The 144179-nt window shown below is 34.1% G+C and overlaps 5 protein-coding genes and 1 pseudogene across 5 annotated transcripts; 5 read left to right on the forward strand and 1 right to left on the reverse strand.

Annotated features, from left to right (window-relative positions):
* Positions 1-18400: 18400 nt before the first annotated feature.
* Positions 18401-34813, forward strand: LOC100853299 (uncharacterized). Its single transcript, XM_003633644.4, has 11 exons — positions 18401-18656; positions 20157-20198; positions 20330-20474; positions 25821-26050; positions 26533-26590; positions 29679-29756; positions 29950-30038; positions 32935-33016; positions 33747-33938; positions 34032-34174; positions 34457-34813. The coding sequence occupies exons 1-10, from the start codon at positions 18421-18423 to the stop codon at positions 34170-34172; spliced, it is 1293 nt and encodes a 430-aa protein (XP_003633692.1). The 5' UTR covers positions 18401-18420; the 3' UTR covers positions 34173-34174; positions 34457-34813.
* A 5361-nt stretch (positions 34814-40174) lies between these two features.
* LOC100251329 (uncharacterized) lies at positions 40175-52683 on the forward strand. Its single transcript, XM_010661815.3, has 5 exons — positions 40175-40348; positions 46006-46078; positions 46192-46240; positions 46550-46673; positions 52359-52683. Exons 1-5 carry the CDS (start codon positions 40346-40348, stop codon positions 52437-52439), a joined length of 330 nt encoding a protein of 109 aa, XP_010660117.1. The 5' UTR covers positions 40175-40345; the 3' UTR covers positions 52440-52683.
* Positions 52684-53061: 378 nt separating this feature from the next.
* LOC100853216 (uncharacterized) lies at positions 53062-53720 on the reverse strand. Its single transcript, XM_059742687.1, has 3 exons — positions 53455-53720; positions 53248-53365; positions 53062-53118 (listed from the first exon to the last, which is right to left on the reverse strand). The coding sequence occupies exons 1-3, from the start codon at positions 53718-53720 to the stop codon at positions 53062-53064; spliced, it is 441 nt and encodes a 146-aa protein (XP_059598670.1).
* A 3935-nt stretch (positions 53721-57655) lies between these two features.
* LOC100261576 (AT-hook motif nuclear-localized protein 14) lies at positions 57656-81470 on the forward strand. Its single transcript, XM_002270756.5, has 6 exons — positions 57656-58255; positions 63244-63296; positions 66509-66640; positions 80409-80561; positions 80822-81116; positions 81205-81470. The coding sequence occupies exons 1-6, from the start codon at positions 57880-57882 to the stop codon at positions 81267-81269; spliced, it is 1074 nt and encodes a 357-aa protein (XP_002270792.1). The 5' UTR covers positions 57656-57879; the 3' UTR covers positions 81270-81470.
* Positions 81471-101250: 19780 nt separating this feature from the next.
* Positions 101251-106322, forward strand: LOC100249603 (protein EIN4). The gene is made up of 3 exons (XM_002270721.5): positions 101251-101913; positions 102377-104163; positions 105525-106322. The coding sequence occupies exons 2-3, from the start codon at positions 102424-102426 to the stop codon at positions 106065-106067; spliced, it is 2283 nt and encodes a 760-aa protein (XP_002270757.1). The 5' UTR covers positions 101251-101913; positions 102377-102423; the 3' UTR covers positions 106068-106322.
* A 21097-nt stretch (positions 106323-127419) lies between these two features.
* On the forward strand, positions 127420-129910 carry LOC109123877 (bifunctional aspartate aminotransferase and glutamate/aspartate-prephenate aminotransferase-like; annotated as a pseudogene).
* Positions 129911-144179: the final 14269 nt, after the last annotated feature.

A 144179-nucleotide genomic window follows, 5' to 3' on the forward strand; every position in this document is an offset into this window, starting at 1 on the left:
GGAAATTCCACATGAAGATCAAAGCTCTCATTATGATCATGAGAAGGACAAATTTGCATACTTATCCATGAGGGATCGGATTGAATTAGGGAAAAGGCAAGTTCAACAAAGCCAATGGGGTAGTAAGTATGCTCTGAATGGAGATGATTCATATGAGCATACGGTAGGGGAGTGCCCTACCATTCCAACTATGAGAGACATGTACGGTTACCAAAGATCCTACACCTCTAAGTCGAATAACCATCCCAACCTTACAACCCACCCTCAACCTCAACCATCAATGAGTACATCTTCATTGGAGCAAGCCATTTTGAAGATAAGCAAAGTCATGGAGGACTTTGTAGGTGAGCAACAAAAGATCAACTCTCATCTTAATGAAAAGATTGATAATATGGAGAGTTCAATAAATGTAAGAATGGAGGGGGTTTATAATGATCTATCACTAAGGATAGAAAAAGTTCAAGACTCCATTGAGAAGCTCACCAATCTCGACATAGCAAGGGGGAACAGGAAGCTTCCTCCTCAACCCCACCATAACCTTCAAGGAACCAATGCAAAAAGATCAAGAAAAATGTTGAAGATCGACACTTTGGTGGGGGATTGTTATGACAACTCTATGGACCAACCTTCCATTGAAAATCATAAGGTTCAAGATGACAAAGGGTTATTTGAACCCTTTAAAGCATCCACTTCTCTAGGGAAGAGAAGAGAAACGAATTCCCTTGGACCAAATGGGAAGGATGCCAATTTTGTTTGGGATCCAGGGGGAATTCAGCATGAAGTGGGTGTGTGAGTGAGGATGAGCTAAATAGTTCATCTTCTTTTTGGGGTACATGCTATCAGCTTCATTTAAATTCTATGTTTTATTTAAATTTATGCATGTTTTAGTTTGAATTCTTAGCTTTAATTTAGTTTTAATATGTTTTTAAGATGAGTTTTGAAGTGTTCATGCAGGTATGATGCTTGCAAAAAAATCGAAGTTATGATGATCAACACAGGGGAAGCCAAAAACAGGGGAAAACAGGGGAGAAAAGCCAAGCACCACCCCATTTCGGCAACTGTTGGGCCCATTTCGATTACTTCCTGAAGTCCATTTTCTACATACTATATACCGTTTCGAAGATCGGGAAGTCAGGAGTCTAACGCTTTAGACGGTGTCCAAATCGGAGTTGAAACGAAAAAGTTATGGTCATTGCAAGAAAACTAGACCGAGCTGAGCGGGAATTTTGCACACCTCAATCCAAGGTGCGAAAAATTTCGCACCGTGCGAAACACCTCCTGGCACACGAGTGCCATTTCGCACACCTCAAGCCCATTTTCACACCGTGCGAAACAAGGTGCGAAAATTTCGCACACCACTATTCAAGGTGCGAAATTCATTCCAAGGTGCGAAAATCTCAGTTCAATGTGCATCAATTTCGCACACCTCAATCCAAGGTGCGAAAATTTTTCGCATCGTGCGAAACACCTCCTGGCACACGAGTGCCATTTCGCACACCTCAAGCCTATTTTCGCACTGTGCGAAACAAGGTGCGAAAATCTCAGTTCAAGGTGCATCAATTTCGCACACCACAATTCAAGGTGCGAAATTCATTCCAACGTGCGAATTCGAGTGCGAAAATTTCGCTACTGTTGGACACATTTTTGAAACACTTCCTAGAGCTCAAATTATACATATGATATGTCGTTTTAAAGCTTGGGAAGTCAGAAATCCAGTGCTTCAAACGGTGTGTGATTTGGATTTGAAACGAAGAAGTTATGACCGTTTGAAGACGACTATGCAAAGTTGAATGGAAATGTTGCAGCCGCACCAAATTTCGCTACTGTTAGATACATTTTAGGAGCACTTCCTGGAGCTCAAATTATGCATACCATATATCATTTTAAATATTGGGAAGTCAGGAATCCAGTGCATCAAACGGTACATGATTTGGATTTGAAACGAAGAAGTTATGGCCATTAGAAGACAGACTACGCAAAGGTGCGAAAATTTCGCACCTTGAAATCCAAAGTGCGAAAAAACCTTTCCAAGGTGCGAAATTTTTTTTTAAAGTGCGAAAATGACCAACTATCTTTTAAACCCATTTTTAAACACCCAAGACTTTTTTTTTCATTCCTAAAAGCCATTTTCGACTTCTGAAAGAGTTTTTAAATGTGTGACCATCCAAATTCCACCCCTCCCTCTCTATTTGAAGCCTCAGGAACATGCATTAGAGGAGAGAACACCCCCGTGCACCATTTGAGAACTCTCTGGAAATCATGAATAGCCACCTCTTTCCATCTCAGTCATGGCCAAGACTAGAGGAGAACCCTATGCACCCTGGGATCACACACATGAAGCCTCTCACTCCATTTCTGACCTCCCTAAACCATCACAGCCCATAGCTCCAGCTGAGAGCTCCAGTTGAGGAGACTATGCCACTTAAGGAGACTACCAGAGCAGAGGTCAATGTCCTGACCCAACCCATTCAGAAGGCCACCATATCTCCACAGGACCCTACCACTACTTGATCATCTCTTTATTTTTTGTATTTAATTATTATATTAGTATACATAATTCCATGTTTTGATGTCTTATATTCTGGGATTGGATGTATTACTGATGATACATCATATATAGACATCATTTTTGTTTAAACTTGGCATTTTTCTATTTCCTCTTCTCACTAAATCTTATGTTTTCTTTGAAACATGTGGTTTCTCCTACATGACTCAGACTCCATGTCACTCAGGAGGTACCACTTCCTCCCTATTTTTCAATCGCTTTTGTCACATTGAGGACAATGTTCAGCTTGGTTGGGGGGAGAATTGAGGAAGGAAGTATTGTTATTAATGCTAAGTTATTTTGGTAATTTAGTTGCTTTTTGCTTAATTTTAAAATTTTTTAAGTTTTTATTCTACTCTCCATGGTTATTAAGAAAAAAAAATTTCAAAATGAAATGGGAGTAATTGAATTCTTATCTTATTGCCATAGTCTTAGAGTTTGTATTATGCTTACTAAAATTGATGAATTATTGAACTCCTATTGATTTCAACCTTATTTCTTCCACTTTAAGCTATCCACACACTAAACACAATAGGTTCCGATTATAAGATGAAGAACTATTTCCCTCTTGACTTAGGAAAATTTTAGACTTGGTACCTTTGACCTCATTTTAATAGTGTTGGGACACCTTGTAAAAGGCCAATGAGCCTTTGAAAAAAAGAAAGAAAGAAAGAAAAATGTTTGCTTGCCTTGAAACCCGAGCAAGGTCTGAGGGGTATATGGTGAAAATCTTTAAAACCTGGTGCCCTAAGCCTTAATTGGTTGGGTGTCACCGACCTCAATGCTCGTTACATGGGTGAATAGGTGGAGTTTAACATATTGTAGGTGCTTGGGTATTAAAATTCATTCTCAAAAGTCCGGGGTGAAATCCGAGGAGTTAGTGGTTGAAAAATCCTTAAAGCTTGATGCCCTAAACCTTGATTGGTTGGGAGTCATCGATGGACCCCCGTTACATGGACAATTTAGAAAAGAATGCCTTTAAGCTTTGCACTCCTACATGAAAAAAAATTGTGAAAGAAAAGAGGTGCGTTCTTAGCCTATTGGAGGTTGATTAGTTTGCTAAGCTTTGAAAAGAACTAGGTTGAGGGGAGAGATTAGTTTGACATACTATATTCGGAAACTAATAAATAACACATAGATTTTTGTGGAAGATTAAGTGTTGGTCCTTTGGGAGTGGAAATTATTTTGATACTCAAATTTGCATAATGCCCGCTCTTTGCATGTTGTGATAGGTAAGTTATTTGATGACTCTTATTGATGATTGAGTTTTATATCCTTGACTTGCCATGTGAGAGTTTGATCCAATCATGCCACTCATATCATTTTTTGGAGTGATTTGCATGATCCCTTTTATGTATATTATTATAGTTTACTTAGTTTTTATCTCCTCCATTGCTAAGGGACTAGCAATGAGTCGGTTAGGGGGTGTGATTACTACCAAAAAGTGCTATTTTGTAGACCTAATTATAATGGTTTTAAGCACCTTTGTGTAGTAATCATATTCATTTAACCCAATTAATTCATTAAGGTCCTTAGTAATTGGTTTTAACCATTTTGTGGCAAGTTTACATGTTTATATCAGCTTATGAATCAATTCAAGCATGCCAAATGATGGAGGAGCTACTTGGACAAGTTAAAGCAAGCTTTTAGCTACACCAAAGCAAGCCAACAAAAGGAGAAAAGCAAAGAGAAGCAAAGAGAAGCAAAGAGAAGCAAAAAGAAGCAAAGAGGAAAACAGAGGACAGCAGCTGCAGTCTTCTTTGGCACTTTTGGAGCACTTCCCGAAGTCCATTTTCTACATGCTATATACCATTTCAAAGATCAGGAAATCAAGAATCCAACGCTTCAAACTGTGTACGATTTCGAGCTGAAATGAGAAAGATATGGCCTTCGGAAGACAACTGCATCAAGCTGAGGGATAATTTCGCACGATGGAAATCAAGGTGCGAAATTCCTCAGTCCAAAGTGTGGGAATTTCGCACACCTCAAACCAAGGTGCGAAATTGGAACTCCAACGTGCGAATTTTCCCCTGTTTCTGCCGACTCCACACGAGATCTTTTCTTTTAGATATTTTTGTATAAATTTCCATTCTTCTCCTTGTAATCCACCAATCATAAGATTTCTTAGCTAGGAAGGTTGGAAAAACTTCTCTATATATATTCCCTTGCATCCATTGTAATATATCGATCAATATATAGAATATACAGAGCCTTGCTCTGTTTTTCTCTCTTCTCCTGTTCTTCCCCATTTCTATTTTCTTAGTAGCCAAACAGCCTCTGAGGGTTTTTCCTCAAAGGATGATTGGCTAAAACTTTTAGTTTCTCAAAGTATGGATGTTATGTGATGGCTTGGATGCAATCCCATGGAAATTTCTCGCACCCGGAAGGTAAGGTAGACGTTTTTTCATTAATGGTTCATTAATGCAAAGTTTGGTTTTTATTTCCTTTGGACAACTTCCAACGGCCAATACTTGATAAGCTTTTGGATTTCTATCCATTAGTTATCTCCTACGAGCTATTGGAAGGTGAGGTTTTCAATTCCAAGTTTTGTATTAATCCGTTAGAACCAATTTCAATGGCCATTGAAAGGTGAGTTTATCACCTGGAATGACTTTGAGTTGCCAATATTTGGTAAGCTTTTGGCTTTAGACCATTAGTTATCTCTTACGAGCCATTCAAAGGAAGTCTAAGGTGAATAACCATTGATGAAATTCACTACCATCTGTTTTGCCATTTTAAAGGATTAAAACTTGATTTGCTAAATCCATACCGGTTCGGGAAGCAAGCATCACCATAGTTGCAACCCCAACGCGAGGAGTCTATCCTGAGATTTCCAATTTGCATAAGAGCCAAAGCATAGCTATCCTATCTTTGAGAAACTTGTTTTTACACCCTTTCATTTTAGTCTTTAATGTTAGCTTAGATTAGTTTAAATCTTTCTAAAACATTTACATTTTCTTTTAAAGCTAACATCCATAAGAAAATCACCTATTTTCCTAATTTGAATATCACTTGTGTTTGCGAAAACCCTTCCCAGTGAACGATCCTAGAACCACTATGCTATAGTAGCTTGGCTACTTTAGTAATAGTATTCAAGGTATAAATTTTGTTGATACGCCTTTAAAGCTAAGCTACCATGAGTCGAATCAAATGATGTGTGATCCCAAGGTGCATGGGGGTATTCTCTCCTCTAATGCATATTCTCTCCTTAACATGTGATTACTACCAAAAAGTGTTATTTTGTAGACCTAATTATAATGGTTTTAAGCACCTTTGAGTAGTAATCATATTCATTTAACCCAATTAATTCATTAAGGTCCTTAGTAATTGGTTTTAACCATTTTGTGGCAAGTTTACATGTTTTTATCAGCTTATGAATCAATTCAAGCATGCCAAATGATGGAGGAGCTTCTTGGACAAGTTAAAGCAAGCTTTTAGCTACACCAAAGCAAGCCAACAAAAGGAGAGAAGCAAAGAGAAGCAAAGGGAAGCAAAGAGGAAAACAGAGGACAGCAGCTGCAGTCTTCTTTGGCACTTTTGGAGCACTTCCCGAAGTCCATTTTCTACATACTATATACCATTTCAAAGCTCAGGAAGTCAAGAATCCAACGCTTCAAACCGTGTACGATTTGGAGCTGAAATGAGGAAGATATGGCCTTCGGAAGACAACTGCTCCAGGCTTGTGCGAAAATTTCGCACAACACCTTCCAAATTCGCACACCCCCTTGCATGGTGCGAATTTTCCCCTGTTTCTGCCGACTCCACACGAGATCTTTTCTTTTGGATATTTTTGTATAAATTTCCATTCTTCTCCTTGTAATCCACCAATCATAAGATTTCTTAGCTAGGAAGGTTGGAAAAACTTCTCTATTTATATCCTCTTGCATCCGTTGTAACAATGATTGATATATTGATATATTGATATATAGATAGAGAATATTTACAGAGCTCTCCCGTTTCTATTTTCTTAGTAGCCAAATGGCCTCTGAGGGTTTTTCCTCAAAGGATGATTGGCTAAAACTTTTAGTTTCTCAAAGTATGGATGTTATGTGATGGCTTGGATGCAATCCCATGGAAATTTCTTGCACCCGGAAGGTAAGGTAGTCGTTTTTCATTAAAGGTTCATTAATGCAAAGTTTGGTTTTTATTTCCTTTAGACAACTTCCAACGGCCAATACTTGATAAGCTTTTGGATTTCTATCCATTAGTTATCTCCTACGAGCTATTGGAAGGTGAGGTTTTCAATTCCAAGTTTTGCATTAATCCGTTAGAACCAATTTCAATGGCCATTGAAAGGTGAGTTTATCACCGGAATGACTTTGAGTTGCCAATATTTGGTAAGCTTTTGGCTTTAGACCATTAGTTATCTCTTACGAGCCATTCAAAGGAAGTCTAAGGTGAATAACCATTGATGAAATTCACTGCCATCTGTTTTATCATTTTAAAGGATTAAAACTTGATTTGCTAAATCCATACCGGTTCGGGAAGCAAGCATCACCATAGTTGCAACCCCAACGCGAGGAGCCTATCCTGAGATTTCCAATTTACATAAGAGCCAGAGCATAACTATCCTATCTTTGAGAAACTTGTTTTTACACCCTTTCATTTTAGTCTTTAATGTTAGCTTAGATTAGTTTAAATCTTTCTAAAATATTTACATCTTCTTTTAAAGCTAACATCCATAAGAAAATCACCTATTTTCCTAATTTGAATATCACTTGTGTTTGCGAAAACCCTTCCCAGTGAACGATCCTAGAACCACTATGCTATAGTAGCTTGGCTACTTTAGTAATAGTATTCAAGGTATAAATTTTGTTGATACGCCTTTAAAGCTAAGCTACCATGAGTCGAATCAATATGACTTATAAAAATCACCAAATAAGTTTGCAAGAGCTTTAAGCTTCGCTTTAGATGTCTTCTTCTATGATATTTGATATCCGGATTTCTCCACGCAGCCATTAACAATGTGAATTGTGTAGTAGCAATCAAGTTGGAATCTAATTGTTGATGGTCCCGATTCAAGCAAGGATTTACACATTTGTGGGGACCATTGCATTTATTGATTGCAAATGAAGTTGTACCTTTTACAACCATAGCACAAAGTTTCCATGGACATTGAGATTATTCAGCCTTCTTGCATCTTAAGACTAACAACTTTGTAGTTGACGAAACAACAACGTACTCTTAGTGTGCACTAATAGAGTACAACTTCGCAGCATGTTGTAAATCTGCTTTTGAATTAGAAACTTGGCCAACCATGAACTCTCCACCTGAGTTTCCAATATTAGTGTTCCCCCATGGGGTCTAGTCACTTGAAACGACATTACCAATGTTTTCTACATTTTCAAAGTGCAATGATGGTGCCAAGTGATACTGAACAAGGGAAAACTCTATTAGGTCCTTAGGATCTGGGTTATTTGACATATCACAACCTTCCCTATCCACGGAGACATATCTCCCTTGTTCACTTTCCATTGCTTCGTGAAGAGCTAAAAAATATGAAGCAACATTAACATTATTGTTTTCCTCATCAATAAATTCGAACACCTCATCACCATCATGTTAAACATCTTCTACTCTCTCACTTTAATCATCACCTTCTTGGGATTCACATTTTTCTTCATCTTCATCTGCTCTATACTCATAAGTCATTGCAACTGGGACACTACTAGGTCCACAACCATACTCAAATTCCTCAACATTATCATTTTGTCGAGTAATAATTGTGTGAAGTTACCCAATAATTGCCCCCTCACCTGTGGTTGTACTGGCACTTGTTCAATATACAATTCAATTTCGTTCATTCCAAATGTGTTAACCAATTTCAACATTTGAGATAAACTATTATCATCCCATATTGGACAAGGTTGGAACCTATTTTCCCTTTTTAAAGGATACCTACAGTTGAGGACTAATTGAAATTGTTTTTTGTCAATGCCAGTTCTCGAGTATATCATAGATAACAAGTGTTCATAGGCTGAACTAACAAGCACATCCAAAGGCACAATTACAGCTAGATCCCAAATATACTTTACATCTGTTTCTGTCATCAACATTTTTCCTTTGCAAAAGCAAATCACAGGAACAATAGATTTAGACATTATTTACCTACAAAAAAATACAATATCATATGGTTTAATAATCAATGAAAATAATAGCAAGAGAAATTGTATATAATCTTTTAACATGTGAATACACAATTATATAATAAAACACTTTCTTACACATTAGGAGGAAAAATATAAATCACTTCATAATAATAAATTTTTTATCTAAATAGTTATCTATGATACAAATATAATCATAGATAAATGTTTTAATTTTAATAAAATTGATGCCAACATAAAAGTCGATATTTGATTGATGAAAAAATGAAATTGATCAAAATTGGAACAAAATATATTAATGAAAAAAATACTCAGATTTCGAATTCACTAGAAATCAATTTCGACATTAAAAAGTCAATAAGATCTATAATTTATCAAGTTAAGTTGAAGACCTTAAAATTTCATCTAAACTGATATTTAATTTAACTTTAAATTTAAATCCATTAGAATCTCAAATTATGAATCTTAATTGCTTTGATCAATTATTCACAATTAAACTCAATGTATCTTTAACTACCTTCTAATAGATCTTATAATGAAACTATCTCATCTTATCAATATTAAATATTTTGCGAATTTCTTATAAACCCAATGTTAAGTGGGTATGATCTCATGTTCTATATTCAGAGTTGAACACTTAAAGTAATGGCATTAAATCTGCTCATAACTTTCAGTCTTAAAAAAATGCATAGAACTAAACCATTTTATTAATGAACTTCATCATTTGATTGGAAATTAAACTTATGTCATCCTAAAAATAACTACGAAAAAGGCAATTATTGCTATTAAAGGAATAATAGAAATGGATGTAGCACAGGGAAGTGATCTCTTAAAATCCCGGTTAAAAAAAGTTAATGTTCCTCATATTTCACCAGCCTACAAGCATCTCCCAACATGTCAACCATTTTCTGGCTCTACTGACTGTGGATAAACACAAGGTTGAAGATAATATAGTTTTCTTCTTCTCTGGGGGTTTCTTTTATTCCTCAGTTTATAGAAGGTTTATAAAAGGATGAGGATAAAAAAAAAAATGAAAACTGAAAACTAATGTATATTTCTTCCTCTCCTTTGTTTTTCTCGGCAACCAAATGGAGTTTTTTATCATTTACAATTTAGTTTTCCATCTATATGCACTTCATCTTTTATAGTCCATTTTTTTCTCTTATAACAACTCTAGCAAAAGGTAATATATCTTTATGATGTACCATACTCCAACAAGTAGATAGGGAACAGAAACAACAATTTTATATGTTAAAATGATGCCTATCAAAAAATAAATAAACTAAAATAATTTTATTTTATTTCTTTTTTTTTTTTTTTTTTTTTTTTACTTTCCTCTATTTTCTCGACAACCAAACATTCCCAAAATTTGGAGAATGATGTAGAAACCGACCCCACACCTTCAATCTCCTAACTTAAGATAAATCTGCCCCTTGAAAAGTGGAGTACTCCTATTTTTTCTATTCCTATAACAAAAATCATCATTTTTTTGGAGTTTTTTTACAGTGGTCCCTTCCATTTTTGGTATCTTTAACAAAAAAAATCCATACTGGCCCTCCATTTCATATCCGTTTTCTTTACCAAAAAAACCATTTTCTTTTTGCTAAGCTCACAATCAAAATAAAATCAAATCAAATCAAACACATCTACAACAACAACAATGTGAAAACCAAACAGATTTATAAAAAAAAAATTAAAATTTACGATAACCTGAAAAACTCATAAATCTTACCTGACCAATAACTTCCAAATTTTGAATTTGAGCCAATGATGCAACAGGAAAGACAAAACCCTAAAGGGAAGAAAGCTAACCAGGAAAGAAGAAACCTAACTGGGAAAGTGACGGAAAAGGTAAAGAATTCAAAACCGTAGTTACCAAACGTAGTTGGTGACTACAGTTTTAAGATGTGGCAATCTACGTGGCCCAAACGCACTAGATTGGGCATTATTTTCAAAATCGGTTTGCTTTATGGAATTTTTTTTTTTAAAAAAATGTTGCATTTTGGGTCAAAGCTCTCGAATATCAACAATTAAAATGAGAAATTAATCTTAAAACACAAATAAATAACTGGGTCCAAATAGAATGGAATCCAAATCAATTTTGCAATCAAGCCAAGTCCAAAAACAAATTGAAATTGATATCTACATATAACATCTCAAAATAAACAATTCAAATCAATAATCCAACCCAAATGAGGGGGCCAAAATAATTAGGGCCCAAACCCAATAACACTCAATCAAACTGTAATATCTAAGGCCCCAATAAACAACCCAAGCCAAAAGCCCAACGCATGAGCATGAACTAAAAGCCCATAAACAAAACTCAATCCTACAAACAATTGCCCTAAATATTAAACATGAGGGTTTCTTACCAATTTCATAGAACATGGAGGAACGAAGGGTGGTTTCCATGGATGAGAGAGTAGTGGTTGATGGTGGGGTGGTTATCATCATGACAAAGGTTGTATCAGTACCCTCAAAACAAAATCACTAAACCATTCCTTGCAAAGACACCAATTATCACTTGAATGAACAACCATTGCCAAAATGAGCACCATATAGACAAAGGCAGTCATGATTTAAGCAGAAGAAATAAAGAGGATGAGTATGGGATGGAAGAAATAACAATGGTGCTCAAAGAAAGCCTTCTTCTTGTAGATTGAGAGAGCATTGAACAGAGAGTGAGAAATAGAGTGAAAAGGGAACCAAGGGTTTGGGTTTTTGGGAGATAGTGTGTTGTGGGTGGGAAACAATGGGTATAAAGGATGAGTGAGAGAGAGAATAAAAGAAATAGAGAGAAAATAAAAAGAAAATGAAGGGAGGGTGAGTTATGAATAAGGATGGAAAGTGAATGTGAGTGGAGAAAAATTAGGCCAAAAATTTGGGGTTAACACTATTATATCTCAAACAAAGCTATTGTACTTTTCTTCTAGTTTCTATGTTTAAAGGGAAAATATTTAATACCAACATTCTTATATTATTTGCTTTAAAAATTTTAACTTCATGTTAAACACACATAATGTACAAAATTTGATTCTAATGTGTCTCAAAAGTTTTACTTCTTGATTTATTTTCTATTTTGGGATAATAATGTACATCTAATCTTTTGATTAGGCTTCAAGAGAAAAATAATTGCAATAATAATTTATACATGTGCCTTACTTTCAAATGATAGTTTTTTTCCCTTAAAATCTAATTTTGAGCCTTTAAACTTTCTATTTTTATTAGATTGCCTTGAAAATATATTAAACTAGAAAAAAAATTCTCAAATTAATGACATAAAGTTTAAGGCTTAATAATAATATTTAACATTTTGAACAATGTAATTATCTATATTAACTTTACTTTTGTTATGCATTATTACACATATGGAGATCAAAGTTAAATATAAGGTGAAAAATAGATTATTGTGTGTCAAATTATCAATTTGTCTTGTTTGTTTTATTAGAAGTATCAATATCTGAATTTTTTGATATTGCATTATTTTCAAAAAATAAATCCTTGGTATTATTTTCATTGATTATGAAACAATTTGATATTGTATTTTTTTTTTTGGTAAATCATGTTTGAATCTATTATTTATGTGATATGCTTTTATAATGGAAAAATGTTGAGGACAAAAATAGATGTTAAATATGTTGAGGAAAAAATTATAATTGTGTCTTTGGATGCGTTTGTTAGTTCTACATTTGAACAATTATTATCAATGATATACTTAAGGACTGACATTGATAAAAAAAAACGTTTTTAATTAGTCATCAACTGTAGGTATCATTTGAAAAGGGAAAATAGGTTCCAACCTTGTCCAATATGGGATGATAATAGTTTATCTCAAATGTTGAGACTAGTTAACACATTTGGAATAAACGAAATTGAATTTATATTGAACAAGTGTCAATTAAGCGACGAGTGAATCCATTGTTAGGTAATTTCATACATTCATTACTTGGAGAAAATGATAATGTTAAGGAATTAAATTAAGGTTGTGGGCTTAGTAGTGCCCTAATTGCATTGAATTATGGGTGTAGAGCAGATGAAGACAAGTAACAATATGAAGCCCAAGAAGGTGATGATCAAAGTGAAGAAGCTAAAGATGTCCAACATGATGTGCATAACACATTTGAATTTATGGGTGAGGAAGAAAATAATGTTAATGTTGTTTCAGTTTTCTTAACTATTCATGAGGCAATGAAAAGTGAACAAGAGAGATATGTCTTTGGATGGGGAAAGTTGTAATGTGTCAAATAACCTAGATCCTAAGGATCCAATGGAGTTTTCTCTTGTTCAATATCACTCAGCACCATCTTTGTAGTTTGAAAATGTAAAAAACATTGGTAACGTTGTTTCTAGCAACTAGACTCCATGGGGAAACACTACTATTGGAAGCTTTAGTGGAGAGTTCATAGATGACCAAGTTTTAAATTCAAAAGTAGATTTACAATGTATTGCATAGTTGTACTCTACTAGTTCACACCAAGAGTATATTATTGTTTCGTTAACAAAAAAGTTGTTAATGTTAAGATGCAAGAACTTCGAGGAGTCTCAATACCCATGGAAACTTCGTGTTATGGTTGTGAAATGTACATTTTTATTTGTAGTCAACAAACACAATGGTCCATAGAAATGTGTCAATCCTAGCTTGAATCGAGACCATCAACAATTAGACTCCAACTTGATTGTTGTTCATATCTAATGAATGATTAAGGCATAGTGGCTGCTATTCAAGCAAGTATTATGGAGAAATTTTGATATAAAATATCATACAAGAAGGCATCCAAAGCGAAGCTTAAATCACTTGCTAACTTATTTGGTGAATTTTATAAGTCATACGTAGAGTTGCCATGTTTTTTTTATTGCTTTAGAGTAGGCAAATCTAGGATGTGTTGTAATTTAGAAAACATTTCCTGATAATAAGTGGTATACAGAGATATTTCAACGAGTTTCTTAGGCATTTCATCCATCTATTGAAGGCTTCAAGCATTGTCACATCGTACTTAGTATTGATGGTAGATATTTGGATGGGAAGTATAAAGGCATTTCAATGATTGCTATGGGTTGTGATGGAAATAATTAATTATTCCCAGTGGCTTTTGCCCTAATAAATGGTGAAAATATTGGTAGTTGATGATGATTTTTAGTATGTATTAGAATTGGAGTAACTCAAATGAGTGGACTTTGAGTTATATCAGATCGACATTTAAGCATTATGACTATAATGAATGATGTTCATTTTGGTTGGTTTAAGCCATATGCATATCATAGGGTTTGTATGCGTCATCTTGCTAGCAATTTTATGACTCGATTCAAAAATAAAATACTAAAAAAAATCTCAAATGTTGATTTTATTCTATTAATGTTTGATGTTTGAGTTTCTATCATGACGTTTGCAATTTTTGTATTTGAAGTTAAAGGTTTGAGGGAAACGTCTAACTATTCTAAATGATTTGTTAAACATTTGATTAACTCATTGTTTTGAGGGAAAGGTCTAACTGTTCTAAACGATTTGTTAAACATTTGATTAACTCATCGTTTAATTTTGAAAATTTTATAGTCTCATTCCCTACCTCCGCGGGTTTATGAGACACAACGAGGATGTTGTGTACATGTTGGAGGGTGTTTATAATGTCTCATATTGGATAGGAAAAAAAAGTTTCCAGTGTTATATAAATATGAGTTCTTCTTAACCTTGTAAACGCGTTTTAAAGTCATGAGAACCCCTTTGGGTTCAACACGGACAATATCTATACTGTTAGGTGCAGGTCGTTACACTTAATATATTGATTAAGGGTTTAATACACTTTACCCCCCAACCTATAGCGTGTCTTGCACATTGCCCCATCGAGTTCAAAATCGAGCAATGTACCTCCCAACCTTTATAATTGCATGCAATGTGCATTTTTTGAGAGACAACGTTGATTTTTTTAATATAAAGGTATGTGCTATCCACGTGATCGATGGCAAAATGGTGAATTTTTTGGGTTTATTACACTTTACCTCTCAACATATAATGTGTTTTGCACATTGCCCCTTTGAGTTTCAAAATCGAGCAATGTACCCTTCATAATTTATAATTGTATGTAATATGCATTTTTTGAGAGACGACGTTATTTTTTTTTTATATAGAAAGACATGTGTTTTCCACATGACCAAGGGCAATATGGTCAATTTATAAAACTCTAACCAGTCTTCTTTTCCTTCATTATTCTTCGTCTCTATTTTTTTCTCTCTTCTTCCTATTTCCATTGTGATCAATGCTAGATAAGCATTTGGACATCTGATTTTCACCTATAAAAAGATACCCACCAAGGAAAAGTTTTGGTTTTGCTAAAATTTTTGTCAAAAATTTTATGGAATTGTGTGATGTGGATTTTCTATATTCTTGATTTGGGTTTTTTCAAAAAGCTTGGTTTTTTTTTTATCTTTGGTTGTGATCGACAATCATACAGAATTGAAGTGTTTTTTTTCCCTCTTTTAATTCTATCTTTTAGAAGGTCTGGAGCTTTGACATTGAAATTAGATTTTCAACTCCTTATAGCCATAAACCTGATTTGGAATTTGGGTTTTTTTTTTTTTTTTTTTCATCACATCCTTCCTTAAAGCCCATCTCTGAATACTTACCCTAGTTAGGTTTCAAGGCTGAAATTTCAAGAAATGTAGTCATCGATTGGGGAAGGAGAGAGAAAGAGTGAAGAAAAAAAAAGAACAAAGAAAGAGGAGAGCAGACTAGTTAGGGTTTTATAAATTGAACATTTTGTCCTTGGTCACGTGGAGAGCATATGCCTTTCTATAAAAAAAAATAACATCGTCTCTCAAAAAATGTGCATTGCATACAATTATAAATGATGGAGCATACATTGCTTGATTTTGATACTCAATGGGGCAATGTGCAAAACACATTATATGTTGGGGGGTAAAGTGTAATAAACCCCAAAAAAATTGGCCATTTTGCCCTCGATCACATGGAGAGCACATGTCTTTCTATTAAAAATTTTTACGTCATCTCTCAAAAAATGCACACTGCATGCAATTATAAAAATTGGGGGGAGGGGGGGGGGGGGGGGGTACATTACTTTGATTTTAAACTCGAGGAGGCAATGTGCAAAACATGTTATAGGTTGGGGGGTAAAGTGTATTAAACCCATTGATTAATTATTTAAGATAATTAATTAATTAGTTAAAAAAAACAAAAAATTAGAATCTTTGGGCTAAAATATTATTTATTCATTTTCTTCTAAATAGTTATATGAAACAAGATCATAAACTTTCAATTGGTATCAAAGTAGAAAAAAAATTTAAAAATTAATTTTTTCTTCAATTCCTATTTTTTATCTTGTTTTCGTGGAATTTAAAGTAATAGTAATAAATAAATAAAAACTTGCTTTTGATTTATGAAAAAGTTTTTCATTATTGGGAAAGATTGCATAAAGAAAATAAAAGGTTAAATAAAAAAACTCAAGACACACAAATCTTTATGTGAATCTTTGTACCTTGAATAAAAGAGGCAACAAAAAGTAATTGTTATTTTGAACAAAGAAAAATCATCACTTTCCAATAAAGTTATCTTCTCAAAAAAAGAAAGTCATGTGTGTCATAAAAGAGTTATTGATTGTTCAGGTAAATAATTTCAAGAAATAATTATCTTATAAGGAAAAATTTAGTTCCAAGAAAAATAAAAAAATCAAGGAAATGACTAAGAGTGATTCCAAGTCAAGTGGAAGTGAATCATCAAACTCAGATGATAATAGGTATGAACAAAATGAAAATTATCTTGTTTTTATTTCTTCTACCAATTCTAACTTAATTCTTTAAATGCATTGAAATTGATGAAAATCCTGATCATGAATTTGATACTTTAACTATAATATATCAAACCTTATTAGAAGAAAGTTTGAAAATAAAAGTAAAAAGCTTAAGGGTAAATTATTGATAATTGAAAATATATGTTTTAAATGATTCACTAAAAGCTAATAATTCAATTTATATATTTTTTTATGAAAACAGAATACAAAGCAAAATATTTACAAATTTGATTGAAAGACAAGGTACAATAATCTTCCAAACCAAACTTTGTAACATCTTTAAGAAAATTTTACCACTAAATGATCAACTTTATATTACAAATACATTTCTTAGCTAAACAATATGTTATTCTATTTTCTTCCCTATAAATATGAAGACAATCGTAAATATTAAGCTAATAATTCTAATTTGCTTAATGGAAACTCTACCTTAAAAAATGAAAAGAATATTTTTTTTTTGTTTGAAAAGATAAGATTTCTAGAGAATGAGCAAAACTATACACTTGAGAAGATAAATCCCTAATTGAGGACTAAGATATTAAATAAAGTCATTAGGAGAGGAAATTTGTTGGAGACAAAAGAGACCTAAAAACAACATTTGTTTAGGACCAGGAAAGCGTGTCATCCCTAAAACCTCCACGACCGACTCCCTAATGCACCATTTTTAACAAACCTAGACATGAAGAAAGTAGGTGCTATAGTAGACTCTTCAAAAGGTTTCAATCACATATGAATAGACTAACAAATGAGTCTAACTTCCTTAAGAATAAAGTCTTGAACACGAAAAAAGGGAGGAAAATCTCACATTAGGTCTAGGACCAAGAAGACTTAAGTAAACACATTTATTAAGATTAAGCAAGTTTGATTTGGAAAAAATGACCCTTTTGTGATTCAAAGTAAAGGTTTGGTCAATGCAAAGGTCGTCCCTTTAGGTTCTCATAGAACTTCTACTCCAAAGAAATCATTAAGAGCTTTCTCTTCCACTTAGCACATCTTGCCTCATAGCCTAGGGCTTTTTTTTAATGTCTTATGTTTTAGGGTGTGCTTGGATGTAAGATTTAGGGTGTGCTTAGATCTAAAAAGAATGGAGGAAAAATAAGTGTACCTTTTCTAGTTTTTTTTTATTAAATTAAAATTTTGGATGATATTTGATAATATATGTACTTAAAACAAATAAATGGTTATTAAATTTAATTGTATTACATAAAATTATATACGTAACTCAGGGGCATCTCACTTCACTAAAGCTTGTGCCTTAGTTGCGCCTTTGCATCTTAGACTCTAGAAGGACTTTGCACCTAAGGTGCATTTTGCGCCTTTTTAAACTATGATTTCAATAATATAAATATGTTGACATTGTCATGCTATTCATAATTTAATTCTCATAATATTTATGCCATGTCTTACACTTAAAGTGACAACATATCATTATCACTCATGCTTTTCAATATCATTCTTCATATGATATTTACATTATGAATTAAATTCAAAGGTCTAATTTTAATAAGTTTATTTGGATACTAATGGCATATAGGAGACTGGCTAGAAGGAGATCCAAACAAGACTTACTAAAGCACTATGTTGTCTTTAGTTCATCAATTGAAGCTAATGGTTCATCGAGTCATCCACCAATAGAGTATACCAAAAGTGTATCCCATTGATCGATGTTCTATAGAATATAAACATTTCAAATATTGATGGTGTATGGTATTTTCCTTTATTTAAAAATTTTAGATAAGTAATTATTTTTAATATATGATGGTCTTTGTTCACTATTTTTAATCTCAAATATTCTATTAGGTGTGAGACATTCCAAAATCAATGTCCACGACCATAGGTGACGGACATTGACTTTTAGCCCGTTGAAATTTGGCGGATCATGAAAACCATACTCGGGTAGAAAAATACGATACGATTTGCCCCGCCCCGAATCAAGCCCATATACCAATTCCTCGTCCGAGTCGACTCAATGGACACGCCTTCCGTGGTTTTGTATCGATTCCAGGGAGACAGTGAGGTAGAACTGTTTGTGGGAGGGTTGAAGATGGGGAGCTTCTTCAGGTTCAGAGCATTTCTCTTGTTGATTTTCGCTGTAACCCATCTCTGCTGCAATTCCGTTGCATACGGTTCATCCTCGGCATCTTCTTCTTCCACCACTATGCACACCAACAACTGGGCTGTTTTGGTCTGCACCTCTCGCTTCTGGTAATTCCATTTCCCTTCCTTTTCCCTCTCATTTTAAGCATCAAATTCATCATTTTTTCCACGATGAACAATACCCATGTTTTATTTTTCTCCAATTTCATGTTTTCGCGCTTCTGATTTGTTATTGACAACAGACAACATTGAGGAAATTAAAGATTGGAAATATTTGGATTCAGGTCTGATGGGAAAATGTGGGCGAGAGTTTGAGTAAATTCATTTATCAAATTATGAATGACAAATCCATTGCATTACTCATTTGTCTTATTAGGGAATTTCCAAACTTTTTCAGAAATATTACAATTATGTGGGATTATTTCAGATTTAATTGGGGAATATGAGGAATACTTTTAGTAAGATTTAATTATGAAATTATGAGTGAGAAAACCATTGCATTAGTTATTAGGATCATTGGGGAAGTTTTGGTATTGCTCTGAGTATGCAAACAATTTGCAGTATATATTTGGGTTCTACTTGTCTTTTGCAAATGATTAATGTATAGCAACTACTTTTCCCATCTATTGAAGTTCAATCTACCGGGCGTCTTTGTTCTCCATTGTCTATGTGATTAGTTAATTCCATTATCTTATAATGACGTTTGAAATAGGCCAGTTGCTTCTTCATAGCATTCTAAATTAGTCTATTTTGTTTGCAGAGCATTTTTTACATGAATTGATATTGTTCATTTTTTATTTATATTTTTTCCTATTTGGAGTAATGAATTCAGTCTAAAGGATTAATATTTGCCTTCAAATGCTATGAGAAACAAAAATAGAAACACAGAATAAAATTGAATTGCAGCAAATTCCATATCTGATATTCTTAAGTTTGTGTATAGACAATGCACCAAGGATGTTGCTTTGATTTGAAATGATGAGAGAATACATAATACACAGGATGCCTCAGCTTGTGTTGAATATTCAGCGTGGTTTTTAGTTTTACGTTCTTTGTCGAAGAGCAAAGACTCTGGCTTTCAACTTTAGTTTGTACTTCCACATGAAACATTATTTAATTTGTAAGTGGTCCTCAGGCCTATTATTGCATTGGAACATGATTATACCTTTCCCCTTCTTAACAAGCTCGTGCATTAGTAATCTGTCACAAAATAAAATCTTCCTTTAGTTATTTATGTGAAGAATAGTTACACCAGTGAGCTTCTTGTCATGAAAGCAAACTGCTAACTTCTTTCATTTACAAGGAAGAGGTTCTCAGGCCTATTTTTTTCATTATAATGTGTTTATACCTTTCCTCTTCTTAATAAACTGCTGCATGAGTCAGCTATCAGAAATGAAATCTTCCTTGAGCTATTTACAAGAAGAATAGTCACATCAGTGAGCTTCTTGGTGTGAAAGTAAGCTGTTTAACTTCTTAATTCTTAGCTCAATGGCTGCCAACCACTTTCTTGTCTGATTGTATTGTATCATCGACTAGTTTGATCCCATGATAGTTGAGACAGATGCATTCTTATTTTACTGTGACATTAATCATGCTACTGTTCTTCAGGTTTAATTATAGGCATATGGCCAATACTTTATCCTTGTATAGGTAATCATCTTCCTCTTTTTTATTTCCTCCTTTCTTTCAGTTCATGAAGTTTTCTTTTTTCGTTTTTTCTTGTGAATGAGCCGTTTTCTTTTCTTTTCTTTTCTTTTCTTTTCTTTTTTCTTGTTCTTCAGGACAGTTAAACGGCTAGGAATACCTGATGAGAGGATAATACTTATGCTGGCCGATGACATGGCTTGCAATGCTAGAAACAAGTATCCAGCGCAAGTCTTCAACAATGAAAATCACAGACTTAACTTGTATGGAGATAATGTTGAGGTGAGTTTGTGTCTTTACTTGGGCCCTAGCTTATTTTTTGAAAAGACATCTTATTGTTAGATTTGGCTTTAGTCTCATTAGAAACCGGTAAAAGATTAGCATTCCACTAAGAAGAAGTTTTTTTCATTAAGATTCATACTAAAATAATGGCATTAGTCAAAATAATTGAACATTAATTGTAAACATTCACCATGTTTAGTGTACTTTGCACGATAGTGGTTGCAAAGTTGTTGGACTACAAATTTTATAAATTCATGGAAGACATTCATGAGTTTGGTATTTTAGAGAAGAGCCTCTTCAAGTCTTACTTATTGAAAGGGTGGGAAAAGGATATTAATGATTTTAAGCCAACTAGTTTGATTGTGGGTATGTACAAACTTTTGGCAGACTTTGGTGAACAAGGTTAAGAAGGTCATTGAAAAAGTGGTGTTAGTTTCTCAAAATGCATTTTTGGAAGTTAGGCAAATCTTGGATGTTATGTTCACAGTGAATGATGCTATTAATTCCTAAAAGGAAAAGAGTTTGATGGCAGTGGTGGCTTGCAAGCTGGATGTAGAAAAAGCCTACAACCATGTTAACCAAGACTTCTTTCTACAAACGATGGGTCAGAAGGTTAAAATTGAATTAGGTGGATCAAGTGTATCTCCATGGTTAGGTTCTCAATATTGGTCATGAAACTCTAACAAGCTTATTTCAGCTTTAGAAAGGGTTTGAGTCAGTGACCATATAATTGTGGTCAAAAATGGGAAAAAACTATCTACTCTAGATATTGTTAGAGATGCACATCTAAAAATGGTTACAAATATGAACTCAAGAACTTAAGGGATAAAAATCCCCTACAAAAGGAATCAACTGCATAGCTCCCCGTTTTGCTAACATATCTGCAACCTGGTTAGTTGCCCAATGAATCCAATAGATTGAACACCCTAACTCTAGAGTAATGTCAAAGATTTGGTGCAGCCACCTATCAAACCTCCGCAAGCTTCTCTCCTTATTTACCAATGTATCACTACTACAAACCCCCTTCTACTAGAAGGTTGGTTAAACACTCGGCTTTAGTCCTTCCATTAATGCTAAAATCTCCACATCAATTGCTAGACCCACCCCAACATTCAAGAGAATGCTTTCACTAATGTTCCATTATGATTCATAACTGTTCCTTTAGTTCTCAATTGTCTCAGGTTACCCAAAAAGCTTCTATCAAATTCGAATGGACACTTCTCATTAGAGGAGGCATCCATGTAGAGAATATCCCCCCAACCAACTTAGTAGATTTGCTTACTATGTTACAATTTAGTAGTATAATGCTGAAACAGGTGCCCGCAAATGGAGCGCTAGTTGTCTCCCACAGAGAAGAGGAGAAATATATTAGATTCCATATTACCTCCAAAGTACTCCATTTGTCCTAAAAAATCCTTGCATTTCTCTTCCACCATATAGTACTAATTTCCATGAGAATTGCAATCCCCCACAGTGAATTTTCCCTAGGAAGACCTCCAAAACCTTGACAAGCAATAGTCAGCATCTCCATAACACTTCTGGGTGGAACCCATTCAATCTTTGCCAGTCCAAACAACTTGTTCCCTAATGTCAGTGCTATTGAGCAATGCAGAAAGAGATGATCCACGAATTCTCCATGCCTCTTACTCATGAAACCCCATTTTGTCCTAAGGGCTTTGGATACACCTTTTAAGCTTTGTTAAGAGAAGGCTAGCAACCTAGAAAAAACATTTCTCTAAGGATGGAACGCTTACATTATCAAAAGTAACCCTTTTCCAGCTTATCTATTTACTTATGTCTTTGTTTGTGACTCCTAGGATGATGCATACTTGGTTGGAGAAGATTTAATGTAACTTCCTTTTGAGGGAGGGGAAAGGGAGGGGATGGGGCTGGAGGTGTCTTTAGGGTTGATGGTCTATTCAAATAAGGGTAAAGGAGGGTTATGTATTAGAAGCATTTTGACATCAGGTTAGGCTTTCACCTGGGAAATGATTTTGAAGATTCATAAAGAAGGTTGGGGGTTAGTGTCCCAATGAGGAGACAAAGGTGTATAGAGTAGGTCCTTGTCAAGACACTATGAAAGGTTGGATGGTTTTTGTTTTAGACAGGTCTCAAGTCTAAGTTTTGGTTTGATGTGTGGTATGTTAATTCCCCACCAGAACATGCCTTCCCTATATTGTTCAGTGTTGTTGCTCACATAAATGCTTGAGTTGTGAATGTTTGGATTTAGAGGATTGGAAGACATCATTGCAGTTCCTTACTTCCTAGGAATTTTCATGATTGGGAGTTGGAGATGGTGGAGTTGTTTCTTCAACAAATATAGTTGATGGGAGCTAAAGGGGGCTCTTTAGACAATTTAGTGTGGTGGCATGAAAGTGGGTACTTCTCTTTACATCCTTTTGTAAGTCATCATCTTTGGAAGTTTCTGGCACATTATATGGATCCATGAAGTCTGGGTTCAAGGGCCTCTTTAGAGGTTAGTTTCTTTCTTTGGGAAATAGTGTGGAAGAAGATTTTGATGACCAATCAACTTTAGCAGTGCAACTTAGTGGAGCATAAAGAGGAATCAATCAACCATATTCTCATCCATTTTGGGAAAGCCTGTAATTTGTCGGAGATTTTGTTCTCGCAATTTGAAATGCTTGGATGCTTGTGTGGTTGGTGAAGGATTTCTTGCTTAATTGGCATTGTAATTTGTAAAGGTGAGAGATACTAAAAGGTATGGAAGATGACACATTTCTGTTTGTATTGGTGAATTTGAAAAGAGTGAAACCATAGAATTTTGGGCCTTGAGAATCTTTCATCAGAATTCTGTTTGAACAACCTAAGAATTGAGGAGATTAGCATTTCTTTTCTAGAGTTTATTGTTTGCTTATGGTAGTGGCAGCTTTAGGACCTTTGTCTTATTTTGTTTTTTGTCTTTTGATGCACTTTATATACCTTCTTTGTACCTAGGTTGCACCCCCTTTCTCGTTAGGTGCTTATTGATATACATTTATAACTTGCCTATAAAAAAAATTCAGGGTTATTTGCTTCTACTTTGTAGACCCTCTTTTCCAATTTAGAAAGTGTTGATGTCCCTTTTTGGCACAAGGTGTCCCACATAATCAATGAATGGTTTCACATGAATCATGGCATGTAAGCTCTATGTAATAAATACCAGTCATCGAGCATCTCATATCCAAAGTTTTGGAGTCTTCCCATCTCCCTGTAGTCAAGGTGGGAAATGACTATAAAATGGTCAAAAACCATCTTGGTACAAGTTTTGTAGGGACATGGGTTAGCAAGAACGGATTTAGTGTCTTATTATTGACAAGATTAGACTTTGGATCTCTATTAGAGAGATTTCATTCTCCTGTCATAATGGATGACAAAAAGTCGGCAGATAATATCAAGCTCCTCATTTGTAAGATTCTCCGTGGGATCACGGCTAAATTCTCCAAACCCCGTATCTCCTCTCAAGATTCTCCTCTCACCCTCTGATGAACATGAAGATTTGTAACTTTCTTGCATAATTTGCTATTTTATTTTCTTTCATGCAATTTCATTGTCTTCTCTAGAGACTGATGTTCTTAGCTGTGTCTTGAGTGTTTTTAAATGCCAATACAAGAGCTGGAAGTATAGTAGGATTATTGAATGGATTTAATCCTTAAAAATTTAGTCATTAGAGGAATTAACTCAATTTGCATGGTCAGAAAAACTCTTTAGAGAAATATTTCTAATATTTATTCACAAAGTACTCAGAAGAATTCTCCACTGCGACTTTTTAATACACACATTCATACATACATACATATCTCTAAATCCTCTTTAAAATAACTAGATGAAGACTTTTGACTGTTTTACGTCTTTTTAAATGTTGTGCAATTCTTTGGAGACATGAGAATATTCTGGCTCTTTTGCTGCTTTTTAAAAAATTTTGGTCCTAGAGGCATAAAAATATTGTCTTTTACTTTTTTTTAAAAAAATTTCCAATCCATCAGAGACATGTGAATATTTCTATCATGTTGATGATTGTATTGATTTCAAATGTTATATGGGCATCCTTGTGCGTGCTAAGGAGGAGCTTTGGAAAAAAGTGCTTCAGGCTAAGTATGGGCAAGAGGAGTTTGGGTGGAGGACAAGGAAGGCAAATGGGGTGTTTGGAGTTGGTGTTTGGAAGGAAATTTTGAAGGAGTCCGTTTGGTGTTGGGAAAACATGGTGTTCAAGGTGGGAAAAGGCAATAAAATAAGGTTTTGGATTGACCCTTGGTGTGGAAACAATGTGCTGTCCCAAGGCTTCCCGGACCTCTTTTCCATGGCTGCCCAAAGGAACGTCACTGTGGAGGATTATTGGGATCAGAATCTGGGTCATGGAGGGTGGAATTTAAGGCTGCTAAGAGACTTCAATGATTGGGAGCTGGGGTTGGTGGGCAATATGTTAGCTGAGTTGAGGAATTATAGAGTAACTATGGAGGAAGACTCGGTTCTTTGGAGGGAAGGAGCGAACGGGCTGTTTAAAGTCAAGGAAGCGTATAAGGTGTTGGCTAATGCTGAAGGAGCGGACTTCCCTCATAGCAATGTTTGGGTGGACAAAGTTCCAACAAAAATTGCTTTTTTTGCTTGGGAAGCTACTTGGGGGAAGGTTCTTACTTTGGATAGGCTGCAGAGAAGAGGGTGGCAATTCCCTAACCGGTGTTTCTAGTGTGGATGTGAAGAGGAGACTATCAATCATATCTTAATTCATTGTACGGTGGCAAAAGGATTGTGGGATATCATTCTTGCGTCGTGTGGTGTACAGTGGGTTTTTCCAAATTCTATAAAGGAGGTTCTTAGTAGTTGGAAAGGCTCTTTTGTGGGGAGAAAAAGGAAAAAAGTGTGGAAATCCATCCTGCTTTTCATTTTTTGGACAATATGGAAGGAGAGGAATAGGCTAGCTTTTAAAGGGGGTGTGTTAGCTTTTCAGAAGTTAAAGACTTCGTTTGTGTATAATTTTTGGGGTTGGGCTAAAGTGTACATTGATATGGAGTCGAATTCCCTTATAGGTTTCTTGGAGTGGATAGCCTCCAAGTAGGGGTTGGGTTGTTTCGTTTTTTGTTTTAGGGGTTGTAGCCTTGTATACTTCCTGTATGCTTCTCGGCTTCTTGCCTTCTTTAATATATTCGCTTGCTTATCAAAAAAAAATGTTGTATGGGCATCCTTAACTGCAAGCATGTCTCCCTTTTCTGGATTTACGATAAATTTAGTTTATCCAGCTGTCAGCGATATATAAAGAAACATTTTCGCATTTCTCAATTATAGTTGTACAATTTTCTACACCTGTGTATCTTGGAGTGGATACTGATTTATTATCCTGCAAATCCCCAGGTTGATTATCGAGGTTATGAAGTGACAGTTGAAAACTTTTTACGGGTCTTGACTGGGCGTCATGAGACAGCTGTTCCAAGATCAAAGCGTCTTTTAAGTGATGAAGGAAGCCACATTCTTCTGTATATGACAGGGCATGGGGGAGATGAATTTCTAAAATTTCAGGACTCTGAAGAGCTTCAGAGTCATGATTTAGCTGATGCAGTGAAACAGATGAAAGAAAAGCGTAGGTGGGAGAATATTTATTTTTATGTTTGTTGCTTTTATGTTTGTAGAATTTTTTTTCTTAGAATAGAACTAAAAGAAAATGCTTTGTAATGGCTATAACAACTTTTAGTTATCCCATTCTCCAAACCTATATGATAAACACTCCCTTTAGTTTTAAATTAAAAAAATTGCCCTTGAGACCTGGCTTTCATGGGAAAGTGTTGGGTGGAGATGAGAGGGGGTTCCATGTTTGAGTCCTAGCAATGACAAAAAATGGGGGAAAAAAAATGTTACCAGTAAAAAGAATAGTTTTAAATTTAAAAATGTAGTTATTGGATGAATATGAATTAAGGTTCAATCTTACTCTGAATAATATCTGTGAAAAAATTTTCTATATACAATCAGTTTATTGACTCATTTAATTGCACAACTTTGTGACTGGTCAATATTAGTGGTTGCTTCCAGCTAATAAGCTCATATATTGTTGGTGATATTATAATGTTAGGTTCAAGGAGTTGTTAATAATGGTAGACACTTGCCAAGCTGCCACTCTCTTCTCACAGGTCTGTGAAAGATTTCAAATTGGATTATGTTTTACATATGTAATATTCAATTCACTCATATTCTTTTTTAAGTTTTCTGGGTGCAATCAAGTTTTTCATATAGTGGGAGGATAACTCACTTCGTTTGGCTTTTCAGTTAAATGATGGCTTTTCAGTTAGGTCTGAATGATTTCAAATTGGATTATGTTTTGCATATGTAATATTCAATTCACTCATATTCTTTTTTAAGTTTTCTGGATGCAATCTAGTTTATTCATATAGTGGAAGGATAACTCATTTAGTTTGGCTTTTCAGTTAAATGATAGCTTTTCAGTTCATATTGCTGAGAGAGCACAACAATCTTTTTATTTAGTTTGGCTTGGAGGATAACTCATTAATATTTGTTTCTTATACAAACAATCATTTAGCTGCTTGTTCATTGAAATTTAGAAGATTTATCTACCACTACTTCAGGATCTCATTCATCTTCTATAGCTATTGAATTGGATGCTAAGAAAATCATTGCATTACCATATTTATTACTAATGGTTGGCCATGTTTTCCCAGCCTTAGGAGGATAATGTGGTGGGTTTTAGAAAAGGCATATATCAGATATATTGAAGTGAGGATAAATGTATAATGGCCATCTCTAGCAGCATCACTGATCTCTTGATTACTTCCCTTCTGGAATTTAGTAGGAGCTTGAGCTGGAGTACATTGTAGAGGAGGGTCATCATATCTATTTTGTGGGTTATCTGGCATAAAAGGAATGCCAAAATCTTCCAGGACAGAAGGTGATTAGTAGGGCATTTATGGGAGATTGTTTCCCCCCCACTATGCTCAGGTGCTTGTAACTTGGTAGTTTGTCCTTGTTCTTCTGAATTGGCATCCTATTTGATGACCTCATGGAAGAGAAATAGTTATTAGAGCTGAGTGGCCTCCACCACCAGTTGGCCACCATAAGCTTATGTTTGATGGGTGTTTTTTGGGCATCTTGATGGAGATTGGGGGCCTCTTTAATACCACAAAGCCAGGATAATCAGGCCTTTCTCACATTCAGTTGGATTTGGCTTAACAGTTAAGGGAGAGATCTTAGCAGTTCTAGGTGGTGTAAGAGAGTTAAAACTGATCATTCTTTCTGCTAGTTTGGTAGAGAGGGATTCATCCACTGTATTTTCTTGGATGACTCATTAGAGGAGAGGGACCTCAGAGATATGACAATTGGATGCAGAGGATAGTGACACTGTCTACAGAAGTAGGCTGTTCATTCTCTTGGAAGCATACAGCAGAAAAATCAGGAAGCCTTATAGGTTGGTTAAGTGGGAAGCCTCTTATGCTTTGGGTTTTACAGGCAAGCACACCCCACTACACCCCCTCTTTACCATTTATTTTATTCTTTTTATCATTTTGCTCCTTTATTCTTTTGCTCCTCTTTCATCTTGGAAGGATTCCTCATCCTTCTTTTTACATATTCATATGTCTATGATATTATCTTTATTTCTTATCAGAAAAAAACATATGACTAAACAGCCCCAGCTATACAATTGTTCCCAAATATATGATTTAAATTTTGTGGCCACCAATGGTGGAGAAAAAACTATCTAGCCTTTACAGGTGAAATATGGTAAGAAGAGGCCCAGGTTTAAAAGACAGAGCTGGAGTTCGGAACATGTCACGGGAACCATTCAGCAATATTTTTGGGATAGGTCTGCTGGCTTTTTGGCTTTAAGGTGCAAGGAAGGTTAGGGCTATAAAAATTTTAGGGTTTTAAAAATTAGGGAAGCTATGAGTGTTTATGGTTAAAAATAAGAAAACAATGTAAAAATCAGTATAAAAATAAGAAAATAAAAATATTCTCAGGGTCATAGATTCCATTAGGCTTCACACTTAGGGTTAAGGTTACACCGATCAATGTTTCAAGAGCATTAATTGCTGTGGGAAAATTTCTAGATTGGTCTCTCTATTGAATAAAAGGAGAGCATTTTGTTTGTATAGGTTGCTGGTCAACTCTTAATTATAATTTGACTAATATTCCAAAATTGGAGAAGTTAATATCTCCTATAAAAATTTAGAGCCTTAATATTTGGAAACTTGTAAAACTAAACTAAAAGTAGTAAAAACCACATTTGTAGGGCCTGTAACACAACTGAGCCCATTCATTGAGGAAAGAAACTCATGGGCTGCTACTACAGCCAAACCTATAAAGATGAAATTCCCAAATATCTCAACTCCATTGGACCTTGAACAAACTCTAGAAAATTGAACTAAAAGCATAAAATCCTAAGATAAGCCAAGCTCAGTCACTTGAAGTGCCAAGTAGGGTCTGCATCCTCCAACATGTGCCAAATTAAGGTTTTGTCTTTACAATCCTTTTTACACCTTTTTTTTTACATGATGCACTTTTGTCATTATAATGAGGCGTAAGACTCAGATACAACATGTAAGTATAAGTTCATTTTTAAAAAGAATATCAAGATAAGAATATAAATAAAAGGAAAGGGTAGATGTCTTCAAGTTCTAGACAAGCTTAAGCATCGAATTTATATTGTGTACAATGAATAATTATGTTCTGTTCACTCCTCCACAGACTTCCATCCTCACCTACATGAAAAACTTTATAAAAATAACCTAATCTTCTATTTCAGGAGTCCCAACTCTCACAGGAAACATACCTCATCTCACCACCACTAAATGATATTTCTCTTCCTCATCCATGCCTTCGTGTAAAAATTCCTTCATATCCTCCAAAGTCTATCTCTCACCAAAGTTGTACTTCAAAAAAGCAATACAAATAAGTACAGGAGCCGCATAAGACGATACTTCTTTTGAAAGATATTTCTTCCATCCTGAGTACCTTTGCTCAAACATTATTCTAAGCATTGGATTTTCTGTAGAAGTTAATTGCTTTTGCTTTTGCTTTTTGAAGATGCACATTTATCTAAATTGTCTGTGCTTCTGAACTTCATCATCCATTTATGGAATGTTTGATGCAATTCTGGATTGTTTTGGAAATTCTCAGCTTTGAGTGTAGTTTTAGAGGTATCTAAAAGATGTTATCTGTAAGCATCAATCTTTATGCAGAATGACTATAATTTGTTGAGTATTGCAGCTTCATTCACCTGGTGTCTTGGCAATTGGAAGCAGCATGAAAGGTGAAAACTCGTACTCGCATCACTTGGACTCTGATGTAAGTGTGATTCTTTTTTTTTTTTTTCTTTTGGATAAATAGGTGTGATCTTAGCAGCATTTTTACCATTTTCATACTTCAATTTATACCTTGCACCACCAAACAGTTTATATATTGGTCCATATTTGTCTCACTTTCAGCTTCTTGAGCACCATATATTTATCCTTATATGTAAGCTGTTTCTTTGATGTAGGTTGGTGTTTCTGTTGTAGATCGCTTCACTTTTTACACGCTTGCCTTCTTTGAGAAGCTAAATATGTATGATAATGCTTCATTGAGCAGGTATATTGTGGTAAAACTTTATGCTTGTAACAAAATAGAAAATAGTAGCTTTTCATTTCAATATGTAGTCTCCAAAGTCTCTCCACCCTTTTTGCCAATTTTTTGGTTATTTTTTATGCCAATTCTTTTATTGTTTTAGATTTTCTAGGATACACTTTTCTTTGCCCCTTTATGGGTTGCCTTTTGTAGAAGATTTGATTTTATGAAATTTTCATTTTTAAATGCATGTCTTTTATGTCCCTTGGAATTGTCATACTACCAATGCATTTAAAAAGAAAATGTGGAGTGTAAATTTGTGATGTGAAAGTTGGAATTATGGTTAGATATCTATCTAGGAAGAAGTTAGTTGGATTGATTATAGACAGAAATAGGATGTTATTTGAGCATACTTGGTGTTTCTAAGCATGTTTTGCATGTCGTTGTATTTATAGAAATAAGCTTGTGCAGGATTTTTATACTATGTTATTAGTTGGGAGAAGTATTATGTCATTGTGGAGAGCAAAGAGTTCTTCATTGCATGACAAGCAAGTGGTTGGACTAGCAATTTGTGAAGAGAAAATCTAGTCTACATTGCTCCAAAATGAAAAAATTAGTAGAGTACTAAGAGACCTTGAATAGGCTATGATACCATGTGAAAATAATTATTTTATTATTGATTCATTTTTAAGAAAATGACACACCATTTATCGTGTACAATCCTACAATATTAGGAAACTAAATTACACAAAATGAGGAAGTTGACTAATTTTGATAAATTCTTTACCCTACAAATTAGGGAAAATAAAATAAGGAAGTATACAACTTTACAATCTGGGAAACCAGGAAATTAATTTCATATAGCTATACAATCTCGTAAATCAGGGAAGTAATTCCTTGGTACTTCCAATTAGATAGTCAATTTTTCTCTATTTATTTATTTTGGGTTTTCATCACTTAATGCTTGATATTATAATATAAAAAATTATCTTTTTCTTATTTTATTTTCATTTCAATTATTATTTCACCTGGGAATTGCCTAGGTACCTAAGTTAGCACTTGTCCTACTAGCAAACCATCATGTAACCCCACCTATGCATTTTTACTTTTGACAACCATGGAAGGGGGTTTTATCTGTGGATGCAGTGAAAACACCCATTAAGAGTTCCCAAAGAAGAAGAGTCTTACTGCAATTTCAAGCCCTATTTTATGCAATACCTGTAAAAGTAAGATTTAGATGCAAATTGCAGTTTGGATGGCCCTGGAAGTTTCAAAATGCTTTCTCCCTGAAGGCATGAACTTCTGACAATATGTATACCTGACTATCTATCACAAGTCCATACATAGTGGCTGAACCAATGATCTAAAAATTCTAGTAATTTGTCTGTTGTATAACAAACCAGAATCTTCTGCCATTCCTCCTAGTCAAGTATCTTTTCCATTTTGATGTATCCCTTTTTTCAGGGAAAAAGAGTGAAAAAAGGTTCTGGAGTTATTTACTCTATTGAATTTTATACCTCTACCTTCCTAGACCTTGGTACTATTTTCTGCTACTCCTTTCCATCAGAGTTGTGCTTGTGATGCATGAACTTATCTTCCAAATGATGACGAATGACTTGGTCAAATGATGATAAATATTAAATCCCATCCACTCATGGTTTATTTACCCGGAACTTTTTCTACCCCAATTTTGTTATAACAAAAACCAGAAGCTCTTATTCTGATGGAAACATAAGGGTTTGTTAGGAAAGTTGCTTTGGATGTTTGGAGCTGACAGGGTCAATATCATGGGGAAATTTGGAGAGGGGGATGGTGGTTGGTGTTCAATCATTGACAGGAGGTCCATCAATTTGGGTTTGTGGAAAGCCATTAAAAGAGGTGGGATGACTTTGTAGGCCCAAACTAGCATCCATGGAAAATGGGGGAAAGACAAAGTTATGGCCTAATGTCTGATGTTAAGAATCCTCACCAAAGGACCAGAGGTGTTGAATTGCAGCAAACATGGATGCTGTGGTTGCCAATTCTTGGAGTGTAAAGGGAAGTCTTGGTCATTGAAATCTCAGGTTCCTTGGAAGTTTCCGTGACTGGGAACTAGAGTTGGTGGACGCTTTATATCAAGTCTTTCTGAAATAGCAGTTTTCGAGGATAGTAAGGGTAAGTTATTATGGATCCCTTCAGGAGTGATTTCTTTTGGTCAAATAATTCCGAAGCTTTCTTTGTGGGCCTATATTTCTTTCCCCTTGCTGGCAGTATGGGGGTCAAATGCTTCATCTAAGGTTGGTTTTGTCATATGGTGAGGCATTCTGGCAGAAGATCCTTACCATTGACTAGCTTGTATTTGTTCAGGATTTTTGTGACTGATGTTGCTTGTGCAAACAAGAGTGCCAGCTAGTCATCTGTTCAACCACCGTGGGATGGCTCGTAGTCTATGATCACTGCTTTTATCCTCCCCCTGGGGTCTCAGGGGTGCTGCCTGAGTTAGTGAAGTGGTCATCGTCTAAGTGGAGAGGAAGCCCTTTTTTTTCATTTTGGTGGTAAGAGAAGATGGAAAGTTTGGGGAGGAACGCCTTACCTAAGCTTCATTTTGGTGTTTGGAACTGGACCTAAAAAGTATTGTTGTCAAATCTTTCTTCTTGTGTACCTGTGTGACAGCCATTTTATGAGGCCCCTATCATTATTCTCTGTTTGTTGATAAAAGGAAAGACAATTGAAATTTATACAATCTTTCAGCCCTTGCTCATGTAGAGAAAACAAATGAATAATGTCTACAGATGCCTTCTTCGGATGTTGTTTCAATCAAAGAAAATGAATATGATGCATGTTTTTGTGTTCTACTGCTGTTTAATGTGGCATCATGTGATTTAAATGTTTGTTCAATACATCTAACCAAGTAATTTATGGGTTTGTGGTTGTTTTGCAGTCTTTTTGGTTCATATAATCCAAATATGTTGATGTCAACAGCTTATTACCGAATGGATTTATACGAAAGACGGCTGGAGGAGGTATGCATGTTTCAGACTAAGCTCTGATGCTACCAATCTTCTTATTCTAAATTTATTGGTATTGTTTGTCTATATTCATGTTTGCAAGGTAAAATGAATTATATCATGGCATCCTTTGTTAAAGAATCCCCTTGTGTGAAAGATCAGGGTTTCATCACCTTTACGTGGTCCACTGTCTCAAAATTCTTAGCAGGAATCTTTGCTGCCAGTCTCTTTGTTTCTTTGCCAGATTGTGTTTTGCATTTTGATCGAGAATTAGCTAATGTGTTTTTGGGAAAATTGAGCACAGGGTACCAGGACTTCTTTTTCTTGGTAAATTTTAAACAAAAATGTTATTGTACAATATTCAATTTCACAGAAAGCCCAAAAATCATTCTCTTGCCTTTTCTTAACCAAAGACAATATTGTAAGCTACAAGGTGCCACAAGGTTAGGGCTTATTGTAAGACAAATCAAACACAAAGTTCTGTTTCCATTTGTATTGCACCTGCAGGAAAATGAGTTAGATCAAATCTCTCCAAGATATGACGGTTGATTAGCCCTTGCAACCCAATCATGATTGACCACTTCCAGAGTTTTCTTTTATCGAAAACTTGATTTATTTGTGAATGGACTTGTGAAACCCCTTCCCCTTCATTCCCCATCTCCACATCAACCCTTCACCACTCAAGCCAAGCCCCAAGATCAATTGTCCACTTTTACACAACTCTCACTGATCTCTCTCTTTCTAGGTACCTGTAACAAACTTCTTTGGCTCGGTCATGGAAACAATTCACACTGTCTCTGCTTATAGGGCCCCCTCAGGCAAAAACTCTGACAAGGATAAAATCAAATTATCATTGGATCAATCAGTTGGGCTGGACAAGAAAAGAACATTAACAAGTTCAAATGTTCAGGATCAAATTAATAACTCAAACACAAAGGTGAGCTCTGCAATACCTCCTCATAGTCATCCGCATATCTTCTTTTGTATTTCATGCAGTGATTTGAAAGATGGCAAGGCACTCATGCTGCAGGATCAACTTGGTGTTTTTGAACATTTATGGTGTACTTTTCTCAACAAAGCTGAAAAGATTGAAGATGTTGATATTTTGGTGAATTATGGACTGGTAATAATGCTCCCACTAGTAGCTGTTTTCACTTGGCTGTCACGTTGAAGGTTTGTAGTAGCATCAGTTGTTTGATTTCCTTCTTATCCAAATGCTGAAAACATACTTGAATGTTTTGCATATTCATGGAAAATCCAAACACACCCTAAAATTTTGTATTTGATTACCCTTTGCCTCCAAAACCTATTGAGTTCCCAAACAGAATATTATTCTTAAAAACAATTAAGAATTATTTTTAAGAATTGTTCTTAAAAACTTTTTTTTTAGAACCATTTTCGAAAATGTTGCCAAACAAACTCTGATCCACCTGATCTTGGAAAAATGTATTACAGAAAACTGTTGCAAGTATGAAGATCTGAGCATTGGAGGATGCAATAGGGGATGTATGTTACTGCCTAATCATTGTTTGATGAGCAGACCGGCATGGTGGACACTGGACAAGGTTGGGTCAGAGAACCAAAATCAAACACCTTTGACTAACACTTGATACCCTACTTGGGAAAGTTGCTAACCACACATGTCAGTGACTAGTGTTGAACATCTTGAATTTATAATTTTTCTTTCTCTATTTGTACCGATGTATGCCCAGATTATGACATTCATAGAAGCCTGCTACAAATTTGACAATGGGCAGTGCTGCTTGCAAAAATATATTGCAGATTTTAAGAGCCTGATAATTTTGTAGTCAATTTGGTTGCTTGTTGGGGTAGTGATGAAGTTCAAATTTTTGAAATGACTGTTTCTCTTTGATGATTCTTTGATCTATCTGTTTGTCATGCCACAAAACTTCTGAGGTAAAAGGAAAAAAAAAAGAAAATAAATAAATAAATAAATTGTTTGTGTAATCATAGTTCTTTTCTCAAGGATTAAAATTTAGGAAATTATGAAAATATTGATGGATGGATTTTACGAAATGTTGGGAAGTATCAGAAATATTATACGGGAGTTTTAATAAATAAATAAATAAATAAAAAATAAAAAAAGACTGATAAGATGGAAATTGATCAAAACTTTAAAAAAAAAAATTAGAAAGATATTACTAAATTAATGATCCATCTAATTTGAATCTACATGATAAATATAAAAGAAATGATAACATATGTCTATTTTATTTTTTATTTTTTAAAATATTTAGTCTTCATTATTATGTCACCATGGATTCTAAATAAAATTTATGCAAAAAAAAGTGTTTGTATCAAAGTTTTTAAAGGCGAAAGCGTAAGGCGAGGCGTAAGCCTCGAGGTGTTGAGGCGTAAGCTTTTTGAGCCTCACATTATATAATTAATTAATATTTTTAAATATATAAAATAAAATAGCATAAATAGAAACATGAAAACAATTCATTAGAATCATAAAATAAAAAAGCATACTAGTATTCTACTTTCATAAAAAAAAAACCGTAACAAAGTCATAAAATAGATTCTAGATTCAACTATACTAATAGTTTCAAACTCTAACAAAAAACCATAACTAAGTCATGAAATAGAAAATAGAGTCAACCATAATAATAGTTCTAAACTTTTACAAAAAATCCATAACTAAGTCATGAAATAACAACTAGAGTCAATTGTTTCAACTTAAATCCTCATCTCCAAGGTCATCATCATCCTCATCCAATGTATCAATAGTAGGAAAATGTCCACTATCATGTATCCCCATTTCATGTAAATCTTCATTTTCATCACTTGGTGTCAAATTCAACTCCTTCTCTTTACCTTTGCCTCCACTTGTACCTAGCATAAAGAATTAATTAAGTGTAAATATTATAAGTTTTTTTATTATATTTAATCAAATTTATGACTTCAATTTTTGAGTACTTACTTGGTACTTCATTATGTTTCCTTTTGTAGGAATGTGAAGAAACCATGTGATCCGATAATGTTTCAGTCTCTTGGAAGTTAGATAACACAACTCTAATGGCATCAACACTGAATAACTCATTATCTTGAAGCCAACAAAGATCAAGGGGGAGGAAGGGATCTTCTTTCTCCGCAATCCATTCATCATCCGAATCAATCTCCTCTACCAAAATCGGATCAACATTTTGTTTTCTTTGTAGACTCCGCTCTCTCAATCTAGTGTTGTATCTTACATACACTAGAGCATTCAACCTTTGATGTTCAAGTCGATTTTTTTTTTTTTTAATGGATCTACAAATAATAAAAGAAACAAATTTATGTGTTAAAATGAAATAAGGTTCTCTAACATTGAAATAGAAATATATGTATAAAAATTTACAAAAATAGAAGTATTACCGACTCAAATGTGCTCCAATTTCTTTCACATCTTGAAGCACTACAAGTAAGGCTAAGGACTCAAATAACAACCTTTTGCAACTCCGGTGTTAAACCCCCAAAACGCATCCACCAACTTGTAGGACTTCTTAATGTTTGATAATCAATTGCAATACGACTCCCAAATTCACCCATTGCTTGGTCATATGAGTCCAACCGAATGTCAGCTTTTAAACGTTCTTGATAATCCAACATTCTATCCATGCATTCAAATAATCCCTTCCTCACCTCATCAACATGAGAGAACTTATCTCCATACCGCAATTGAGGATTAAGATAATAACCCGCTGCATGTAAAGGTCGATGAAGTTGCGGAGTCCATCTTGCATCAATTTTTCTCCAAATTGGGCCATATTTTCTCTCCACACCCCGACAATTAAATGCAATCTTCTCCTTAACTGAATCCATCAACTCATAAATATAATCCATGGTTGGTCTTTCCTCTGAATCAACCTCTCTCAAGACATTAACTAATGGAACAATGGTCTTTATGCAAAAAGCAACATGAGGCCAAAAATTTGGATCAAACAACACTGTACTTCGAGTTTTCACACCTTCTACCTTTTTAACCCATGTGCTTGAACACCATTTTTATGAGGAGAACATTGCTATAAGAGCTTGCTTTTGCTTATAAAGACTTTGGAGAGTAAGAAATGCAGTAGCAAATCGTGTAATTGCTGGACGAAGAAGTTCATGATTTTTTGTAAATGTTCTCATCAAGCTAAGAACCCAAGTATGCCCATATATGAACTTCACTACTTGCCTAGCTCGAGATAGTGTAGTAGCATGAACATTTAGCTTTTCAATATCCTCCAACATCAAATCAATACAATGAGCAGCACAAGGAGTCCACCCACAATTTTCTCTTTTTTTCCATAAGCCTCATTCCAGCATTCACATAATTAGAGGCATTATCAGTGATGACTTGCACAACATTCTCCTCTTCAATTTCTTCAACCACCTCATCAAGATATTTGAACATCAATTCCCCATTTTTTTTATTATATCAAAAGCATCAATTGATTTCATAAGCCAAGTGCCAGTAGGACTATTCACCAAAAAACTGATAAGACACCTACTCTTTCCATCTGTCCAACCATCTGACATAATTGAACATCCATATTGTTTCCAAGCTTTTTTGTGATCTTCCATAATGATACTTAGGTCATTCACCTCTTCTTTAAGAATCCATGTCCTCAATTTATGCATAGATGGAGGCTTAAACCCGGGCCCAAAATTTGTAACAGCATCTATCATAGGAAACCAATAAGTATCATTCACAATGTTGAATGGGAGACCTTTTGAATACATAAACCTACCAATTTTTCTACATACTTCCTTTCTTTCTTCTTGCTTCCACTTTGAATTCAAAGTAGTTTGTCTAGATTGTGAAGTGGTAAATTTATCCATGGGTCCCCTAGGAATAGGTTCCCCACTCCCACTCACACTCCCACTCCCACTCCCACTCCCTAATGTCCCTATTGTTTTAGATAAGGCACTCTCGTGCATTGACGTTGGACCCATACCAATTTCTTGGAGCAATTAATTTTTTTCCTTTTTTTATCCTTAAAATTGGCCAATGCCTCTTTGCATTCCAATCTAGCATCTTCACTAACTTCGTTGCATGGTTTCATACCATGATGAGTTCCGGCTAAGTGATGCTTGAGTCTATTCACCCCTCCTATGCATATTTGATTACAAAATTTACATCTTAAATATTGTTCCACGGCAACTTCAATAACATACTTCCACACAAAATCTTTTCTTGAATTTTTCGAATCGGAGAAACTCATTCTAAAAAAAAAAACACTAATAATAATATTCAAATTTCTATATAATAATATAATTGACTAAAAAATAATAACAAGACATAATTGAAAGGAATTTAAAAATGAAATTCAAAATTTAATTGGTTTTAATTTTAAAAAACCAATATTTTTTTAGAGGAATTTAAAAATTATACATATAAATTTTAATTGGAATTTAATAATGAAATAAAGAAAATTTGGGTGAAAAATAAAATTAAACCAAAAATAAAAAAATAATTTTAAGCAGCCAATTTACTGAAATATTTAGAAAATAAAAATGGTTTGGGTGAAAAATAAAATTAAACCAGAAATATAAAAATAATTTTATGCAGCCAATTTTCTGGAATATTTACAAAATAGAAATGGATGAAGGAGAAACAACTCACTGAGAGTCTGAGATTGAGAGCTGGTCAAAATTATTGGCTGAGGGGTCAAATGATTTAAATATATATATATATATATATATATATATATATATATATATATATATATATATATGCATATATATTGGATGAAGAGGCATTTGATTAAAAATAAAAAAAATTGATGAAGTGGGAGACCAGCCGATTGCCAAGAGAGAGCTAGCCTCTGTGTCAATTTGTCGACGACCATGGAAGATGGAGAAAAAGATGAGATGAAGCCGAGAGGGGGAAGCTTCGGAGACGAAGAAATGGAGATTGCGACATACTTGGAGATGAACGAGAGGGATCGCTGCCGAAGAAGATGCTCTGCGATTGGTCGCCGCCTGAGGTTGAGCACTCCGTCGCCGCTTCAAGTAGGGTTTCCTTTTGGAGTTTTTCTCCCAATTTTTGTTTGCCTTCAATCGAGACTCGGGTTTTGCTTTAGGGATTAGTTAGGGTTTTTTTTTTTTTTTATTTCTTCATGGCCACATCAGCTTCTACAACGCGTGCGCCTTCTTCTCAGAGCGTAAAAGGCCCGATCAAAGCGCGCCTCAGACACACCTCACTGAAAAAGGCGTATGCCTTTCTCGCCTTGCATTTTATTATTTAAGCGTTAGGGCGTTTTTGCCCCGCCTCGCCCTAAGGCGCGCCTGAGATACGCCTTTGAAAACTTTGGTTTGTATTGTATATAGATATGTGCTACTTTCATTGAGAATAAGCTCCAAAAACTAATTTTTATATTTAAGTTTCCAAATAAGTTTTTATTCTTGAAAATAATTAAAAATAATTTTTAAAAATTGTTTCAAAAATTGTTTTTTGATAATTATTTTTATACATCTTTCAAGTAAGTCCTTAAATTCTAGCAAAACCTGGACAGTGTTATTCGAACTAAACCTAGTCTCATCCTAGACCAAGATCTCTCCTAAAATTTCATGGAACACCACTTTAAAAGCATTTGTTTAATAGTGATTTTGAAAGTTATTCTTTCATAATTATTTGATAAGCGACTCTTAAAAAATCACCTTTTTATTTATTTATTTATTATAGAGCTTGTTTTTTATTTTTGCTCTTCTGATTAAATTTCGTTTTTTCTAATAGAATGAAGAAAGAAGAAGGATCGATTCTAATTGGATTAAACATTACCAAAAACACTCATCTAAAAAAAATTAAAGAATCAATTGAAGTAATTTTTTGCCACTCGTAAAGTGATTCTTTTGGGTTATATTCGAACACCAAATAATTTTCCTTAAACCATATTCGGGTTTAAATATATATATATATATATATATATATATATAATAAAATTAAAAATAAAAAATAAAAAATAAAATTGAACCCGCCTAACATATTTATGCTTTTCTCAAATTATTGTTATTAGCCACGCTCCTAAAAAAACCCAGCCCAATGCCAAATAGGGTATGTAGAGCATAATTTTTCCCGTTTTGGGCTGAAAGAGGGTTGAGTTGGGTTGGGCTTGGGATTGGGCTGAACCGGCCCACGCCAGGATGCAGCAATCGGACAAAAATATCTTTCATCTGTCTGTATGTCCGTAGCATTTTCGCTGTCTTCTGGAGAAGCTGAGTTTGGTACATTCCTCTCTTGCTCTCTCTCTCGCCCTAGACTCCAATTCAAGCCACACCCACTTATAATTTCCATCTCCTCTCACCTCACCTAATTAGATTTCGCACCTGCACTGAAAATTCACAAGAAGAAAGAAAATGGTAATATTTTCCCTCAAATCACTTTTCTTCTCTTCAGATTCAAACCCATATTCCCTGTCTGTGTCTCTGTCTTTTGTTTATCCATTTTTCACTTTCCTCTATTGTTTTCTTTTATTTAATCTACTCAGGTTATGTAATGTTTCATTGGGCATTGCACGAATTGACTTAGCTGTTTTGCGTCAGCTGTGGATTTTCATATACTTTATGCTTTTTTTTTTTTATTTGTTTGGAATTGGCTACATATGGAACCATGTTTACTGTTTCAGTTTCAGGTTGTTCATCCACATTACGAGTAGCAGATTCATGGAATCATAGTGGGCATGTCACAATTTTGATATCTTAGTTCAGTAAAATAGGTGAAGTAGAAAAGGCTAATGAAAATCAGCTCTGTTAAAGATGAAATATCATGCCTATAATTTACATTCTGTTTGGATTGTTAGAAGTTATTGATATATTTAGTTACTGTATTAAAATTATATTTAATTACTATATATTTATTTAGTTACTATATATTTATTTATTTAGTTGTTATATATCTTATTTATTTAGTTATTATATTAGAATTATTTTCTTTCTTTTTAGAAGTAAGACTAAATTAGTCTTCATTTTCTTTTATTAGGTCTATTTAAATTCTAACAGTGTTGTACCCATTTTCAGGAGAATTCATAATAAGAAGTTCTAGATTTTCTTCTCTCTCTTTTATCTTTTTTTCTCTTTGAATCTTTTTTAGATTGAAATATGGTAGCAGAGCAAAATTGATATTTATGGGACTTTTAATTTGTGATCTCATGGAAGAGAGTTTAATCTTATGCTCTACTTTCTTATTTGTTTGATCATTGAATTCTTTTTTCGTCATGTTTGATTGTGGGATATCATAATGGGTGATCACATCGTTCTTTTCCTATTTGATCTTGGTATTTGATTTCGTATTTGTTTTCTTCGGTTTGTATTTGCTTTCTTTTGTTCGATGGTTATTTGTTGTTTATTCATCATGACTAAGATGATTCCCTTCAATCTATTAGTGTGAGATTAGATGGAAAAAAAATTATTCAGATTGGAGTTATGTGATAAAAAATTTTCTAAAGGGCAAAAGGATGTGGGGTTATATCATTGGCATTCTATGCAAACCTATAAATAAAAAAGAGAAAAAAATATATGCAGAACAGTTAGATGCTTGGGAAGCAAGCAATTCGAAAATTATCACCTGGATCAACAACTGTATTGATAATTTGATAAGCATACAGTTGGCGAAGTATGAAACTGCCAAGGAGATCAGGGAACATTTGGAAAGATTGTATACCCAATCTAAATTCCCCTATTTATTTGTTGGATATGAATCCAAATTCTATTTGTTTCTATTTGTTATATATGAATCTAAATTCCATCTATCTCTATTTGTTGGATATAAAACCAAATTCTGTCTAACTCTATTTGTTGAATATGAATCCAAGTTTTGTTTATCTCTTCTTCTGTCTTTATTCCTTGATCTCTCATTTCTTAATAGTTTTATGTCAACTTCTATTTTTCTTTCCTTGATGGTTTAGTTTTGTGTCTTCTTCTTCTTCTTCTCTCTTTCCTTGATAGTTTTAGTTTTATGTCTTCTACTATTTCTTCTTTGAGCATATACCTTTCTTTTCTAGTCATATTTTCTTCTTTAAGCATATACGCTTTCTATTCCTACCAAATTTTATAATGTCTCTATGTCTAAACTTGTTTGCATTGATCATTTCTTGAATGATGTAGATAGTTTTCATGCAGATATTGGTATTTTGGTTTTTTTATTGTCATACTCCTTCCTCTCCTTCTACGGCTACTCCAACACCTTCTGAGATTGTGGATTCTCCTTTCCCACGTTCTTGTTAGTGTCTTCACCATGACTAAGGAACTTTTTGCTTTGCATAAGACTGATATTGGGTATTTGGTAATTCAATTAAGTGGTACAAAGCTCGATTGTTTGCTAAGGGATATTCTTAATAGTATGATTGTGAAGTTGTTTACCAAATCACACCCACTTCCGTGTTTTCAATTTTTGTTTGACAACCCTCGATGCTTCTTGCAATTGCATCATGAGTTTGTGGAGATATTAGAAGTTATTAATATATTTAGTTACTGTATTAAATTTATATATTTAATTACTATATATTTATTTAGTTATTATATATTTAGTTACTATATATCTTATTTATTTAGTTACTATATTAGAATTGTTTTCTTTCTTTTTAAAAGTAAGGATAAATTAGTCTTTATTTTCTTTTATTAGGTCTATTTAAATTATAATTATGTTGTACCCATTTTCAAGAGAATTCTTAATAAGAAGTTCTAGATTTTCTTTTCTCTTTTTTGGATTTCAAAATGGATCTTGCAAAGTCCTTGGAAAAGGAAAAAAAGTGAGGCATCCAAACTATCTTGTTTGATTTGATTTATAGTGGAAAGTGCAAAGTCCATGCTATATAATAAACATTATTTAGAGATTTATACATTTTCAAAAGTGGATGGAGGAGTAAAGAAGAAAAATAAATTTGGAGAAATATGTTAGAAAGGGTTTTTTAAGTTTAAACATATTTTTTATTTTCCTTGGCTTTTTCTTTCCTTTTTTTTCTTCATTTTATTTTCTTCCCTTGGTACTTCGCTTCAAACTTTTCAAAATCCATAAGGAGTCTTAAGAGGCTGTTGTTTTTTCATTTGAAGTATGAATAGGTCTAGATTTATCTGAAATTTGAATAGAAATGAATGAAAATGAGTCATTTAGACTTTAGGTTTGAAATAAAATTTCCCTCTTGGCTTTTGGAGGAGTCTTTAAGCATCCGTTGTATACTTCATGTATACTATGGGGAGCTCTTTTGACATTTCATTTCTTTGTTTAATATACTCATTCTTTATCTATCAAAAAGAAAGGTTTGAAATAAAATAAATAAAAAATAAAAAAATGATTTTTTTAATTCAAACAAAATGTCTGAAAATAAGACTTAGAAAAAAAAAAGGCACTAAAATATATGAAGTCTTAATAGACTTCAGATAAAATAAAATAAAAAAAGGGGCTAGTTTATTAGTTTCTTTTGTTACACTTTTATTTTAAGTTTTTTCATTTTATTTTGCAACAAGAATGCTATATAAAATAACAAGCTATGCTACAAGCCCAGCACAAACTAATGTAGGACTCTAAATTTAAAGGAAAAATGACTGATATATTTGATTAATTTTAGAATTTTCTTCATCCTTTTTATTTTTTTAAATAAGGACCCTTTCCTAATAAACAAGCATGAAATGATTTTAGTGTACACCCAGTTTTTGTGAAATATCACTAACGCTAAATGATTTTCAAGCCCCAACATGAGAAACTAACCACTAGAATTACATCACTACCAACCTCTGGCAATGCTAGCGATTGCTTTTTCTGGGTATGCACATACTTTTGAATGATGTTATTAATTGCTCAAAAGAAAGAAATAGTTGGAATGGATTCTATTTTATTAAAAAGGAAAAAGAAGTTGTTGTGAAAATTGTATGCAAACTAGTTTTACTGTCTTAAGGGTTTTAGTTGGAGTCTGTAGCCCATTTGTGTTATCCTTCTCAACCTCTTTGTAAACTGTTCAGGCTAGGTGGCGGATGTTTCATTGTTCTAGGTTTCTCTTCAATAAAATTATGTTTAATGGTGGTATGTTATTTTCATTATTTATTTTGGCATTTCTTGTTCCTAAAAAGGTTAATATTTTGATGATGATATTAAATTATTTATTTAATGATTATTATTGTATTTGCTTGTATATACAAATCTTAATTTTCTTTCAATTAATATTTTAGAAAGTGAAAACCGTGAAATAATAGTTCAGACAATTAGGCTTGTGTTGGGAATTTTATATATGGTTGGTTTGAGTTTGAACTTGTACTTTCAAACCTGTTTAACGGAGGAGCCGGGATTGGGTCACAGGTGGGTTGTTGCTATAGGATGTTAGTCCTTCTCTATTCTGACCTTAGCCATTGCCGTCTCTTTTTCTGGCTGTTAAAGTGCTCTAGCCTTGAGGTACCAGAGTTCAACTGATATATCCATCCTAAGCTTCATAGCTCTGATATGGACTTAAATTAAATTAATTGAGTTCAAGATGCACAATGCTTCAGGGGATAAGAACGATTTATACCTTCAGATACTATTTGATTGCTATTTGTACCTTATTACTAAGAAGGACAAAATGCTGATTAGCTTTTCTAGACTTAAACAGCAAAATAAAATACGATAAGATTGCTTGCATTCCAATTGATTAAATTAACTCAAGATTATGCATGCTAAGTGGGAGCTTTTTGGATTTGCTATTGAGATAGTTGTGCTACAGAATTCTAATAAAAAAAAAGGGTGTTGTGCTACAGAAACACATTACATTTACACATGTACACACAAACAACTCATGCTTACTTTTTATCACCTTGTGTGACAGCTAATAACTCGTCTGTCGTAGTCTATGGGCCTCACTTCTTTAAGTAGTTCACTGGTACCTCTTTTAGTTTGATCCCTTCAGATTGGGGACCCTTAGCTCTGTGGGGTCTTTTTGGTCAGTAATCTGTGGTATTAGGCAAGCTTGGCCAGAGTTGCTCTGCGGGGTCTTGATGTTGTATACGTCGTGTATGCTTTTTTAAAATTTAATACAATCTTCATTTACCTATCAAAAAAAATAGGGGTAGATGTTTAGTTTTCTTGAAAAAACAGTAGTGCATTCAGTTCTAAGGTTTTTGTCTTATGCATATTTTTTGTTGGAAACAACAAAGTTAATTTAAATGAACTAATAAGTACAAAGAAGGATGCACATCCTTCCAAAACAAACAAGATAAGATGAAATTTTATTATCATTTCAGGTTATTTAATTTAAAGCTATTTTGAATTCCCTCTATCTTCTTCGCTGACATGGTAGAACTGCTGTGGACTCTAAACATGGGACTTCCTTTTAGGCTTCTTTTGGTGTTTGGGAAATAATTTCTGGAAATGGTAAAACAAGATAGCTACTGTACTTGCAAGATGAGATTGTAGGTATTTTGCTAATGGCTATATGTATTCCGAAATGAGGTAATCGACTTCAGTTTGGGATTCCACTTTCTTGGAAATGGGCTGGACAGACCAGCCACTCACCCACTTAAACAACCTTTTTGATGAAATAGCTAGCAGCATCACAATCATTGTGATATTATATATCATTTGATATGGGCAAGCTTCTTTCTGATTTTCTTTTCCTTCAAAAAAAATGGAGCTTGGGAGAAGCATGAACTCTAGCATAGGTTGAATGTAAAGGGTAGATACCTTGATTAATTAAAAACTGATTTTCAGTTATCGCTGATGCTGTTGCTGCTGCTATTATTGTTGTTATTGTTATCGTCTTTATGCTTAAAAATAGGATGAAGACATTAAGAACCTCAATCAATATAAGTTCATCCCACTGAAACTTGAGGTGTTGGCTCAAATTTGTACTACCAACATTCCAAACCGAAATTTGATTCCTCCAACATGAAAATTGATTCCATTCCTCAAACATGCTAGAATTTCTTCTGCTTCAATTTGTCATCTGATCAACTCTATGCAGAATGAATTTATCTCATATGCTGATATAGTCTCTTTTTGTTCCTCCATTCCCTATATTAATTCATAACTTTCTACATTTTCCTTATTTGTGCAGGAAAAAGAGGCGAAGAAGGAAGCTTTTAGGAAATATTTAGAATCTAGTGGAGTTCTTGATGCTCTGACCAAAGGTTCTGCTGTATTTAACTTTCTGGATTATGAATTACTAAAATGCAGTTGGCAACCTATTTATGAATTCCCTGTCTCATAATGTGGGTTTTTTTTGGGTGTGTTTGTTGTGCAGTCCTTGTTGCACTATATGAGCAGAATGACAAACCCTCCTCTGCTGTTGAGTAAGTTCATCACTGTGGTTCTTTTGGATTTCCATTAAGGATTAAAATCTATGCTATCATATTTACCATATTAATAAAAAAAAAGGAATCGGCAACTGGTGAAAGGTAAATAATCCAGTTTAGCAAAGACCATTGAAAAACAAGCTTGGAAAATTCATTCCACGTCTCAGCTGAGTAGGGGATTGTAATGGCTTGTAGATATGATCTGTAGTAATATATGCATACATTTAAACAATCATACTAACACATGTAAATATGTAATATTGATCAAATGTCATAACCTAACTTCTTATATATTTTGTCTTGCAGGTTTGTCCAACAGAAGTTAGGTGGTCCAACTGTGTCTGAATATGAAAAGCTACAAGGTGAAATGTTAGATCTGCAAATAAAGTATAATGAGCTCTTGGCAGCGCACCAAGAGACCTGCAGACAGGCATGACTTCAATCACTTATTATGTCAGCATTTTGGCTAACATATATTGCAATTAATGACTGCCACATTGTCGAACTGCTAATTTATATATTCTGATTCTTTTAACAAGTTCCATCACACTTGGATGATGTGTCTAATGAAAAGTTTGAAATGTTCTGAAAACTAGGAGTCACAATAAGCCCACAAACATAATTGATAGTAAAAAATAACAATTTCTTGTTGTGAGCCTATTGGTTCTTTCCTCTCATCTGAGAGAGCGAGTGCCTGTGTAAGGAAGGGAGAGAGACACTGCTCTCTCTCACCACAAAAAGAAAAAGAAAAACAAGGTACCAACAGACACCACATACATCTTACTTATTTCCTTGTTCTCACCCGAGTGAGAGAGTAACTCCATCTCATATCTTACTTGGTTCTTTTTTCTCATTTGCCTTTATGGATAGGGGAGTTCTCAGCCTGGAAAACCATAAGTACCTCCATGGAAGAATACAAATTTGTCTTACCTCATCTCAAATTTTGGATTGATGTCATTGTCTGATGAATGCTCTAGTTACTGCTCTGGAAAATTTTTCCTTTTTACATAGACAATGCATTGATTGTGATTGCTCTCTGGTCCTGAAAAGTGAATACTTAGGCAGCTCGCTTGTTTTGGTTGACTGCAACCATATATTGGTCAGATGTTCTTTTCCATCAATCAAGTCTCTTTACCACTCTTTGAATGTTTTGGATCCATGCCGACTACCATCAATAAGCAGCATCCTAGATTTGCCTTTCTTCAATAAATGCATTTTAGCTGTGAGATATCAACTTTTCTAATGCATCCTTAAATCTTTCTTTTAACACTTCAAAAATGCTTTTATGAACGATTCCCGCAGGGCTAGTATAACAAAAAAAATTGTCCTCAACTGCCTCTCCCTTTTAGGAAGGAGAGAAATAAGCAGTAGTCAAAATTTTCTTAAAATGACATCTATCATAGGATCCCTCAAACACTTTTATGATGTCTTCTTTGATCATGTTCCAACTCATGGGAAAACCAATGATCATACTTTTCTTTTAATCAGAAACAAACATTTTATAGCCAAGAATAATTAGGTATTCTCCACACTAAACCTTTTTTTTTGATAAGTAAGCACAGAATATATTGATAAGAGGCCAAAAAGCCACATGTATACAGGGAGTATACAATCTAGCTAAGCCTCACAACCAAAAAAGAAAACAAAAGAACCTCACCAGCCCTTATGTGGAGGCTATCCACTCCAAGGAGCCTATAAGAGCTCCACACTAAACCTTCATACCCATTCAATCTTTTCAAAACGTTTTTTACCTTTTTCCTTTTTCTTTTTGAGGCAAAAGTGAGGTATAACAGTATAAAAAATGTCTAACATAAAGTGATTGTTATCAAAGATGAAAATGTCCTTGAAAGTCAGCACTATTTCATCAAAATATTGTGTTGGTGGACACATGAAACATGAATCAGAAATATTGAATCACTGACTTTTTTTCCCATTATTTCAGGTTTTATCAGAAATTTTCTGTTTCTTTTCTAATTTGATTGGGATTTTCAGCAATTATTCCATCTCAATCCTGCCCCTTTAGAATATATATGAATATAATCATATACATACCTTATTTGGGTTTAATTAAATCAATTTTAATTATTTTATTTTTCAAATTTCATTCAACAAATTGTTAAAAATATGAAAAAAAATATCATAATAAGACCATTAATGAGTCTTTCTTTATATATTTTATAGAATTGTTAAATACAAAAGAAATATGAACATGTAAATAAAATTATTAACATTTTTTTAAACATAAACATACATAAACATATCATCATTATATATAAATATTTTCTTCAACAAAACAATTTTAATATATGTATTATTATTTGTTTTATCATTTATTAGAGTTTTTCCTAACATTTATACAAGGTTTTATCAACTTCATTCCACACATATATTTTATCCAAATTTTCATCCAATATTTCCATAAAATCCAATTGTTGATATTTCCATAATTTTTGATATTTTAATCATCGGTTGTCATTCCAGTATACAAGAAGTATACAAAGAGCCCTAGAAAATTTAATGTTTGTGTCACCTTCCTCATTACAAAATATTGGACTTTTGGCACCAACTAGTTTCCCTATCCTACTAAAACGGAAAATTGCACATCGACCTCCAACCTCCTCACACGAGGATAAGCTCCCAATCTCCTAATCCCCTTAGCCTTGGAGACTACAACGTTCCAAATAATTCCTTGTCACACCTCTTGAACCTCCTACTTTAGAGTCTTAAGCTTCTTATTAAAGATGAAGTCAAGTGCACTATAGGGAGTCACATGTTTACAACTCTAATAGAACCACTTTTTTGAGCCAAGCCAATATTGTCAAGATAAAAGTGAACATGTGTGATATCCCACATTGAATAAGGAAAACAGTTTTTAGTACCATATATGTATGGACTTCTCCTAACCATGTAGATGTATTTTAAAGTTGTACGGCATAAAGTTCATGACAAAATATATCCGCATGGGAGGAAATGGATTGTTACAAATGATATCAGAGTCAATTCCCAATTTTGATATGGGTCTTTGTCTATCCAACCCTGTAAGGGATATCTATCTATATGACTACGTAATCTTGTGGAACACAACAAAGATGCCCTATTTGCATGGGGGTGATTGTGATAGTCTACATCCGATAAGGGTCTTGATTATGTAGATTCATTTTAAAGTTGTGAGGACCAATTAGACCCAAAACAAACAATATCTGCATAAGGGGGAGTAGGTTGTTACAACATGGTTAGACAAGGGTCTAGAAAAAAATACTCGTGTGCTCCTAGGTTGGCATTCCTTCCACTCAACAAAGGGAAAAGAAGCAACCTTACCAATCTAGGCAAGGCCAAATGATCTTGATTATCTCACCATGCAAAGTTCCCCATAAATAATGGTAATGCACTCATATATTTTTATCATATTAAAAAATATACTCATACATCATGTTATTATACAAACTCAAATAACACTCCCCACACCCCATCTAAATGGAACATATTCCAAATTTACAACCATAAGCTCATTGCCAATCAAAGAAATCTCTGAATTTTATGAATCCCAATAAGCATCAATTTCATTTTGGCATAACATGAACAAACCTGACTGCCAATCACTGCTGAAAAACTTCCAAAAAATTCTAGAATTGATTCTGTGCAAATCAGCATTTCAAGACATTCCTCACAAAGCCAGTGGTCAAATACTGCAAACCCTTTCTCAACCCCATTCACTAAAATTCTCATCTACCTGTAATGGTTCCGCCTCGTTGCTTCAAGCAACCATCATGTCATAAATAGCAGGAAGACCATATATCTGATCTATGAATGCTTCCTTCCTAAAACACCCTGCTGATGAAACCCAGGATACAAGAACAAAGGTGGATCTTTGAAAATCCAATCATTCTTCCCCGAAACCCCCTTTGCTTCAGCTTTCAGTGACACCCATCCTAACCAAATACCTTTATCCTCATCACAAACCTCCAATGACATTTTGTCTGTGCTAAACCTTTACCTTTTTCAAAATAACAGTGTTGGATCAGGCTTTGACCATTTCATCTGAAAACCAATCGATGTTTAATGAAAGTAAGTCAAACCCTTTATGGTATTTGACATCACACCCCATGAGCCTATTCTAAGAGCCATCATTTGGGTGACCCATCCCTGGGCTTAAGAGTATCATTGTTTCACCCCAACAATCCCTCCCCCAACATGAAGTTCTCATGACTCGAACCCATGATCCTTAGCTCTGATACCACTTGTTCGATCAGGCTTTGACCATCTCATCTAAAAACCAATTGATGTTTAGTGAGGGTAGGTCAAATCTTTTATGGCATTCAACATTACACTACACTACCCTGGTGGCCTGTTATAAGAGCCATCATTTGGGTGACCCTTCCTCAGGATTAAGAGCAGTATTGTTGCACCCCAACAAACAGCATCAAGTGCAACCCTCTAATGACAAGACACCTTTACTATGTGCATCTAGGGGACGCATAAACCCTGCACTGAGCTCTTCACTAGAAGCACTGACCTTGAGACACAACTGCCAACTAAAATTTCCAACCATGACAAGCCATATCACCCTCCAGAATTAAACAAACCATTCTGTCTCAACCAATTATACGAAAATAAGAAATTTTCCATGAAAGTTCCATTTGAGAAATAAAATTCTTTGAGAATGTTCATGGAAGTTTCGAATAGAAATTGCCTTTGCAATGAGGTGGTGTTGTGGAAATCTGGGGAAATGAAGTCTGATTGGTGGAGTAGTGTGCTGTGTGGTGGTAAATGGGCTTCACTTGGAAAGGAATAATGGGTTGGATGACTTTAAGAATAATTTTTTCTCAAGCAAGGGATGAGACTGGCTTTTTCAGATGAAACCGTGTGGGGTATTGCTCCTTAAGATCACAAGTTCCAGATTTGTACACTGTCACTTCTTGTTCAGAATAAAGGAATATAACATTACAAAGAAATAATGAATATTTCTTCTTGTACCTCCAATATTATATGTTTTGGAATGATTTTTATTGGAATTTGAATTGTTGGGAATTGGATTCTTTGGAGTTTTTCCTTGTTAGGTTGTACTCGGTGGAGGGTGATTAAGTGGTTGAAGATATAATATGGTAACATCGAAGTAGATATGTTTCCAGTGGAGGCCTATTTTGAATCTGAGTTGGCTTCCAGTTAGTCTGTTTGTGGTCCAGCAAGTTTGGGACTTGAAGGCGGCCCTGACTATGGCAACATTCTTGTCATGGTAATAAGTGGCACAGGGCTAAACATGTGAAGAGGAGGATGAGATGAGCAATCATACATTCATTCACTGTATGGCGGAGGCAGCCATTTTGGTTCTTTCTGTTTACAATTTTTTTTATCTTAAGACAAGTTTCATTGAAGATAATAGTGGACCCTCTCATGCGTTGTCATTTATGTGTACAGACAAGCATTGGCATTGGCGATGCCATTTGTATCTCTCTTTTGGTTTGTTTGAAAGGGGCTAAACCCGGCAATCTTTCAAAATGCTGAAAGTATTGAAAATTTTCTTCACAAATGGTATAATTTTCAATTATTGGTTGGTCATAATTTTCTCAATCATCCTTTCAAGAGGATTCACAGCTATTTTTGGTACTGGACAAAAGGGATATCAGTTTTGAACTTGCCACATGAAGCAGAAAGCAGAAACCATTTGGTCCCCTTAGCTCCATGTCAACTATCTGCCATCTTCCATCTTTGTCTACATTGTCCATGCAAAAAAACCTTTCCTTGCTTGCAAAAATATACTTTCAAAACTATTTTAGGTTGAAATGGTTATTAAAAGATTCCTAAATTTTCTCTTTTCTCCATGGCTCAGTCTTCCTTCATAATCTAACTTAGCTTGTATCTAAGATAAAAGTGGATTTTAAATTTTTTATCTATACTATATAATATAATCAATGCCACTTCCCTACTTCTAAAGTCAGGAAGATGCCTCATATTAACTGTATCGATAAAGAGTGCAAGTATGTAGAATAATTCCATTAGTTTTCTCCTCCATTAAGATAATTGTCTGTTAATGACAAATATAGGTTTTTGCCTTCCCTCTTATCTTTTTATGCTCTTAACCCATTTGAGAAGTCACCTTTTCTTTGTTGCATTGCAGTTTGAGGAAATTAAAAACTCATCTACCACAACATCATCCAAGGAAACCATTGATGAGGAGGCCCCAAAGGATGGACTATGAAAAGTGGAGACAAAGCCTTAAACTTATGGAGTGATACTAGATGAAACCTCCATTTCTGGTTGAACAATGAAGCATTGTGATTGGTTGAGTGTTGTATTGATAGTCTGCACCAAGAAATTCAAGTAGGAAATCAATATACCAAATATGATGATTTTTTTTTTTTTTTTTTTTTTTTGTGGGTGTATTTTTATCCTTGCACGATGATTGTTTTTCATCAAAGCATGCTTTACTTCTTTCTTCAGAATTCCATTGGTTTGCATATTGATCAGTCATAATCATGAACGCCCACCCCACCTAAAATTACAAATTTGATTCTGTTTCTTGAGCGGTGGCTCTGTTTCTACTCTTCCTTCTGAGTAAATGAAAACACTATCTGGTATATTAATGTGGAGTATGAAAAGCTAAAACATCATGGAAAATTATTATGTTTTATTGTCATAGAGGCATGTCTAGAATTTTTCACAAGATTACAGGAAAATTACACACTCCATGTTTTCAGGGAGTCATCTAATGTTCAGTCAATTCATGGTTGAAGTTGAATTTCTGTGTAAGGGAAAAAAAGGGAAATAGTTTACATATCTTAATGACCGTATTTCCTGACATTTCTGTGGTAGAGAAACTGCTAAGACAAGAACATAGCCAGCAGGGAAATTATGACAGCAACTGAACAAATCAAGGCCTGCAAAACAAATTTTGAGGAGAGAAAAACCAGGATCACTATTCATAGAATATGAATTAGGGTACTAAAATTTTCTGGATTCCCAAACAGCCCTACAATTGGAATCATTTCTCTACTTTCTCTACTTACTGCAATTGCAGATGCTGCAAGGCCTGGTCGCTCCCTTGGATCTTTATGATAATAATTCCCAAAATAGAGAACTGTGGCATAGTACCACAGTGGAGGAAACACAAACCCCATGAGGAATCTGCAAAACAGAAAATTTTCCAACCACACAAACCATTGAAGAACAAGAGAGCAGACATAGAATGAGAGTTGAAAGAATCTGAAACTCACGAAAACCATCCGATCCCGCAACCAAAGCACAGCAGCGGCTTGTCATAGAGGCCACCGGAGAGTCCTCCCGTCACGGGGTCTAGCAGTGAGAAAGCCCCTCTCTCTGCATGGAGTTGCACCACCACCACTACCTCCTCCTCCTTCTCGTGTTGTTGATCTCCACCTACAAATCCGAACATGGGAATGTAAATATTGCATTCATGATAATTGATAAGCTTTGTTGATTTGCAGAAACCCAACATGAAGAACTTGTAACCTTGTTCCATTAACAGAAGCATTTAGAACTGAGATTTTGGTTTGTGGGAATTGAATGATTTGATTTCTGTTTCAATGGATCATTGTCGATGTTTTTCAGAAAGACTGATGAAGAGAAATGAATATAAACTGCCAGGGAGAAGATGCCTTGTTTGAAATTTGAAAGGCTGCCTCTTTTTAACCGAAACAACTGTCACTTTGTTTGGCTTTTTTTCGCTGGATTTTCTCATGAAAGTGACACCTTCAATGATATATTATTTTTTAATACTCTTTTTTTTTTAAGTATAGTACAATATCATATATATCTGCAATAAGCTAGCTAAATCAATGATATTGGAAAAAGGTAAATAAAAAAAAAAGGAAAGAAATCAAAATTAAGGCTCCATCTCAAGTTAAGTTGGATCAAGTTTTTCCTTTTTTTTTTTTGACAAAAGATCCTCCCCATGAAATACAAACCCGACTTCAACATAAGTTAAGTATGAAACATTTAACTCAATCTAATTTAAGCCTTAAGTCAAGTTTTCAATCAAATCCAATTTGACTTTGCTTTCTAAGCTAAGATTATGAAGTAAGTTGTCTAACATAGTTCACCTTCTCTTCATAAGAATTTTAAGATTTGTTTCATAGTATTTTTCAAAATAGTTCTTAAAAACTGGTTTTTGAGAACGGTTCTTAAAAACAATTTTTTAATTGTTTTCAACAATGGAATTTTGTTTTATAAAAAATGGTTTTCTTGACTTATTTTTCAAGAAGTTTTTAATCGTTGTTCATAACACTCTATAAAAAATATTAAAAACACTTGAAATTTATTTTATAAAACAACCTATGTCAAAATAAATTTTGAAAAAAACATTTTCCATTAAAAGTATGTTAACACATGTAGAAATTTGTTTTATATCATAAACAAGGGGAAACAATTTTAAGAATAATTATCAAATCATTATCTAATTTGTTTAAGAAATATTAAAAACACTTCCTAAAATCACTATTAAATACATTCCAAGTATACTTAAAAGTATTTTTCATGGAAATATTTTTAATAGAAGTGACATATATTAAAACATTTTAACCAATAAATAAACATATTTTAAGTTATAGATAAGGGCTTTTACAAATTAATCCGAAGAAGCTTTAGAATACATTTTACAGTGATTCTAGGAAGTATTTTTAGTCTTTCTAATACTTCCTAAAATCCTGTTAAACATACCCTATTCGATTAAATTGATTCAAGTGTAAAATAGGACTTCGACATGTGCATCTAGGAGTGGTGGCTATAGAGTGAATTCTCTTGGACGCATTTTGTTTTTGTCATCCTTTCCTCATTAATACTAAACAAAACTATCCGTATGTTAGATTCACTCGCTTTTTAGGACTTTTTTTTTTTGCCACATTATCTTAAACGTGTCTCTAAAAATTATTTTCAAGTCAAAAAAAAAAAAAACTAATTCTATTTTTTTTTTGTTTTTTTTGTAAAAACAAGTGTGTTTTGATAAGTTGTTTTCTTAAAACACTCTAAAGAGAAAAACTCATAAATAAATTTTAGTTGTTTTTAAAAATAACTTTTCTATTTTAATTTTGTAAAAAAAAAAATTAAAATTCACTTTATACTAATGCCAAGTAAATTCAATTAAATTATTATTAAAATAAAAATAATTTTAAAATTATTATAAATTAAAAATAAATAGTTTTTTTAGTATAATATGAACACTAATATCATAAATAATGAAATTTTAGATGTTACTCTAAAATATAATATTATCATCATAATAAAGACCATAATTGAAAATTATGGTTTAACAGTAATAATGATTAATAATATTTTATTTAACATTAATTTAAAAATTATCAAAGTTGATTTTTTTTAATACATGAATAAACAATTTTTTTTATTACATCTGGCTTTACTATCTAATTGTGGATATATTATTTTAGTTTTGTTTTGATTCAATCCCTTAAAATTTTTAAAATTACTAAACTTATTAAAGAATCTAAAGCTTTGTCTCACTTTATTTTGAATCTATCTGTTTTAATTTTAAATCTATTTGTTTATAGAAATTTTTTTTATTAGGTTTGGTATGTATATTATTTATGGTATCAATTTACTAAATTTTATAGTTTTAAATTATTTTTAAAATTTATTAGACACATTTACAAATAATCTAGTAAGTCTCATTGGACTCGAAATCGGTTTTCTTGTTAATAAAATAAACACAGTAATTGAATCAGTAATAAAATTTGTATTGAAATAATGTCTTGATAATAAATACTTTAAATCTTGAAACAAACTTGTTGATAACAAAGAGTTTTGATTACAAATGAAAGATTTTTGAAGAGGGAGAGATTACAAAAAAAAGTAAAGAAAGTTATTGGGAGTACTCTTCTAACTCTCACTTGAGTGCTTCTATCTTGCTCTAATTGTCTTTACCTTGCAATGAACTTCATGACTTTATTTATAAAAAAAATTCATATGATTGAAACTTATTGAAATACACTAGATTGAAACTTGTTGTAATCCATTGAATTATTTGAGTGAACAACTTTTTGTTTTTTCTTTATTTAGAAACTTGTTGAAATCCATTAAATTATTTGAGTGAACAACTTTTTGTTTTTTCTTTATTTATGGAAATTCTCCGATGTCAAAAATCTTTCTTTCATGCTTTTCATCTAGTTTTCCATAAGTTTTTTTTTTTTAAACGAAATATTTCTTCTCATAAGCATCCATCGGTAACTTTTACACTAACTTTTTCTTTTTACAGTAATTTACATCTCCTTATTTACAAAAATTATATCTTCTCACAAACTTCTTTTCTTATCATTTTTTTTTTGTTGAAAATTAATAGATTTATTAATGAATTGTATTCAATCTTAATTGATTTGTAGTTTGATTGTTCAAAGAAAAAAATTTAGAAGATTCTAATTCTATGCATAAGAGAAATAAAATAATTATTTTGGATTAGCTTTTGTAGATGGGTTAGTATTCATTGAGTGAGCACGCTTAACTTGTTATTAAATATAACTAATCATGATTTGCTTGATTCGTAATCTATTAATTAAAAAAATAGAAAAAAAATATAATTAATGATTAGTCATACACATATACATATTCAATTATTTTTCTTTTATTCTTAATGAGATGAAAACAACTTCGACTCTTTGACTATCAACCTTCTCGAAAAGTACATATATATATATATATATAAAAATACTAAAAAAATGACTTCTCATATAAGAAATCAAATATAAAAAAGTTAAATAAAAATTTAAATATTTTAAAATTATTTAATCTTTACTTAAAACAAAAAAAAATACGAATAAATTTAAAGTAATATATAAAAATAATTAATTAATTTAATCCATTTTTATTTTCTTTCTTTTACATTTTTCATCGAAATTTCGAGGATATAACCTTAAATTCACTCACAAGTTTTCTTCTTTCATCAATATCTTAAATTCATTCTCAAGTTTTCTTCTCTCAAAAATATCCTCCAAAATCTTCCTGGCTACAAAATATTCAATTTATTTTTCCCTATTTGACCAATTATATAATTAAATCATACCTTCATTTGACTTCCCATTTTTCCACCTACATAAGTGAAGATATAATGATGTGTAGGTGTACTTGTATGTATGTGCTCATCATTTTGGTCTTGAATTAGGGGTCAAGTTTGAATTTGCACAAAATTCTCGGAATAATTTCCAAAGTCAAATGAATAGCATAAAATATCCCCATTTTATAGTTTAGGAAAACAAAAATGTTTCATTAAGTTGAATTTAATTAATAATTTTTTTAATTTGATTTGAGTTATTTTATTTTTATTTTTATTGAAATAGTCAAATAAAAAAAAGAAAAAGGAAAAAGGAAAAATGAAAAAGAGGTTTGTTGGGTGATGGGGAGTTGGGGGGAGTGGTGTGTGGGAAGGTGAGTGGATAATGCAAGTGGGCCACACACCACTACCAAGTATTCAAGGAAGAAAAAATCTTAAATTCCTAATCCATATCCAACTCCCCCTACAGATTTTAAGAAGTCAATAACCTAAAAGAATCCAAGGGCTGACAACCCACGAAACCCAAGAATTTTTTAATAATAAAATAAAACAAAATCCCCAGAAAATAATAAAAAATTTGAAAAAAAAAAAAAAAATCTCACATCCCCTCACTCTCTCAACTCTAATGGAACCCAATGATACCAGACTGACGTCTTACTTCCACCACCACCAGCAACAGCCACAGCCGCCGCCTCCTCCACCACCGCAGCCTCAACCCCACCACCAAACTCAAAACCCTGTCGCCGCCACTGCTGCTTCCCCCTCCAACGGCCTTCTTCCACCCTCCGAAAGGCCCCCTCTGGGGTACCACCACTCGGTGCCTTCGGCGGTTACGTCCCCGCCGGAGACCGTGAGGAGGAAGAGGGGGAGGCCTAGAAAGTATGGAACTTCAGAACAGGGTCTGAGTGCGAAGAAATCGCCTTCGTCATCGGTGCCAGTGCCGAAGAAGAAAGAGCAGGGCTTGGGAGGGTCTTCCAAGAAGTCCCAGTTGGTTTCTTTAGGTGGGTTTCTTTAACCCCTCGTTTGTCTTTGCTGGGTTTGCTTTCAATTTTTTGGATTTGTGAGGGGGGTGTGTGGTGCGGGGGAACCATTGTGTACGAGCTTGTTTAAGTTTTGAATGGGTTTTTTTTTAGTACCCTTTCTTGCTATTTTCGTCAATTTAAGATGGAGTTGTTGCAAATGACTTCAATATATTAGGATCTTGTGTTTGTATTCCAGAATTTATGAACTTTCTTTTCATGTCTGGGTTTCAGTTTTTAAATGTTTTTAATGAAAGTGCTTTAACTATTTTTCCTATTTTGTTGCAAATGTCTTGAAATTATCAGGGTTTGTTGCAAATGGTTGAATTTATTAGGTGTTTTGGCATATGACTTGAATTTATGAAAGATATGCGTGTAGATCTTTTATTTATTTTTAAGTTTTCTCACTTTATGTGAAATTTCACAAGCCATTTTAGTTGTTTGTGTTTTAATTGTTTCTATTATTTGCTTTGATGCATGCTCTGTAACGGATTCGAATGGGGTTTCCAAAACATTTCAAGGGTTTTTTTTTTTCCAACTTTGTTCAGTATCATTCCTTGAATTTAAGAGGGTTTGATGCCGATTTTCTTGAATTTAAGAGGGTTTGATGCATTTGTTCACATTCTGTTGTTGAGTCCTTTCATGTATGCCTATCAGGATTTCTTTTAGTGTTATTTAAATGCTGCCTTTAACTTGTCTCTATGAGAGGGTAATTTGTATAAAAAGCTTTGTTGTGATTGTTGGTTTCTGAAATTCATTTATTTCTCTTCCTATTTCCTTGTTAGCTTCTTAAATTTATGTGAGTTTTGTTTCAAATTTCTTAATTTTTCAAGAGAGTTTTGTTTTAAATATGATTTTGTTGCACATTTTGTTAAGCTAAATGATTAACTTTACAATCTCTTCTATGTCAAATTTCTTGAACGAAACATGATTCTGAAGGGTCTAAGATGTGTGACATCTGGAAATATTGGTTCTATAAGCCCTTTCAAATTTATAGTAAACTTTGACTCTTGTTTTTTAGGTCTCTCACCTATCCTATCCCAATGTAAAACTTGATTGAACATGCTCCTACTAGTAGGAATTTGGGTTTCCATAATCTTAGCTTCAGATTTTTATTTATTTATTTATTTTTATAAACATTGGATGCTGCCCTTTTAGCTTGTCTTTCATTTTGATAATTATGTGGCTCCTATACCTTGAGACTCGCTTTTTAGGAAAGCGAAGGTATGTTACTCACGGAGAAAAAAACTACAAAGAGGAGAGATATCCTCAAGAAACACGACAAGCAGAAAATGGTAAAAAAATAAAAGAAATTCCTTGTCCACATTATATAATACTGTCTCAAAAAGAAATCTTGCTATTTAGCCCTCTGCTTTATACTAGATGGGATCAGAATTCTATGTAATTCTGTCTAATCAAACTTATCTCTTCAATTAATCATTGAAATTTAAATCTTTTCTTTGTATTACCTCCTCCTTTCTCATATATCTCTAGGGAGACATTTATATTGTATAACTGCCTCACATTTTTCATTCTACACATCTAAACCATCTTAAATAACAAATTAATTTATCCCTTGTTTGGGCTTCTCTGCTAGGCAGTCCCATTTATGTGTACATGTGTAATTCTATGGAGACATTACATTTGTATAACTGCCTCATATTGGTTTCATTCCATATGTCAAAACAATCTTGAACAATAAATTAATTTTCCCCCTTGTTTGGGCTACTGGTTGGCAGTCCCATGTATGCATTTGTGTGACTGTATTTTGATGGGGAAATATAGATAGTATATTAAATCCCATGCATCTCCATTTCAAGTCTTATTTGATCTAACCGCTTGACCCATCCATCTTAACTCCTATCTTGACTACCCTATCCCAAGATAGGCATTTGTTGTTCGCCTAATATTCTACTTTTATACAGGATACTGTATCTTACTCTTGTTTTGTATAGAAAATTTCCAACATTGAATGCATGGAGTTTGGTCTAAATCGAAATGCAAGAGAATTTAGTTAGGCTCATCTTTCTGCTTAGAGGGTGTTTGGTAAATCAACTTAATAACTTAATATGACTTGATAGTTTATAAGTCACTAAGTAGATTAAGCATGTTCGGTAGCATAACTTAATATTACGATTTAAAATTATTTTTAACTTTAAGTATTAAGTCAAAATAGTTAACTTATTCTAATCTCAAATCCTTTTTGCCTCATTTGCCCATACTTGTGAAAGTATATTTTAGAATTATGATTCCACATCCATGACTTATTTTTTATAATAAATAATTTATGATTATTTTATGTATCTACCATACTTTAAATATGAATGTTTTATAAATAAATTTATTGCTTAAAATTAATGAAAATAAATACGAGTTAAAATTAATGAGGATAAATATTAGTTAAAATTAGTGAGGGTAAATATGCCAATTTGATGATTTAGAATAAATTTTAAGTTAATTTTACTAAACAACTTTTATGCTTAAAGTAAAAGATAAGTAATAAGTTTTAAGTTAACAACTTAAGAACAATTCAACTTAAAGTCAACTTAAGTCATTAAATAATAAGTATTAAGTTTTACCAAACACCCATTTCAAGATTATAATTAAAGTTACTTCTAGAATTGAGAGAATTAAAAGGGATTTCTTGTGGTCTAGGATGGGCAAGGGCAATGAGATCCTTGATGGATGTTCTTTAGGTAGTCCAGGATAGTTGTGTTAATGGAGTTTCTCAAGATCATGAAAGAGAGGTGGTTGAGCTTTTTCCATGCCTGCTGGATTTTGGATTCTTTGGTGGCTCAAAGAAAGAGAGGCACTTGGAGGTGGGGTTCTTTGGTGTGCAGGATATTGGATCTTTCTTCACAGTTGGGGTGTTATTTTCAGTGGATATAAAGATTATCTAACCAATACCCCAGATTATCTGGTTAAATGTTGTGCTGTTAAGTTATTGGTTTTTTAGGGGATAATATGCCTCCCTAAGGTTGACCCTTTTTATTGCATGTTTTGTTTTCCCGGGTTCTATGCTTCTTATCTTTATGTAGTTTTTCTTTGAAGGCTTCTCATGGCTCTTGTACTTTTTTGATTCATGAATGGAATGGATTTATTGTTTTTAATAAAAAAAGGAATACGTGGAATTCAAGTCAAATAAGAGAAATCTGGACGGATGATTTTATTGTCTATGACTCTGTAGATAATATCATTTTATTGGTGTATTATGAGAATATACAAAAGTGGTAGATTATCAAGAGGTAGATTGTGAAGCCTTTGATCAGATTGCAGAAAGCAGACTTTGATTTTCCGCAAGAAGGTCGTCCAGGGGCAGTATGTTTTTCTATGTTTTTTGGGTGTTAGTTTTGTATTGGGTGGTGGTTTGTTGTCACTCTTTTCCTTTTGCTTGCCTTTTGGCATTATTTATATACCCCGTGTGTACTTTGGCGCACATTTTCCAAGCGCTTCTAATTTAACTCTTTATTTTACCTAAACACACACAGACACACATAAAAGTGGGCTGACTGAGGAAGATGTTACCCAGAGAGGTTGAAATTGTGTGGCTAAAATGGAAATATTATTCTAGGGATGTTATGTCATTGTTCATTTCAAAAGGGAATTCTATAAAAAAAAGCAACAAGCTATGCTTTATCACGAAAAATGTTGGAGAAGATAAATGACCTTTTCTAGAGATAGGTTTAATTGTGGATATGGATGAATAGGAGAACTTGAAAAAGTTTTGGGTAAAATTTGTGGAGTAGCTGTTGTGGGTGATCAATCAATAACTTTGCATTGTTTGAGATTGTTTTAGCATGTACTACAAGGATAAGGCCACATGGGGTTTTATTGCAAGCAGAAGGCTTTAAAGCAAGGGGCAGGAGGCTTGAAAAGGACACAAATAGGGTTAGAAAGAATGGGTAAAAGCGCATGCTTTTATTTGCTCTTATTTGATAATGAAAAAATTGTCTATCAAAAGAAAAAAAAGAAAAAATATTATGGACATTTTGTTGCTTCAAACTTTCCAAGGTCATGATTTTCTATGCCTTATTTCATGCTTAATGCTTGCTCATCTTTTTGCTTAATCAGCATGGCAGCTTAGCCTGTTACTAATGTATTTTTTTTTTTTTTTGGAAACATAGATGCATATGGAATGCTACTCCAGCAATGTTTGTTAATCCTCATTGTGAATCATTTTCCATAATTAAAACTTGTATATACATAATACATTTTAGGACATCACAATAATCAGGAGGTACATGCTAAAAAACGGTTACAATCATGATTGGTATAGATTTTCTTTATAGGTTGGTAGAGATTAAGTGTCATATTTGGTTTTTAACCATCGGTTTTGGTAATTTTTGTTTTCTAACTCTCTCTCTCTCTCTCTCTCTCTCTCTCTCTCTCTTTCACTCTATGTGTGTGTGTGTGGGGTTGGGGAGGAAGAGGGAGTGTGAATTGGGGTTGGAGGGGCAGGGTGTCGATGACTCTCATTTATTCTTCTATTAGTTCATACAGGTTATTGTCTATTGTTCTAGATTGAAACCTGTTCATAGATATGTTGGATGTTCTAATTAATCAATAACACTTAAAAATGGTTGTTGCTGTATTGATAATAAATAACAGTTCATAAAAATGATGCCAATGTTAACCATAGTGGTTAGCTTCATTTTGTAGGATGTGGTATGGGCTGTGAAGTAGCCTTTGTCTACTGTTTAAGAGGTCTAAAACCTGTTCCTATCATTGGCTGGTTACAAGACTGATGTCTCACGACTGATTTCTGTCTTGCTACTTCTGAAAGCATTTTGTTCTTCAGTTATATGGACTAATATCATTTTATTTTGCAATATCATGTTTTATTTAAATTTAATAAGCTTACTTGATTTCGATTATATGTTGTTAAGTAATGAATTCTTTTCAGTTTTTACTGAGTTTTAAGATAATATTTAATACTTATATGAGCTTCTACTTTGAACTGGATGATGCAGGCAATGCAGGGCAGAGTTTTACACCACATGTTATTACTGTGGCATCTGGAGAGGTATGTTCCATCTGTGGTCTTTGTGGTTTGTTATAGTCTTTTTAAAGATGTGCATGCTACACATGAAGAGACATGAATATAATACATACATTTGCAGATCATATAATTTTGATACATTTTTATAAGCATGTCACATGTGCTGATTTTAAGTATCTGCTACGATTATTTTAGTGCACTGGTACAGGACAATATGCTTCTGAATTGTATAAGTATGTGATTCATTTTGGTCATTTGGTTTTGCTATCAGTTTTGGGGGACACATAATTCATTAGTAAGGATTTCATTCAACATGTTCAATCCGTTGTTGGTGATGGATTGAAGATACAATTTTGGGAGGATTTATGTCGGGGGACCAGTCTTCTTATTTACTATCATTTCAACATACTATGGAAAGAGACTAAGGATGAGAAATTTTCAGTTAAGTCTCTTTATAGTGCTCTTGAACCTAGAAGTGCAGTACCGTTTCCAAGGAACATCATTTGGAGCCCTTGTGTTCCTACTAAGATGGACTTTTTTGCTTGGGAAGCCACGTGGGGAAATGTTTTAACCTTGGATCAACTCAAAAGGAGGGGATGGTCCATAGCTAACAGATGCCTCCTTTGTTGTGCTGAAGAGGAGTCTATTAATCATATTCTAATCCATTGTACCAAGACAAGGGTTTTGTGGGAGTTGTTATTTGCGTCTTTTGGTGTGACGTGGATTTTTTGGCTAGAGATACCCTCCTTGGTTGGCATGGTTCCTTTGTGGGCAAGAAGCGTAGAAGGCTTGGATGACAACTCCATTATGTTTATTTTGGTCGGTTTGGAAGGAAAGAAATATGATTGCTTTTGAAAATGAAGAGCTTTCAATTTAAAGGATGAAAAATTCTTTTGTATGTAATCATTGGTCTTGGTCTAAGTTGTGTATGGATGGAGGATCTTTACTTTTAATCAACTTTTTTGATTGGTTGGGTTCTAGATGAGGGCTGGTAAGATTTTTTGTATCCCCTCTTCTTTTTGGTTCTTGCCTTGAGGCGCCTCCTGTATGCTCCTTGTATGCTTTGGGTTGGCTTTTAAGCGGCCTTTTCTCTTTTTATATATAAAATTTTATGTGTGTTTACCTATAAAAAAAACATACCTTCTAAGTTAAGATACTGTCTTCTTTCTAGCTTGCACCTTCGATCTTGGAACATTTGATTTTAGGAGATATCTTAGTGTGCATGAAGTTGCTAACCTTTCTTCCTTTTGCTTTTTTGCAAAACACTTGCCTCTCCTTGTGCCTCTCAGATGAGAATGTTTGGCCTTGGACTTTTTTAAGGGCTTCCCTTTTGCCTTTTTATCGGAAAATTGGCCTTCTCTTCTGAATTTTCTTTCCTCTCCCATCAGAGATTTGCCTTGCTTTCACTAAGTGAAACCACTTTTGAATATTAGTTCTTCTTAGGAAGTCAGAGCATCTGCTGGATTGATGGGTAATGGAAGTGTTATACTAATAACTTACTTCAGACTAGGAGACCTTACAAGGCCATCAGCTTGAAGCAGTGCGTCATGTGCGTAGGGAGTACGGAGACCATTAGTTGTCTTTTTCCTTCAATTGCCAATTGCATTCAAGTTATAGCAGAGACTATTCTCTTTGGCTGGTTTCTTATACGCTGCTTGAGAGACACCTTAGTTAAGTTTGGTTATCTATTTCTGGTGCTTTTAGGAGAAAACCTAGCGGGAGAGAGTCATGATATTTTTTTTGATAGGCAGGAGAGTGTTATGATATGATGCCGCATTCGCTACTCTTCAATTTAATTTGTCTTGAGAAGAACTGTAGATTCTCAAAGTGCAGGTGGTCCATTGGCACCATTTAGGATAATAGTTGCTACAGAGCTTCTTCTTGGTTGCTGTCACTGAAGAGTTTGAAAATATCCATCAGTGTCATCTTGTTGGATTGGAGGTCAGTGTGCTCATCTCATCATATAGAGATTTTATCAGGGCTGGATGGGTCCCCTTGCCAACTGGTTGCCCTAAGCATTATTTTGATAGATGCACAATGGGTAACTCAAGGTACATGGGTATTTGAGTTTTGTTCAGATACTAAAGGGTGGCTTCTTAAGCCTTCTGGTGCTGTACAGTGATTGAGGTTGAAATGTTATCCTTATTGGAAGGCCTGGAAAGTGGCTGTTAAGTGAGAGATAGAAACTCATTGTTGGGAGGTATTTTGGTGAGTGTACAGGGCTAGGAGAGGGCCATGAAGGTAGACTACTGAATATATCAATTGTTGAATATGAAGAAGCATGATTTATGCTTCGACCTCTTGGTTTATATGAAAAAAAAATAATTAAGGAAATGTACTTAGATTCATTAAAAAGTAACAATGTATGTAAACAGTCCTACTGACGGGGAAAGAAAGGGAAAAAGAAAAGGGAAAACACGCACACACATAGATGCTTGCTGTCAAGTAAATTAAGCATCTTTTTGATGATTACTTTGATCTTTTAGCCATCATCTTTTCAAATAATTGAAACAATTTCTTTTTGGTTTAAAACATAACAATTGTGCATGTGTGTGCACTACCTGGTAGTATTTATGTATGTGTGCATATGCATGCACACTCAGCAGTTAGCTTCTTAGAAAATAGGTCCTTTGAGAAGAGGGGAGGTTTATGTTTGTTAGGAAACCTTTGCTGAATTTTGTCACTGTTTCAATTTTGTGATTGGTGCATAGCATTATTAAAAGGTGATGGAAATTTGCAGTGAGTGATATGAGATAAATTGTTAGATTAACTTTAGCGGATTGTGGTAAGGTTTAAGGGAGTTTAGGTCTATGATTTCTTGGCTTGATTGTTAAGTGTATGCTTGGTGCTAGAACATGCATTGATGTTCAAGAGGGGAAATTTTTTAGCATCAGAAGGATTTTGAAGTAACCATTAAGTTGGTTACTGAAAAACTATTTAGAATTTGCCATAGCAGTGGAGTGATCTTTCCTTTTGTGTGATAATTTTCTCCTAATTGCTTTTAAGTTGTGGCTTTGGCATGGATCAGGTGTGGTAATTTTTACTAAAAAAACTGGCAAACACTTCAGACTTTGATATGGAGTATGAATATAAATTGTCATGGGTGAATATATTTCAGTAATTCTGTTATACAACTTTCAGTTACAGAAGCTAATTGTGCACATATTATATGAATTAAACTGTGTTACTTTTTATCTGTACCTCTTGTTAATACCATTTATGGATGTGTTCAACAGGATGTTGCCCAGAAAATTATGTTCTTCATGCAACAAAGCAAGCGCGAAATATGTATTATGTCTGCATCTGGCTCGATATCTAATGCATCTCTTCGCCAGCCAGCCACATCAGGAGGCAATGTTGCATATGAGGTGAAAACTTCTAGGGTCCTTTCATTTTTTTTTTTTTGTCTCTAAATTGTGATCTTTAATCTTCTAGAAATCTTCAAGTAAGGAATTAGGAAGAGGATTCTTTGAAAGAACTGATGTAATAATTTTTTTGAAGATTCTCAAAAACAAAGGGTTTGGTCATCATTGAGAGGAGCTTAGTCATGACATCTCTGTATGTTGTATTGGAGTCTAAACCTTTTGAATCAACTCCTCATCCTTCTCATGTTTTCTTTGACATTAATATATTCATCTCTTGTTTCTTAGAAAAAAGAATGCTCTTGCATAACTTTTTCTTTAACTTAGGCATCCTTCTATATGTTCTCTCTCTCTCTCTCTCTCTCTATATATATATATATATATATATATTCTTGGTTGTATATATTTCATGTTCTCACTTGTCCTGGTTTATGTTATGATTTTTTATTTTCAATAATTTTATAAGTAGTCAAATTTATCGAAAGGGGAATGATTCATATTTAAGATTGCACTTTGTCAGGAAGAAAGTATATCTTTGGAAATAAAAGAAAGAAAACAGAGGCAAAACCTCTGAAGTGAGCCCTCTTGTGTCCTCATAGAACTTAAATAAGTCTATTTATTTTATTAACTTGTTCAGTTACATGCATCATATGATCTCAATGAATATATTTGTTTTGGTATTGAAGTGTTGTCTCCTTACCATTTTCTTCCATCTTTTGGTGGGCTTGTTAGCTATGATAATTTTGATGTGCCCTTGAAGTCGATGCTCTCTTTGGTTGAAATTTCTGGTAATGATCTAGTTGGGATGAAATTTTTGTAAGTTGGTTGAGCTGAACCTTGTGGACTGGATAGTGTTAATTCCCAAGTGAGGATTCATGCACATTGGAATTGATTGATTGGATTTAAGATGGGGCCTGATAGTGTTGTAAAGAAGCTGGCTTATCAACAGGACTTTAAAAGAGGGTGGGCTAAGAAGAGGGGTTGGAGGAGTGGGCCGTGGGCTATGGAGGGAGGTCCATGGCAATGTGATCAAGGAGTTTCAAGGTCGGGCCAAGTCAAGCTCTTTGTGTGGGTTGGGCAGGGTTAATCCCATTGGGTAAAAAAAATTCTGGATTAGGCCATCAGTCTGTAGGCCTTTAGTGAGTCTGATGGTGGGCTGAGGGATTAGGCGGGTCAAGCCCAATTGGACTTAAGGTGCTTTAGGCTCCTTTTAACCCTGAGCCTTCCTCTTTAGTGAAATGTTGAGCTATGGGAAGGAGATTGAAGGCTTTGTGGATGGCGCGTTGAAGCTCTCACCATAGGTGGTTCGCTCCATGAGCACTGATGAGGCCCTCATTGCAGAAGTGGCAAGGCACCCTGGTTCTCCTTTGCTCTTTGTTTCTTCTTTTGGAATTCGGGCAACTTCTCTTTTTGGGGATGGTCTTGGTTTTGAGGGATATGAGGTGGATATTGAAATTGCTCCCTGGGAGAGGGTAGCGCCCTTTAAGGATGGTTTTGGTGGATGACGCCTTAGTGGAGTTTGAAAAGGTCAAGGCAATGCCAAATGACGCTGCAGTGAGTGAGAGGACTAGGGTAGAGGTGTTAAGTCTTGGTTTAGTTCCCAAGGAGGAGGTTCCTCTAGAGAATTGGTCCTCAAGCAACTTGGCAGCTTTCAACAACTGGTTGGGCATGCTGATAGTATGTTTCAACACTATGATTTTAGCTTTCCTTAATAGAATGAAGGCTAGAAAAGAGGTGAGAGGTCAAGATGGTAGGAAGAGGGGCTAATGATAGCATCAAGAGGATGGTTATTTGAGCTTTGATTAGATTGCAGAAACTGGACTTGGTATGCATGCAAGAAGATCGATTGGGGGCCATTATGCCTTTTTAGGTCTGTTTTGTTTCAAATGGTGGCTTGTGGTTGCTTTTTTCCTGTGCTATTTGTATACTCCATGTATACTTTGGTGCACCTTTTCAAAGCACGTTTAATTAATTGATTATTTACCTAACAACAATTAGAGGCAAAAGCTTAGGGCTCTTTGGTTAAAAGAGTGGGACTCAGGCTTGGTAATGCGCAGGAGAAACAACAATGTAGGGAAGGTTGAGAAGGTAGCTATTGGAAGTTCTTCAGAGGTGGTACTTGAATGGAGCATGGAGATTAAGACTTGGTGGGAGCTCTAGCTAAATTTCTACTGCAGAACAAGGATCAGTCGGTGTAGGGTTTTCTAAGAGGATGGAAGATTTTGTCCAGCAAGCTGAGAAGTCTTGGTGTTTCCTCGGCCTTGTGAAGAGTGGAGGAACCTTTTGCTTCCTTCAGGAAGGTATTGGCCCCCAATGAGGGCGATGAAAAGAAAAGGGTAGCAGAGGCGGGTTATGTGGTTTTGTTGAGCATTGTAATGCTGTATGGATTGAAGTGGAAAAGAAGGTGCTCGACAAAAATGAGGAAAATCTAAAAAGAAGCCTTGTCAGAAGAGGGGGGATGGGCTGCCTGATCAGCCCTCGGACCTTGGTGTCTTGGGAAAATGGGCACAGTTTAGCTGGAAGTTGATAGGGAAGCTCCATTTGGCTCTGTTGGGAGGGCCCTTCATCCTTTTTAAGTTCGAAGGTGTTAGTGAAGCTGAGAGGGTGCTTCACTGGGGTGTGAACTGGTTCAACAGTAAAAGATTTTTCTTAGAGTGGTGGAACCTTTTGGCTACGTGCCTTAAGAAGGATAGGGGCAAATGTAAAGTTTGGGTGAGAATCTTGGGACTCCCCTTGCATCTTTGGGGGAAAGCTTTATTTAAAAGACTAGGAGAAGCTTGTGGGAGATTTGTGACTGTTGATGAAGACACGATGAAGCGTAGGAACTTGCAGTGGGCTAGAGTTCTAGTTGGGATTAGAAGGTGGAAAATTCCAAGTTTGTTACAGGTGGTGGTGGGTACCTCTGTTTTTGCGGTTCAATTATGATGGGAGATCCCTCCCTGGTGGAGCGAGGTGGAGCCTCCTCTGAGTTACAGTGATTGGGGGGCTGGAGAAGAAGGTGAAGTTGGGTCACATGCCATAGAGAGAGTGGAAGGAGGGTCCTCTGAAAAAGTAATGGTCTAGGTGTCGAATGAAGACTTGAGGAACTGTGCAAAAGGAGGGAAAGTTGGATGGGGGTTGACAAGTCTCTAGCGCCTCTTCACAAGGTTGATAGGATGGGAACTACAGCTAGTCCTGGGCCTAGTGGGAAGACCGTTGAGGCAGTGGGCCTTTCAAATGGGCCTCGCCTCAGTTTGGGCCTTTTGGAGGAAAGGGGGACCAAAATGCTAACTTTGCTGGCGAGGCCCATGGGTCTGCCTCAGGCTAGCCCAAAGCCCATTTTTAGTCTAAAGGAAGCTAGGTTAGGTTTCTTTAGTTTGGGCTGTTTGTGCTTCAACCCTCATCTTTGGAACCCTTGTGTTTACGTGCATAGGAAAGGAGGCAGAGGTACCCTAGAGCGATTGCTTCTTCTTTGGAGCTTTTTGGTGACCCTGTCCTAAAGATTGAGGTTCAGGGTTCAGCGGGTGGATTTCGAGGGCGAATGAAGCCTTTTAAATGAAGTGATTGACTTTCAAGGTAAATCCTCCTCTGTGCTCTATTCTTCTCTGATCAAGCCTTCTGCTCTAGGCAATGGGGCAGCTAGATGAACAAGCGTGGATTATCCCTTGGGGTCTCCTTTGAGTTCTTGACTGCTGCGAATGATGGTCCAAGATGGAAGGCTGCTGGATTTCAGAGGGAATGAAGAGAAGGGTTCTTTGGGTAAGCAAGTGATGGGTAGGGCTGAGGAGATGGAGGTAAAAAAGGCATTGGAGGAAGGCGGTTGGTCTGAGGGGGAGGAGTTTCGTTTTGTGATTATACCCAACAAGTTTGCCGAGTTTAGCAGTTTTTTGGGTTGCGAGTGGTGGGTTTTAAAAACGGAAATCATTGCTCTTTTGAAGAAAATGGAGTCAAGAAAAGGACATGGGGTTAAGGTCTTAAGAGGAAGTAGGAAATCTTTGTCTTCTCGTCTGGAGAGGGAAATTCGAAAGCTTGAATGTTTGGTACATTACAATAGCACTCATCTCGCAGTCAAAGGGAAGGGGGAGAGTAGTGGTGTTCAGTTTTCTCACTCTGAGGTTGTGGTCTTGTTTTCGTTGTTGGTTTGTGGTTTTAGATGGGTTTTTGGGCGGCTCATTGTCATGCTTAGGGTTGTGCTAGCTTTTAGGGGATTGGGTTTGTTTGTTGTGTGGGTGGTTTATAGTTTCTTTACACCTTCTTTCTCCAGCTAGTTTTTAGGCCTTTTTTGTATACTCCGTATGTACTTGGCTGCGCCTTTTGCTAGTGCTCTTTAATCTATTCTTCTATTTACCTATTAAAAAAAGGGATATTTTCTTAGTTTAGTGTTCTGTAGGTCGACTAGTGTATATTCAAAATATCTTGTAATATTTTTCCTAAGAAATGGGTCAGTTTTTCATACTTCTTTCATGAATTCGCATGGTATCAAAGTTATTTAGGCTCTTGGGTTTTGAGGTACCCTTCATCACTGTTCTGTTTTAAGTAGAGCCAATTGCTGCAATTCTGTCCTACTTCACAATCTGCAACTCTGTTATCCTTTCCGTTTATTTCTCAGCTCACAACCTTCATTGCTGTTTTTTGTTTTGTTTTGTTTATTTTTTGTTTATTTATTTATTTTTTTTTTTGTTTTTTGTTACCATTTTCTCCCAAATCTTCTTCTCTTTTAGTCCCTATTGTCATATATTTTTCTCCTTCAATCATGTCTGAAACTTCTAAGTCCATTAGCACCACTTCTACAGCAGCTTCTCTCAGTGCCTAGGTATCCATTCACTGAAAATTTTACCCTTCAGATTGCCACTTCAAAATTGAATGGAAGGAATTTTATGGAGTGGTCTCAATCTATAAAAAGTTCTCTGAGAAGCAAAGGGAAATTCAAATACTTTACTAGGTCATCTAGAACCCCATTCGAAAGTGATCCTAAGTATGAAATTTGGAAGGCAGAAAACTCGATGGTAGTGGCTTGGCTACTACACACCATGCAACTAGAAATAAGTAAGACATATCTACTTCTTCTCACAACTAAAGACATCTAGGAGGCTCTTAATGAGACCTATTCCAAGGTTGGTTTCACTCCTAAGTTATTTAGATGAAGCAGCAGATTATAAATACCAAGCAAGGGACTTCAAGTGTCATAGAATACTATAATTCTCCCAAAGGGTTATTGACAGAGTTAGATCTTTACCAGAACGTGGAGATGGAATCTGCTGCTGACTCAAAGATGATGAGGGACATGTTGAAAATGTGGCATGACTATTGCAACAAACTAAGTGAGCAAAAGAGAAACGCTTGGATTTTTGAGGATAAGTGGAGATCGGAAGGGATGTTGTGGGATTTACTTCACTTCTACTCCTCTCTTTGGGCCTCTTGTATTGTCGCTTCTAGAGGAGTTCCACTTAGTGTTATTCAACTCAACTGGCTTTCGGTTTGTGACTCAAAAGTTTGAGATAGTTGGGGATGCCTTTGTATATAGTTCTTGTATAGTGGGGTGTCTAGTCTGTCTTTGATCATAATCTGTATTTTGAGGGAAGGACCTTTCTTCCTTCTCTAGTACCTTTATTATTATAAATATATATTTTCTTTCAGATTAAAAAAATAAAAATAAAAATCAAAGTTAGTAAGTATAAAATGTGGTGCAACTATTGAAACAAGCAAAGAAACACTAGAGCCATGTGTTAGAAGCTACATGGAAAGCCTCAAAACTTGAAACAGTTCAACAAGGTGGAAATAGCCTCCTACCAGATTGGGATAAGCCAATCTCACAACCTTTGTTGAAGAAAAATTAGAACACTTAGGATTCGATAAATTTGATATTGAGAGGTTGAAACAATTGCTTAATTAGTTGGAGACTTCTAATGTAAACACCTTTGTCAAATTTAGGTTCATGTTCTGTGGCTCAATCAGGTTCAAAGGCTTAAATTCCCTTCCAAAATAACTCTATTACCTGGATCGTTGATTCAGGTGCTTGAGATCACATGACCAGCATGTCTAAATTTTCTTCCAACTAGTTACCATGTTTAGGAAACAAAAAATCAATGTAGCTGATGGATCATTCTCCTCAATTGCTGGCCAAGGTTCTGTACACATTTCACCCAACTTACCCTTACACTCTGTCCTCCATTGCCCAAATTTAAATATAATGTGTCTATTGGAAAAATCACAAAAGATTTGAATTATTCCGTTGAATTCACTCCTACAGGTTGTTATTTTCAGGATTGTTTGGTGAAGATGATTGGGTTTGGTAAGCTGAAAGATGTATTTTATTATCTAGAGATGAATTGGAGAAGCAAAGGCTAAGAGTCTCAATGCTTGGTTTCAGCCCACCAAACTAGTTTGGACTATATCCTTCTTTGGCATGCCTATTTAGGACACCCTCCATTGCCTTTGTTAAAATGGTTGTTCCCTTCCTTGTTTAAGAAAATAGATGTTAGCAAGTTCCATTATGAGTCATGTAAGTTAGCTAAACATCATTGGATGAACTTTCCAATAAAATAGATTCAAATTGTTTCTTTATTCAGTTTAATTCAATTAGATGTTTGGGGCTCATCCCTTGTTACCAATATTTCTGATGCTTGTTGAATTTGTTACTTTTATAGATGATTGCGCCAGGACCACTTGGGTTTATCTCATGAAGTCCAAGTTTGAAGTGCCCTTAATTTTTTCTGCATTTCATGAATTTGTCAACACAACCAAAATTCAAACCTTGAGATCAAACAATAACAAGGAATATTTCAATCAAGAATTGATGAATTACTTAGAGCAATGAAGGCATTTTACATTAGTCAACATGTGTTGATAATCCACAATAGAATGAGGTAGTTGAAAGAAAAAATAGACATCTTTTGGAGGGAGCCTGTGTTCTCTTATTCCAAATTATAGTGTCGAAACACTATTGTGGTGATGCTATACTAAAATCTGCATACCTTATCAGTAAAATGCCAACTAAAGTCTTGGAAAACCAAGTATCGGTGAAGAAACTCAAGTCACATTTCCCAACTTTCAAGGAGTGTGTGCTTTACCACCAAGGTTTTCGGGTGTCTATCCTATGTTCATATCCATGTCTAATTATGTGGAAAGTTGGAGCCTAGAGCTCTGAAGGGTGTGTTCTTAGGGTACTCCCCCTCACTATAGGTGCTATCATCCTCTTACAAAGAAGCATTATGTCACTATGAATGCGACTTTTGTAGGGAATCTATCATACTTTGATAGCACCTACCTTCAAGGGAGAATATATCAAGATTGGAAAATAGGTGGGATTGGGATGTGAAAGAAGAATTAAAAGAAGGAATGAATGCCGTTGCTGTTGAAAAGAATGATACAATTGCTGATGAACAAAATGATACAGTGGTTGATAGTGTTGATAAAGCTGATGGGAATAGAATGGTGGTTGAGCTAAATTAGAGAGATAACATTAATAATCTTTCCTACAATGAATTAGATAGTGTTTGACCACAAATACTGGTTGAAAATCATACTGAAACTTCTCCCAATCCTCTCACAAATAATGAAACCATGGTGGAGAGACCTAAGACTCCAATTCTCAATGTGTACTCCAGGACAAAAAGATTCATCATCACTTCAATACCAGGCCTTCCTCTCAAAAGTGTTGTCTCAACGAATACTCACTTCTGTTCAAGAAGCCTTAACCTCAAAACTATAGAAAAATGCCATGAATGAGGAGCTATAGCATAAAAAAAAAACTAGACTTCAGAGATTGTTGACTTACGAGAAGGAAAGACGCTCATGGGCTGCAAATGGATCCTCACCATGAAGTACAAATTTGATGGGTCATTGGAAAGATACAAGGCAAATTTTGTCACCAAAGGGCACACTCAAACCTATAGTCTACCATGAGACATTTGCATCAGTGACAAATGAATACCATCAAGATTCTTTTGTCTTTGGTTGCCATCAAGGATTAGTATCTACATCAATTAGATGTGAAGAATGCATTCCTTCACGAATATTTAGAAGAGACTTATATGGACATACCACTGGGATATGAGGAGAGAGGATAGAAGAGCGAAGTATGTATACTGAAAAAATCCCTCTATGGATTGAAACAATCACCTTGAGCATGGTTTGGGAGATTTACCAAATCTATGCTTGACAAAGGCTATTTTCAAAGTCAAAGTGGTTACACCTTATTCATAAAATTATCCTCAATTAGGAGAGTTATTGTTTCGATTGTGTATGTAGATGATATTATTGTGACTTGTGATGATAATGAGTAGATGCTAAGATTGAAGGTCGATTCGGCAAAAGAATTTGAAATCAAAGGCCTTGGAGGACTAAGAAACTTTCTTGGAATTGAAGTGGCTAGATCTTGATGGGGAATTTTTGTCTCCCAATAGAAATACACTCAAGATCTTCAAGAAATGAGTATGGCTGGTAGGAAATCTATTAACACTCCAATAAATAACTCAAATCACCGGCTAGGAGAAAAACAAGAGAAGGAAGAACTAGTTGATTGAGGTATTTATCAAAGAATGGTTGGAAAGCTTATTTACCTATCATACACAAGATCAAATATAGCTTATGCTATGAGTGTGGTTAGTCAGTTTATGCATGCTCCTCTTAAACCATATCTTGAAGCTATTCAAAATCTTTAGATACTTGAAAGGAACTCCAAGTAGAGGCCTCTTGGTTCAGAAAGGTGGCAAGCTAAGTTAGAAGCTTATATAGATGCTGACTGGGTTGACTCCATTATAGGCTGAAAATTGACTACCAGGTATTTCACCTTATTAGGAGGGAATTTTGTCACTTAAAAAAGCAAGAAACAATCAGTGGTGGCTTGTTATAGTGTAGAGACAGAGTTAGGGCAATGATGCAAGGGATATGTGAACTACTTTGGTTGAATTAGATTTAAAAGTGAGGGTAAATAGTCTAATGATGCTTTATTGTGACTATAGAGCGGCTAGAAACATGGCACACAACCCAGTTCGTCATGACTAGACCAAGCATGTGGAGATTGATAGACATTTTATAAAAGAAAAGCTCGACTTCGGACAAGTTGGTACTTCACATGTTTTATCCTTCAACCATCTCGCATATATTCTCACAAAAGGATTATCCAATGCAAACTTTCAAGAGATAATTAGCAAGCTTGGGATGCAAATATCTTTGCATCAGCTTGAGGAGTGTTAGAATAGGCAATTATTTTTAGTGAATTAGCTATATATTTCCAGCTGTATTATTACCATTGATTTGTATTTGCTATGTATGGGAGGTTAGGATATTTTCCTAGTTTAACACTCTATAGGTCAACTAGTGTATTCTATATGTTTTGGAATATTTTTCCAACAAAATGAATCCATTTTTCATATTTCTATCACGAATTCACATAATTATGTGCGTTAACATTTTTATTAGGGCTCTAGCTCAAGTTGCTTTAATATATATTGCTAGTTTATTACTCGAGAACTTAAATTTTTAGGTCAATTGATAGCTTAACATTATACATACATATATATATTGATAGGCATAGCTTAACATTATATTAGGATCTTGCTTTTCAAGAAGACAGGAATTTGAACTTCAATGCTTTTTTATTTTCACTATTTGTTTGAGTCCAAGTGCAAGCAAGAAACTTGTCCATAAGATAGGTTATTAGGACTTTATCCCATGTGAGCTTGATATATATATATATATATATATATATATATATATGTATGTATGTATGTATGTATGTATGCGTGTGTGTGTGTGATTGGTCAATGGAATTTTAAAGGATGGGAAACCATTTAAGCATGATTAAAACATTCTTTTGTGATCTAAATGCACCTTCTGACATTTGATAAGCTCTTTCAAATAGAACCTGAGGCTAGGCAGGATTCAATGGTGGAGAGTTTGTGTGTGTGTGTGTGAGAGAGAGAGAGAGACTAGTCAATGGGATTTTCAAGGCTGGGGAACCATTCAAACATGATTAAAACATTCTCTTGTGCTCTAAATGCACCTACTGACATTTGAAAAGCTTTTTCAAATAGAACTTGAGGCTAGGCAGGATTCAATGGTGGAGAGTTTGTGTGTGTGTAATTTGTCAAGGATGGGGAGCCATTCAAACATGATTAAAACATTCTTTTGTGCTCTATATGCACCTTCTGACAGTTGAAAAGCTCTTTCAAATTGAACCTGAGGCTAGGCAAGATTCAATGGTGGAGAGTTTGTGTGTGTGTGTGTGTGTGTGTAACCGGTCAATGGAATTTTTCGTGGATGGGGAGCCATTCAAACATGATTAAAACATTCTTTTGTGCTCTATATGCACCTTCTGACATTTAAAAAGCTCTTTCAAATAGAACCCGAGGCTAGGCAGAATTCAATGGTGGGGAGTTTGAAAGGAGGTTAGCTATATAGAAGAAACAAGTATCTTTCAGGAGGTGGGTAATACTGATCAGGTGTCCCTTGTTGAGCCTCCTGGTTCAATCTCCATCCATGTTCATAACCCTGGTCTTGTTGACTAAAATCTTAGAAAGTTGTGATATTTCCTTTCGGTAGGGTTGGAGAAAAAGTTCATTTGCTTGGTTAATGGCTCATAAGAAAATGAAGATTAATTATAACCTTCATATCAACAGATCTTTTGAATCGTCTGGGCAATCGTGTTTTAGCAGAGGAAGTCATTACATGATTGATCATTTTCTCAAATGTCTTGTGACATATAGGTACTGTGAGAAAATTCTTTCTTCCAAGTTCTCAGTGGGCCGTCCCAGAGGAGATTCTAAACTTGGTGACTGTTTTATTTCATGGTTTTGACAGGAATTAGGAGTAGAGTTTTATGCCTTATGTCTTGTTAGCTACAATGCTGAGGGATTTGTTCGGAGCAGAATTTGGGAATCTTCGAGGATTAACAAGAGACTGATTTTGGAGAAATGGACCAAGGATTACTTCTTGACTTCTTTACATGTTCCTATGACATAAAAATTTATGAGCATGCCGATTGTTTTTGAAATCCGTGAACTGGAAGGCAGCATGCTCCCATTCTTCAGGAATGAAGGTATTTTGTTGTCTGGTTGTATTACACTTAATTTTGGTGGATGCTCTCTTGGCAAAAAAAAAAAATTAGGGTAGGGTTACTTATTATGGGTTCTTTTGGAGGTCATAGGAGGGCTTTGTGCAGGGTTTTTCTAAGCCAGCTAACAAAGTTTGGCCATTAAGGCTGACATATTAGTGCCTTTGCAAGGATTGAAAGATGCCTCTAAGTTGGCTTCAGCACATTTTTCTGGGTAGGGTTCTTAAAAATTATTGTTTGGGCTTCCTTAGAGAAGTGGACCTCCAAGGTTTGCACATTTGATTCAGTAAATCTAAGACTTGTTAGGTAATGTTGTTTTTGCCTTCACCGAGAATCCTGAAATAGACATGCCAGCAGAGAGTAGATCCTCCTTCATAAGAGTTTTATGGTTTGATGAGGGTGGTCGTAGAGAATGGAATAGTCGACGATGGCAATCAGTAAATAATATGCACAGCTTTATTAAACGCTTCGGCCCATAGGTACTGAGGAACTTTGCTTGCAAAAGTTTTTAGCTTACACACCCTTTAGATCGGAGGTTGATGGAGGGAGTGTCCCTGGTTTAGACAGAACAAGGTCTATTTTTCTCTTGCTTTACTCTCTTTCTTGAGAATCTCTCATCCATCCTTGTATCTATTGTTTTAATATCAATAATTTTCTTGTTCCGTATTAGTTGGATAGAGGGAGGGTGGGTGGGTTCGGGAGTTAGAAGTCTGGGATCTCTTAAGAAGGCTTTGCTTTGTGATTATGGCAGTTCATAGGGAAAAAGGGATCATTTATGGAGAAAGTGGTGCTGTTAATGGTGTGGGTTGAGTTTTGGAGGGGAGAGTATTGGGAGTATGAGGGTGCATTTTGGGTAGGGTGAGGGGTGTATATGGTAAAGGTCTATGGAAAAGTGTTGGTATGATATTAGGATGATGGTTGGAAGAGGTTTGTTGGGTGGGGTCTTCAGGGGTCGGTCAATTTCCTGGGAGTTGAGATTTGGAGTTCCTTTGTTTCTCCAAAAGTTGCATTTATTGTCATAAAATAATAGTAGGTAGATAGATATACACATACTCCACTCTATTCATCTATTAGAACACTGCCAAATGCTAATTCTAGTTTGCACATTTCATTTACGACAAGAAATTGAAATGCATTTCATTTTATTTCTTTAATAATTCATGAAAACTGCAAAGATGAGTTTGATTTCAAGGTAATCATATTGATAAACTGTTTTACTTAAATGATAAAGTGAAAAAGCATTGGGAACTATGAACTAAAGTGTAGTCCAGTGACAATAAATGTGAGATTGTTTTATTCATTTATTTATTTTTTATTTCAGAATTATCCAGAATGTAATACCAGTTGAATTTTTTGGAGTTTATTAATTGTCTGGTTGGAATTGTGGGAAGAGATCTTGACAATTGAAGCTGATGCTTACTATGGAAAAAGGATCTAGTTTAATTGGTGTTGCAAGTGCAAATCCCATGAAGAGTCAGTAAACCATCTTCTGGTCGACTGCCTCATCTTCATAGGGATGTGGACTATGATTCTCTTGCTGTTGGGGGTTCTTTGGATATTCCCAAGGACGATGAGGGAGGTCCATTCTAGGAGGCACAGTTCTGTTAAAGTGAGTAGAAGGAAGAGTGGAGAGCAGCCCTCCTTTCATTGGCTTGGTGCCATAATAGGAGAGTTTTTTAATGGAACTGAAACTGCAAAACGAAGCTAAACAATGGTCTTGCAAGCTCTGAATGTGTGGATAGAATAGATTTTGTGGATGCTAGACATTCTTTTATGGATTTGGTTTCAATGGTATTGTGATTTTGGTTTTCTTGCCCGTCCTCCCTCCCTCCCCTCTTTTATTTTAGTTTGTTTCATCTTACTTTTCATGAAAGTACCATATATTTCAGATGTGCCCCACTTGATGGCTCTCTATGATACTTGGAGAAAAAACAGCTTCTTCAATATCTCCATATTACATTACCAAATTGTGTTCAAGTATCATTTAATAAAACACAATCTAATCAATTTTCTTGTGATTTCTGTAGCAATACAAACATCCAATGTCCAGCCCTCCCAATCCGCCAAGAAAAAAAAATTATGTCCATGTGGCTGGGAAATAATTCAAAACAGTGGTTAGTCGAGTGCTACAAAAATAAAACTGGGAAATGATTTTTGTTTTTGTTTTTGTTTTTGTAGTGGAAGAGATTTAAAAAAAACAAAATATGGACACTGTTTTTTATTTTATTTCATGAAATCCTAAAATATTCAGGAAATCGAAGATTTTGAGCAAGCTGATTTCTTTTTCATTAAAGGTGTGCTTGGTATGTGGGAATAGGACTGTAAATAGGATGAAAATGAAGGTAAATCACAATACCATACAGAAGAGAGGAATCAAACATAGTAATGAATAAAAAGTAGAATGAATTTCTTGTTCTCATTCTTTATTCCGATTGTCTATACATGCCCTAAATGGTCTCTGGTTCAACGATAGGAAACAGAAGTACAAAGACTTATGTGCCCACTGCCATTTTCTCTGAGTAAGTTTGCATGAAAGTTATAATAGGTTTTGATAGGAATCCAATCAGAAAGTGCATATCCTTGCCTTTATACTGGTTTGTTATTTGCCTTGAAGATTATCATTTTGATTTGGCTAAATCCTTTGTACTGTGAGATGGCTTGACAAATTGAAGTATGGCTTCTTGTTCTTACATGTTCAGTGCAAAATTTAAATGGTTTCCTTGTGTTCTCTGATTTTAGGGACGGTTTGAAATCCTTTCACTCACTGGATCTTATGTCCGTACTGAGATTGGAGGAAGAACTGGTGGGCTGAGTGTATGTCTGTCTAATACAGATGGCGAAATTATTGGTGGTGGCGTTGGTGGACCCCTAAAGGCCGCAGGCCCAGTTCAGGTACTATTTAAAATGTGATCTTGGTTGAGAAAAAATTTGCCTGTCTGTGTTCCTATATGCACGACAGAATAAAGAAGTAATTGCAGCATACACTTTATTCTTTAACTCATGTCATCAAATGCCTAAAACAGATATTATTGTTTGCCATGGCATCTTGCATAGAGAAGCATCCCAATCTCTGGTCTGCTGTAGACTTTTCATTTCCTTGGGTTGATAATCAGTTCGCTTTCTATCTACTGACTTGCTAGTTGTGGCTACAGGTTATCGTTGGCACCTTTCTAGTTGACTCCAAGAAAGATACCAGTACCGGTTTAAAAGCTGATGCTTCTCCCAAGTTTACATCACCAGTTGGTGGGGCATCTGTATCAAATGTAGGGTTTCGATCTGCAGTTGAATCTTCTGGAAGGATCCCAGTCATGGGGAACGATGATCATCAAGGCATCGGTGGAAGTCATTTCATGATTCAGTCTCGGGGTATGCAAATGGCACCTACACGGCCCACTGACTGGAGGAGTGGCCCTGATGCTAGAATCAATGTTGGCTATGATTTGGCAGGTAAATTTCCAATGGAGGAGAGACTGGGGGTGGAGAGATGGGAAGACTGAGTCACTGACTGACTGAAATGAAATGTTTTGTTGGGCAGGAAGAGGAGGACGTGGAGCATGCCAATCTCCAGAAAATGGGGACTATGAGCAGATTCCTGATTAGATGTAGATTTCAAGGTGGCTGTTCTTTTTGGGTAGATATCACAGTTTCTTCTGAGTGAGCACATAGATGTAGTAGCTCCTTTGCACCTCTGTCCGGAGTGTAACATGACATAAAATCTGTACAGGATACGAGCACTATTTACTCGTTTTGGCAGCAGATACTATTGAAATTATGGGTTATGCATTAACTTTATGACTTCAATGACTTGTATGGCTTCTACACCCACTTGCCTACCCATCACCCCTAATGTTTTATGTTCATATAACAGCCATATAGAGAAGGTAGTAGCTAGTTTTGCTTCTTAAAAACCCCTCTCAGTGGTGCATCTGTTACTAAAATCACTCTTTCCATGCCTTTTTTTATGGAGACAAACTATAGAAACACGGGGAAAAGTAGAGTGAGGTTGAAGTGAAAAGCTTTGACGTTGGGGAAACGTTGAGTGGGTGAGTGAGGGAGAGAAGGCACAGATGGAAAGTTGGATTTGATTGGGGGTGGGGGTGGGGGTGGGGTGGTTGGGTCTTAGCTTAGGTCCACTTCAAAATCATGGATAGGAGACGAGTTCAGTGAATTTGAGTTGATACGTCCAGATTAAGTGCAGCTTTGGAGAGACAAAGGAGGGCCATCCATTTCATGGTTTGTCAGGAAAAAGCATGGCATTCATCCTTTGATTTGAGAATACAATCCACTCAAAATGCTAGTGCTTTGTTATTAGATGCCTACCCATTTATACATCCCATCCTGAATCTGTTCACTTCTTCTCAATAGCATGCTTCATTTCTCTTTTCTTGGGTCTCTTCAATTTTTTTTAAAAAAAATTAAATTTCATTAATTAATTAATTAATCTATTTATGATTAGTCTTTTTTTTTTTTTTGTTTTTAAAATTTTCTGAAATAATAATATTAAATCAAAACATGGAATTACTCTCTAAGTTTTCAAAAACACCCTAGAAGTGCTTGTTTGTATACATTTTTTTTATTTTTTAAAAATAGAAAATAATAATAGTTTTTATATAAAATATAATAAATCTTATATAAAAAATAGAAAATAATTTTTATATAAAAATTATTTTTAAAATTTTTAAATAATTTTAGATGGTAAACTTTTTTTAATACATCAATTTTTTAAAATGGTTTTTAAAAATCATTATCTTTTTCAACTCATTATATCATTTTGAATCATAAACTAGAGTGGCCATATAAACTGTGTAGCCTGTTGCTGACTTGGCATAAAAAACAAACTAACCAGAAAGAATTATTTTTTTAATAATTGAAGCTAAAAGTTTAATGAAAAGTTACATTGAGGTTAGAATAACATATTGAACTCTGCTTTTCCTTTCTCTATCCACCCCTTTGGAAGTGTTTAGCTTCTATTGTTTGTGCAAGTGTTTTTTTATATAAAATATTACAAGTTTTAATACTACAAGCGACTTTTCAAATTTTAAAAAATATTTTCTAAATTTTATGAAACACCTAATTTTTTTTTTAAAAAAACATTTTTTAAATAAAAAATGTTTCCTAAAATCACTGCTATTCTTAAATATCTTTCAAAAGTTAATTTTTGTGGAAAGCAAATTTCAATAAGATTTTGATGCCTCTTAAATATAGTATTATACTTTATATTCATGTCAATCCTATTTCCATTTAGGGCAGTTCAAAATTGAGGGCCAAATGCGAAAAAACAATTTATTTATTAATTATATTCTATAAATAATAATATTGTTTGTATATTTTTAATATAATTTCATCATTTTTCTTACTTTTTTTTAGTTGCAAAGAAACTCATAATGTTTTTGGAATATTTGCTTAAAATTATCAAGATGTACTCTATTTTGGAAAAATAATCCTTATTTTCTTAAAATAATCTCGAACCTTTTTTTAATACCCATTTCATACAAAATAATTTTTGTAAAATAACATATGTGGCATTTTTCTCCATTTGAGATTATATTTACAATTTTAAAAATATGGAGGTTACGTTTGTAAAATGAGAAATATTTTGGCCTTTTGACCCAAATATTTCTAATTTTTTAAAGTCAACTTTTTTCTAAAATGTCATTGCAATTGAGAAGAATAATCCATTTTCTCTTTTCAATTTTTTTTTTTTTAAATTAGACCCTCACAAATATCTCCTTACTTCATGTCAAAAATTTTTCAATGTCCAAGACAAAATCAAACATCACTAATTATTATTGTAATGCCCCAAACCCAATTTAGGGATAAAATTATAATTTAAAAATTATTAATTAATTAAAGTAATTTAATAAGGGTAAAAAGATATTTTCGTATTTAAAACCCTTGTATATAAATTAGATTTTTCCTACCTTCTCTATTCAAAAAACCATTTTATATAGAGATCAGAAATATCAGAGAGCATAAGACTGAAGATTTGGAGGTTTAGGGTTTTAAGATCAATTTTTCAGGTAAGATTTTTAATCCTTAAATTAATATTTTATATTTGTTAATTAGTTTTAAACACTTTAGATATTCTTTGGAATATCTCAATTTTGATTAGAGTTCGTTTAATTAATTTATAGGTCAAAAAGACTAAAAATTTATGAACATAGTTTGATTTATTAATGGACATCGACAAATTTTGATTACTCAAATGAATAGATCTAGAAAATAAATAAATAAATAAAATAAGAGTAGCGTGATTTTCTAGAATGGTGAAGAGAAAAATAATAATAATAATAATAATAATAATGTAGATGTGTGTCATGTAGTAGAAAGTTTAAAAGACAAAGAAAAAAATAAGGATGCGTGTGGACGTCTAGGAAGAAAGAAACAAAAGAAGAAGAAAAAAAGGTGTTATTATTATTATAATAATAATGGGTGTAGTTGATGTCTTGGAGTAATGGTGTTGCAGGGTCTTTGAATATATATATATATATATATAATGGGGTATGGGGGTGGAATTGTGGTTAAGTGACAGTTGGATTATGGGAACAATAATAATAATAATAATAGTTTATTGCATAGGTTTTAATTTAATTTAAGTATATAAAGAAATAAATAGTGAGGTAAAGATTAGGAAAGAAAATGAATTTTACAATAATTTGAAAACTCAGTAAATTAATTTATTATTGTATAGTAAGTTGAAAACAATATTGGGTAGTAATAATATTAGCATGAGAAATTAATTAGGATCTCTAATACTAAATAAAATATTTTTAGGATTTTCAAATTTTAACCTTTAGATAATTGTGTATGATATTATGTTAGGTGATAAGTAAATTCATCAAGCTAAATACTTCAAGTTTTTGAGTGCTTCTTCAAGGTAAGAGAAATTAATGCAGATTTTTATAAAAGAAAATAATTTTCTTTTTATATTATATTTTGAAATGTGTAAAAATATTATTTTTATCTTTTTGCATGGATCAAATATGTGTTTTGTATGGAAAGTATATTTGATAATCTTCTTTGTTTATGAAAAATGAAAAATTTTGGAGATATAATATTTTGTTTTGCAAGTTTGAATTAATAAAATAAAGTGTTTGACTCCGGTTCCTTTGGCCCTAGTCAACGGGTTATAATTGTTGACATTTCTATGATCCTAGTCAATAGGTTATAATTGTTGACATATTCGGCCCTAATCAACGGGTTATAATAGTTGATGTTGTTTGACCCTAGTCAACAAGTTATAGTTGTTGACCTTATGACCCTAGTCAATGGGTTATAATAGTTGACCTTATGACCCTAGTCAACGGGTTATAATTATTGACATTTGGTTTTGTTCACCTTAGATGGAACAAATTTGAAACTAGTTACTCAATTGTGAAGTCCCACCTAATTAGACACCATTTGTCATACGATAACCAGAGTAAAAATATTTTGAATGTATTCGATTTGGTTTTGATGAGAAATTGTTTTGAAATAGATATGACAAAGTTTGAATGTATTAGTATTTTGAACTCAAATTTTTTTATGAAAATAAGTATATGTTATATCTCCTATTTGCAAGCATGATTGAAAATGTTTGATCCATGAAACTGTATTAATGTTCCTTATTGGGCTTTGAGCTCATCCTCCTTTATTGATAATCTTTTAGGAAACCTCAGTTTGAGCGATGAGTGGCTGTTAGGAGGGAAATTTGGCTTTATTAGGACATTTTTTTAAACTCTCTTTATTTTGGACATTGTTTAGATGTTAAAACTTAATTCTCGTTTGAATTATTTTGAGTTTGGAGTTATTTGGACAATAACACTTTCATTGATGTATTAGTTTTTTTTAAAGTTGATACTTGGAGATTTTAGAATTTTGTCATACTACTCTGAATAAGAATTTGGTAATTGGTAAATTTCTAGTTACAATATGAATGTTTGTGTCGTTTCCACTTTGAGCCTTTGGGCTTGAGGTGTGAAATGACCATCATGCCCTTGAAGTGGGTTTTGGGGCATGGCAATTATACCATAATCTTGACTTTCATTATGAAAATTTTTATTATTAGTTTTTTATTTCATTATTTTTGTATTTGTAACTTTGTTAGATGCACTACTTTTTTTTCTTTTCTTTTTATCATATATTACTTTTTAATTAAACCCTTTTACTATAATATATTTATCCATCTTCATTTTTGAGATTTTCTCTTTATTTGTTTTCTAAAGAAAAAAGGAAATACTTTTCAAATGAAGCAACAATGTGCCATAATTTTACCTTGGGATCCAAACTCTAAAAATATCTTTCAAAAAGATTCTTAAAAGTTCTTTTAGATAGAAAGACAAGGGTTGGTGCATTGATATCCTCAAACTCAACATGGAGTTTAGGTGATCGATTATGGAGTATAAAAGAATGTTGCATTGAGGACATGAAAAAATGTATTGGTGTTGAGGTTGGTATGTCTCTTGGGAGTTGATAGTATTTGGATCAAGTAAAATTATGTGTTTTTTCTTTCATATTAATGGAGTTGATATGTGATTGACAAACACATGGTTTTACATTTGTAGAATTTTTGGTTGAGAATTTTGGGGAGGTTTCCATGTATAACTGGTGTGTTGATGGTATGATTCTTGATTTTATAGATACTTCTTATATTCTTGAATATCACAATATTGATTTAATTTATTAATAACTGAGGTTTAAGAAAATTGAGTTTAGGGGCATAAAATTGGATAAAATTAGACTACTTATTTCTCGTCGCCAGGAAGTCCTTTGAATTATGAATAAAGCTACTAACAACTAGAATTATAACAAGTTGAAATTTTCAAAAATATTTTTTTGTCCAATCCCAACTTCAGCTTTTCAATCATGGATCCTAATTACAAATCCTAACACCATCAATTTCATTTTCTCTCTTAGGACTCAATCCTAAATCATCTGTGACCTTATTATATGTTTCTCAAACTATCTTAGAGCTTAAATTATATGCCTTATAGACCTTACTTCTAAAGAAATAACCTAGGAACATCCTTAAATCTAAGTATCATTAAACTTACCTAGGTTTTCATTGTCTATAAGGATATAACACTCGCTCCCAAACATCTTAAAGTACTAACACTAGGATTTTTGTCAAGATAGTCTTTAAAATCATAATATGTTGTAACAATATAAGATTTTATTAATATTTATATTAAGATTTCTATTTCACTTTGTGATCTTACTTTTCTATCATGGTTCATTTGTGTATTAAGGTCTGATTCACTTGCATGAACATGATGGGTGCATTAGGAGTTACATAGAAGACCCAAGTCATAGTTCATTGCAAGTTGATGAATTGTTCATAGCTAGTTCATAGGCTTAGACAATCCATCTAAGGTTGTAGTGCATTACCGTCTTGTTAAGATAGAACCCTTAAAAACAAGACATGATGTAACAAATTAGACTTTTATCTCGAATTTTCTATCCATTTGTTGCATTAAGAATTATTTGAGTATACTAGTTTGTATCACTTGCATTATACATGAATTAGGCATATCAGAAGTTCTACAATAGATCTAAGTCATGGGTAGGTTTCTTACAAGTTGATATGTTGTTCATAGTCAGTTCTTGGACTTAGGCAATCTATCTGAGACTGTAGTGACCTCCTAATTGGAGGAATGACATGTCTTAGTCATTAGGATGAGTTTTGTATAGTGAATGCACTAGTGCGTCTCATTGAGTGATCCTAAGGACTTGTGATTATGAAATCTATGGTTTCACAGTAATGCATTTAGTGGAATTTGACACTTGCTATTAGGGAGCTAGAGTATGTTAAGTGATCACATAATAGGGGGATTAGAGACTCAAAGATTTTAAAGGTAATCTTGAGAAGTTGATAGCATTTACCTTGTCAGATTATATACTCTAATTCATGAGAAGTCTATATGTAGTAGATAGTAGGTCACGAATCAAAGGAATTGATTAAATTAGATTTAATCAATTCTTGTCTTGATGTACTACCATAGGATACTGGAGTGCAGTTGAGTTTCTTTAATGAAATGTTGAGTGAACTTCACAATTGGGTTTTGAAGGAGTTGGTATTGTCCTATGGGTTCCAATGGTTCCTGATCAAGCTCATCTTTTTTGTTGGTTATGAAGAATTAATTATTTAAGGGCATTTTAGTAAAAGTGTAAGGTTATAGAGAATCTTATGATTAATTATTTTTATTTATTTGGATTGGGATTGATGATTGATTAATTGGAGCTTATGAAGGCTAATTGATTAATTAAGACCCAATGAGCTAAATTAAGTGACCTAAGCCTAAGTTGGTCTAAAGTCATTTAAGCTCATAGGAGAGTTTATATAAATCTCATGAGTTTTAGGTTTATACTCTTACTTTCAAACCATTCAATCTTCCAGATACCTAGCCTTCCATTTTTCCTTTCAAGGTGTGTAGCCATTCTACACAAGTGCTATGGATAAAAGAAGGAACGATTGAGTAGAAGTTCACTAGTTTTGATATCCACATCACTATCTTCACTAACTTAAATTGATATGGGAACATCCAAATCACAATTATTATTTTCTAAGATATAATACTTTTGTTAAAAACTACATTTATTAACTATATCTAATTCCTTTGGATGTTAGTAGCATGCATCCCATGATCCAGGGCTTTGAATGACTTAATTTGGATATTCCAACACTCTTAATTGTAGGGATGACTTGTCTTAGTCATTGGAATAGGTTTCCCATAGATAGTGAACTAGTGTAAACAGTTATACATTGGATATGACCTATAACGAATCATGAGATTGCCTACTAGGTGGTAATGATTTCACCAAGCTATTATGTTACATAAGTTCTCAACTTTGAGAAAATATTGAGTTAGTGTTGAGGTCTTCAATGACTTTAACCTATAGGTGAGACCTTGAGGTAGTCATATATTCCTTATGAATTAGGTCATTATTAATTAAGACAGGTGACAATATGTATTCTTGAGATAGGCATCGTGATATCTCATGAAATTGTGTATCCTCTTGGGTGATCTTAAGACTTGTGATCATGAAAGTTATGGCATCATAGTAATTCCTTTAGTGGAAAATGACATATGATCTTAGTGAGCTTATAGTATGTAAGTTGGTCACATAATAAGAGGATTTGAGATTTAAGGATGATAGAGCTATAATATGTTTTGGTTTGTGCTGGTGGTTGAACCGGTCCTTAATCAATTGAGGCAGCCCTCAACTGGTTGAGGCAACCAACTCAATTGATTCCTTGATTGATTGATAGGGTTTTGCCCATTTTGACATCATTTAGACCTCTTTTCAAGGCTTTTTTTTTTTTTTGATATTCTTTGTGGGTTCCTAAGGGTATTTTTATAAGGGTTTTTTTTGGGCTTTAATCTTTGGTTATTATTTCTTTGGGTTTGGGTTTAGTTTAAAAGAGTTTTAAGTCAATCATCCATTCATAGAGATGGTGATAAGTGTTCAAATATTTATCATTCCTTACCCTATAAAAATAAGTCTTAGGGCTCATTTTCAAAGGATTTCTCTCTTGGTTTTTTATGGGAAACTTGCCTAATTTTATAAAGGAGGAGAATTTCTTATAGTTTTGAAGAAATCTGGGCTTGGAGGACGGGTTTGAGTATACTAGAAGCCAAGTGATTGCACTTGGGAGGAGCCTTTTGGGTAAGTTCTCTTTAGTTATGGTTTTTGTGCTTCTTTTAAGTTTATTTTCTTTCATCTATTGGTTTTTGAGATGATATGTATATTGGGTATGGATTGAAAAGCCACAAACTTGATTGTTAGACATTTGTTCTTCAGTTATGGAGTTTCTTCTTCATTTCCTCACTTTGTTCATCTTGATTTCTTAAATAATTTGTTGCTTAGTAGTTTTTCATGCCTTTCTTGATTTGGTTTTGATCATTTTTGGGTATTTTTTCCTTTTTTGAAGCCCATTGATTAAATTATGGCATGAGGCTTATTTGGATTTAAAATCCTTGATTTTCTTTTGATTCATTTTATGGGGATTTTGTTTTTGTTTTTTTTCCTTAATTTTAATGATTTTTGAAAGTTTTGTGACTAATTTTAAAATAAAATTTTGAGAGCCACCGAAGTGTCTGATACATTGCCAAAGAGATTTTCTTTAGAAAAGGCTATTTGAGCTTTTTTTTTTTTTTTTTTTGCCTTTTCGAGTTTTCTTTGCAAATCTGGTTGTAAAACTCTTTTTCAATTTTTTTTTTTTTTGCTGAATTTTAAGCATCTTTTAAGGCTAATTTCGTGGTCAAAGGTCAAACCCCTTACCATAAGCTTTAAATGCTTGAGGTTTAAGTGGAAAGAACCAATCAAGAAAAATCTAAGGGACACTAACATGGATGCTAAACATGGATGCATGCTTATGCATAAGAAGACAAGGCGAGAAAACTAAAAGATTACATATCTTGTCGTATCTTGCTCAATTCTCGAAAATTTCACCATTTCAGTTTCTTGGGTGAAAGATTATATGTTGAGTCAATATGCTTCTAAGAATTGCATTACACATGTTTTACATTTTTTATTCTCTTTATTTTTTAGGGTCTAACAAATATTCAGGTTAAAGGGGATGATTGGAGCCAAAATATGTGCTCCAACAATACATAAACATTATGATTTACACATTATAAAAGGTTTTAATCACCCAACTTAACTTAAAATGATGTTAAAACCCTACTTATGGATTTAACTTATATTTTGAGCTTGATTTTAGGTTTAAGCGATGAAAAAAATGCTAAGTGCAAAAGTCGTTTTCTAACAAAGTAGAGTAAGAGTTTAATTATGCCTAAAGAGAGATTCATGATTTGTGAAGTATGAGAAAGAAGGTTTGAAGCTAGTCCATTCAAGGAAAAAAATAAGGAATTTATGAGAATTAAAGATGAGAAATTTAATGTTATGGAAAGAGGTAAAGGGCAAGCAACCATGCAGAAGAAGGTTTAAAGCTAATGCAATTAAGCTCAAAATTTGAAACTTAAACCTAGCAACAACACATACCTTGACTTGTGAATTTTAAAGCACTTCCTATAATCTTTTTGAGGCAAGCTATATATGGTTTAAAATCTCAAGAGGTCAACAATCTAACACTTTAAATAGTTTGAAAATTGAAGTTGAAGCGAGAAATATATAAGCAATTTAAATGAACTACATAGAGAGACAAGGAGGAAGCCAAGTTTGCATGGCTATGCGAACTGAACTTTGGAAGCCATTTGACGTTTCCATGTGTAGGGATTAAAATATCGCGATATTTCAACTATATATCGCCAAAATCTCGTGTTTCGGTGGACCTCGATACGATATATAGGGTGAATATATCGAGGTACTAATATTTCAATAATTTATCTTCGTTGATATTTTGAGGTGGTCAACACGGGTTGTGGTGGTCAAAGTTAAAAACTATGCTGATTTTTCTACCACTGAGGGGACTCAAACCCCAGCCAAAAGATTCAATACACAGTTGGGCCAACCACTAAGCCAAGCTACCCACTTATTATTTATAACACACCAAATATATATAAACTACAACTCATCATATAAACATAATATTAAAATAATATTTTAATGAATAAATTAATCATAATTATTTTATAATTAAATGAAAAGAATTCATTTAATTTAATTGATTACCAAAAATATAAAAATTATCATGATAATTTTCTTCATAGTGTTTTTAATATTAGTAATGTATTAATTAAATATTAAAAATTATACATATATCATCATTTATTTTATATCATTTAATAAAATTGAATTAAATGGATTATAATTTTAATATTAAATATATTTTCAAATTAGACATATTATAATCAAATATCACAATATTATTATTGAATAATATTTGATATAATTTAATAATAAATGTACACTTACGAAATTTATATTTTTTATCGACGCATACAATATTATTATGAAATATGATAAATTATATTATACATATATCAATTTCTTGAACAAAACAACTTTAAAATATCTATTATACTTTTAATTTCATTTTTAAGAATTTTTTTCTTATTTTTCTATAAGTTCTGATCAAATTTAGGTCCATCGATATTTTGTGTCAAAATATCCACCGATATATCTCTGATATATCCATAAAATTGAAGTATTGATATATCCGTAATTATCAATATTTTCATCCTTGCCCATGAGAAATTAACCAAAATGAAGTTGTTTTTTAGGCTTTTAGGAATGATTGGCAAAAAGAGAGAAATGGAAGGAGAGAAATTGATCTCATTTTCTCGATTTCTTTAATAAAGCTTTAGTTTTTCTTTCTTTGATTTTCCAATCTACTATTCTATATTCTTTGAAACTAAACATAGGTTTGTGAGGAGAAATCCTCCATCGTGTTTGGCTAGTTTTATAAGTTCTGAAGATTCCCACATTAAAGTGAAGAATCTAAAGGAGTGACAAAAAACAATAACATATTAAATGGTTTAGTTTTGTTTTCAAGTTTGAATTGGTAGGAATAAATCCTCTATGTTAATTCAACCTAGATAAGATATAGAGTATTCTTACCCAAGATACTAGTGATTCTTGGAAAGATCATAATCACTAATTACCTCAATTTGATACTACTGTTAACAAATATAAGGATTGAATCTACAAAATACATATGAGCTTTGAATTGAATAGAACTGAAAATCAAAACTTCATATTTAATTGATTTGTGTTTTAGAAATAAAAAATCTAAGTTTTGGATGCAATATTGGTCTTAAGATTCAATTTGATCTCTAATTTACTTTGATCTTAAACGTTAGAGTTTACGGTGGTTGTTCTAAAGATTTGATATTGGATTATTAAACTCTTTGAGACATTTTCTTTTGTTTCACTTATTTCATTAAATATTTTAGGAAATATTTATTCATATTTAAATTAAAATTTTATTAACTTTAGAAAATAATTAATCATTTTAATATAAAAATAATTAAACACATTATAGTTGATTCTAGATGACGACAACCTGGAATAGTATAAAGCTTTGATAATTCTATCTCTAATTTTTCTTATCTAGAGTTATCACGTATTTAACCTTTAGTACTTTAATTGCAACAAAGATTTGTGGTTAGAAGACAACTTCATTTGGAGTTTCTAGCATATTGAGGCTTAGCAAAGTGTAAGAGGGTAGCTAAACTAGGTAGATAAGGCTAGTAAAGATGCTATGCTTGGTATGCTCATAACTACGCTTCTTAGCGAAAGGGGAAAGTTAGCATAATTAGTCAACATAGGCAACTTCACTATTCTTTCTCTTAGTGTTGTATGCTTGTATTTAGCATAGCGCCTCTACAAATTCTCTATGCTAACTTTTCTCTTTTTTATTCTTGGCTAGAATTTCTAACAATGAGTAATTGATAGACTATCTTTATGCTCATTCTTTCCATAACCTAGAGGAAGCTAAAAGGGCACTAAATCAAGAATTTAATTGAAAACATGGTTGGGAAAAATATGTGTAAGCCAAAAAGGTATAAAAACATAGATCAATTGGTGCTTCAATGGCTTTCTTTAGCTCTAGTCAAAGTCTAAAAAAAAGAATGATGTGTCATTACTTTGCCTCAAGATCCAAGTCCTTAGAAATTGTTCAAGAAGTTTCTTAGAAGTTTTCTTGGATAGAAAGATAAGGCTTAGTATGTTGATCTAATAAACCTGAACATTGACTTAAAGATGATCTAATAAGGAACACAAGGGAGTACTACATAGAGGAAGCAGACTCACCAATATTAGTCTTTAGAAGATGGTAGCATTTGGACTAAGGTAAAATTATGTACTCTTCTTTCATATTCAGTGATTTGAGTTGTGGTATATATACTTGTGGTTTGATATTCACATAGCATTTTGAAAAGCCTAAATTCCAATAGGTAACACCCAGAGGAGGGTGAATGGGTGATTTTTAAAGATTTTAATATAAAAGTTGAATATTTCAATTTAATTAACCCTTTGAGAATAAATACTAGATGAAAACAATCAATCACAATGGAGAGACATGATTTTACATGGAAAACCCCCCACACTAATTATGGAGATTAACAACCATGGGGTCTAAGAATTCAGATAAAAAAAATCCACTATATAAGATCATGATACACAATTTTACTTGACATATGCTACCTAAAACTCACTTTTCAACCCCTATATTATGATCCGCATATGTGACTCAATACCTCTAGTGCTTTAGTGGATTCACCTAAGCTCTTGAGAGGATGTAGGTCCTTCTAACAACCCAAATTTTGATTAAACAAATTGATGAGAACTTTTTGGAAATGGTAAGACAAGTTAGGGTTTTTTTTTTTTTTTTTAATGAGAGCATCCAACTCTAGGACATATTTTAGAAAGATGTATATAGGCCCCAAAGCTTAGATGATTGGAAACAAAATTTTCCACAAAAATAAATCTTAACTTTCCAAAATAATGAACTACTAGAATATGACAAATTATGGATTGAGTTCTTGAGAAAAATTAACCATTGCTTAAGTGCCTTGAGCACTCGAATGCTTATTTAAGTGCTTGAGTGTTGGATTCAATGCTCGAGTGATTTGGTTAGCGTTTCAATGCTTATGCTTTTCCAAAAATAAAATTAAAACATTTTAGCTTAAATTTTTAAGAATCCTACCCAATCCATACCCTTTCAAATACTAACTTGCCTCTACATAAACCTTTATAGACTTTTCTGTAACATTTTAGTTGAATGAACAACAACCTCAAAATGAAGAGTAAAGTCATTGTCTAAAAAGATCGTATGCCAAAATGAAAAGAAATAAAATTACCAACAAACAATATGGAAGCATAATGTCCCCTAATAATTTACCCCTTTGGCAATTATGTGACAAAATATAGTTACTTAAGCCCCCCATAACTCTCAAACAGAGTTTACATAATACTTAATAATGCTCGTCTAAACCTATTCATTCTACTATATGTAGAGGACAGTTCGATGCATCCAAACATGCAAACTATATCCCAATCCAATCCTATAACATGCACACACAAACCATAAATACTAAGGATAAAGTAGTGTGGTGTAAAAAATATAAGTAATCAAATTAAAATAGGATAATAGGGAAAATAAACAAAGAATTCAAGCCATGCATGCATATGAATCACAATCAATTTAATTAATTAAAGTCAATCTTGTTTCCCTCTTTTTCTTGCAAAATATGACAAAGAATGTAAATAGATCAAGAAAGCACAAACAAAGAGAGAACTAATAACTCCATTTATATATATATATATATATATATATATATATATATACACAAAATATGACAAAGAATGTAAATAGATCAAGAAAGCACAAACAAAGAGAGAACTAATAACTCCATTTATATATATATATATATAAGGTTTTGGATACAAAAGATAGTGAAATGATAAGCATACATCTAGGCTAACTAAGATAAAACAAATTAAGTCAATCAAGCTTTAGTGTACAAAAAGATGGATAAAAAAAAAGAAATACAATTTAAAAGTCCTATTATGAAGATATTGGGGGTGAGAAGCTCGAAACACCTTAAGACTAGATCCAATAAATGATAGACGAGAGCTACCTCTCTATGCCCTGAAAAGGAATACCCATCTAACCCTCATGGAAATCAAGTTAGGTAGTCAATGTAGCATGATGCTCCTAAACACGTGTGAGTACATAAAGCATTCATCCAAATGTGAAGTTGACCCATGGAGTCCATCACCCTTTAGAATTGAGGCCTACTAAAAGGAGGGGTAAAGTGAGTGGAAGAATAAGATGGGTCGTTGCATTGCCATCGATTGTGATGCCCTTGTGGAATGGACTTAAGAAAGTTGAGCTCCTGAAAAGGAAGATCTTACTCTATAGCACGGATCTTTGTCTCCTACCTATTCGTTTCTTAATCAACGACCTTTTTCTAAACACTGGCACCCAGTGCAATAGCTAGTGGAGAAATGAGGTCATACACATGACTGAAATGCTTGGACCAGGAGTTGGTATTACTAATATCTTGTGGTTTAGAAGTAGTTAGAGTTTGATCCAAGACAAAGTTGACATTGACAAGGATTTACAATATGATTCGTGTAAATGGAAGGCTACTAGTGTAAGGAGTAGGGTCATGGTAAGGGGTTATGATATTGAGAATCACCTGGATGATGTGAAACTACTGCCTAGAGAGGATACCATGAATAAAATGATCAACAGAGTACCTAAGCTAGGTCCAGTGAGAAGTAGTGTAGAAAGAGTAGGATAAATAGGCCGAAAGAATCTAGACTAATTTGGTGAAGTTAGTGACAACGACATATATAGGCATAAGACAAGGCTCACCATAGAGTGGTTGGGATTGTGGCAAACACAGAATGTATGAGAGCCTAAACCTCAAGAGAAAAGGTAGGGAGTTGTCCAGAGACCGAAAACAGGTGAAAGATATGACAGATGGAGTGAATTAAGACCATAAATGTTAGACCATACATGGTCATGCAAAACATGATGCCAGTAACAACAAAATGGATGTTCATGTAAAAAATTTGTATGTAATAAAAGTAAGCCACTGCATAAAAAGAAGCAAGACGCTCTCATCCTTGAGCATGGAAACTAAGCAAAAGATTAGTATCCCAAAAGGATTTAAGATCATTGCCTCTCTCAATCACTATGCAAAAAAAATGTGCATAATAATGCTCATGTGTCTCCTTAAAGCTGAAACACTCAACATGGAGGTTTGCTAGGTTAAACGAACCCTCAATAGGAAAACCCATGTTGGGCTTAAGAGAGGGAAGTGTAGTAGGTGTCTCTCAAGGATGTCTATGACCTATCATAAGGTCTCTAAACCATGAAAAGAAAAACATGAAGACAAAAAAAATACCTGAAAAAGAATGAAAACACTGGAATATTGAAAATAACTCTCTTTAAAACACTTACGAACTCTAAGAAGTGATCACGAAGCCTAAAAGGACACTAGAAGGCAAAAATGCGGGAAACCAAACCGTAGAAGACAGTTGAATATGTGACAAATGAAAGAAAACACACATTAGAGGCCTTAAATAGATGCTTGGAGTGTTTGAAGCTAGATTAACATTAGAGCACTTTGAGCGTTAAAAGCAGTGTTGGAAGCAACTTAAGGAGTGCTCTAGTGTTACAAGCGTGTGAAATGGGGTTGAATACAACTAAATAGCGCTTCAATACTAATTCTAAGCACATGAGCACTCGATACAACGTTAATCTTACAACAAACAACCTTTTCAGCTTTGTAAACATCTTAGTTGATATAAAAACACTCAGAAAACATTATTATAACCCTAAAATCCAAATAAACTCATTCTAAGTCTCAATATAATTGAATAAACTTGAATAGTTAAAAAAATAAAAATAGAAAAATAAAACAAGATTAAAGAGCCAAAAAAGTAATTATCAAATCAAACAAGACTAAGATGTTTGTTCCAAAGAAAAACATTAATTACAATCTTGGTTTGGGAAGTTGATCCATAACAATTAAGGTATTATAGAATTAAAATAAACCAATAGAATTGATTTTCAAGAGGATCAACTTACTTTCTAATTCTATATTTCAAAATTCATTTTCTAGAATATTCAAAACCATGACAAGATTAAGTCAAAACACATTCAATCAATTTGAACTAAGTTTGTTGAATTTTATTTTATTTTTTTTACACAATATTCATTGATCTAAATGTAACATAACTTTTCTCCTCATCGGGTAAATTTTCATTTTTCTATTAATTTTTTTAATTAAATTTTTTTTTCTAAAAAGTGGAGGCATTGTTCACTATTTATAGTAATCATAATTTTATCCATGGTTGCCTTTTTCCACTTAAGGGGTGTAACCCTCTATATTCTCCCCATAGGACATGATTTTGATCATATTTGGTTCCTTTCATTTCATTCCCTTGCATAAGTTTGTTGCATTTTGGGAGTTTGGGCTTGGTTTAAGAGGGTTTTAAATAGAATTGGGCTTTGAAAAAGATAAGGACATGTGTCCAAATCTCTACCATTCTTTGCCCCATAAAAAAGGGTCTTAGGGGCTCATTTAGTAGAGATTTTTTTGACATTTTGGGAGGGAAAACTTTGCTGTATTTTTGGGAGAAAAGGAACTTTAAAAAATGGGAAGAAATTTATGGTTTGAAAAAGAAGGGAAGCTTACTTGAAAAACAAGTTTGGTCACTTATGAGGAGAAACTTTGGAAATATGGTTTAATTTCATTTTTTATCTTTCATTTACAATGCATTCTTCTTTTCTTTTTATTATTTGAGGATATATATTTGTTGGGTGTGGATATTAGAGGTCACACATTGGATTGTCGGTTATATTGTTCATGATCTATGGTTGTTCTTCTACTTTTCTTCTCTTGATTCACCTTGATTGTTTAAGAGATTGCTTAAATATTTGATTTATCCTAGTTATGCACTGGATTTCTTTTGGGCTATTTTACTCTTTTTCAAACTTATTGATCAAATCATGAAATAAGGCTTTGTTTGGATTTGAAATCTTTATTTTTATTTGGATTTCTTTTTTGGGGATTTTGCTTTTTCCTTTCATTTTAATAGTTTTTGAAAATCTTTTTGATTGATTTTAAAATCAAATTTGAGAGCCACAAAGTGTTTGTTTATTTGCTAAAGAGATTTTCCATATAAATACCTTTTGAGGCCTTTTTTGAAATTTTTTTATTTTTTCTTTCAAATTTGGTTGTAAAACTCATTTTCAAACTCTCTTTGGATGAGATTTCAGGTACTTTAATGGTCAATTTCATGGCCTAAGGTCAAACCTCCTTCTATAGGCTTTGATCTTACCTTTATGTTTGAGAAAATTAATGGTTACTCTCATGATTTTTAAGAGTTTTTGAAAGGTTTTTCTAACTGATTTTAAAGGATCATTTTCAGCCCATTTGAACCTTCTCTCATGGTCATTTGAGGCTTAAGTGTATGGTTATTTTAAGTTTAATAAATGGTTGTCATATTCTTTGATACATAATACATGATTTCACATTAGAACAAATGCATTTATGGTGTTTCTTTGTTAATTTCAGATCTCTTTTCATGTATGAGTGCTAATTTTGCCCTTCATACCTCTTACGAGTTCAATTTTATACTCATTTAAAGGTCGAGAAGGATTAAATGTTCTGTGAATCGGTTTATGCCTCTTTCCTTTGGCCAACATCACTCATTTTTCATACTTACAATTTTAAGATTTTCTTGATTTTAGAAACATGGATAAATGTCACAAATTTCAATTTAATGGGATTATTTCGCGTTGTCATGAGCTTCTTTCCTTGGTTATTAGAGGGTTGGGGATGTGGATCAATCCATGGAAATTGAGAGTGCATTTGGTAGTGATTTTAAAAAACGTTTCTAATATTTCTAATACTTGAATAATAAATTTTTAAAGTGTTAAGAATATTGGAAGTGTTTCCTAAAATCACTGCCAAACGGATTCTAATTTAGGCATTGGAAAGACCTACATTTTTTATTTTCAAAACTTACTTGCTACCTTGTTTTTAACCCTTAAATTTTTTTTTTTAAAATTTGAACTTTTTAGCTTGTCCTAAAATTTTTTTGTGGCTTGGATGATGTTTTAATATATATATATATATATATTGAAAAATCCTTCTCCAAGCTCATTGAATAAATTAGTTTTTTCAAGTGTCCGGATTTTGTCCTATTTTTTATCCTCGAAATGTTCTTGCAAATCAGTCATAGCTCATGGGTTTTTAAACATTTTTATATTTTTTTAATGGGGTTTTATGCTTTGGTTTCACTCCAAAATCATTTTGCAAGCTTGAGAATTAATTGCATCTTTCCTTACTGTACTGACCTAAATATGATATGAAATTTTCTTCGAAATCTAGGATTATTGATACATGTTTGGCCCTTATAGAATCTTTTAATTTATTTTAGACACTTTGAATATGTTGTGTAATTTTGTTTTTAATTTTATCTTACCTCTAGGTTTGTCAAATAATTATGTTTTTTCATGACTTGTTGATTTGTCCTATTTTTAAGGAGTAAGATATTTAGTGAAATTTGGGATAATTAGTGCATGTTTGGGCCTCATAGAAATTTGTGTTCTAGACATATTGAAATTGCTTTAGATTTTTTGTTTTGATTTTATCTTACCTTTAAGCTTATAAAATAATTCTGTTTTTTGTATCATGTGCTATTCTACCTTATTTCTAAGTAATAATATGTTTGATTAAATATGGGATAATTTGTGCATGTTTAGGCACTTTAGGCTTTTGGATTATATTTTTGACACTTTGATAATGTTTTATAATTTTTGTTTTAATTTTGTCTCATCTCTAACTATTTTATTTTGATTTATTTTTTAACAATTTGTATTCTGTCTAGTTTTTGTATCTCTCGTATAAACCTATTATTTTAGCCTCTTTTAGCTTGTTTTTATTTTTCTTTGAGTTTTTATTTGCACTATAGACTTATTATGCATGTTGGAAAATCCTTCCCGTATATCATATCACCTTTTAGCTATTTAGTTTGGACTTATTTTGTTATTGCATGCTTGTTGTCCAAATTTGATCCATGTGCATGTTTAGTGTATCTTAACTCATTTTGATGCTAAATTAGTCATCTTTCCCTCTTGATTTTGATTATATATATATATATATCTTAAAATAGTTAAGCTCGCAAAAGAAAGAAGATATGAAAGAATTAAGCTTGCAAAAGAAAAAAAAATGTTAGAAAAATGAACTTTTATTAAGAGTTTGAATTTTCAAAATAAAATAGATACTAAAATGGTTGAACAACATTAATGAACAATTTTTTAATAATTTTTTTTATCACATATTTATATCTTAAAAAATAGATTTTTTTTTTTTTTTTGTAAAAAATGAAATTTAATTTGATGCCACTTTATTTGGTGGGCCATAAGCCCATTAAGTGGCATGGTAAGTCCACCTTGATTTCATACCTAATTTGACGGTATCTACTACCAAGCATATCTTAAATTACCCTTCTTTAAGAAAATACTCATAATTTTATATTTCGAAAAAAGTTTTTTTTTTTTTTTCTCCTGGAAAGAAAATATTTTTATTTATAAAATAAAATAATTCTCTAACGACAGAATCTGCGTCCTTCCTCTACCAAGTACACAGAAATCCATATCCAGGGTAGCTTGATATTAATGCACCCCATCACTTGCATCACGTGACCAGTGCTGCCGGACCACATCTCCGGAAGCAGTGGATCAAAATCCCTCCCTCGCCTTGCCTCGCTTGCCTTCCGAGTCAAAAGTTGACCGCAAATGTAAACGCAGCGTAACGGTCAAAGGATGCCAGGTCATCGCGTCCACATCATTGGGTATGCCTTTTCGAGTCCACGTAGCGAAAGGGAGGTAGCAATCAGCGAGTAGATTGCTACGCCTGAGAAACACAGAATCATATTTCTGGACTAGAGAAAAAGATCGCTTTGCGTTGGGTCTGACAGTGATGCAGTCGGGAGAGCGTCCAGGTTCTCTTCACGTAAAAAAAGTGGGGCCCACATTCCAATCCTCCGGTTCCCTCACTGCGGTGGAATCAATGCAATAAAAGCAAAAGATTTGGAATAAATTTAAAAAACTATAAGGAAGGAAACGTTTCGATAAAATATTTAATCTAATTCACTTATTTTCTTACCTTCCGAAGAAATCAAGATATTTGAAAGCATACAGAGAGAATCATAAGGAGGTTGTTTTGGAACGGATTAAAGGAGGGTAGATGAAAATGGTGGTCAAAAATTAGAGGTCACGTTAGAGATATTTACAGGAAACGAACCAAACTCTTCCATTTGCTACTCTCTCTCTCTCTCGGAAGTGTTTTCTCCGTTTCTTCTTTTTCTCTCTGTTTTTTCTCTGTTTTTTTTTTTTGTTTCATCTAAGGAGAATATAAAAGGGGGGGAGAGGGAAATGGGTGAATCAGAGAAAATCTTGAACCTCTCTCCTCTTCTTCTTCTTCTTCTTCTTCGATGAATCATACCTGAATAGATGCAATTTATACCAGCTTTTTTTTTCTCTGAAAGCCAGGTTGTGAATTGGGTTTGGTTTATTTTATGAGGTCGGGGCAAGTTTGGCGTTTTGTTATTCTGATTGATGGATCATATTAATGGAAAGTGGGTGGTTTTCTACTATTGATCGGTGTCTTACCATTGGTGCTCTGAGAGTTCAACACTGGAAAGTGGGTGGTGGTGATATTTACTGACCAAGTTGATATTAATTAGCGTTAATCAAGATTTGGAAGTGGATTTGAATTGGGTTAAGGTTCAAGGGGTTTTGGCAAAGTCCCCGGGAGCTGTGTTCTTCTAGGTAACCTTTTTTTTGTTCATCTTTGATTTGCTTCTGTTTCGTTTCCTGGAAATTGGTAAGTTTTCAGTTTATTTCTTGATTTTTTTTTATTCTATTTATTTTTATTTTTTGGTGTATTGAAAAAGTTCCAAGTTTTTCTCCATCTATTTGTGTTTTGAACTAAAACAGAGAAAACACTGTAGAATTGAAACAAGATGAGTTCATTTGATTGTTGAGAAATGTACAAAAAAATATATCATTCTGATTAGACAGGAAAAGGGGGAAAATGTTAGATTGGAAGCTATGAGCAAATGGGTATGTTAGATCTTGAAATCAGGCAGTTGGGTTTGTGAGATCTTGAAAAATGGAAAATGGAAAATTTTAAAACGTATATGTTGTAAGAATTGAGGTTCAGGAAAGGAGCATACAAAATTGGGTTCTAGGGTTTGAATTCTAAGACTTTCTTTATTTCATTTGTGATTAGGGCTTTGAAGACTCAAAGATGGATTGAACTGGTACTTGTTGGGTGCAATGTTAAAAGCATTAGCTCCTGGATTATTGCTTACTACTTTAATCCTCTCTGTCACCGCCAGTGATAATGGGTTTGCCAATTGCAATTGTGATGATGAGGGGTTTTGGAGCATACATAACATTTTAGAGTGCCAAAAAGTGAGCGATCTCTTGATTGCAGTAGCCTATTTTTCAATCCCCATTGAGCTTCTTTACTTTATTAGCTGCTCCAATGTGCCATTTAAATGGGTCCTCCTTCAGTTCATTGCATTCATAGTCCTATGTGGGCTGACCCATTTGCTCAATGTGTGGACTTACTATGGTCCTCACTCATTCCAGTTGATGCTGGCCCTCACGATTTCTAAATTCCTCACTGCTCTAGTGTCATGTGCCACTGTAATAACCCTTTTGACTCTGATCCCTCTTCTTCTCAAAGTGAAAGTAAGAGAGCTCTTTTTGAAGCAAAATGTATTGGAATTGGACCAAGAGGTTGGGATGATGAAGAAACAGAAGGAAGCAAGCTGGCATGTGCGAATGTTGACCCATGAAATTAGGAAGTCACTTGATAAGCACACCATTTTGTACACCACTCTGGTTGAGCTTTCAAAGACTTTGGACCTGCACAACTGTGCGGTTTGGATGCCGAATGAAAATAGAACAATGATGAACCTGACCCATGAGTTGAAAGTGAGGAATTCCTTAAATCGTAGTCTCTCTATATCAGTTAATGACCCAGATGTATCGGAAATAAAAGCGAGCAAGGGAGTGAGGATTTTGAGGCCAGATTCAGCACTTGGGGCTGCTAGCAGTGGTGAGTCTGATGACTCAGGCGCTATAGCAGCAATTCGAATGCCAATGCTTCGGGTTTCAAATTTCAAAGGAGGAACACCAGAGTTGGTAGAAACCTGTTATGCCATTCTGGTTTTGGTTCTTCCATTTGTGAATTCTAGAACTTGGACCTATCAAGAATTGGAGATTGTGGAAGTGGTTGCTGATCAGGTGGCTGTGGCTCTGTCTCATGCTGCAGTTCTTGAAGAGTCTCAGCTAACCAGGGAGAAACTGGGAGAGCAAAATCGTGCACTGCAGCAAGCTAAGGAGAATGCAATGATGGCAAGCCAGGCAAGGAACTCATTTCAGAAGGTGATGAGTCATGGGCTGAGGAGGCCAATGCACTCAATTTTGGGCCTGCTTTCTATGTTTCAAGATGAGACTATGAGTTTCAAACAGAAAATTGTAATTGATACAATTATGAAAACCAGCAATGTACTATCAACTTTAATCAATGATGTGATGGAAATTTCAGCAAAAGATAATGGAAGGTTCCCACTGGAGATGAGGCCTTTTCGGCTACATTCCATGATTAAGGAAGCCTCTTGCCTTGCCAAGTGCTTGTGTGTATATAAAGGCTTTGGTTTTGCAGTTGATATTCGGAACCCTTTGCCTGATCAGGTGATTGGTGATGAGAAAAGGACTTTCCAAGTAGTTTTGCATATGGTTGGGTATCTGTTGAATATCTTTGATGGAAGTGGTTCTTTTATTTTCCGGGTTTCCTCAGAGAGTGGAAGTGATGGAAAGAATGATAAAACATGGGGAATTTGGAGACCAGATGAGTATGCATGTATAAAATTTGAAATTGAAATTAGTGATGGAGGTTCTCTGTCATATGGCTTGAGCACAGCTGTAGAATTTGCTGGTAGGAAGCACAATAGTGGTGAAAATAAGGAGGGTCTGAGCTTCAGCATGTGCAAAAAGCTTGTGCAGGTGAGAATTCTGGATACTTTGTTCATATTTCATTATGTCTTTTGATGCATTAGTAGTGAGAGAAATTTCTTGTGATTACATTTCACATTTTTGATGACCTGACTCTCTTTCTGTCCGAGTAACTAGAGGATCATTGTTGGCATTTCTATTATTGCACTTCATTTTTGGTGTTGGCCATTTCCCTTTTCTTTCTTTTTCTTTTTCTTCCTTCCTTGTGATCCCTCCATTTCATGAAATGGATTTTGTGCCTTCCAATGAAAATAAAACAAATGTAAACCTTTCCATTTCCTTGGCCATATGAAGTTCCAACATTATCTTGTTTTATGGATGAGCTATTTCTAGTGTAGAACTGAAGCTGTTTTTTGTTGCTTACATATCAGTTTTGTTGGTTGGAACACACTAATATTTGCAATTGATACATTTCCTCATGAGATCTCCTGCTTTGGAAACCACTATCAGACAGGTGATCTCCTGCTCACGTGTCAGTTCTTAATGGATTGGATTAGGGTAAGGTTTACAGCAAACATCTAAAATCAATTGTTTGTCTAATAGGCTTTTGTCAATACAAGACTGAAGAAACAGACTGCACTGAATGAAAAAAAAAAATGGGAAGAAAAATGTTAAATGAGTTTTTTTTTTTTTTTCTTTTTTGGTTATATATAAAATTTTCCGTTAATTCTAGTACACCATGAATTTTTTTTACAAAATTGATATTGCTAATACACCATACTGGAGGATAAAAAGGCTTTGCTTCCATCTCTAGCTTTTTGTAACTGCCAGGAAATGTTCTACTCATAAAATATGTGAAAAAAGCTTGTTAAATCTTTGATCTAGTTTAAAGTACAGCGCAATATAGTAGCATTACTCCCTAATACTAATGTTTCATTACATTCCATTTTAAGGATTTCAAAGTAGTAATGAGGAATGCAATGTGAGAAATCTTTTTTGACCACTAAGAGTAGATAACCAGTTCCCTGCTGTTTCCATTGCAACTCGACCTGATCACAAACCTATTCCTTGTTTCTTTTGCCATTCTTCCTGAATATATGATGTTCTAGTCTCAGATATTTGACGATCCATAAACTTGATTGATTAGGTTGTCACAATATGATTGTCCGTGCATGTGGTCAGTAGAGAGCAATTTAGCCCCCCTAAACTTGTTTGATTGCACATTATCATTTAATAAAAATATTGATTAGCTCATCTATTGTTTACCGAATTTTCATTTATTGTTGCTCTCTAACTAAATTAGTCAATAGTTTGAAGAACAATGTTTCTGGACCTTAGAATGCATGTACAGTTTGATGTTTTATTTCATGATGATAGTTTTAACTGGATTTTTTGTGTGAAAAATTCTGCAGATGATGCAAGGCAATATCTGGATATCCTCCAACCCTCAAGGTCTTGCACAAAGCATGACACTTGTTCTCAAGTTTCAACTCCAGCCATCTTTTGGGAGATCCATTTTTGGACTTGGAAATTCCTCAGAACAACCAAATTCCAATTCTATGTTCAGAGGACTTCGAGTTATACTGGCTGATGATGATAATGTAAACAGGACTGTGACCAAGAAGCTGCTTGAGAGGCTGGGTTGCCAAGTATCTGCTGTGTCATCTGGGTTTGAATGCTTGAGTGTTCTTAGCCCTTCTGAAGCTCCTTTCCAAATCATTCTTTTGGATCTTCAGATGCCTGAAATGGATGGATTTGAAGTAGCAAAAAGAATCCGAAAGTTCCGCAGCCGCAGTTGGCCTTTGATCATAGCCCTGACAGCAAGCGCTGATGAGCATTTGTGGGAGAGATGCATCCAGGTGGGAATGAATGGCATTATTAGAAAGCCTGTTCTTTTACAAGGAATGGCAGATGAACTTAGAAGAGTCTTGAAGCGAGCCAACGATGGGGTGTGAAGAAATAAACTTGACAGCTTGTCCCCCCCAGATCCTTTAACATATTTTTGTTGGGTCTTTGATTATCTGGCCTTCAAGATTCTGCCATTGATTTGTTGAACTCCATTCAAACTTGGTATACGAAATGTAACTGTTATATTTGCTAACCATTTTCTATGACCAAGCTTTATTTCAAGAACACTATTATAGAATGGATTGTACAAGCTTATTGAACATTATTTAATGGTGGAAAGAACCCAGATCTCTTCAACTCTCCATATTTGACATACAATAGCAGCATGTAACATGGCTACTAGTCAAGCCATTTGATTGAAGAACTGTTTCTATTTTTTTCTACTAGTTTCCTTCGCTAAGAGGCTAATGATTCAGGAAGAGACCAGACAAGCTCAATAAAAAGTACATATTTGTAACACTTTCTTTTTGTGTGCATTGCTTGTGGACACCATACCATTGAAATTATTATATATATATATATATATATATATATATATATATATATATATATATATAGGGTTTGTTCATGGGAGTTATTCAAAGCACTAAAGACGAGGATTTGTTTAATTTCCAAGGGACCCTTGTCTTAAAGCACCAACAGTGAAAGCATATGAATTCATTGGTTGATTCAGTCTTATTTAATGGTCTATTCAGAGACAAATTGTAGAATTGGACAACATCACTGTCCTCACAACCATGGATATGGGTTTAGAAATATTTCTTAAGTTCAGACGATTTGACTAAAAATTTATCCATTTATTTGTCCTCTCAAGCCTTGGAAGTTTCGAATTCAGTACTATGAGCTACAAAAATTGTTTGGAATAAGATAGTTACATTTTTTAATTGGCTTCACATCTCTTGTGCTTCTTCATTCAATTTAGTATTAAAATTGCAGCCTTGGATAATGTGATCAAGTAGAGGGTTAAAAAAGCCATGAAAGGTTACCATTATTTACAGGGTACTCCAACTAGGGTTAGGTTGATGGAGACCATCAAAAAGTACTTGTTTTGATATCATATTTTGGATATGCAGTAGAATGAATGGCACAAACTATTCAATTTCTTTATAATTGTTAAGTCTTAACTTTGTTTCTTCTGGATACCTATGGCCGGCAGATTTAGAGTTCTGCTACTCTTTAGCCCTATATCTCTTGTCTTGATGGTGTTCTTCCTCTACTAGTAGGTTTTTGCTGAAAATTCGAATTCCTTTTATTTTGGGGTGATGGTAGATAGGTCAATGTTTTCTTAGTTTTAATAGAATTTTTTAGGAGTGTTGATCATATGTAATATAATTTAAAAATAAGTTAAAAATAAATGTTAAGTTTCTCACCAGATTTTGTGTAAATACGCTTAGACACTATTAATTTCAAATTCATTAGTTAACATCCCAATAGATGCATTTGATTTATAAAATCCATTTTTTAGAAAATAAATTTTATTTTTTTTAAAGAATTGTTAAATAAATGTACCTAAAATCTCTATATAAAAAAAAATTATAAACAAAATACATTCATAAAAGTGCTAATCGATGAAATTTGAAACTAATGATGATTAAATATATTTAATTCAAACCTCAACAATGTGAATGAAATTAATCCTTAAAAATAATTAAACCCTTAATGATAGGATAAAATCAAGAAATATATCCTTTTTTTTTTTTCAAAATTATATAAGGTCTCATTTGTAATAAAATAATATCATCTAATTGTCTTGTGTGATGATACAAAATATCAAAGTGAAGATTTCTTAAAAAGTGTTAAGCTACTTTCAAGCTAAGAGTGCAAAGATTGTTTTTGTCAAGACATATCTTGATTGATATGCAATGACATGATAAAAAAGACTACACGAAGATGGAGTGTTGAGGAATTCAACAAATTCAGAAGTGTGGAAGGATTTTGATGATCAATATCCTTAGTTTGCTTAGGATGCTAGAAATGTGAGGTTAGGTCTTGCAACTAATGGTTTCAATCAATTTGGTACCATGAGCAACAACTATAGTATATGGCATGTTATCCTTATGTCTTACAATGTCACCTTGGAAGTGTATGAAAAAGAATTTGTTTCATGATGTCATTATTTATTCTTGAGCCCTAAGCTTTAAGTAGGGATATCGATATATACATGTGCCTTTTGGTAGATGAATTCCAAAAGTTATGGCATGATTTTGTCATTACATTTGACATGTTAAGTTGAGAGTACCTTTGCATGCATGCATGTCTACTAGATATTATAAATGACTTTTCTGTTTATGGGCTCTTGTCTAGTTGGAGCAAAAAGGGGTAAAGGCATGTCCTATTTGTAATGAAGACATGTATATCCTCACAAGGCATTAGAAGCAAAATATAATTTAACCTTCATAAACCATGTCATCAAGGTATATGAACTCAAGTAGGGACCATTGGGTCCCATAGAACAATATTGACTTCCTTAGAATCTAATTATGAAGTTAATTTAGCATCCCACTATAGAGAATTGACCGTTTTCACTCCAATACCGTATGTAAATAATAATGAAACACTGCATACTCGAGCCTATGACTTATTATCCATTATATACGGTCTTCTTATGAACTAGTGTTTATAGTCTAATGAGGTGAAAGCTATCAGTCTCTCAAAACTATCTCTATTATCCTTGAGTTCCAAGTCCTCCAATGGTGTACTTATTATCCATTATATACGGTCTTCTTATGAACTAGTGTTTATAGTCTAATGAGGTGAAAGCTATCAGTCTCTCAAAACTATCTCTATTATCCTTGAGTTCCAAGTCCTCTAATGGTGTGATCAATCAACATATCTTAGCTCACAAAGAGTTTATGTTAAGTTCCACTTAAAGAACTATTATGACCATAATTTTCATGAATACACCTTAGGATCACCCAAGGAGACACACTATCTCAACTCTATGAGATATCATGGTATATCTATTGAGAATACGTGTTACTATCAACTTCCTTCAATAGTGACCTAATCTAACGGGAATATGTAACCACTTTAGAATCTTACCTGTATGACAAAGTCACTACTAACTTTGGCATAAGTTTTATTTTTTCTCAAGGTTAAGAAATAATACAATATAGCAGCTTGGTGAAGTTATGACTACATAATTACCTTATCTCTTGACTCACCATAGGTCATATCCAATGTGTAATCATACACACTAGTGCACTCACCATGGAAAACTCATCATAATTAATGGTAAGACCAATCATCCCTCCAAGTAAAAAGTGCTACAACATAGCCTCAAATGGGTTGCTTAAGCTCATGAATTGGTTGTAAACAAGTCATCTACCTATAAAGAACCTATGATTTGAATTTTCCATGTAACTCCTAATGCACTCAAATCATATACAATGATGTAAGAGATGTAGACTAGAATGCTCATAAGGTGCAATTTTTTTAAACAATAAACTCTAAATTTGTTACTTCATGTCATGCTTTTAAGGATTCTATCGTAATAGATGTCTCATGAGTTTGAGATAGCATGTCCCATTTGGTGATCCTAAGGACTATGATAACAAAATCTATGGTCGTAGTAATTTCTTAAGTGAAATTTGACATATGCTTTTAAAAAGTTAGAATATGTTAGTTGATCATATAATATGATGATTTAAGACTCCATGATGGCAGATGTAATCTTAAGAAGTTGATAACATTTACCTCATTAGATTATGGACAACAATTTATATATAGCTTGCATATAGTAGATTACTAGTCATGGACCCAAGTTTAGTATCTTGTCATAATATTATTGGATTTTAGAGTGTAGTTAACTCTCTATAGTGGGATGTTGAGTCAACTTCACAATTGAATTCTAAGAAAGTCGGTATTTTCTTATGGGTCATTGTGGTCCTTGTTCAAGCTCATATTCCTTGGGGGGATATTTGGGTTATTTATTCATGTGTGCATAAGGGTATTTTGATAAATACTTAAGATTGCATAAGAGCTTATGAATGGTCATTATGGATTTGGATAATTAATTAATTGAAGTCTAATAAAGATAATTAATTAATTAGGACCCAATTAAGTAACTTAAACCCAAGACAAACCCAAGTCACTTAAGCCCATAAGGAAGCTTATATATACCCCCATAAGGGTTTAAAGCTTGACATTCTTTGTTATCCAATCTTCAAGAGAAAGGAACCCTAGCCTTCATCCTCTTCAGAGAGGAATCCACATTCCTTGTACATTAGGATTCAAAAAAGAGTCATCGAGTGGAAAATCCATTAGTTTTCAAGATTCGCAATATCTTTTCATTGATTGGAATCGATTGAGTGGAACATCCAAATCACATATATTGTTCCTAATATCTAGATCAAAGTTTTAAAATACTCATTTGCTTCCGCCATGTAAATATAAAGAAACCTAGAATAGATTTTGCATGCATCCTTGAGATCCAAGGTTGAGTTTGCGTAACCATCCCCATAAAAACTACTTACTACTTCAACATCATCCACTTAATGCATTAAAATTGCTTAATGACTTTTACAAAAAAACCTAAAAGCTTGTGAATTCAAATTAGTATTTTGTTTGGCTTTTATGATTGACTTATAACATAATGCATGCTAGGGAGTATTGTATAATAACACAAAACTATCAGTTTTTAATTTTTTTTTTAAATTAGGTCATATCATAATGTATCATAAAATTATTAAATTTAATTACAAGTACAATGCATTTTGTGTCGAACATGTATTTTATAATAAAAGTAATAGTTTTAGAGATTTTTTTTTTATACACAATTGCATTCAACATGTCATATTAGTGTATTAGCATCATCCACTTGATGCATTAAAGCAAAGTAAAAAGAGAAAAAAATATAAAAAATATAAAAAGAAAGGTCATAGAAAGGAAAAAAGTATTAATAAAAAGAAAAACTTTAAAATCTTATGATTATTTCATTATAAAAAATTAAATTACACTTTTTTCAAGCTATTTTTTATATAATTTTTTATATAATTTTTTCTCTCTTCAAAAACATAATAAAAGAGGATTTTTAATCTCTAGAATGAAAAATGTAACAACAGCAAGATAACCCACAACAATAGAATATCTTTATTGAAAATTGCAAACATTCCAAATACCATATCCAGAAAAATAGGAAAAAATGTGAACAATATTGCCTTATTCCAACTTTGTAGGAGTTTTTCAAATACAAGTAGCTTTGAGACACGTTTTGATCATATTTCTTCAAATAGTATATCATCATTGTTTATCATACCCAAATGACTCAGGAAAAATTATAAAATCTATTAATAAATCATCCCTAAATATATTCATTTACTTGCATAACATGGTACACCAAATGTATGGAGAAATATGTTTAGTGAGATCATTCGATTAGTGTCAAATTCGTCTACTCAAGCTATGAACAATATAACCCTAGTCCAGTTCTAAACTATTTTTATTCTTTTAAGAGTAGATTTTATGTAATAACAAATATCTTCCATCAAAAAAAAAAAAAAAAAAACCCTCAAATCAAAGGGTGGGGATAAAGGGTAATGGAAAGTCATTTTTAACATTTTTGCCCTATCAAATATTTCCCAACTTTTTTAGATAATTTCATCACAATTCTTTTGACTAAACTTGTAAACATGATTCTTTTCTCATAGAAATTGAAGACAAAAGTGGAGACATTTAAAACATAATTCTTTAAGAAAAACCTATTTGTTGTGAATTTATTTTTTATTTTTTAAAATTATACTCAATATATATATATATATATTCTCTTTTTATAACGAAGAAAACTTTTATGAAAAACAGTTGCCAAACCCTATGGGGTTGTTTGGTTGTTGTTTTCATGAACTGTTTTTTGTTCTTGAAAACAAAAAACACTAAAAACACATTTGGCAAAGAGAGTTATTTAGGGTCTATTTGGTTGTTGTTTTCAAGAACTGTTTTTTGTTCCTGAAAACAAAAAACACTAAAAACTTGTTTGATAGAGAAAATTGTTTTTGTTTTTCTTGTTCTTTGTGTTATCAAAATGGGACTTTTTGGAGAACAAAAAAAATATTGTTTTCCCCGTTTTTTTACTGTTTACAAAATAAATAAATAAGGCATAAGATAACAACTGTTCTCCGTGTTTTTTTTTCTCCCCGTTCTCACATTTCCTCTTCTCTAGCACAGTGGTGGCATCCCCAACAACACAAAACAAAGGTAACTCCACCAACACATATGTGCTTTCCTTTTATTTCCACACATGTTGAAGTTATTTTTGGTAGATCTAGTAAAATAGGCTTATTTTGGTAACATTTGTTGAGAAAAATGTTAGATCTGGGTAAATTTGGTATTGTAGAAGCTATTTTGTTTGTTTTGAAATATGATTTTTTGCTTGGAATGGGATTGTTTCTCAATTCTGTTATTCGAATGAGATCTGAGTTTTTTTTTTTTTTTTTTTTATCATGTGTTTTTAGTTTTCTGATTTTTCCCATTTGTATTTTCCCATTTGGATGCCAAGAAAAGTGGGGAACGAGAAAGAAAAAAAATTTCATGATTTTTCTCGTTTCTTGATTCTAATTTTACTTGAGTTGTTTTGTTCAAGAAAAACAAAAAACCTGCTTAAGAACATGGAAGAGAATGAAAACGAGTTGCTAGAAATTCATCTTTAATGAAAGGGTTTTCTAGGTGAAATTTCTTTTCAGTTTTCAAGAAGATGAGAGACAAAAGAGAGAGGGGATAGTAACATGTAAATAAGAAGGTAACCTTGGGTAAGACTTTTTTCAAGATTGGCATGCTAACCCTCATTTAGAGAGATTTTTAAGGGACATGAGGGTCATTTGTATGGATAAAACCAGTTGGTAAAATAACATTTCATAAATAAAAAGAAAATACATATATTGGTCAAAGCATCTTCAAACTTCACAAATAAGAACACCATCTTCAGCCATGCGTTAGAATCCCTTGGAAAGTGACACCATCTTCAAACTTCACCTAACTCATAACTCAAACAATAATGAACAACATGTCAATGTAAATAATTATTGGTCAAAGCATATTTATTAAAATAACAACTTGGCTGCTTTGACTTCAATCATCCAAATAAAAATTATATTTAGATTAATTACTAAAAATAAAATTTAGAATAAAAATTTTGTTTATATGAAAACTAAAACTTATTTTGATGTTTTCTTTGCATTCTTTTTTCTACATCTCAAAATTACATATTTGCATTTATTTTCATGTCCTATATATTCTATTTACAAGCTTGTTAGGTGAAAATTAGTTGTAAAAATTAAATTAATTCTTTTTAAAGCTTTTTATCTCATCTTAATATAATATACTATAATTTTTAATAAAATTAAAGATTAAATCATGAAAAAAATGTTAATAAAAATGATTTTATGATGTTTGATTTATTTATTTATTTTTAAATATTTTTATTTTAAAATTAATCAAACTATTATCATTTTTATTTACTTTTCTTTCATTTTTTTTCCTAATTTCTGTTTCAAATTTAATAAAAACTAAAAAAAGAAAAAGAAAAAGTATCTATGATCTAATTAATATCAAATCTATTTTTATTTTTATTTATTTTTCTTTCATATTTTTAAACACTATACGTCAACAATCTTAATTCCCATTCAAACATACCCTCAAATTCTATTGGTGATTCTAAAAGTTGTTTCCTCATAAGGTTCTCATTTGTGATGGGATTGTATAAATGACAACTGAGATAACAGATGTTGAGAATACAGGAACATGGAGAGGTAATATAGAGAAAATCTTTATTGACATCATGGTAAATCAAGTTAATAAAAGTAACATGGATAGTGGTACATTTAGTACCAACGCATGGAGAAGGATCTTACTTGAGGTCAATAGTTAAGGGAAAAGAAATTTCAATTTGAAACAACTTAAACAAAAGTTTAATAGACTGCGTGTAATGCACCATAAGTTCTTTGGTCTTTTAAAGCATATTAGATTTGGTTGGGATGCTGAAACTAACATAGTGCATGCTCTAGAGGAAACTTGGCAAAATTACATTAGGGTAATTACTTTTTAATTTAAATATTTGGTATACACTAAGAGTGGGTTTTTTTTTCCCTCTATTAGGCACACCCAAATGCAAAAAGATTCTGCTTAAAGGAATACCTAAACTACAACTTGCTAGGATTGATCTTTAATCCATCAACAACAACTGATTCCCTCCACTACTCTTCCACCCAAGATCCACCAAACACTGATGATGAGGATGAAATGGATGACAATTTGGAACATGGTGGAGTGTATGTGGATGTAGATACTGAGATCCTTGATGATCCTCTACGACCAGAGATGGTAAGAGGAGTGACCACCTGTTCTGGAAAGTGTGCAACTGATTCTCTATTAGAGCGTAGAGGTAAGAAAGAGTCCAGATTAAGTCAAATGGGAGATGCTTTGAAAGCTTAGGCTGAGGCATCAAAGGCTAGAACAGAAACATCTTGAGCTAGAACTAAGACATTATTGGCTAGAGTGGAAAAATATAAGAGTGGAACTAGTAGTGAAGTGCAGGTACTACTGATTTTAGCATAACAAGGTGCATGACAGTCTTACAAATTATTGAATTACTAGATAATGAAAAATATTTAAAAGCTATTGAGAAATTCACAATGTCGAAGTAGAGAGAGATATTTATGAATATGCCTGATGAGAAGAAAAGGGCATGGCTTGATAGGCGTTAATATGTACTATTTCTCTTTTGGTTAGAATCTTATACCATTCTCTTTAGTTTGTCATTGTATGGATGTTATTTATGGTTATGAAACTTATATTATATCTACTTTAATGTTCATTTCATGTTATTTTATATTGTGAGTTAATTTGTTTTGTGTAGTAACCAAATGATGATAATAGCACAAACAATGGTTCACTTGAGTCAAGATGATGATTTAGATGAAATTTTTATTGCTCACATAATGAATATGAGGAAATATCTTTATGCAAGACACCTCAAAGGACATCAATGTTAAGTGGTGCACAATTTGTAAGAGATATGATAGAAGGTCATCCTTAGACATGCTATGAACTATTTTGAATGGATAAAGAAACATTTATGAGCCTTTGTGATCATCTTAAGAGACATGAAAACTTACAGGATACACAATTAGTCACAGTTGAAGAAGCAGTTGCTATGTTCTTACTAATTGTAGGACATAATGTGAGAATGAGGGTTGTAGTAGACCGTTTTCAACACTTCATAGAGACTGTCGCTCGACACTTTAAAGAAGTGAGACATGCATTATGTCGACTAGGCAAAATTCTCATATGTCCTAGCAATATGACCAATGAGATGTCTTCATATGTTGCTAGTAATCCTAAATATTTTCCATGGTTTAAGGTAAGAGTTTATAAAAAAATATTTATAAATGTGAATTTCATGTACATAAATAGTTTTCATGACCATTGTTTAATTTATTTCTTTAATAATAATAAATTTTTATTGTTGTAGGACTGCATTGGTGCAATTGATGGCACTCATAGTAGTGCATGGGTCCTAATTGATAAACAAACTAGATTTAGGGGTAGAAAAACAGTTATAACACAAAATGTTGTGTGTATGTGATTTTGACATGATGTTTATGTTTGTTTATGTTGGTTAGGAAGGAACAACAAACGATGCATGTGTCTTTTTGGATGCATTGACTAGACTAGAAGTCAATTTTTCTTGGCCAAGTGAAGGAAAGTATTATTTAGTTGATTTTGGTTATCCTTATATATCTGGATTTTTGCCACCATATTGAGATGAGTGATATCATTTACAAGAATACCGGGGTAGAAGTAATCAACCTATAAGGTATAAAAAACTTTTTAAGTATAGACATTCATCTCTTTGGAATATTATTGAAAGATGTTTTGGTGTTTTGAAGACCCAATTTCCAATATTAAGGATGATGCCTTGTTATAAGCCAAGTAGGCAACCATCAATTGTTGTTGCATGTTTGTACCCTTCATAATTGGATTCGTCTATCAACCCAAAATGATCAATTGTTTAGAAAATATGAGGTAGAAGACCTTTCAGTCCAAGGTGAAGAAGAGAGCACAAGTAGCACAAACCATTCAATTGATTTATCAGATGAGAGTGTATCAGCTATGACAGCTTATAGAGATCAAATTGCTCAAGTGATGTAGGCAAATTAATCAATGTCAATCTATGACTTATCCTATTTTTAATTTTAAATATTTGCTAATACTTTAGTGTTTTGTTAGAATTTATATATATTTGTTAACTTAACTAGTTCTCATTAGTGTTATGTGATGTTTGTTGTAATTTCTAATGATTAAATATTGCTCATAAATTTAATTTATAATTGTAAAAGTAGGATGGACAAAAGACCCATGTGTTATTGTGGGTGTGGATGGATGCATATTTTCATGTTGAAAACACAGAAGAATAATGGTCGTTGGTTTTATCATTGTCTATTATATCATGTAAGTATATTTAATTATCGCATGAAAACGTATTGATATTAGTGAAATACATACGTCATATTTTATTTTATTTTTAATAATTTATGTATTGTAGGAACATCCTCATTGCTTTATATGGGTTGACAAGTATAATTTACAACAACCTCAACTAGTTGTCGACTTATGACGCCCCATGCTTGCGACAAATCTTCAAAGTTGTCTTCTTCTTATTGGTTGTTGTGGGTGTAGCATTGTCATGTGTTTATTTATTTATTTATTATTTATCATATTTCTTCTTCTTATTTTAATTATTGCTAAGTGAATGTATATGTTATCTAAAAAATTATCATCTATAAACTCTATAACTTTAATATATTATATTAAAATATGATGTTAGTATCATAATACTTATAGTATTTATTTGTGTTAATATTGATTGTGTTAGTATACATGTAATTTGAATGATTTTTTTAATGAAAACATTCATTAGTATAATGCATTTATGATTGAAATAAATGTTTTGAAAATGATTATGGAGTTTACCATATGTACAAATATAAATATTATTGAAATTACTATAGTTACACATGGTTACAAAGTTATTATTTGTTTAAGAAAATTATAACTGATGTAAAAATTTTAAAATGAAATAATTTTTTTAAATTTAAATGAATTGTGTATATAAAAATTATTTATATATTTATAATATCAAGTTACTTAAAGAAAACACTTTATTAATTGAAAAAAAAAAACAATTTTCAAACATGTTTTTTGTTACTTATTCTAAAAAACTTTTTTATTAACTCAACCAAATATGCTTTTTTTTTTTTTTTTCAGAACAAAAACTGTTTTCGAGAACAAAAACTATTTTCCAAAATTCAATTCCCAAACACAATTTTTTTTTTCTTTCTAAAAACACCAAAAACTATTTTCAAAATTTTCAAAAATTGTTTTTAAGAACAATTTTCAAAAACAACAACCAAACAAGCCCTTATGTTCTCAATGTTCTCTCTCTATCTATGCATATAACAAGAGAAATGAAGAAAATTCATAAATCATGCTAATGGCCGAGAGTGAAGCAATGGATGGGCGAATGGATCTAGGTTTTGGTTTATGGACATTGAATTTATGCTTCAACCTCAAGCATGTATGTAGTGCTTGTTTTTTTTTTTTTTTTTGTGTGGGTTGTTTTTTTTTTTTTTTTTCATTTATCTTTTTTTTTTTTGGTATATTTATTGTGTTAGATCCTTCATTGTTTTCTAAAGATTAACATGATAAGAGGTGATTCAAGCCCTTTATGCAAAGGGGTTGACAAAACAATCATTGGTATATCTGGGTTGTTGCATGTAAGTTGTTCAACACATTGCCTCAGAGAAAAGAATATTGGTGATGATGGGTGTTTGGGGTGAAGGAGAAGAAAGGCTTGAATGGAGAATATAGATCAATGGCAACGTATTGTACTAGTATTATGATGAGTAGAGTTTTGAGATTGTTTTTACTATCTGAGTATAGGGTAGTGGTCATAAAATAATATTACTAGAGAATTGAGTAGTGGGTTCCAATCCATTCTATACCGAGACATTGAAATTTAAGGAAACCCACAATGGATGAATTCACATGCAAAAGTATATGATCAGAAAGGGTCATGATGCTAAAGAAATGGAAAACATAGAAAATTTGGGTATTGTTTGGGAACCAAAGCAATTAATACATTACATTGTTCAATATATTATTTTATTTATGCACAATTAACCAAACAAATAAATCATATGGATTTACCCACAACTTTGGAGACATGAGACGTCTTATGGATTTAGTTGCATATAAAAAATTATTAAATTAAGGTTTAGTTCTGATTTGTCTATAAAAAAATATTAATGTTTTTATAAATTATTTAGCCTTATCTTAATATTTTTATATTATAGAATTTATAGTTCATCCATTTGAAAAATGTTATTATCTAAATAACAATTTTTTTTTTTTTTGGTATGGGGTGAGAGGATGTCAAGGTATTTTCTTTTTTAATATTTGCATATTACCATCTTATGGTTTGTCGTATAACAACAAAAATGACTCATTGATAAATATGGTACTTAATATATCAAACTAACATGTATCAATTTATAATATGGTGCCGAATGACTCATATGACTAGTTCAATAATATATCATTCATATGACTCATTGATAAATATGGTAGTGAATAAATAATTAAATAATATACATGTTGAAACCAAATCTCTATTAGATTAGGACTATTCATTTAAGAATGACCCATGAGACTAATTCAATATTTAAATATGATTATTGATAATACTAGTAAGTAAACAATTAATTAATAATTCCAATTCATACACTACATTTATATATGACCACCTAATAATTAATGTTACTAAGTAAATAATTAATTATTTCAATTTACAACAGAACCCTCTAGATTACACTCATGAATGAAAATAGCATTACGATGCAATAATCAATATTAATATCAAAGTTAGTAGATTTTTTTTTTTTGTTCATTTTCATAATTTTTCTTTTTCGATTTTTGTTTGATTTTTATCCAAACTTATTGTTGATTTGTTTGAATAAGAAATATTTTAAATCCTTTTATTATGTTTCAATTTCTCTTTTATTTATTTATTAGTGAGCTTTGAGTATTTCTTTTAACTACTTGCTTAAAAAGCTTGATGTGTGCATGATATAATATTGTTGATCATAACTGCTACATCCACTTCTTAAAATATTTGAATAAAATAAAAATATTCAAATTTTATGTTAGGATTGTATAGATGGCAACTAAGATAACAAATGTTGAAGATGTAGGAACATGGAGAGGTAATATAGAGAAAATATTTATTGAAATAATGGTAAATGAGATTAATAAAGGTAACATAGATAGTGGTAAATTTAAGACCACCACATGGAGGAGGATGTTACTTAGGTCAATAGTCAAGGAAAAAGAAATTTCAATTTGAAACAACTTAAGCAAAAGTTTAATAGACTATATGCAATGCACCATGAGCTCTTTGATCTATTAAATCATACTAGATTTAATTGGGATGCTAAAACTAATACGATGCATACTTTAAAGGAAACATGACAAAATTACATTCAAGTAAAAACTACTTATAAAGCAATCCTTTTTTATTTTCAAATATTTGGCATACACTAAGGTAAGTTTTTTTTTTCTTTATTAGGCACACCCAAATGTAAAGAAATTTTGGCTGAAGGGCTATCCACACTACAAGTTGCTAAGATTGATCTTTAATCATTCAACAGCAACTAGTGTCCTCTATTATTCTTCCATCTAAGATTCACCAAACACTGTTGATGAGGATGAGATGGATGATAATAGTGAACATGGTGGAGTGCATGTGGATATAGATCATGAAATTCTTGATGATCCTCTACAAGCGGAGCTTGTGGGAGGAGTGACCACCCGTTTTAGAAAGCGTACAATCAATTCTCAATTAGATCATAGAGGCAAGAAAGAGTTGAGATTAAGTCAAATAGATGATGCTTTGAAAGCTTGAGCTGAGCCATCTAAGGTTAGAATTGAGACATCTAGAGCCAAAACTAAAGCATTGTTGGCTAAAGTAGAGAGATATAAAAGTGGAGCTAATAATGAAACTATTAGCGCAGGTATTAATGATTTTAGCACAACAAAGTGCATGACAACCTTATAAACCATTGACTTATTGGATAATGACAAATATTTAAAGGTTGTTGGGAAATTCAAATCTCCATATTGGAGAGAGATTTTCATGAATATGCCTGATGAGAAGAAAATGGCATGACTTGATAGGCTTTAAATATGACTACATTAGAATGAATTAGTATTATGATGACATTGTAATATGCATAATTTATCTTTTGCTTAAACTCTTTTACTATATCATTTATTGATTACTACTCAAAAAGTGTTATTTCATAGCTTGTAATTAATTCTTTTAAACACTTTTGAGTAGTAGTTATTACCTTTTAACCCAATTGGCATGTTAAGGACCCTTGCAATCATTTCTAATCAAATTGTGTTAAGTTTTGGTGTTTTGATAGCTTTTTGATCACCAAAGCAATATGAGATTGAGGAGAATTATTTGGAATCCATGGCAAAGCAACCGAAGCTTTGAAGTTCTTTGCCATAAGAAAATTCGGAATGCAAGGAGTATGGAACAATGATCCGGACAACATATTCGGATAGGATATGCTATTGTCCGGGTGCATTGATCGTGAGTGCCGTGTCCGGATAGGATATGCTATCGTCCGGGTTTGTGATGTTCGCAAGCGTCGCGTGCCCGCTTGGGGAATCCAGATGGAGTTGATCCAGATAGCTATTTTCTTTCCACCCGGACGGAAATTCTCACATCTGGAATTCTGCTCCACCAACATTTTCCACCCGGATATCCCACATCCGGAATTCTGTCCGGGTGACGTTCCACCTTCTCCGGATGTTTCACATCCGGCAGACATATCCGGATGGGAAAGGAGGGCATTTCAACTTCCTTGGTCAGACATATCCGGATCCGCCGATAGCGCTAACCCGGAGAGTTTCGCAGATATTTTGCACAGTGCCGCGGTGTTCTCCTGAAGCTTCCCGATATGTGCGACCGACATTTTGAGATATTTTGTTTTAGATATTTGATGTCTCGACTGACATTTTGAGATATTTTGCTTTAGATATTTGATGTCTAAATCCCCAAAGTCTCCTTGTAACCCACCTATCATAGGATTCCTTAGTCCTTAAGTAAGAACAAAGGGGTGAATAACCTCTTATAAATACTTTGTAATCTTCTTTACACAAAAAGAAGGTAAATATCTGGGAGCTTGTTCTCAGAGACACATCCTTTGTACAAGTTTTGGAAGGAAGTAAAATACAGAGCCTTTGCTCTACCTTACCTATTTGTTTTGATTGTTTATATTCATTTAATTTTTCTTACTAGCCAAACAAGCTCTAAGGAAGTATCATCAGAGAATGAGTGGCTAGACTTTTAGTTCCTTGGAGCTAAGGTTGCCGGGAAAGGTTCCAAGTGCAAGAATTAGTAGCTTTGTGGTTTCAGCCATTAATGAAGAGAAAGTGTGACCCGTTAATGGTTTTTATCTTTTTAGTTAACTTAAAACCCCTTTAAATCACCTGAGCCAACACTTGGTAAGGCAAGTGATCTCCGTCCATGGAGATGCACTAGTTTATCTCTTGTGAGCCTTTGGGAGGTGGTTTGAAGGTAGGATTTTCTAGAATAGCCAACACTTGGTAAGCTTTTGGACTCTACGGAGACATCCATTAGTTATCTCTTGCGAGCTTTTGACGGGTAATCCAAGGTTAAAGATCACCTTGAATGGCAAATTCTAGGTGAGAGGCATGAGTCATTGCAAGATGTATCAGTGAGAGGGATTTAATGTTTGAACCCATTAAAGGGAAGCATCTGTACCACACCGGTTCGGGAAATAACTATATGTTAAATCCCCAATGCGAGGAAAAGAAACAAGTGACCGGAACTCTCCTTTTTGTACAAGGAATCTGAACCCAGTGATCTAAACTCTAAGAAACACTTTTCTTTGTAAGTAAAATCAGCTACTATTTTTTGGTTAGTTTAAAACCAAACCTTTTTCACTTAAACATCTTTATGTTTTCTTTTAAAGCTAACATTGAAATGAAAAGACACCAATTCATCTTTGAATTAATATCAATTGTGAAGTGAAAACCCATCCCAGTGAACGATCCTAGAGCCACTATGCTATAGTAGCTTTGTCTTTGCTACCCTAATTCATGGTGTAATAGGTTATAAATTTTGTTGATTACTCCCTCAATCAAGGAGCACCAGCTGGACATGAATCAGCTAATACACCAAGTGGGCACAAATCATTTACCTTGTGGTTTGTGTCAATGCTAATTATGGTTATGAAACTTATTATAGACCCTCCATTTTGTCTTCTTAGCAGATGTGACACTAGGTGTCTTCCCATACTTCTCTCTTGACTCGTTGTCATCTTTTGGTGGCCCGTTGACACTGATATAGTTTCATTTTTAAGCCACATTTAGGGACCCTTTGTTGAGAGACTCATTCAAACCCACATTGTGACCTTGGCCACCCTTCGTCCTTAGGTTAGATCCCACTTAGGTTCACCTAGACCCACTATGGTTCACATAGGCCCGTTTAGGCTTACTTAGACACGCTTGACCCACTTGGGCCTACTTAGCTTTACTTGGCCCACTTAGGTCAACTTTTAGGCATGTCTTGCATGGCTTCCATGACATTTTTTTGTATGGTTGCATCACTTTTATTTTTTATTTTATTTTATTTTATTTTATTTTCATTTATTTATTTATTTTATTTATTTTTAATTATTATTATTTTCTATTATATATATATATATATATAAATTTTTTTTCTTACTCATGTAATCAATTTAATACTTTGGTGAAATGCTCTTATTTGATCTAATAATGTGGTAAATATTTTTGTTTAATTTAAAAATTTTATAAAATATTTTTATTTAATCCAATAGTTTTGTAAAAGTCTTTGATTCAATTTAGTAATTTTGTAAAATGCTCATTTTTAGTCTAAATAATTTCGTAAATTTCTTTTCTTTAATTAGAATATTTAAAAAAAATTCTTTTATTTAATTTAATAATATTTAAAAAAATATTTTTATATTGAAACTAAGACTTTTGAAAAATGCTTTTATTTATTTAGTATTTTTATAACACATTTTAATTTAGTTTAATACGTGGGGAAGAGGAGTTTTGAGAATTTGGGAGCAGTAGCCCACATTGGGAGATAGTAGAGCAGGCAAATGAGAGATACAAGGGGAGAAATTGAGAGAAAAAGAAAAAGAAAAAAAAGAATTGGAAAATGAACTTTGGAAAAGGGAGCAACATTCCACTTGGAAAGGAGGAAAATTGAGTTGGGGGGGGGGAGGGGTTCAAAGGGTTTATGCATGGGAAAAGAGTGGTTTTTGGTTTTGAGAAAAAGAAAGAAAAAAGAAACAAGGGTCTTTTGAGATTTTTTAAGAGAGTTGAGATTTTTGAGGAAGAAGTTTACCGAGAAGAGGACAATGGAGTATAAAAGAAAAAAAAAAGTTTCAGAGTAGTGGGAGGGGAAAGTGAATAAAAGAAAGATCGATGAAAGACATTCAGAAATGAAAGAGTTGCAGAAAACTAGTTTGGAAGGAAAATGAAAAAGAAGGAAAACCGAGCAAGAGATTGAGAGAAAAACATAGGAGAGGGAAAACTTGTCATGCCCTAAAACTCACTCCAAGGGCATGACGGTCATTTCACACCTCAAGCCCAAACGCTCAAAGTGGAAACAACATAAACATTTGTATTATAACTGGAAATTTACCAATTATCAAATTCCTATTTAGAGTAGTATGACAAAATTCTAAAATCTCCAAGTATCAACTTTAAAAAAAAAAACTAATACATCAACCAAAGTGTTATTGTCCAAATAACTCCAAACTCAAAATAATTCAAACAAGAATTAACTTTTAACATCTAAACAATGTCTAAAATAAAGAGAGTTTATACAAATGTCCTAATAAAGCCAAATTTCCCTTCTAACAATCACTCCTCGCTCGAACTGAGGTTACTTGAAAGATTATCAACAAAGGGGGATGAGCTGAAAGCCCAATAAGGAACATTAATATAGTTTCATGGATCAAACATTTTTAATCATGCTTGCAAATAGAAGATATAACATATACTTATTTTCATAAAAATTTTGAGTTCAAAATACTAATACATTCAAACTTTTCAACAAAACTTTCTCATAACCATTTCAAAACAATTTCTCATCAAAACCAAATCAAATACATTCAAAATATCTTTACTCTGGTTATTGTATGACAAATGGTGGCCAATTAGGTGAGACTTCACATTTGAGTAACTAGTTTCAAATTTGTTCCATTTAAGGTGAACAAAAGCAAATGTCAACAATTATAACCTGTTGACTAGGGTCATAAGGTCAACTATTATAACCCATTGACTAAGGCCATAAGGTCAACAATTATAACCCGTTGATTAGGGTCATAGAAATGTCAACAATTATATCCTGTTGACTAGGGTTATAAGAACCAGAGTCAAACACTTTATTTCATTAATTCAAACTTTCAAAATATCATATCTCCAAAAATTTTCATTTTTCAAAAACAAAGAAAATTCTCAAATATACTTTCCATACAAAACACATTTGATTCATGAGTAAAGATACAAATAATATTTTTACACATTTCAAAATACAATATAAAAAAAAATTATTTTCTTTTATAAAAATCTGCATTAATTTTCCTTACCTTGAAGAAGGTGCACAAAAACTTAAAGTATTTATTTTGACGAATTTACTCATTACCTAACATAATATCATACACAATTATCTAAAGGTCAAAATTTGACAATCCTAAAAATATTTTATTTAGTATTAGGGATCCTAATTAATTTTTCATGCTAATATTATTACTACCCAATATTATTTTCAACTTACTAAACAATAATAAATTAATTTACTGAGTTTCCAAATTATTGTAAAATTCATTTTCTTTCCTAATCTTACCCTCCCTATTTATTTCTTTATATACTTAAATTAAATTAAAACCTATACAAGAAACTATTATTATTATTATTATTATTATTATTATTATTATTATTATTATTATTATTATAACACTTTTTTTTTCTTCTTTTGTTTCTTCCTTCTTGGACATTCACACACATCCTTTTTTTTTTTTTTCTTTCTTTTAAACCCTCTGCTACACGACACACATCTACATTATTATTATTATTTTCTCTTCACCGTTCTAGAAAATCATGCTACTCTTATTTTATTTATTTATTTATTTTTCTAGATCTATTCATTTGAGTAATCAAAATATGTTGATCTCCATTAATAAATCAAACTATGTTCATAAATTTTTAATCTTTTTGACCTATAAATTAATTAAACGAACTATAATCAAAATTGAGATATTCCAAAGAATATTTAAAGTGTTCAAAACTAATTAACGAATATAAAACATTAATTTAAGGATTAAAAATCTTACCTGAAAAATTGATCTTCAAACCCTAAACCTCCAAATCTTCAGCCCTATGCTCTTTGATCTTTTTGATATCTGTGTAAAAGGGTTTTCTGAATAGAGAATGTAGGAAAAATCTAATTTATATCTAGGTGTTTAAAATATGAAAATACTCTTTTACCCTTATTAAATTAATTTAATTAATTAATAATTTCTAAATTATGATTTTACCCCTAAATTGGGGTTAGGGCATTACAAAACTAGGGATTTTTCGCTGGTTTTTGGAAGGAGACACGACTCACTTGAAGCTAAGATAGCACAGATTGGGATGAGACTTTTCGGGTGAGTTTTTTGTAATCTCTATGTCTTTCCTTTTTTTTACACTGCTTTACTCTCATTTTTAGCCAATTCTTTGAGTATTATTTGTTGTTTGGGTGTGATTATAAGATATTATATGTTGTCTTGCTGATCTTGGATTGATTGCAAACTTCACACTATTTTGTTCTCCTATTTTTTTCGGTTTAAATCTAATGATGAATTTGAATCTGGACTTACATTTGATGCTCGATGCTTGGAAATTATATCCAATTTTTTTTGTTCAAGATTTATTTTAGGTCTTTATCTGTTGTAGGCTCATTGATTTCAGCATGAAATGAGGCTTTATTTAATGGACTGCTTGTTATTTTGGGCAAGCTCTGTTTAGGGCGATTTCTTTCTCTGTTCCTACTACTAGTTTGTGTCTATGCATCTAGCATGCACCCTTGGTCTAGGCTTGTCACCCGAAGCCTCACTATTGACACAAAGAAAGAGCAATGAGTTGCAACCCAAAATATATTATTGGAGGAAAAAAAAACGCAGTGCCTGTATTGAATCATTGGAGAAAACAAAAGCAACTAATGGCAAAAATGTGGAATGGCATGTACATGCAACATAACAGCTAGCTAAAAATGGTTACATACCTCAAATTTATTGACATCTCCCAGGCTCCCAAGGATGCGAGCAAGCATCACCGTGAATGCACCATCCAGCTTTGGAATGAGATTTAGGGATGGCATTCTGTGGACCCTCACCCGATCCACTCGTATGGCGCAACTTGCTATTTTTTTTTTTTAAAGTAGTGTGGAATGGAATGGAAAAGTGGTTTTCGAGTTTTGAAAAATCCGTCCCTGATGAAGAACGATTTTGTTTGGAGTCGCCACTATAGACCCCCATTTTGGGAGCACTTTCTTTTTGAATTTGTTGCAGCTTATTTGGCCAGATGGAGCATTTCTATGAGGCCACGTGTCAATCCCTGATTGGCTATCATGGAATCAGAACAGTGTTTTTGAAAGCCAATCAGAGATTGACACCTGGCAAGGAGGAATCTGCAAAAGCTGCAGGTTGTTGAGGGGCAGAAGGCAGCTGCAGGGAGGAGCGTTTTTGTGGAGCAAGCCGTTGGAGATATTTTTGGTGAGGAGGAGCGTATGAGAGAGAGGGAGGTGGATGTGAGCTGTTGGAACGGTGGTGCTTTGGAGGAGAACAGAGAGCAAGCTAAAAGAGGAGAGATTCTCGAGGTATATCCTTTAGCTTGAGGTTGCAGGCTGGTTCTTCGAGTTGAAAATGAGAGGTGTTCGGAAAGAGTTTGAGCGGAAAGCAAGCCATATTATCTTTGCTTGAGGACTCAGGTATGACCATGATGAGCATTTTCACTGTATTTCTTGATTTTCCTCTCTACACATCATTGATCTTAAGCATGGTTTGATGGGTTTTTGTTATTATGTTCATTCTACTCTGTTCTTTATCTGGTTTCTCTGTTTTCTCTCTCAAATGACTGGGATATGGTTTTCTTTCTTTGAGCATGATGTTTGATTAAATACACAAAAACTTACTGCTCGTCCCACCAGTCGGTAGTTCACTCATCACTCATGAAACGAGGTTTTGCCTGATATCTTCTTGAGTTCTTGCTTTGTTTTATCTGTTTCATTCCCATACTTTTGTGCTCACATGTGTTGAATTGTGAAAATGCCTTGGACTGTGTATCACCCTTTGAGAAAGCTTTGGCTGCTCCTAATCTGGAAGATGATTGTCACTCAAGCTTATTTGGACTCGAAATAAGAGTTTGGTTGGCATGGTCATTGGTTTTCATATGAGCCCGGTTTCTGGATTTGAGTAGATAATATTGCCTTGCTCATGGAGTTGCTTGGTCGCTCTGCTCGGAAATAATGACTGTCATAGCAGGGCATTAATGTTGTCCTTCAGTTGTTGATGATTCGAGATACTTATATGAGCCTCAACAAGGGCAAAGTTGTTGCCTACCCATCAGATATGAGATACTGTCTCTTCAGGAACAGGGGTTGGATGTTCAACTGAGAGTGTCAACAGAGAATAAGGATGTTATAGAAAAGTTGAGCCCTGTGATAACTGGAAAATTGTCAAATTCAAGCTGAATCATTCTTCAAATTCCTCTGTTCTAGTCCAGATTCCAAGAAAAAGAACAGGAGGATCTTATACTATGAGTTTTTCGTCATACTTTATAAGATATCCTGTTAAAGGTATTCACGAAGTCTATACAAGGAGATGGGCTACTAAGACAGGGTTCTATACCTTGTAGGAGGGACATGAGGTCAAATAACGATCCCATATCATTGGGTTCTATGCGTCTGTGCTCCAGTTCCTTTCTTTTCTTCCTCTTTTATTCCTCTGTTGTTGCTGCGTTTAGGATGTTGAGTATCAGAGCTGGGGTTCAGTTGGTGGGGATTGGCTATTGTGGTTGGCATGCTTCCATGAGGTAAAGTTAGACGAGTAGGAGAAAAGGAGGATTCTGATTTCCAGATGAAGAAATAAGGAACAACAGAAGAAGATCAGAGGAGGATGGTTTAGCTGGCTCATTGGTTTTGTTGATTTTGGATATGATGGGGATTGCTTGAAACCAAGACAAGGGAGAATCTCCAAATCATTGGAGAAAAGGTTTCATGTGCAGCGCCTTAGAATGGGTACCAATGTAAGGGCAGAGGGCATAACCAAGCAAGTGGAGGTTGACATCTCATTGAGCCCAAGAGTAAATTCTGTGAAGCCTTCAAAAACAATTGCTATAACTGATTTGGCAACTGCACTTATGCAAGCTGGAGTTCCAGTTATACGGTTGGCAGCAGGAGAACCTGATTTTGATACCCTTACTATGGTTGCTGAGGCCGGGATGAATGCGATTCGTGAAGGTTATACCATCAATGGAGCCAAGTAGTCTGTACTTTAAGCTGTGCTTGCAGTTTGTTCACCAGGTGATGAGGTTATTATTCCTGGTGTATTTTATGTAAGCTGCCCTGGAGTGGCAAGGTTAGCTGATGCTACGCCTGTAATCCTTCCTACACTCATCTCCAACAATTTTCTCTTGGATCTAGAGGTTCTTAAGTCCGCAATCAGTGAGAAGTCAAAGGTGCCGATTCTTTGTTCACTATCAAATCCAACAGGATCTGTATATCCCAAGAAACTCCTAGAGGAGATTGCTGATATTGTAGCAAAACATCCTAGACTTCTGGCGTGTGGGAGAGAACACTTACTGTCAATGGATTTTCAAAGACTTTTGCAATGACTGGTTGGCGACTTGGACACCTAGCTGGTCCAAAGCACTTTGTGGCAGCATGTGGAAGAATTCAGAGCCAGGCCACCTCAAGCGCCAGCAACATTTCACAAAAAGCAGGGGTATGGGCAATACCGGAAAAGGTTGTTTTGCTCGGTGAAGTTGAACCACTTGAGAGGAGTCTGTCATGTAAAGGAAATTCAAACGCAGGAATTGACAAAGAGCGGGTTTTAAAAGACCGAACTGCAGTTGAGGTTTACTTTGACTACATGAGAAGTTTCCGAGTTGAAGTTGATGAGTTCATTGAAGAAGGAATCATATCTGAGATTGAAATTGGACTTGGTCCATGCGGGGAGTTACGATATCTCTCTTATCCTGCAACCATGGCTCCATCAACAGCCTACATCACCTATTAGTGTCTGAGCAAATGTCGCCTTCTAGCCATGTGCCTAACACACCGATGCAGAGGAATCCGAGAAGCAGCTACTAACCATGTCATTAAAGTTTGAAGAGTCTCAGAGGCAGCTTCTGGGGTTGTTTGCTTCTGAGGAAGATCGTGTCATTGTGCTTCAAAAGATCTCACAGGAAAATGATGTACTTCTCCATGTTGCGGATACACTCTGGGTATCTCATCTTATCCAGAATCCTTCCAGAAGTGCTCAGCGACTCGAAGCGGCAGTAGGGGCGAGAGTCGCTATGAACCTTGCTATGGTAGCCCATGCACGCTATATCAAAACCCTTTGTGACGACATGCTCTTGCCATTCCTCGTAAGTTAAAAAGCTGAGGAGTTTCTTGATTTCATGCATCATGGGGTCCTGGTCATCCGCCTGCCCTAGTTGTATCTTGGAGAACAACATGCTCTCCAGCCGGGTCTAGAAGAACCAGACCATGGAGAGGTCTCACCAGCAGTGGCTAAATTTCTGCGCAGTGATGGATGCTATGCATCTTCGGACTTGCTCCCTTTTGGTGCTCTTTCCCACGTACACCATTTCTAGGGGAATCCGTGCAGCTGGTGCAACCCTAGTATCTCTTTGAATGAACAGCTTCATGCATGGAGTCTTGTCATTGTGGCTCCAGTCAGAGGTTCGTCAGCTTACCTCATGCCTTCAGCGCACTGGGAAGAGGCTCACTTGAAAGTGCGCCAGCAGCCAAAGCATTCATAGGCGGAACTTTGTATTCATGATGAAGAAGTGATGGTGACTGCTGCAAAGGGGTCATGGACTAATGGTGTTGACTGGCATCCTAATCTGCATGCTGATCAGAATTGTTTGAAGGGGAGGACGAGGACGGTGGTAGCTCTGGTGTTTATGTACCTCATGATCTGTGGAGTCATAAGCGGGGCCTTCGGGGTAGTGGTAGTTCGCAGCACGAGCAAGTATAAAGATGCTACACTATTGCCTAAAATGGAAGGTCCAGATGCTTGGTCCCTTATGTACCCTTCAATACTGGACAAGTTGCATAGCTTGTATAATGATGGCTACAAGCAGCTGTTGTGAGCCATGTTTCGGGCTCCCCAACTCCACTACCCATTGGTTCTTTATTTTAGTGCCCTGATGGATCAGAGACTGTTGTTGTTAATATTATGAAGTTACGTTCCGACAATAGAGAAACTGAGCCCATGGATGGAAGCAGTAGTTTGATTGATAAGGAAATATTGTAACAAGATGCTCTTCATGTGCAGCTTCACCCGTTGAGACTTTTTTTTATAGAGGAGCAATAGTGGCTTGGCAGTCTCGTAAATAGAGATAAATTGAAGTATGGCAGAGTTCCAGAAGATGTGAGACCATCATCAAACCAAGCACTCTGCAGATTCAAAGTGGACACTGCATCTGGGGTGATTGAGACTCTTCTCTCTTCTCAGGTTTTCTTATTCCGGAGCATATCAATGGACAAGCAGGCTTCCTCATCAGCAACCTTGTTGGAGAGTAACTCTACAGTTATTGAAAATAGGATTCTGCCTAAGATATCTCCACTGCTCGACTTAGAAATGGGTAATGTTGTTGGTGCTGTGTCTGGATTGAGCTCATCTGACTTTGAGTTGAAATCTTGATTCGCCAAACCCCTTATTTGACTTGAGAGGAGCCAAGTTCGAAGAGGTGTTGAATGAAGAAAAAGAAGTGATGGCAGTCCAGTCACAGGTTCAGTACCTAACAAACAATCTCCATATGCCATGGCAGCTCAGCGTGACAGTCCAGGCGTCAGGGTCACCACCATCAGTGCCAATTCATACTCCAGACCACCTGCTGCATGCTTTGCATGGCCATTTTTGGGCCATAGTGCCATTTCCCATTTTACCTTCTCTAATTTTGAAAAATATTCTTTTAAATCCCTTTCTTCAAATAATTTTCTAGATCTTAGTTTGTTTTAAAATAATTTCAAACTCATCCATTTTTCATCCTTAGTTTTTTTTCTTAGGTTCCAAAAATTCATTTTTCCAATAAAATTTTGCTGCCACTCTTCTTCTTGGCAAGCCATTTTCACATCTCTTTTGTTTTTTTTTTAAATGTTTTAAAATAAGCAAGAATCAAATTTTGTAATTCCTAATGATGGAATTTACGGATTTGGTCCATGCAAAATAAACGGGCTTTGGTGGGGGCCCTACATCAAATAAATTTGCTTTAAAATAAAAATGAATTTTGAATGAAATATCATGCGTGCTATTGGTGCTTCTTTATCTGTTTTGGTGACATGAGTGACATACTTTATGTTCATTACTATGCACTAATCTCATTTTGTGATAGCGCGTTGCCGTTTGCTGATCAAGTACGCATCCACTTCCACTTCAGTTATCCTCTATTGCATATTCTGATACTCATATGTGCATGATTGATTTGAGTATTTATTGATTTTCTCATTGATTGCCATGTCAGCTTCACCTCATTAGTAGAGACCCGACTTAGGGACTTAGAGGGGTGCTACGGTCTTTACCGTACCTTCCCGATAAGTAACCTGACCCCCGAACCCGATCCGGTTTTCGTAGATCACCTTTTCCAAAATAAGGAGTCACACTTAGGGTTTTCTTTCTTATTTTGCTTACCCTTTAAAAATAAAACAAAAATAAGTGGCGACTCCAAGTCATTTTTCTTAATAAAATAAAAATCATTTTTCGAATAAAAATCGAGCTCGCCATTGAGTGGGAAACGCATTGAGCCTAAATGCGGGGTCCACAGCCACTTACTTCTTATTTTTATTTTTTAAAGGGGAAAAATTAAGTAAGAACAAAAACCCCTGATGACTCCAGTATGGAAAAAAACGGTCTACGAAACTTGAGTCTGGGTCCGGGGATCAGGTTACCTATCGGGAAGGTACCTCATGTGAGGTAGCACCCCTCTAGGCCTGGAACTCGGTCTCTACTATTGAATTGGGCATGTGGCAGTATATGGGTCAAGGATCAAATAGCCTCTTAAGCTAATCATAGATAACACGAATCACACAAACCTACTCGATATCTAGCATGCATAGGCACTCAATAAATCAACAAATAGCGTACCTGAGTTCCCTAGCCATGCGTTGTAGAAAATATCAGTCAATAAGCATCAATGCACAACAAGCGTCACAATCCAAATGCCATGTGGGCATACTAACACAAAAGCCAACAATCAAACACATACCTGTGGTCCTTAGCTAAGCGCTGCATAAATGATTAGCCAATAAGAATAAATACTCAACAAGCATGCATGGCAATCACATGTCAAAATATCAATCACTAGATACCAAGGCCCACAAATGAGCTCAAACCATGGGTCAAAGTACATACCTTGGGTCCCTAGCCAAGCACTGCAATGAGGGGTTAGTCAACACGTGGCAAGCATTTTTTTAAACAAACATCAAAATGTGCCCAAGCCAAACATTCACCATAAACCTCCCCAACCTTCCTAACCAATAATACCCTTAACTCATAGGTGGGCCCACATTAATTCAAGCCAAATCTGGATTCAGACCCTAAAGGTGGCCTACAAGTGCCTTGGAGCCTAAGTGCCCAAACCATAACAAAAATGGGGGTCAAAACACGCTGAAACTGGAACTACCTAGTAGAACCGGTTGAACTGGTTCCCAACTGGCTCAACTGGTTGAGAAAAAATCTAAAACTTTACCAGAATATTCCTCAGAGAATCAGGAATCCAAAAAAATAAACGGCACTCAATTCCGAGCCTGGATGAGGGAGAACCGACCGAAACAATGCAAAACATTTATAAAACAGGGCTGCCACCAAGCCACCTGTTGAACTGATTCCCAACTGGTTCATCCGATTGAGAAAAATTTGAAACTTTACCAGAATATTCCTCAGAGAATAAGGAATCCAACAAAACAAACAGCACTCAATTCCGAGCCTGGATAAGGGAGAACCGGCTGAAACAATGCAAAGCATTTATAAAACAGGGCTGCCACCAAGCCACCTGTTGAACCGGTTCCCAACTGGTACATCCAATTGAGAAAAAATTTGAAACTTTACCAGAATATTTTTCAGAGAATAAGGAATCGAAGAAAACAAACGGAACTCAATTCTGAGCCCGGATGAGGGAGAACCGGCTGAAACAATGTGATGTGTTCCATAAAAGGCCAAACCTGAGCCACCCAAAATGCATTGTTTTCTTTAAAATTCGCCACTTAAGCCAATGCTTTAGTAGATGCAATGACAAGGGGAACCACGAAGCCCTTATGAAGGAAGAAAAAAAAACCTAAATTGAGGGCTAAGGAACCCTCATTCCAGACCTGAATCCGAGCACCAGAGACCTTTGCTTACTCAAAGCAAATCAAAACTGGTTGCTAATGAGAGAAATACTTGCTTTGTTCACAAAACAAATCACACCATACATGGGAGCTTAGGCATGCAATAACGAAAATGCAAGGATCCCGGCCTAATCTTTCATATACCTCCAATGACCGTTTTGAATGCTAAAAAAATAACATACTCACTTTCAGTTGAATCAGACATGCATAGTCTCAGACAACTTACAAACTTGACCCAAAGACTAATCAACAAAGGCCCTCATTTTCTTGTCTAAACAGATTAATGCAACAAACCTCAGAAAGAATGAGAATATAAAATAGCAGAAAATAGGATCAAAGAGTTACCTATGCATGCGTTGAAGATGTTGAGGTAGAAATGAAGTCACTAGGTAAGCAAACGTCCAAGTTCCGCTTCCAGAAATCAAGGCCTTCCCTTTCAACAACACGAACAAGAAACTACTCCCTCTACAACCAGAAAATCTCTCAAAACCTCCGTTTCCTTCACTCTTTCCTCTGTTTCTTTTTTCTATTTTTTTCCTCTCTTCTTTCTTTTCCTTTGTCTCCCAACACACAGAACTTTCTCAGGTCCCGAATTCTTCTCCCACTTTTTTTTTTTTTAAGCTCTCACCCTCTTCTCCTTTGGCTTTCACCGTTTTGACAGAGTTTCCTCCTAGAATCCAGAGAGAAGTAGTCCTCTTCTTTCCCTCTTTTGGATTTTATATCAGATCCCTTTGTTTCTCCAGCTTTCATTCATTTTCCCATGCATTCAGCTCTGGAAAACAGCCCTTCAACCTCGAAACCATACTCCCAAATAACTCTCCTCACCAATTCCCCATGCAAGCTGACTCCTTTAAGTTTTCAGCTTGCTTTACCACCAAGGATCCATATGGATTCATGGTGGGCTGCAAGGAACCCAAAACAAGGCCCAAAATGGACCCACAATATGGCCCAAGACTGATCTGGAGCTTATGGGCCCAAGCCATGTAGGAATTGGGCTTCAAAATCATCAAAATCAGTGCTCCATACAAGCTAGCTCGATGAACCGGTTGAACCGGTTGAGAAAAATTATGAAATTTTGACAGAAGGTTCCCTAAAGAATAAGGAGTCCATGAAAAAAATGGTGCGCAATTCTGAGGTCGGATGAGGGAGATATGGCCAAAACAAGCCTAAGTGCTCTGAATTTGGACTTGCTCCCATGCGTTCTGCCTAAGCTAAAACTTTGGGGACCGGTCGAGCTAATTGAGAAAAATTATGAAATTTTGACATAATTTTCCCTAAAGAATAATGAGTCTATGAAAAAAAATGGTGTGCGATTCCAAGGTTGGATGAGGGAGATATGGCCAAAACAATCCCGAGTGCTCCGAATTCGGACTTGTCCCATGCATTCTACCTAAACTGAAACTTTGGGGACCGGTAAATCCGGTTGAGAAAAATTATGAAATTTTGAAAGAATTTTCCCTGAAGAATAAGGAGTCCATGAAAAAAAATGGTGCACAATTCCGAGTTCGGATGAGGGAGATATGGCCAAAATAGGCCCAAGTGCTCCGAATTCGGACTTGCTCCCATACATTCTGCCTAAACTGAAATTTTGGGGACTGGTCGAGCCAGTTGAGAAAAATTATGAAATTTTGAAAGAATTTTCCCTGAAGAATAAGGAGTCCATGAAAAAAAATGGTGCACAATTCCGAGTTCGGATGAGGGAGATATGGTTAAAATAGCCTCAAGTGCTCCGAGCTCAGACACACTCCGATAAACTCCAACTGAGCTAAAACTTCGAGATAGCCCCACTTCCTTCCTATGGCATGATGCCAACAACTAGGAAAATGGCCACGATGGTACTCCAAAATGAACCATACTCGCACCACAATGAACCACATACGAACCTAAACAAGGCTAAAAAAAACCGACTAAGCCCAAAAGGAGGCCCTAGTGGTGCCATATGAAAACATGAGTGCATGTGACACTCATAGGATAAATGCAAGTGTCAAGGGAAAAAATTGAGGGTCTACACATTCACAAATTGAAAAGCTTGTGACCCATCAAAAACAATACATTCAGGCTCTCCTTCACTCATGGCATGACTATCTAGAGAAGCTTCCTGATGAGCTTGCCAAACTAGCAATCTCCTCCATTTGTTGCATAGCCACCTTCTTCTCCATCAAGCTTACCCAAGAGAAACCCATTTAGCCATTTTGATCAGAACCTCTCTTCCTCCACATCCCAACAACCTAGTTCAGCCTCATTTGGGGTTGTCATGGCTGCTCCTTTGACGCCCACGATCGGGGTTGTTGCCCCACTGGCGACTACGACGACTTCCTTTTCTACAACGACATGGGCAACACACCTTCGACCACTCTCGCTGAGACCACCCTAGGTTTGAAGTAGGATTTTTTACGACATGAACCTCGTTGATAGTGGCAATCTGGCCATCCTCTAACGCACCACACAATAGCCACATGTCATCCTCTTAATTTTTCTTCTTTTAATAATTTAATTTTTTATTTTTTTTATTTCTCCATTCTCAAATAACTCTTTAAAATTCTATTTTTTTAAAAAAAAAATCTAATTTTCAAGATTTCAATTTTCAAATAATTTTCCAAAATTCCAAATTTAATTTTCAAAATACCATTTTCAAATAATTTTCCAAATTTCCAAATTTAAGTTTTAAAATACCATTTTCAAATAATTTTCCAAAATTCCAATTTCCAAATTTAATATTTAAAATACAATTTTCAAATAATTTTCCAAAATTCCAAATTTAATTTAAAATACCATTTTCAAATAATTTTCCAAAATTCCAAAATTAATTTAAAATACTATTTTCAAACAATTTCCAAATTTAATTCTTAAGAAATTCGATTCTCAAATAATTTTCCGAATTCCAAATTTCAAAACTTTAATCTTCAAATTCAATTTTCCAAAATTCCAATTTTCAAATTTAATTTTTAAAAATTCCATTCTGAAATTTAATTGTCCAAAATTCCAATTTTCAAAACTTTAATCTTCAAATAATTTTCCAAAATTCCAATTTCCAAATTTAATTTTTAAGAAATTCCATTCTCAAATTTAATTTTCCAATTTCCATTTTCAAATAATTTTCCAAAATCTCAATTCTCAAATTTAATTTTCAAAGCATCCATTTTCGAAATAATTCTTCAAAATTTAATTTTAAATCTAGTTTACAAAACTTTAATCTTTAAACCATTTCCCAAAATTTAAATTTCCAAATTTAATTTTTATTCTCTATTTTCAAGCAATTTTCAAATTTAGCTCTTAAGAAATTCTATTATCAAATAATTCTCCAACATTTCAATTCCCAAATTTAATTTTTATTCTCCATTTTCAAACAATTTCCAAATTTAATTCTTAAAAAATTTAATTCTTAAATTATTCTCCAAAATTCTAATTTTCAAAATTTTCATTTTCAAATAATTCTCAAAACTTTAGTTTTCTTTCAAATAATTTTAATTTCACTCAAACTTTCAAATATTTTTAATTCTGTAACTTTTTATCCTTTATTAAGATTTTAGGTCAACAAAAAAAAAATCTTTTTTTACAAACTTGCTACATTTCCCTTCAGGTAAGCATTTTCACAAATTTTCTTTGATTTTTAATAGGCGTGAAGGCAATTTTGGCAATTTTCATGATTTGAAAATAATAGATTTCATGGGATTAATTCATGTAAAATAAGTTGGGCTTTGGTGGGAGCCCAACATATATAACATTTCTTTCGAAAATAATTCAAGTGAATTGTATGGTTGATATTGTTCGATTTTGATTGGTTTTGTGTGAGATATTTTACACTTATCATTGTACACTAACTTTGTTTCATGATAGCGCTTTATTACCTACTGCCAATATTCGCTCTCACTCTCACTTTGTTTATTTATTCGTTATCATGACTTGCTTTTGATCTATGATCATTTTGCTATCCATTGTTTTCCTTTTCAATTGTCACACTTGCTTCACCTTATTTAGTAGAGAATTGTTTTTAAGGACTTAGAGGGATGCTACGGCCTTTTTACCGTACCTTCCCAATAAGTAACTTGACTCCCGAACTTGACTTTGGTTTTTCACAGATTGTCTTTTCCAAATAAAGAGTCACACTAAGGGTTTTCTTTCTTATTTCGTTTTCCCTTTAAAATAAGACAAAAATAAGTGGCGACTCCAAACTTTTTCTAAAAATCATATTTTCACTAAATAAATTAAAAGCGAGTCGTGCAATTGGGTGGGAACGCATCGTGAAAAATGCGAGCTCCACACTTATATTATATGTAGTTGAATGTTTATTTGAAGTTATTTTATATTGTGATTTAATTTATTTTGTTAGTAACTAATGGACGATAACATCACAAGCAGTAATTCACTATATGATTCAACTTCATCTTTTGAAGGGGGACAATGATATTGATGAATTTTTTATTACTCATATAATAAATGAGTATGAGGAAATATTCCTATGCAAGACACCTCAAAGGCCATCAATGTTAAGTGGTGCACAATTTATAAGAGATGTGATAGATGGTTACCCTTAGACATGTTATGAACTATTTCAAATGGATAAACAAACATTTCTAAACCTTTTGTGATCATCTTAAGAGACATGAAAACTTGCAAGATACATGATTAATGACGGTAGAAGAGACAGTTGTTATGTTCTTACTAATAGTAGGACATAATGTTTGAGAATGAGGGTTGTAGTAGACCGTTTTCAACACTCCACAGAGACTATCGCTTGACACTTTAAAGAAGTTAGACGAGCATTATGTCAACTATACAAAATTCTCATATGTCCTACCAATATGGCTAATGAGTGCATTCATATGTTGTCAGTAATCCTAAATATTTTCCATGGTTTAAGATAAGAATTTATAAATATGAATCTCATGTACATAAAAAGTTTTCATAACCATTATTTTATTTCCTTAATAATAATAAATATTTTTTGTTATAGGACTGCATTGGTGCAATTGATGGCACTTATATTAGCGCATGGGTCCCAACTGATAGACAAACTAGTTTTAGGGGTAGAAAATTAGTTATAACACAAAATGTTATGTGCACATGTAATTTTGACATGATGTTCACATTTGTTTATTCCAGTTGGGAAGAAACAATGATTGATGCGCGTGTCTTTTTTAATGCATTGACTGGACCAAAAGTCCAATTTTCTTGGTTAAGTGAAGTGATTACTACTCAAAAAGTGCTCTTTTATAGCTTGTTATAAACTCTTTTAAACACTTTTGGGTAGTATTTATTACCTTTTAACTCAATTGGCACATTAATGACCCTTGCAAATGTTTTTAATCAGTTTTTGGCAAGTTTTGGTGTTTTTAATAGCTTTTTTTATCATTAAAACGAGCCAAGAATGAGAAGAATTTTGTATAGTCCATGGCAAAGGAAGTTGAAACTCAAACACATGAAGAATCCAAGTTTTGGAGAGCTTCGTAGCCTTTGCCAAATCAATCAAGTATGCAAGGAAGAAAATCAAAGAAGGACTCTAACATCCAGCAATTTCGCATGGCTATGCGAAATACCAAAAGGAGTACAAGCTGCAAGACAAAGAGCAAGACTGTGAAAAATGAATTTCGCACTCTGTGCGAAATTTCGCAAGCCTTGCGAAATTCCTTCTATGTAATTTTCAAATATTTTTTGCATCGACTCCGTTAGATTTTTATCTCGAGATATTTTGTGTAATTACCTATTTTCTCCTTGTAATCAGCTAAAGATATTTTTAGATATTTATGATATCTAAATTAGGGGTTAAGAATATCTCTCTATATATGTCTTAAAATATCTCTTTTTGTATGGTCTTGGAAGAAAATTCCAGATAACCTTTGTAAAAATCTCGGAATCTCGGAAGAAATTCTAGATAACACTTGTAAATTCTTGTAGTAAGAAATACACAGAGCTTTTGCTCTGCCTTACCTATTCATTTTGTTTTTATTTTCTTTCTAGCCAAACAACCTTTGAGGATGTTTTCTCAAAGGATGAGTGGCTAGGTTTTTCGTTTCTTGGACTGAAAGAAGCTAGGTAAGGGATCCGGATACAAAGGTGGGGGTTTTCCTTACTTTAAATGAGAAGAGTTGTTACCTATTAATGGTTTTTATTTTTTAAGGTTTAACTTAAAATCCCTTAAACCTGGGCTAATACTTGGTAAGCTTTTCGGACTCCCTGGAGATCCATTACTTATCTCTTACGAGCCTCTGGGAGGTGGTTTAAAGGTAGGATTACCTAGAATGACCAATACTTGGTAAGCTTTTTGGACTCCCTAGAGATCCATTAGTTATCTCTTACGAGCCTTTGAAGGGTAATCCAAGGTTAGGATCACCTTGAATGGCCAATACTTGGTAAGATTTTCGGGCTCCATGGAATCCATGGATGTCTATTAGTTATCTCTTACGAGCCATTGAAAAATGATTCACAGTGAGAGGTCTTTAGTATTTGAAATCATTAATGGGAAGCAATTGCAGTCTTTCATGGACCACTGGGATCAAAACTTGATTGTTAAATACACACCGATTCGGGAGATAACCATTCTTTATGTTATTATCCCCAACGCGAGGAAAAGATCCAAAATCTCCCCCTTTTGTCTAAGGAACCTAAACCTAGTGACCTAAAACTCCAATAAACCTTTTCTTTGTAATTAATCTCAGTTATTATTTTTGGTTAACTTAAAACCAACCTTTTTCAACCCAAAATTATGTTTTCTTTTAAAGTTAACTCATAAAATAAAAAACACCATTTCGGTACTTTAACTAATATCACATGTGATATGAAAACCCATCCCTATGGACGATCCTAGAACCACTATACTATGCTAGCTATGCTACCCTAGTGTATGGTGAATTAGGTTTATAAATTTTGTTGATACCTCTCGTCTGATGATTGAATCAAAGAGCACACCAATTGGGGACAAATCAAATGGCGTCGTTGCCAGGGATGGTGCCACTTCACAGTGATATAATCTTTACAGAACACTTGTGATCTTCATCACAAGTTTGGTGATTTTTCTTTTCTTTTACTAACTCTTTTTATTTGTTTTTATTTTAGTTTATCTTTTATTTAATTTTTAGTTAACCTTAATTTTTTTTCTTCTTTCTAGAATTGTTTTTCTTTTGTTTTGTTTTTTTTTTTCTCTTTGTTTTTGTTTCAGTTATTGCTAGTTGTGCATGCCCTATAAGATACGAGATAGTGGGGGAAGACTCGTGAAAATCAAAACTCCTCACGAAACAGAGTTGGAATTGTGCGTGAACATCATGGAAGCTACACCTGAAGACCAGCATAATCAACATGCTCATGAGGAAAATTTCAATGCATACCGGTCCAAGAGGGACCGCATGCATCCACCTTGTATGAGTGCACCGTCATGTATAGTTCCACCTACAGAGCAGCTAGTGATCTAACCACATATTGTGCCACTTCTACATACTTTCCATGGGATGGAAAGTGAGAATCCCCACGCGCATATCAAGGAATTTGAGGAGGTTTGTAATATTTTCTAAGAAGGAAGAGCTTCAATCGACTTGATAAGACTCAAGCTATTTCCTTTCACCTTAAAGGATAAGGCCAAAGTCTAGCTTAATTCTTTAAGGCCAAGGAGTATCCGAACTTGGACTGATTTGCAAGCTGAATTTCTCAAGAAATTTTTCCCGACTCATAGGACCAATGGCTTGAAAAGGCAAATTTCAAACTTCTCAGCTAAAAAGAATGAGAAATTCTATGAGTGTTGGGAGAGATACATGGAAGCTATCAATGCTTGTCCTCACCATGGCTTTGATACATGGCTATTGGTGAGTTATTTTTACAATGGTATGTCTTCTTCAATGAAGCAACTCTTAAAAACTATGTGCGGAGGAGACTTCATGAGTAAGAATCTAGAGGAAGCTATGGATTTCTTGAGTTATGTGGCTGAAGTTTCAAGAGGATGGGATGAGCCGAATGCTAGAGAAATGGGAAGAATGAAGTCTCAACCTAATGCTCTTAATGCTAAGGCTGGGATGTATACTGTGAACGAAGACATCAATATGAAAGCAAAAGTTGCAGCTATGGCAAGAAGATTGGAGGAGCTAGAAATGAAGAAGATATGAGAAGTGCAGGCCATTTCTGAAACACCAATGCAAGCTATGTCGTGTTCCATTTGTCAATCTTTTGAGCACTTGGTGGAGGAGTGTCCTACGATTCCAGCTGTGAGAGAAATGTTTGGGGATCAAGCAAATGTTATTGGACAATTTAAGCCCAATAACAATGCTTCATATGGCAACACCTACAATTCAAATTGGAGAAACCATCCGAATTTTTCTTGGAAGCCAAGGGCACCTCAGTACACGCAACCTGGCCAAGCACCTTCGCAAGCCTCGAATCTTGAACAAGCCATTGTGAATCTTAGCAAGGTCATGGGAGACTTTGTTGGAGACTAGAAATCCATCAATGCTCAGCTCAGTCAAAGAATTGACAGTGTAGAGAGTACATTGAACAAAATGATAGATGGAATGCAAAATGATCTATCTCAGAAGATAGATAATCTCCAGTACTCAATCTCAAGGCTCACCAACCTCAACACAATGTAAGAGAAAAGAAAGTTTCCTTCTCAACCTCATCAGAATCCCAAGGGTATCCATGAAGTAGAGGCTCAGGAGGGAGAATCTTCACAGGTGAGGGAAGTCAAAGCAGTGATCACTTTAAAGAGTGGTAAAGAGGTTGATCTGCTTACATCCAAGTCAGAGCATGAACTAGAGAATGAAATAGAGAAAGAGAAAAGGGAGGAAATAAAAGGAAAGAGAAAATGGAACAGTGCAAAGAATGAGGACCTTGAATCTACTGTGAATGAAGAACTAGAGAGGACCATCAACTAGGAAGATATGATGAAGAAACACATGTCTCCACCTTTCCCCCAAGCTTTGCATGGCAAAAAGGGAATCAATAATGCATCATAAATTCTTGAAGTGTTGAGGCAAGTGAAAGTTAACATCCCTTTGCTAGACATGATTAAACAAGTTCCAACTTATGCAAAATTCTTGAAAGACTTATGCACTATAAAAAGAGGGTTGAATGTGAATAAGAAAGCTTTCTTGACTGAGCAAGTAAGTGCCATTATACAGTGCCAGTTTCCAATGAAATACAAAGATCCGGGTTGTCCTACCATCTCAGTGATGATTGGAGGGACATGTGTGGAGAAAACTTTATTGGACTTAGGGGCAAGTCTGAATTTGCTACCCTACTCTGTCTACCAGAAATTGGGACTTGGAGAGTTGAAGCCAACATCAGTCACTCTATCTCTAGCAAATAGATCTATGAAGATTCCAAGAGGCATGATTGAAGATGTCCTAGTTCAAGTTGACAAATTCTACTACCTAGTGGATTTTGTTGTTCTTGATACGGACCCGGTTGCCAAATGAACCAACTGTGTTCCTATCATACTTGGAAGACCATTCCTAACTACATCAAATGCTATCATCAATTGTAGGAATGGAGTCATGCAACCTACATTTGGCAACATGACGTTAGAGCTCAACATCCTCTATTTATGCAAGAAACAATTCCATCCGGAAGAAGAAGAAGGACCAGAAGAGGTATGCATGATTGACAACTTAGTGGAGGAGCATTGTGATTAGAAAATGCTCGAAGATTTGAACAAGAGTCTTGGGGATCTTGATAAAGGGTTACCTGAACCCTCAAATTTGCTTGCTACTCTACCCCCTTGGAAGAGGAGGGAAGAAATTCTACCTTTATTCAATGGGGAGGAGACACAAGAAGCTGTTAATGAGGAGCCCCCAAAGCTTATTCTGAAGCCATTACCCATAGAGTTGAAGTATGCATACCTGGAAGAAAACAAGCAGAGCCTTGTTGTTATTTCTTCATCTCTTACCACTATTGTGGACCCTCACCCAATCCACGGATCGGCACGACTCGCTATTTTAAAAAGTAAAAGGGAAAGTAATTGTGTTTTCGGGTTTTGGAAAATCCGTCCCTGATGAGGAATGGTTTTGTTTGGAGTCGCCACTTACTTTTTATTTTTATTTTATAAAAGGGAAAATCAAGTAAGATAAAAAACCCTTAATGACTCCAGTATGGAAAAAACAGTCTGCGAAAACTAGATTCTAAGTCCGGGGATCAGGTTACTTATTGGGAAGGTACCTCATGCGAGGTAGCACCTCTCTAGGCCTGAAACTCGGTCTCTACTGATGAACTGGGTATATGGGAACATATGGGTCAAATATTAAACAAACCCTAGGCTAAACAAATGACATGAATCACATAGACCCGCCTAGTATTTAGCATGCACATACGCTCAACAAGTAAAAATCAAAGTGCATACCTGAGGTTCCCAGTCATGCGCTGCAAGGAAAATATGAGGCAACAAACACAAGCATGTAGTAGGCATTCATGATCAAGCATCAAATTTCACGCTTAAAGAGGAAGTGAAGGGAAATGATGGCACCCA

The sequence above is a fragment of the Vitis vinifera genome, chromosome 14, assembly GCF_030704535.1.
Source record: "Vitis vinifera cultivar Pinot Noir 40024 chromosome 14, ASM3070453v1".
NCBI lineage: Eukaryota > Viridiplantae > Streptophyta > Magnoliopsida > Vitales > Vitaceae > Vitis > Vitis vinifera.

Bases quoted from the DNA above. Each gene is read 5' to 3' on its own strand.
- LOC100853299 (XM_003633644.4), top strand. From the start codon at position 18,421: ATGGACACGCCTTCCGTGGTTTTGTATCGATTCCAGGGAGACAGTGAG. The intron at 29,757-29,949 runs GTAAGTGTGATT...TCTTTGATGTAG, and splicing joins CGCATCACTTGGACTCTGAT to GTTGGTGTTTCTGTTGTAGA. The intron at 33,939-34,031 runs GTGAGCTCTGCA...CTCATGCTGCAG, and splicing joins TTAATAACTCAAACACAAAG to GATCAACTTGGTGTTTTTGA.
- LOC100251329 (XM_010661815.3), top strand. The intron at 46,079-46,191 runs GTTCTGCTGTAT...TTTGTTGTGCAG, and splicing joins TCTTGATGCTCTGACCAAAG to TCCTTGTTGCACTATATGAG. The intron at 46,241-46,549 runs GTAAGTTCATCA...TTTGTCTTGCAG, and splicing joins AAACCCTCCTCTGCTGTTGA to GTTTGTCCAACAGAAGTTAG.
- LOC100853216 (XM_059742687.1), bottom strand. From the start codon at position 53,720: ATGGAACAAGGTTACAAGTTCTTCATGTTGGGTTTCTGCAAATCAACA. The intron at 53,366-53,454 runs GTGAGTTTCAGA...TCTGTTTTGCAG, and splicing joins TGCGGGATCGGATGGTTTTC to ATTCCTCATGGGGTTTGTGT. The intron at 53,119-53,247 runs GTAAGTAGAGAA...TTTGTTTTGCAG, and splicing joins TTGCAGCATCTGCAATTGCA to GCCTTGATTTGTTCAGTTGC.
- LOC100261576 (XM_002270756.5), top strand. From the start codon at position 57,880: ATGGAACCCAATGATACCAGACTGACGTCTTACTTCCACCACCACCAG. The intron at 58,256-63,243 runs GTGGGTTTCTTT...TGGATGATGCAG, and splicing joins GTCCCAGTTGGTTTCTTTAG to GCAATGCAGGGCAGAGTTTT. The intron at 66,641-80,408 runs GTGAAAACTTCT...CTCTGATTTTAG, and splicing joins GAGGCAATGTTGCATATGAG to GGACGGTTTGAAATCCTTTC.
- LOC100249603 (XM_002270721.5), top strand. From the start codon at position 102,424: ATGTTAAAAGCATTAGCTCCTGGATTATTGCTTACTACTTTAATCCTC. The intron at 104,164-105,524 runs GTGAGAATTCTG...AAAATTCTGCAG, and splicing joins TGTGCAAAAAGCTTGTGCAG to ATGATGCAAGGCAATATCTG.